Source organism: Castor canadensis, chromosome 12 (genome assembly GCF_047511655.1).
Source record: "Castor canadensis chromosome 12, mCasCan1.hap1v2, whole genome shotgun sequence".
NCBI lineage: Eukaryota > Metazoa > Chordata > Mammalia > Rodentia > Castoridae > Castor > Castor canadensis.
The window spans coordinates 6,874,076-6,990,080 of NC_133397.1; the positions used below are offsets into that span (position 1 = coordinate 6,874,076).

Here is a 116,005-nt window from a genome sequence, read left to right on the forward strand (position 1 = left end):
AGCCTAATCACAGGCGCATATAGGGTACTAACTGCATTAGAATCACCTAAGACAATAGTTATTTAACCACAATTATGAGGTCATCTAGAAGATTTTACATAAACCAACTCTTAATGAATTTTTATTATGACTCAGTTATCTCAGTACTTAAAACTCTGACGAAAACACAGGTAAATATTTATGAGGACTAAGTGCAGAGTTCGGAAACCTGATGGCTGACATTAACAGGGGGCTTATGACACACAGCAGGGTTCTCCTGACCTGTAGCCAGTGGAGCCCCCCCAAAGTTAATCTGACCATTGCAGGCCAGGAATTTCTTCCACCTGACATGTGGAAGGAGTTGATAATCATAGCCCAGTGTTTGAGAACTATCTACCTCTATTTTGTTGACTCTAACAAAGACTTGAGGTTTCAAGACCTCCAGTATAGTGGGTTGTTTTTTTTAATCCTGTCTGGAGGGTGTACTTTGGATTTGTTCTTACTGTATTTTGTATAAGTAGACTTGTCCCAATCTACATGTTAGTGCAGCAGTACTCCCTGTGTTTAGCTGCCTGTTGCCTCTCTGTGTCCTAATAAACTTTTGTTTTCCTACTTGATTATCTTAGTAAATTTTTGGAGCACCAAAGATTTTTCATAGTTAACAGCTTTTTTTGTAAATGTTATCAAGAACAGAAGAATATTTTTAAGACAGCCTTGTTGTTATGAGCTTAGAGAATTAAGTTTTAGTTTAACATCAGTACATTAAATTTTGACCTTATAAAACCTTCTGAGTAACTCTTAGATTTTAGTCAACTGAGTCACTTACATAAGCATTTATAAGTTCCACCTTTTTATGACAACTTAAGTTCCCCTAGGGGAACTTGTCTTTTTTTTTTTTTCTTTTTTTTTCCATTTTGAGAACAAACCTTTTTTTACAGAATTCTTTTTTCTATTTAAAAGACTTTTTTTTAACTCTTTATTTTTTTAAAACTATATCCTTAATACCTTTTATATTTCTTTGTTACTTATTGAAAATAACTCCTAAAGCCTTTTAAATTACAGCCTTATATTTACCTGAAAAAAACCAGAAAGAAAGCAACCTTAAAATTATTTTTGTATAAAAACAATTTATAGAAAGCCCACTTATTGATAGACCCATGTATTATAAGAGAGGGTTAAATCCCAGATTTTATTTACAACAGAATGAAACATGCTAAGGTTGTTTCTTTAATTACCCAAATTTTAAGATTTTTGTTGCAGGCTTACAGCCAGGGTTTTTATCTTTTTATTATTTTTTTCTTTTCTTTTATTACTCATATGTGCATACAAGGCTTGGTTCATTTCTCCCCCCTGCCCCCACCCCCTCCCTTACCACCCACTCCGCCCCCTCCCTCTCCCCGCCCCCTCAATACCCAGCAGAAACTATTTTGCCCTTATTTCTAATTTTGTTGAAGAGAGAGTATAAGCAATAACAGGAAGGAACAAGAGTTTTTGCTGGTTGAGATAAGGATAGCTATACAGGGCATTGACTCACATTGATTTCCTGTGCGTGGGTGTTACCTTCTAGGTTAATTCTTTTTGATCTAACCTTTTCTCTAGTTCCTGTTCCCCTTCTCCTATTGGCCTCAGTTGCTTTTAAGGCATCTGCTTTAGTTTCTCTGCGTTAAGGGCAACAAATGCTAGCTAATTTTTTAGGTGTCTTACCTATCCTCACCCCTCCCTTGTGTGCTCTCGCTTTTATCATGTGCTCAAAGTCCAATCCCCTTGTTGTGTTTGCCCTTGATCTAATGTCCACATATGAGGGAGAACATACAATTTTTGGTCTTTTGGGCCAGGCTAACCTCACTCAGAATGATGTTTTCCAATTCCATCCATTTACCAGCGAATGATAACATTTCGTTCTTCTTCATGGCTGCATAAAATTCCATTGTGTATAGATACCACATTTTCTTAATCCATTCGTCAGTGGTGAGGCATCTTGGCTGTTTTCATAACTTGGCTATTGTGAATATTGCCGCAATAAACATGGGTGTGCAGGTGCCTCTGGAGTAACCTGTGTCCCAGTCTTTTGAGTATATCCCCAAGAGTGGTATTGCTGGATCAAATGGTAGATCGATCAGCCAGGGTTTTTAAATGGTATTTTTTTTTTCTGCTCTGAGCTGGAGTGTCAAGCCCTAATGTCTACATCTCAGTGAGACCTGATTGAAAATAAGTTTGAAAACTGTTTTTTTTTTTTTAAAGTAGCAGTGGAACAGAGTAGAAGTAACAATTTTTTTTACATTAACTCTACAATAAGAACCATCTCAAGATGTTTACATATTTATATGCAAAAAAAAACAACTTAATTTACACAGAGATCTCCAATGTAAACACCCTAGGTTTTTTGTTACCTTACTTTTTTTGTCAATTGCTAGCACAAAAAATTTTAAATTACCCCAAATACTTAGAGAAGTCTTTAAACAAAGAATTTAACCCAAAAATCCAGATGCTTATTACTTCATTTTACCAGATGATGGTAAAAAACTGTTAATGCTGGCTGGAGTGAAAAGACAAAAAAGGAGACCCCTGGAATAAAAGCAATTCCAGCAGCTGCAGGGAGCTGATTTTATCTTCTTTCTCTGTCCAGGACCAATCACAGCTGCAAGTGACCAGTGCCTAAAAGGCACATTTTCTCCAAAGCAAAACTGTAATTTTGGGACCAAGGCCCAAACTCATGAGATTTTATATGTCAGTTCTAGTCATTTACCTCAACACCACACACATATAAAAAGTTTTAGGCATGCCTAAGCTGAAGCATGCATAAAAATTAAAGAAAAAAAAAAAAAAACCCTGAAAATCAGGGGCAGAAGAAGCTTTTGCCCAATGCTTGATAGGTCAATACACACATTATATATGCATATTAATTTAGAATATTCTTAAACAATTTAGCCATAGATTAGGGATAATCTTCCCTGGGGTGGGGGGGTAACAAGATAATGAGATCCTGTATTTTTGGTGAACTGTTGCTGGGATATTTTACTAAGACTTACAGAATGTTATATTTCAACTAAGCCTGGATAAGATAACAAGACTTTAAAATGACCTTGAACAGCAAAACTTTCCGCACAAGCAAGAAAAAAGCTGCAGATAGGAGGAAGAATATGCTAAAAGTCAAAAATCATTGTTAATCTTATAACTGTCATTTTCCTCTTTTTTTATGTCTTTTTTTTTTAAGTTTTTTCCAGGAGCTAAAGCTTGTAAGGTAGCTAATGACACCACACCTATATAACATCTTTTACAAAATTTAGGTTTTTCCCTCCTTTCTGTAGAATAGAGGTGTCATAGTCAATGTTTTCCTCTTCTGGCCAGCACACCTCGTCTCCCAAAGGGTATTTAGGCCAACCCTGAGTATAGTAGAAAATGAGGATCTTTTTCCTTAGACTCTTAGAGTTCAGATTTTTACAATGCCTTAATAAGCAATGGTGGGAGAGATCCTTTGAGAATTTGGGAAATTTGAGCTCCCATCTACAAAAGGGATAAGGAAGATTGGTCATTTTAAGGAGGGCCTCTGTGCCTAGGTGTCCCCAGCCAGAGACCTGGTTCCCCCACTGGGAACCACAGTCCTTGAGGAGAAGACATCCCTTTCTCCCATCTCAGTCCCATGACCGGAGTCATGGGGAAGACATCTGGGTCTGCCTGGATTGTAACCACCCTATTGGCATGATCTTCGACCAAATCTTCATTTATTTATTTTATACCCTTGTATATCTAGCCATTTTCCAATTATTAAAAGCTTCTAGTTTAACAAGATTTTAATGAAAAGGGTCCTGGGACAGCCAGAAGGGCTAGGATAGGGGAAGAATTCCTTCCCCAAGGGAGAGACCACAGGAATACGTTCTGCCAAATGTGTTACTATGTCCACTGTGTTACTATGTCCTTTTGCATTTTTCTTATTGAGCCTTTTTCCGGATTTTTTCCTTCCTCCTAACCAGAAGGCTGGAATTTTAATGCTAAGGGAGAGAAACTCTGTTCCCATTTGTTCCTGGTAGGGAGTCATTAGTCATGCACCCGAGGGTCCTAAAACAGCTATGTCTGCCTGAAAAGTCAAGCTGCAGGTCGGGCAGAAGTTATTGTTTTTCTCCTGGAGTATGGTATCTCTGTCTAAGTCCCAGGAGAGCTTTCATTGAAAAGAGAACATGGGCAGGGCAGATAACATTTGCCAAGGCGATATTGCTGGTAAATTCTTCCCTCAGGGTGATTTTGACCCAAATCTAACTGTTGCCTAGAGCAGGAGGGATGGCCACTCATTCTAACCTACTTGGGAAAGAAAAAAAGGTGGAAACCAAAAGCTGAGAGAAAAGCCTCAGTGCACTGAGGTTTTTAGCTCCATCCACATAGCATTGGTATAAGTCCCCAGCCAGTCCCCAAACTCTTTGGGTTGCCTGCCTTAACAGCTGCAGTAGGCTTGGGGCTTTTTCCCCAGATTCCCGAGAAAGAAGCCCTCCTTAACAAGATAGAGAAAACTCTGCCTGAGAGTTCCACCACATGGAACTCTAAGCCATGGTGGTGGTGGTGGGGGTGGCTCTCCTGGAAGGCAGACTCCCCCAGAGTGCCAGACAATCACAGCCACTACCTAGGCAGTCCCCTTCAGGTGAAGAAGAAGGGTCCCTTTGTGCTCACCAGATGATACACTGGGATTCTGGGGTGGTAAGGGTCCTTCTTCTGCGCTTAGATTGAAATCAAAGGCAAAAAATAGAACGGCAAGAACCAGAGTTTTATTTGCAGAGCTGCGAAAGGAAAGGCTGCTTGGGAGGCATACAGTGGGACTGGAAACTGGTAGTCCCCTAAGTCAGGTTGGATGTCAGGTTTTATAGCTTTCTTTACTGCCAGTGGGTGAGAAGATTTTGGCATGAACAGGTGTTTCTTGGGAGGAGAGGGGATGTTTCTCCCTTGCTAATCACCATCTTTGGGGAACACATGGACCTCCCACAGTCTATCCTTCAGAAACATGACCCTGTTACACCACCACATGAATTCTTCTGCGATGAGGTGATGCGTGGTTAATGGTTCTTCTATACAGAGACTATCATTCTTAGTGATCAGAAACAAACTCTGGCACCTATGACTTCTTCCTAGCTCACCAGGACACCCACCCTAGTCCATTCTGCCCACCAAAGACAAATACATTTCCTCTGGTATGGCTCTCAGCATTCTGTTCCACAATTAAAAATGTTACCTGGCTGGGGATGTAGCTCAGTGGCAGAGTGCTTGCTTAGATGTGCAAGGCCCTAGGGGTAATGTCCAGCATCCAAAAAAACCCCAGATGCCTTATATCAGCTGTAAATAGTTCAGAATTGACGTCCAGTAAATACAGACTTTAAAAAGAAACACAATGAGACTCAACAAAGTGAGCAATAACTTTTCTTTTTGATTCTTTCTCAGGACAGGTTCTCTGTGTTGCCCAGGCTGGCCTTGGATTTCTGGGCTTAAGCAATCCTCCAGCTTTAGCCTCCCAGGTAGCCAGGAGGGCAGGCTCATCACCACCCTCAACTCTCGTTTCTTTCCTCCTTGTTTTTGGTGGTGCTGGGGCTTGAACTTGGGGCCTTGAGCTTGCTAGGCAGGAACTCTACCTCCAGGCCTTTTTGTGTTGGCTATTTTGGAGAAAGGGTCTCGCTTTATGCCCAGGGCTGAACCATGATCTTCCTAGTTGTGCTTCCTATGCAGCTAGGGATGACTGGCACAATCGCCATGCCCAGCCTTTGATTGAGATGGGGTCTGCATGTCACTGCGCCCAGCAATTTGTTCAGATGGGGTCTCACTAAGTGCCCGCCCTCTGCCCCACTGGCCTTGAACCACCATCCTCCCCACCTCCACATCCCAAGTAACTAGGATTACAAGTTTGAGCCACGACACCTGGCCTTTAATCATTTAACATCCTCTAATACCCACTTTGTATTCAAATATTCCTAACTGTTATAAAAATGTTTTTTCCAGTTGGCTTGTTCAAACAGGATTCAAAAGAGATTTGTACAGTATTCTTGCTGCAGACTCTTAATTTCTAACAGTTTCTTCAGTCTCCCACTTTACCCAGGCCACTAGTTTATCAGAAAAAATTGGGTCAGATGTCCTACTGAATTTCCCACTTCTAGATCTGACTTACTTCTCTCTACTCCGTCTGTAGAGCAGAGATCTTGAACAGGTGGCCCCGACACCACTCACCGGGGACATCACCGGTCCCAGGCCCACCGGCCACCAGGGCTCCGATCCCTCCCCAGGACCCCAGAACCGCCATGGCTGTTGATAATCACGCCCCCACCCCCCCCCACCCCCCGACAGAAGCACCTGGGCAGGAGACCGGCCTGGGCCGTTTTTCAAACCAGTCACTGTAGTCCTGCCACCTGTCACTGGCCATTGCCCCTGCACACTGGGCGGCAGCGGGGGAGGGCGGGAGGAGCGAGGACAGGTCGCTGCCCCACTCCTGACAGTCCTTCCCTGGACTCCAACCTCGATGACCCGAGTCATCTGCCCCTCGATGGCCGAGCGGGTCTTTCTCCGGTCGGAATCCGTGCAGTCCCAGGCAGGGCCCTTGGAGCACCTGCGCGGTCGCTGGGCGCCGGGCGCCGCTTGCAAGGCGTGGACAGCGACTCGGTGGCAGCGGCACCTTTCGGGGGACTTTTCCCACCCAGCGCCCCTTGGCCGTCGCGCCGTGGAGGACGAGCGCCACCTGCTGGCCGCCACGAGAACCGCGGCTCGCCGTCCGGGTCCTGGTGGCCTTGGGCTCTGGGAACCAGGGTGTCCTGGATGCCCCGCTGAGCAAGCTCCCGGGCCGGCGATGCAGCTGTCTAAAAACGAGTGACGCCGTCCTGAAAGTCTCCATCTCTAGCGTGTGTACGGTCGTTTCCACACGTGGGTCTTATTTCTTCTTTACAACTCATACCCTAGGTAGGAAGGACCACCTTTTGCAAATTAGTCCCCACCACTAAGGCGACACTGCACCAGGTGCTGTCCTGGGTTTTGAGGTATTAGACAGGATCCCCGGCCTCAAAGACTGCGAGTGGATTGTGGAGATACAGAAGTTGTAGAGTCAGAGGCAGAGCTTCCCCTTCTCTTCCCTTAAGTTTGGGTTTTTTTTTCCTGATCTGCGTAAAGACATTAACCACAGCACCTAATGTTCTGTTATCTAATGGGAGTGGGAGTGGGCACCCGTCTCTCCTTCCTCATATTACTGCGGATAGGCCAATTTTCCCCACTATGTGGGACGCAGCTCTAGGCTTTTCATGCAATGGACAGCTTATCAATTGCTATGTTTGTTGAGGGACTGGAGAATTTGAAATCATGACTTGGGGGTGAATTTGGTAACATTCTTTTACTGTGATTTTCTTTCTTTGGAAGGTCACATTGAACTTTCTGCTCCTGAGCTAGTTGTACATTCACGAGTAAGTCTTACTCAACATGATGCATTATACCTTTTCGTGTCTATTGTGGGTTGTTAGCTAATATTTTACCTCAAATTTTATATATGAAAGGAAACTGATTTCTTGTAGTCTGCTTTATAGTGAAGATCACATTAATCTCAAACAATAAATGTAGACATCAGCTTACACTTGTTCTAAGTGTTCAAAGCCATGGATAAGTCCTTAAAGACAGGGAGATGAGCAGTGCTGCACTTTACAGAAACTGGACTTGGACAGCCAGTTAGCGGACAAGCTCACTCCGTCAGGTGTTGTTTCCAGGCTGTAGAAAAGACTTCGAGTAGAGGGTGAAGATGTGGAATCTAATAGCTAACAATATTCTTGCCGATAGAAAGCTGCTTTACAGAGATTTATAAACTCAAGGATAATTTATGGGGTGTCACAGGGCAGGAACCCATCTCAGAATCATCCTGAAACCCTTCAGCTTGACCCACCATCCACACTTTGAAATTCTGATAAACTATATCGCTAGAAAGAGGACTCTGGACTTTCTGGATATGGCCCTCCCTGGACTCTGCATGTCTTCCTGGCTCTTTCTTTCTTTTCTTCTTTTTTTTTTTTTTCCGGTGCTGGGGTTTAGGCTCGGGGCCTTCACCTTAAGTCACTCTACCAGCCCTTTTTTGTGATGGGTTTTTTTGATATAGGGTCTCATGAACTATTTGCCTGGGCTGACTTTGAACCATGATCCTCCTGATCGCTGCCTCCTGAGTAGCTAGGATTACAGGCGTGAGCCACCTGTGCCCAGCTTTCCTGTTTCTTGATAAAGATAATTTGAGTAAGAGGTAGCAAGGTGAGCTGAGAAGCTAAAGCCAGGATTTTGTTTAATGCCAAACACTGAAGTAGGCACTATGAGGAGTACCACCAAAGGCTGCAAGAAAGCGAGGTAGTTTTCCAGAGAGAGAATAGGAAGTCAGTGAGCGAGCAGAGTAAACACACCTGTGGAGGTCCTGGGTGAGGTTATCACCATCAGCACACTGGGGCTTTGACCAGGCAGTAACTGGGGACAAAGTGGGGCCACCTTATGACACAGGACATTGGAACTGAGACATCCATGGGCCCCTGGATGGCTGAGATCACAGTTACAGGCTGGGGAGAGATACTGAGTAGCATAGGAGGATCGAAAGGCAGCCTATCAATTGGCCTGAGCTCAGGATGTGAATAAAGAAGCCTCTTTTCGAATCCATAACCATCAAGTCAAACCTACAGTATTCCTTTGGTTAGAGAAATTCCAATGTTGAAGAATTAACATACAATGAGTATCTAGCTGTTGATGCCTCCAGGGTGCTGCTGGAAAGAAAAGTGTTCTACACGGAATTCTCACATTTAATGGTGGGGTGAACATCAGTTACAATTCAGAAATCTAACAAACATGGGAAACAATTTACTCTGTAAGAGTAAATTACAATGAAAAGAAAGATTTAGAAACAAAAGAACTATAAAGGCTATAAATTAAGAACAAAATGATTAGAAAAATTAAAGAACTAATTGAAAACATAAGAAAATCGTAAGATGTTATAAAATGAATAGGAAGATTTAAAAATGAATTTAAAAGAACCGATGTAGTTACTGAAACTCAATGAACACATAAAACCCAGTTTAAAAACTACTGGAAAGAGGTTTACCGAATTGGAAGATGGATCTGAGGAAATTACCCAGAATAGAGCAAAGAGAAATAAATATCACACAAGTGTGAAATCCAGGTGAGAGGCATGAAGGACAGAGGGGTAGGTCCAACACACGAGGCCAACTTTACTTGGGATGACAGCAGTGGGGCATCTGTCACAGTCAGCAACTTGATCATAAGGCATGTCTGCTCTTTTAGCTCTTAGTCAAGCTCACAATCCACACATCCACATAAGAAGAATGTTAGGCAAGTGCAACCACACAATTTAAAATCGGCAAAAAGTAGCAAAGAGAAGTTCACAAAGTAATACAGTGACCTTTACACATATACATACTTCACTCCTAAGTACAAATGCAAACTACATGAGATACTAGTTGTCACCTAACACAGGGACAAAAGTCCAAACATTTTACAATAGACTGTTAACAAGACTGGGGGAAAGTCTCACATACTGCTGGTGATAAAATAGTACAACCCTTATGCAGAGGAATGTGATAACATCTAGCAAAATTACATATGCATTTATTCATTAGCACAGCTACCCTACTCTTAGGAATCTACCCAAAAGTTACAATTGCAAAAAAATAAAATAATACACACACTGGGTTAATATAGTCAGCATCATTTTTAATACCAAGTAATTGGAAACAACCCAAATGCCCACAGGTAAGGAACTGTTTGGAAAATCTATACCATATTCATGAAGGTGCACTATAAGAAATCTCTTTACACACTGATATTAGCTTCTATGATATAATGTCAACACATAGTGCAGGGCAGTGTATACAGCATGCTACCTCTTGTATACGAAGGAAAGTAGATTAAAGCAGAGTCTTATTTGTTTACACTTGCAGAAATAAATCAATTAAAATGGCAATCAGTTGGGGACATTAGTGATGAGCAGTGGTTACCATCAGAGTTGAGAAAACAATGATGAAAATCTTGGGTTTCTCAAGGTATCCTGTTACGTAGTTTTGACTTTGAGATATGTAAATATTTTACAAATTAAATCTAAAAGGAAGAAGTAATATGTAATTAGGACAATAATGGGAAAAGTGGGCCTAATTATATTTTAAGAGGATGACATATCCATAGAAAGAGAAGAAATATTCCAAGTAATCTTCAAACAAAGCAGTTTTACAGTATATTCTAAGGAGACATGGTCTACAACAAAAAGAACGGCAAAGAAATCATAAACTTCACTTAGTAGTCACAGTGTAAACAGCAGTCCTGGCGTTGCTACTGTCAAGTATTACATGTGCTTTGTAGGATAAGCAAAGAAGTAATTACGTCAGTGCTATTAGAACCAAGATTTTCCATGAGAGAGAAGTGAAACACTAGGGTAAAGTTAAAGGAAGAAAGTCCCTGAAAATTCATATTTGAACTGAAATATTGATGTAAATCTTTTCTTTTAAAAATTATATTTTTCTGGCCTTCCACTGAATATGCCTAGAAGCAAATGACGCCTGGCTAGAGGAAAACAGACTGTGAGCTGGCAGGAGCCTGGGTGAGGTGGACACCACACATTAAGTCTGGGGTGGGAGGGAGATAGGGTTTGGCAATTGGAAGGTTGAAAGCCCTGAAGCCATCACAGGAGCTTGTGAACAGAACTCCAATTCTAACTTCTTGCACTTGGCAAACCAGCCCAGAGCTGTCAGCAGTCACCTCCTTCTGAGCTAAGTCTCCAAATCAGGCTGGCCCTTCCTGTACTAACCGTTAAGTTCAAACTTAAAAAAAAAAAAAAAGCAATGCTGGAGAGCACATAGAAAACACTGATGGTTTTTTGTCTTGTCTTCTTTACGATTTCTTAGTATAATTCTTTTGGATGTTTTTCTTCTCATTTTTTTTTAGTTCTGCTTTTCTCCCTCTTTTTTTTTTTTTTTTTTTTGTAGTCACTATATGTGAGGCTTAACACCCGCCTTTCAATATTCAACCTATAACCATATCTTCTCCCTCTCTCTTCTTTTATCCTCCCCCATTTCTATTTTCATGTATAATTAGAGTAATTCACTCATTTTTCTCATCTCCCTATTCTTCCATCCATAATCCTTCTTTGTTGCCTTTATATTTAGCTTGCAAGCTCATTTTGTTATTTTTTTCTCTTCCTCCTTTCTTTCTCAACACAACTTTAGCTATATCTTTTCTTCCTATCTCATTCTTCTTTCTCATTAACCCACCCCCTATTAACTTTAGCTGCCTCCTCTTCCAGCCGTATAACACCACATACCTTGTACTGTTCATTATCATTAGCCCTCCTATCTTCTTCCCATTGCTACCTTTATTAACAATGGTCTTCCCAGCTCATAAATATTGTCTTTGCTCTTTTATTTTTTTAATGATCTTGGAGCAGTGGTGGTACTTGGTCCTTACTGAGGATTGCTGTATTCTTAGGGTGGATACCTATCAACTGTAATTGCTTCTGTAGCTAAGTTTGCTCTCCCTCATATCTTGAGCACTGAGGTCATATGTCAAGTATTGAGCCAGACTCCCAGTCTAGTGATGAGAAAATATACCACAACCCAGCCACTACCTAGTCTTGCCAACTGAAAAATATCCAAAGGAAAGGCACAGGAGATTAAAACCTCCAACCAAAACTTGGCTCAGGTGCATAAATCCCAATGGAGAAGAACAACATGAAAAAAATACGGCAACATATCTCCTCCAAAAGTCAACAATTCCACAACAAAGGATTTGAATGATATTGAAGCAGATGAAATCTCAAAGAACTCAAAAAATGATAAGAATGGTCAACAAAATTGATGAGTACATTTATAAATATCTGAATAAATTCAAAAAGGATACAAATAAGCAGCTGTATGAACTGAAATGGACAAATAGATGCAATTTGACCTACCAAAATTGAACCAAGAGTATCTATGCCACCTAAACAACTATAACAGGCAATGAGACTAACATAGTAACAAAAAGGCTCCCAACAAAAAGAGCCCAGGACCAGATGGATTTACTGCCAAATTCTACTAGACCATTAAAAAGAACTAACACCAATGCTCCTCAAACCATTCCATAACACAGAAAGGGAAAGAACACAATCAAACTCATGTTATAAAACCAGTAGTACTCTGACACCAAAACCCAGTAAGTACACAACATAAAAAGAAAATTATAAACCAATTTCTTTCATGAACATGGACACAAAAATTCTCAACAAAATATTTGCAAACCAAATTCTACAATACATAAAAAAAGATCATTTGCCATGATCAAGTTTCACTCCAGGGATGCAGGGATGATTCGACATACACAAATCAATAAACATAATACAGCACATAAACAGAATAAAGAACAAAAATCACAGAATCATCATAATAGATGCAGAAAACCTTTGACAATATTCCACATCCCTTCATGAAAAAATATCTAAATAAACTAGGACTAAAAGGGACATTTCTCAATGTAATAATATATAACAAATCTCTAACCAACTTCATACTAAATGGAAAAACTGAAACCATTTCCTCTAAAGTCAAGAAAAGGGTGTCTACTCTGGAACTTCTAGCCAGAGCAATAAGACCAGAGAAAGAAAGAAAACAAATTCAAATAGGAAAGGGAGAAGTCGAATTATCACTGTTTTCAGATTTTTGTAAAAGAGCCAAAAACATACACTGGAGAAAAGACAACCTGTTTTTGTTTTGTTTTGTTTTGTTTGCAGTGCTGGGATTTTAATTCAGGCCCTTCATCTTGAGTTGCTACATCAGCCCTTTTTGTGATGGGCATTTTCAAGATAGGGTCTCACAAGCTATATTTCCAGGCTGTCTTTGAACTGCAACCCTCTTCATTTCTGCCTCCTGAGTAGCTTGGATTACTGACATGAGCCACCAGCATCAGGCAAAAGACAACCTCTTTAACAAATAGTACATGGAAAACTGGAAGCCCACATATTGAAGACTAACACTAGAACCCTTTCTCTCACCATGTACAAAAATCAATTCAAAATGGATCAAAGAGCTTGGTATAAGAGCTGAAGCTTTGAAACTACTACTGGGAGACATAGGGAAAACACTTGACAATATAGCCATAGGCAACAACTTTCTGAATAGGACTCTAATTGCTCAGGAAACAAGAAGATGGATTGACAAATAGAATTTTATCAAATTAAAAAATCTCTGCACATCAAACAAAACAATTGCCAAAATGAAGAAATGGGAGTCAAATGAATTGAACAGACAGTTCTCAGAAGTACAAACGTCCAACAACTACCTTAGCCATAAAGGAAATGCAAATCAAATGACACTGGATTCCATTTCTCCCCAGTTAGAATGGTGACCATCAAGAAAAGAAACAGCAAATGCTGGCGAGGATTTGGGAGGAAAGCGCCTCCATATGCTGTTGGTGCATTATAAGTATGACAGTTCATCACAAAACTAAAAACACACCTTCCTTATGACCTTACCACACCACTTGCCATATACTCCAAGGAGTGTAAATCAACATACAAAAGAGATATCTGCATAGCCGTGTTTATTGCATCTCTTCATGATAGCCAGACTATGGGAGCAACCTAACTGCCCAAAACCAATGAATGGTAAGAAAAATGGGTATATATACATGATGCAGTATGTGTATATATTCATTTTTTCCATAAAGAAGAATGAAATTATGTCATTTACAAGAAAATGGAACTGGAGCTCATCATGGTGTCCAGGACTTTGAAGCACTCTAGGGGCTTCAGTCAGGAGGAGGCAGGAGGGAGCAGCTCCAAGAACCCTGCCAGACAGAAGGACAGGGCTGCTGCTGCTACTCTGCTTCCTGGGGCTTCCTGTCCATCTGGGGCTCACAGAAACCCCACCCCACACTTCTCCCCCTGGCCATGCTATGCAGCACTGACTCCAGACAGTAGTCTTTCTAAGACCTGGAGGATCAACCTAATGGAGGCTCAGCTGCAAGTGGAGCAGCCCTTTTCTTCATAAGATGGGTAGAGTCAGCTGGGGGTGGGGGAGCAAAGGGATCCTTATCAAAGCTCCCGAGTTTTAATCATTCAAGCCTTTCTCCTCTGCTCCATCAGCCCAAAGGGTGGGAATGCGTCCTGTAGCCTCTGCCTCAGTGACACCTTAAAATTCTTTTCAGCTTGTTCAGTCACCTAGTCAACACTTTACCTAGTGGGAATTGAACCATGCAAGGCAAGCACTGTGTTCTCTGAAAAGTTTGGGGTGGTTTGTGTCTCCTGACTGAACTCTGCCTAGCACAAAGAGGTTATTAAAGCAAACTTGGACAAAATGAGGGGTTAAACCATGGGAAATCTGCAATAGGAGGAGACTGGGCAGAGGGTACAACAGATACAAAGACACTGAGGCAGTAGCATGCCTGGGAAGTTCAACACTGTAAGGAGGCGAATGGACTGCAGCAAGGGAAGAGTGGTAGGACAGAGGACAGAGAGGAACAAGAAGTCAGCTCTGTCAGCCATTCTTGTATGTCTGCCTGGTTTGGGACCATTGGAGAATTTGTAGCAGAGAGGCACCCAATTTTCTTTTAATGTTTCTTGTTCATAACAAATGAAAAATAAAGTTGTCAAAATTGCAACACCCAAACTTCACAATATAAATTTTTATCCTGTAAAAACTTTGCAGCCCTTGAAATTAATGAAATTATAACCAAAGCAACAAATAGTGTGCCCTCAAAGGTGGCACCACAAAGGCTCAGTCACATATGGCACAGATGGACAGGTTGTCTGTTTTGTTTTATTTTTTGAGATGAGTATTACTATGCAGCTCAGGCTTGAATTTAAGGAAGGGCCACCTACCTCACTCTGGTGAGTGCTGGGATTACAGTAGTGCACCACCATGCCCATGTTTCTGCTTTTTAGGGCTCTTTGTATAAAAAAGGGTTAAGATGAAAACATTTCTCAGAGAAGCTTACTGACCAATACTGTAGACAGTTTCTGTGAGGGAAAGAGGACAGCCCCACCTTAACAACTCCTAGAAACTATGTGCAATGGACCATGTGATTAAGCTGTAGGTAAATTTTGTTTGCAGGAACTCAGCACATTAAACTAAATTTGTTTTTCCCCTAACCCTCCTACCCTTGAACCCCAGGCTGGACTTTGTGATTGCCTCCAATACAATGCAATGAATGGGAGACTCTGTGACTAGGCCATAAAAGGTAAGACAATTTCTGCCCAATTCTCTTTTGCTCAGGAACCTCATGCTACTTATGGAGCTGGCATTTTGTGAGGGAGCCTTAGCTGCACAGAGAACTCATATGTAGGGGTTGCCACTGACGGCCAGCAACGGCCATCAGAGTGTGTGAAGAGGCATTCGCCTTTGATTTCATGGGTAGTAAAGATTTGCAATACTTGGCTTAACTATTTCCCCAATTCTTTGAGTCACACCATCTACATTTCTGGGAATTACAGCAAAAAAAACTGATCAAAATTTATCACATAACTATTATTTTATCCTGTACACTTCACTGTTTGACTGTCTATACTCAGAAAGACTCAGAAAAGAGCAACTGATCCTTTTAAGCCTTTTCCCAAACATTATTTTTGGTAGAATGGTTTTTATATTATGTACTTTAAATGTATTTTGTCAAAACTAGACACAAAGAACTTGTATTATTATACAAAATGTCCACACAAAAACTAATTGGTAAAGTCTTCATTGTGAAACAAATCAACCAACTCAGACTTACTTTTGTTATAAAAAACAAAACAAACAAACAAAACTACCTACAATGATGAGGCTGCACCCTGCAGCAGGAGTGATCAAGTCTTGAGAACCAGACTGCTCCCCTCAAGTGATGACAGCGATTCCTTCTCCAGAACCTTTGGACTGAGATAACAGTTAATGAGGCTCCACTGGACCCCTGGAACCTACCTGTGACTGGGATTGTTTAACTATGCATCCCTTTGTCCCTTGCCCCTTACTCTTTCTCTATTTAAAGCTACAGCTCATATCTGAACTCCAAAAATGGCTGAAGATGGGCTGAGTGCTGCCTCTTCCCATGGCATGTCCTGAGACGTGTAAAAAATTTCCTTTCTCTACTCTTCACCATCACCATGTCTCTCTCTTTATTTGATGCATAGGTAAAGTGGCTGGACCTGGTACGTGGAAGACCAGGAGTTTGAGCCATGGGTCCAAAACACTTACTTCTTTTAAGTGGCTGACTGGGATTATCCAGTGATGATATTTTTCATATCTCTCTTGCCAGATCAAGCCATGGAACTACCATGATGATTTACTACTGAAAATGGAGTCCTTGGCACCTTTCAGAAATTCAGAAACCCCAGAACCATCATAACACTCATCTGTAAAATCCTGCTCCTCTAAAACAACTCAATTGTCAAACTCAGAATTAGTAAGGTTCTCCAGAGAAACAAGAAGAATGTGTGTGTACATGTGTATGTGGAAATAGAAAGAGAGAGAGTGTGTGTTTATGATAAGAATTTGTTCATGTTTTTAGAGAGGCTGAGAATTCTCAGTTTTGTGGTCAATGAGCAGAAGACCTGGGAGCACTGAGGTGCTCTACAGACATACACTTGTAGTCTGACTCAAAGACCTGAGAACCAGGATTCTTGATGATGTAGGTTCTAGTCCAAAAGCTAGCAGGCTTGAGACTCAAAAGAAATCACTCTTTCAGTTCAAATACCAAGGCCAGAAGAGACCAATGTCCCAGCTCAAGCAGTCAGATAGGAGTGATTTATCTTAGCTTTTCAGTTCCACTCAGGACTTCAGTCAATTGGATGAGACCACCACGCTAGGAAACATGACCTACTCTCCTCAGCTGACCAGTTTAAACGTTACTCTCATCGATGCACAGACACTCACACAACACACCTAGAATACTGTTCAGCTAACTGTCTGGGCACCCTATGGTCTAGTCAAGCTCACATATGAAATTGAACATTGAAGTGAATTTTGGGCATTACTTTATATCCATTTTTAATTTCACTAAGGAAAGGGAACAACTGTAGAAGTTATCCAAAGCCACTTACAAAATATTTGCCTGTTGATCGGTTTTTACACTTTGGTTTCCATTCTGTAGGGTGTTCTAGAATTTCACAAGACATCCCAGAAAACCTCAAAGTGTAAAAGGGCTCCATGGAGACACTTCCCAGAAGGTGCTATCATGTGACTTTTGTTTCCCTAATTTATTTTCAATTTTCTATTCTCTTCTTGCCATCATTTTGTCTCCTCTTACTGCATACTTAATATTTTCTCCCCACCCAAAACCTATTAATGATTTATTTGGTAATTCCGAACATAATATAGGCTATGAAATAACTTCAAAGTGAAAAATACTAAGTACTACTTTAAACTTGATTCCTGGCTACAGAGAAGTACTTGAATAGTTAGCTTTGTTATTTTTATTTAGAGAATTTGTTCAGTAAAGCCAGGACTCTCTCTCCTACTTTCTAAAGGGATTCATTTAGAAACTCACAAGTAGACAAGACCAGTCCTGAGTCTTCCCTCACAAAGGGCCACTCTGGAAACTAGAAGCATGTGGGCCTGGCAGAGCGGCCTCCCCCCAACAGAAGAGCCTAGAAAGCTTCCTGTTGGTTATCACCCCCACCCATCTCCTCTTCTGATCCTTTCCTGTTTTTTTCGTTCTTTTTACAAAGCATTCACACTCTCCTTTCAATGTCTGAGTACTCAGTTTTGGTCTTTGAAGGATTAAAACAATGAAAAATGAGCTGTAAAGATTTCAAATTTTCTGCACACTTGCATAAAGTTATAAGGTAATATAAGAGGGTATGGTATATCAAATGTGACATTATATATTAGTGATTTGAATTACTACAGAAAATTTACAAACAACAAAGTAGAAAAATGAGACCAACGTAGTGTGAAAAGGTCTCATTGTGCTGGATTTAAAGGAAGCCCAGGTTTGAGATTGTCTTGAATGGAAGCAATTCTAGATTTGAGCAAGTCTTGGACTTGGTGAAGGTGGCCTCCTTTCTCATTTTCTCTCCTCTCCCTTTCCCTATCCCTCCCTTTCTCCCTGCCGTCTCCTCTCCCTCAATCTCCCAGGGTTTATAGTCCTGAGTTCTTTGATGCGACTTTGTTTTATACATTGTGCTTTGGTGTTGTGTGTAAAGTAAGTACCAAACTCAAGGTCATACAGATTTTCTCAATGGTTTGTTCTAGAAGTTCTTGGTTTTGCATTTTACATGTAAATCTATGATTCCTTTTGAGTTAACATTGCTGCAAGGTTTAAGATCTGTATCAAGAATCCCTTTTGTGGCGGGTATGGACAGCTAACTGTTCTAACAACATATGTGGAAATTGTTAGTCATGGCAACTGGTAGCAGTTAGCAATGAGTGATGAGTGAGGCAGGATGAGGAGACAGGGGTATTATACTATTTTAATAAATATTAAAAGGGCCAGACTAGACATTAAATCATTAAAGTAAAAAATCAAAAAGCCAGAGCAGCTATTCACCATCTCTCATCTCCTTCCAGATGCTAAGTTACAAGAACAGGGAGACATAAAAGGGTTTCTGCATCTCTTCCTCTTTGAGATGTTAGCAAGCTACAAGACTCCTTAAAGGAGTAGAGGGAAAATCATGTTTGGCAAAGGGAAGTCCTAAAAGTTACCTATTGTCCCTGTGTTTTGGGGAGGCCTAGATGACGTCTCCATTTCAGGACTCATCTTAGCCACCCAGATTCATTACCTTAAAGATGAGAGGTTGCCAGACATGAACACATGTTTTCCCCTAGCTTGGGAAGTTTAAGACTAAGAGATGAGGACCGACATTTTGAGTCTTTAATTTCCTACATGGGGAGCAGGAAATGTTTCTGCCTTCCCCCTCCCCTCATTTCTCCCTACTTGTATCCTGTTATACTAAATTCCTTTCCTAACCAACTTTGCTATTGTTTTCAAGTCTTGCTTGAATTCTTCTCTCCCTGGACACAATAGCTGTACTGACTTTCTGGTCACAGAAATGACTACCCTTTATTTAACTGTACCTTTGTCAAAAATCAGTTGGCTATATTTGTGGATCTATTTCTTGGCCCTCTATGTGTTCCAGCCATCTATGGGTCTACTCTGACATCAGTATCACCCAACACAGACTACTTCAGTCAATACCAAGTCTTGAGGTCAGGTAGTATGGAATCTTCCTGCCTCTCCCCATCCTACATTTGCCTGACTTCCTGTTTACAAGGAGCATTTCTCTTCCTCTTCCTCATGTAAAATGAAGTCCATAAAATTTACAACAGTAGTGGATTTAATACAATTTCAAGCAAACCATTCTATGTAGCACAACAGCTATAGTAACAAAACCACCCTATAATTTCCTCACCTGCAAACAGAAGGGGCTAGACTAAATGACCACAAAATTTTCTTCTCATTCTATCTGCCAGTGACTGTTCCTTTAACAACACCGGGGTGTCTCAGCATCAAGTTCACAGACCTTTTTGGAGAAGCAGGAAGGCAAGCAGGAGATGCATTTGTCAGCACTGGTGTCCAATGTGGGTTCAAATGCCTGCTTAATGTCTACCAGCTGTGAGACAATGGAAAAGGTTAGGGATGTGACATTTGCAAAGTGACTAACAAGTCATAAGCACTGGAGAGTAGTACTAACTATCAAAGGAATAATTCACTTTCCTTTATCATTGTTAGTAGCTGTAGAAACTGAGGCTGACAAATGAGAGGCCATTTAATAAACAAATGACAGGACCCAGACCCTAACTACAGCCTTGCACTCAGCAATGTTTTCTTTCAACTGTAATGTATTCATGGATGAACCTGCCATTTCAGCGATGGATGATTAAATTGTTCTTGGAGAAGGGAAAACAGAAATCAAAGTGGATTTTCCCTATAACGGAGAAGGGGAGAATTCCTCAACTCGGCTTTCCAATTTCCATGAGTGTTTTTATCCCCAGTCAAAACATTTCCAAGGGTTTCACAAAAGAATAAACTCACAAGTGGAAGTTTAGCAAGGGTTGATTTGAGCAAACCAGGATAAAGTAGGGAGACAGAAGGAAGCAGGACCTCCATGTGGAAGGTGAAGAGAAGCTCAAAGATGGTGGTTCTGCCTTGGGTGTTTTATATTTTCTGAGCTGGGGGAGTACACATGGTCATATCATTTACTGACCCCTAACTATTAGGTTTAACCAAATAATGGCTAAGATCTTGTTATTAAAAAACATGGAGGCAAGTGGCCTAAATTCACCCAACACAGAAAAAACAGCTGAGAGTTTTAGGACTTCCACTGTAATTTTCTGTATCTCTGCCCATTCAGAGCCTGCAGGTTCTTAACATCTATTATCCTAGCTACCCAGGAGGCAGAGATCAGGAGGATCGTGGTTCGAAGCCAGACACGGTCAAATAGTTACTGAGAACTCCACCTCGAAAATAGCCAAGACAAAATAGGGCTGGTGGAGTGGTGTACATGGTAGAGTGCCTGCCTAGCAAGCATGAGGCCCTGCATTGAAGCCTAAAAATGGAAGATAGATAGAAGTAAGTCCTTTATGTCTCACTGACTTGTAACTTACCATCTAAAAGTTAGGGAGAAGGGAGAAGAGCTTGCTGCTGTGATTTTTATGTTTTACTTCCTGGTTCTGTTTTTATTCCTGAGTGTGGCTATATATATGTGTATGCATATATGTATACTTATGGAAATATATATCTTTAATTTCTCTGTCACATCATTCATCAATCCTACCTTAAAATTGGCTATCTGATAGTGTAAGACTGAAATACACACAGAGGGGTGGAACCATGACTCAGTGGTAGAGCACCTGCCTAGCCAGCTTCAGTTTAAACTCAAGACCCTGACTTCAAACTCCAGTACCACCAAAAATAAGTAAATACACTCAAAAACCTGTTCATACTCAATCTAGTTAGATTTACACCAATAGACAGTTCAGTGAGGATGACGTAGCCAGAGGAATGTTCTAACATTAGTTTTGAAAGTCAAATGAGTCCTTGGTGGGGTGCCTGCAGATCCAACCCCTTCCTACCCGGCACAAGGCTGCAGTGCATTAGGAAAGGGTGATCCGGGGGCAGGCCTGGCACTCAGTCAGGAAATCAGCCTTGGGTGGTGCCCTGTTGGAGTGATTGTGTCAGTTCTAACTTCTCTGCAGCTCTAGTTCATTCGCAGACTGGGGACGACTGAGGTATTGACTTTACAACATCATTAGGACTTGTGTGTCATCCCTGCAAAGTGCCTGTAGCTGTGGGTGGTTCCAGGCAGCCCACTACATTAGGTAGATGATTGTATAAAATTGGAATGTCACTGTGCCATCTCAGTCCGCTGTCTGTCCACTATCATTGATATGCCTGGTCATTTCTTGGCTCTGGTAACTGGTTTGTCATTAGGAAGAGAAAGGGGTCCCCATTTTGCCTATTTTTTCTTCACTTAGGAGACAGCGACCACAGTCATTTAAAAAACTCTGTTGCAAAAATGATTTTTATAAATATGTTATGTATTATTTATCTGTTAACATTTACTAAGAACTAATACTATTCAGTAACAGAGTAGAAGGAAAAATACATGCTGGCATTTAGGATTATAATCTCACACAGAATATTATCAGCAGACATAACGGGCAAGTACATGAAGGCCAGATAGCAATACAACGGCCAGTATCACTATGCTGTGCACAAACTTCCATGCAATGGTCTATTCCATGACTAATAATGGGATGAGGCACATAAAAAATAAAGCTGACAACTTTTAAGTAAAAATTAAATTATTACTAGGAACAAATATGTTTGATGTTTTAAAAAAATATCAAGGCTCTTTTCCTCTATAACTCTAATTCACATGGCTCTAGATTTTTAGGACACTTACCTCTCTAAAACAGCCAGTCCCCTGAGATCCCAAACCTCACTGAAACAAGTAGCCAGTGTCGATGATGCAGTGATGCTATATAAATAAAGCTGAAATTCAAATGTATCGTGGAAACATGTACAAATGGAGTCACCCCGAGAGGGCATTATGGAGTCACACAGCCTGCACCTCAACCCTGGCTCTGCACGGAGGAACTCTCACTTTGAGAAACCACTGTCTCGCTTTCTCTTTTTTTTTTTTCCAGTTCATTATTTGTGAACTGAGGATAGTAGTAACTATTATATCAGGTTTTCAAGAAGATTAAAATCGCTAATATAAATAAAGGTCTTTGAACATTGTCCAGCACATGGGCAAGCTATTTCTAACAAGTACATACATAGCAATATTTTAAATATCCAGAGTGGACACCGGAGGAGGAATAACTGATAAAATACCCAACACTACATGTTGGGGCCGTTTGAATATAAATCAACACTCGTCCATTAATAGTGCTAACTCTGTAACTCAGCATGACCATGCCATACACTAAAATAACAACAGAGTGGCTCTGACTTCAAACCCCAGTTACCATCAAAAAAGAAAAATAAGTCCAAGCAAGACCCCAACAGCTAAGAAAAGAATGTGGTATTTGATTCTATTGGTTAAATGATATATTCTTATGTCAGATAAGTCAAAATGTGAAAAATGCATCTCAGAATTCAAGAGATCTGGAACTGGTCAATTAACTGGAAAGTGGTCAACAGCATTAGATGGCAGAAGACATCTAACTGTTTAAAGACAAAAGTGAAGACAGAGACCCTAATTTCCTTACTGGCTTCTAAGGCAGGAGCTCTATTTCTGGGACAAAAGGGTTTTGCTTCTCCTAATGGCCATCCCTGCTTCCACCAGGTTCAAGGACATGCAGTGGTGGTAGGAGCCACCAGGAGGACAGTCTCCACAGGGGCAGATAGAGGAGAGGCCACCATGAGTCACTTTGCCACCAATAGGAGCTAGGGGGAGGGGTTAAAGAATTACTAGAACAGAATGTTTGAATTATAAATTTATAATTGAATCTTAAACATCAAGCAGATTCTTGGTGGGTTTGATGGTCTGAGAGTTCTTTCAATGAGAACTCTAGAGGAGCTGTGAGACTTTCTTCTCTGTCCCATTCTTAACCATGCTCCACACTGGACAGCCCCTCAGCCTCTCAGAGTATGGGAAGAATTGGCTGGTACACTGCCCTTGCCTAAAACACTCCTGCCTAACAAGGATTCTCATTTTAGCAGACTTCCCTGCCAGAATAAAAGCTTCACATAAAGTAAAGATGTTAACAATAAGAATTGCTTAAGTTTAACACAAGAAGTCACCATGTCTAATGGCCATGGATACCTTTTGGAGGCATCTAACTGCTCACCTATAGGGTCCCCTTCCTCCAGGACACAGAGCCACAATGAACTTCCTGTCCTGTCTTGCAGCTCAGCAGGAGCCTGTGACTCAGGAAGTCCAATGTACAGGAAAGCACCACATGTACATCCTACGCCTGGACAATATACACCTCCCTCTTGTATCTCTACCTTTCTCTTCCCTTTCAGAACATGGTGCAGGTGGGCCACACGGACCTGCAGCCTTGGAGAACAGTGGAGCCTCAAGATGAAGGAGCTTGGCCCCCAAGTTTTTATGTGAACTTAGGTATCACTGTTCCACAACCAAGAAATAAATTTGAAATATATAAAGTCAGTAAGACTGGTGGATTATTGTTGCAGTGGTTTGCCTATCTCACCATAAGGAAAACTTCAAACGATACATAATGACCCACTTATGTCTAAAATATTCAATATGGAATCTCAGCATAACATGCTTTTCCTAGGTCAAACTTAATCAGAGTGGCTCGAGATACGGAATGATAGGGATAGGGGGTGGTAAGTGAAAACAACTAACTTACTGAAAGAAAGGTCAAAGGGCTGAGATGGACAGGGTAAACTTCATGTCAGGCTGTGACGGTCCTGATAGCAAATATTCTTACTACAATTATGTAGCTCTTTGTGGGCCTCAGAGAAAACATGCTCACTGTAACTAAGCTATACTTGAAACTGTTCAATCTTGTAATATAAAGTGCAGATTCAAAGTATTTTAATTTGGTTCCAGAATTACATTAATTTATAAGATGGACATTTCTGTAAAGGACTAAACGAAGACCTCAAGTACACAAGAGGATTTTAAAATACACCTGTATAAAAAATACTTCCTAATGTTTTAAAGTGATAGAGCTTATCAAGGTGGGCTGTGAATGTCACCCTTAGGAGATTTTTAAATTTTTACTTTTTAAAAAACAAAGCACAGGATTATTTCTGGAAAGATTACTGGAATCAGAATCAGAAACGCTTACCAAGGCAAGATAGGTAATAGGGTGAGTACAAAGAGAGAGGGAAGGGTAGGGCCTTAAGGAACTGCTCAAAGATGCATTTTAACATTTTTAGGACACTGTAGGGTTTGTGGGTAGACTTGCCCTAGTTCAGATATGCCTCATTCGCTACCATAGGAATCTGCTGACTGTCTGCAGGCTATCCAAATCCTAGTTTGGCCTGGAAGACAGTGCTACGGTTCTTTCTCAGTCTGCTGCTCTAGGGGTATTTTATGATAAAACAAGATGAGCACATGGCAACCTCAAAAAACTGATGACACAGAAAAACTTGAAAGAACACAGGCAAAGGATGGAGAAAAACACAAAGAATTCAAAAAGAAAATAATTTCATTCAAAACAAAAGTGGTTTAATTTGCATTAAATATAACAACATGCAGCCTACAAATTCTCAGAAACACAACTTTAAAAGTGCAAGTGTAACTATGGTAATTTTGAGAACAACAATCTTATCTTTTTATTAGCTATCTGACCAAGAGCATGCTGTAAGACAAGAAATGTCAGGCTGTGTAGAGATTCTGTATGTGCCTTTTGCAATACATTTGGGCTCTTTATCTAAAACTTTATTTAGGAACACTTCATTAAACCTAAATCAAGTTCTACAACTACTGAGAAGAAAACTGGTAGAATGAAGAACTCTCCTCTCCAGCTGGCCGAGTAGCAGGGTTACTGAGGGGCAGGCTTATCTTCTTCACCCCCTTCTAGCTGGTGAGGAAGCCAACTGTGAGAAGTTAACCGAATTGTCAGGAGAAATGAGAAAGAAGCGTTGCTGGATCTATGGGCAGGGACTAAGGTCTAGAGCCCTGGTTGCCTTGAAAGAAAACGAGGCAAATAAGTATAGAATATGTTAAAATTAGAAAATGACAGCAATAATCAAGACAATCTTAGTTAGTTCAAACAGCTTCTTAAATTTGAATAAGGAACATAGTTTTATTCTTTTAAAGTAAAACTTCATTTAAACATGTTTTCTTGATTCACTTTGATACATGATTTCATGTTTTGCTAGATTCCAACCCATCCCCCCACAAAGAAAAAAACTAAGAGAGGACTCCTAATACATGCCACTAGAATAGACACTACCAAAGCATCCTTAGCTGAAGAGAGGTGGGGACCCATGTGCAGTCTTTGTAAACCAATGACTGTTGACATTTTCTATAGGCAGATTGACTATATTTTATGTACTTTGAAAGAGCAGTACTATCTTTTTGTTTTTTACATTATGTAATTAATGGTTTTTGCTAATTTAGGTCAGTCTTCACTTTTTTCTTTTAAGAAACCATCCCACTAGTGGTTTGGGAAAAACCTATCACCCCTCACTTATGATTTTCCAGTTTTACAATGGTGTGAAAGTGATGCTCCTTCAGCAGAAAGCATTCTTGGAATTCTGAATTTGATCCTTTCCTGGGCTAGTGATAGGGGTCTACACTCTCCTGACAGTTTTTGGTCAGCACCAAGATTATGAAGGGACATGTCCGGCCCTCTGCAGAGCACTGTGTTGCTAAGCTGTGGTGTTTGGTAGAATTCACAGAATTTTCTGCTTGCAAGATTTTCATTTTACAATGGAATTTCCAAAATACCTCACTGTTCTGTGAAATCAGAACAGTGTTCATCCTACAGCCCCACTCAAAAAGGGTTTTTGCTCGAGTTCCACAAAGCCCCTGTGAAGACTTTCAACCACACCATAGGCTGGGGCGCCAAAACTCTGGCAATGGTGTAGCCAGGGCTGTGATTTGCTGCTTATTTTATGAAAAGCTTTTGTCTATGTAGGTGAGCGTGGCTTATTTCTAACAGCAGTTCTAGATGCTTCTTACTTAACTCTATTTTGTAAAGTGCTGAGAATACAAATTCCATAACTATAAAGAACTATTTCTCAACAGCTACCTTAAAACTAGTAGACTTTGCAAACTAATGGTTTACATACCTTAAACTGGATCTTCTGAAGAGCTATCTACCTCAAGGACAGCATTTTCTTCCTAGGCACGAAAGGTTTTAAAATTATGTAAGATCTTAAAGTCTCTCTCTACTTCATCAGTCTCAACCAGGGATTCTCAACCTTTGTGAAGTGATTAGCCATTTACAAACCATTCAGGGATCTCTCACTGTTGTCTCTAAAGGCCTACTTTCCAGTCCATTTGTCTAATTATGGCCTATGCTGAAGCTGCCCAGTGGGAAAGGGCAGAGAGCAGGACCACCTGGGACCTGAACATGCGGTCAGTTCACATGGCCCACCCAAGCCCACCCACCTCAGCCCCACCCCATGCAGAAAGGTGCCCCACTTGCCGCTTCCCTCCTGCCCAGTTGCTAGCGGAAGCTCCTGAGAAGGGGGGAAATAAAGGAGCCTGGCTGTCCATCTTCCTTTCTACCTATTTCCTCAAGGTCATCCACCTACAAGATAAGGGAAGCAGTTTCTTCCCATTCTCTTTCTGGTAGTTCAAGTGACTCACACAAGAGGTAAGCCAGGAATTCAGGGATTTTTAAACCCTGAGAACTTCTAAAGAGGCTGAGAATTCCTGGTATAACCAAAAATTATGTGATCTTAAAAGCTTTAAATTTAGTACTTCACCCAGAAGAAAATAATGATTTAATTTCATTAAAAAATTTCTAACGATTAGTCATAAAAAATCATGATCACATATATTTTATTTCAGTACAACATGCAAATGATCTAGAGTTCTCACCTTGAGAATTTTAGCTAAAATTACTTAGCTAGGCAATTAAAGTTATTCTGACCATTATATAAATAAAACTCATGTAAGCAAATACCACATGAACACAAATTTTCCTTTCAGTATTGAAAGTGTTGGTTCAGCTTCATAAATGCTTAAATTTCCCAGTATAGAACTGATCCTTAATTGTCCAGCACTGTGAGTTGCCTCAATTGAAAAATACCAACAGCTACTTCTCACTCCTGGGCTTCTCCAAGATAGCCCTCCAAAAGCCACGGTGAGAGAATCTGGCTTAATATGATGCCACAATAACAGATATATGTTGTGGTTTAAAGTGTGGCTTTTATGAACAAAATGGGCCATAAAATATAATACTCTAAATGAGGCAGAATCTAAAGGATTAGCAGGATTCAGGCCCAGTTTTGTTATCAGTTTCCATCCATCTTAAAGCAGACTTTGCATATGTGTGAATCAGACTGAGCTGAGTATCTATTTATAAAATATAGATATACATACTGACATACAGATTAAGAGATAATGGTGACTCAACAGCACAGCTGGTTTGTCAATTTCTGCATCAGTAGAAAAGGAGACTTATCGAGAATATTCATGTAATAAATTGACATTCTCCAGGGTTCTGGATCACCTGCCTCATGTAGCTACAGAACTGCACTTCACAGTGCCACAGTACCATGGAACCTCCAGCTCTTCACACTACTGCTAAAAGCAAGCACCGGTAGGCACCGAGACTTCTGAGCCAAGTTCTCACAGAAAGACCAGTGGAGACAGTTTGGAACACTTCTGCCACCTCTATGGTCTAAAAGTCTTTACAAACTATACACATGTGACAAAACAAACACACAAATTATTCTGCTTTTAGTCACAATGTGAATCATCGTTACTGTAGTGAATAAAAATCCACGAGTCAGAATAGCATGCAATGTTTTTATTGTTTTCTAAATCTATTTGTACACTTAGTACTCCAGTATTAATTTTACAAACAGCGTAAAGAATGAACTCCTCAAAGACAGTAACCTGCAACTACTCACCTGAAAAGGAACAAAACTCTGCCTCTGAAATATTTACTAATTACATAATATTGCAAGCCAATAAATACTATAAATATTAAAATAGTAACACTTCAATATAAGGTAGGGTCAGTAACAACCCTACCACTTTTAATGCTTAAAACATACGATAAAGATCATGCAAAATACTTTCATACTCAATTATACTCAAACAAGGCAGTGAGACACAAAAGAACAACTATCCAGCGCAATGAGGGATCAAATAAATAAGCAGCATATTAATGAAAATCCAGTAAGTGATTAACATCATACACATAACACTGAATCTAGGTGATCACTCATCTATGATCTGACCTGTGACACAGGATATACTGCCAGAATTAACTACATAGTAAGCTATGCTCGTGACAAAAAATTTCAATGCAAGATGACAGGATACCTTTCTAGTCTACAAATACTTAAATGTGATCACTCTGTTAACTCCATCAACAATATGGAAACTATCAGGTTTCACGGTCACACCAGTTTTTATATTTTTACTTGTGTTTTGTTTCATGCTTTTGAACTTTTTTAAAATGCACTTCCTTTTTAATAATCTCCCCCAGATTTAACATGCTGATTTAGGAACAGATGCAGCAGACAAACTCTGCCCTAGTAGAGAAAACAGTGCTTTAGTTCTACCTAATTAAGTATTTGTCATCTGTCAAGTATCAATTGTCATCACTTCCTCATGCATTCATTCCATACATGTTTATTAGCACCTATTACTACCCCTATCTGCCTGATTCTCCAGAGGAAGACTTCATGTTTGGGGCTGGGGACGTAGCTCACTGGTAGAGCACTTGCCTAGCATTCATGTGGTCCTGGGTTGGATCCTAACACCACAACAAACAAAAATTCAAAACATAAATAAATCATGTATTTTTTTCTCTCTCTCTCATTGTAAGCTCACTAAGAAAAGTTGGGCACACAATTTAAGAGTTTCAGACAGACCAATGTGACTTGGTTAGACTGTGCTGGAAGGCAGAGCTGGGTTTGGAAAGGAAAGCATGGAGTTAACAGGAGCTACTGGTCCTCCCCAACCTCCTCCCCTAATACCTCATAATGGCCCAGTCACACTACTGGGTGCTACTGACTTTCATAGGAAGTTTTAAAGCCCTCTTCAGTATAGATTTTCTACTTACAACCTCTTTAATGAGCAATTTGTGTTATAGAACAGTCTTTGCCAATTTACTAAGCATTCACCTTTGCTCTCTGGGCTACTTCAAAATTGCAAATGAGTAACTCTATCTCCTTCCCTTTTTTTTTTTTTTTTTTTGTGGTGCTGGAATTTAACTCAGGGTCTCATGCTTGTTAGTGAGCTAAGTCTCCAGCCCTTTTGGCTTTAGGTTATTTTTCAGATAGGGTCTAGCTCTCTGCCTGGGTCAGCCTCAGATCTCAATCCTCCTGGTCTCCGCCTCCCAAGCAGCTGGGATTAGGGGGTTGTGAGCCATAGCACCCAGCTGAAAACCAGTAAATTCTTTTGATTTCCATTTGTATTACGATATATTCCTTGTACAGGGGGGACTCACTATGACAATTCTTGAGTACTCTTACATTGTACATTACTTAGATTGCCCCCACCATCTTCCTCCACCTTCCACAAGCCCCTCTCTGCCCCACTTAAAGAAACTACAGCAGGCAAAACCTGTCAATTTTCATTTAAACAATTTATGACCAAAATTTGCTTCTGTTTCATCTAACATCACGTCTTCCCTCAAATGTCTGATGAATGTTTGTTTTGCAAATTAGGCCCTTTAGACTGTTTCTGATCTATGTTTATACTCCGATTGTGTCACAAACATTTTTTGGATTTATGTGCCAATGAAAAGCATAGTAATAGTAGTGAGATTTGAAGATGATAATTACAAGCACAATGCAGGCTGGCTGGGGAACCATCACTTCTAGGCTTTCCTCTGTGTATAGCATTCTCTGTTAACTACCTATGAATGAAATGTATGAAGGTGATGGAAGAATCTGAAATTCAAGACAATCTTGTCATAAGGGAATACTACTACTCTTCCACTCCTGCTTGTTTATCTTACAGAATGCTTTCTCTTTCTTCTCCAAAACCTGTACTATCAGGAGAGGCTGCCGCATGGAGCTCTGAAGCATCTTTAGAAAGCCTTGTGTAACTTGAGCGCTGGCTTCGCTTATGCGTCATGCTTTTTAGATTTTCATTCTGAATAGCAGTGGGGTTGGGAGTAGACCCAGACCTCAACATGACCTGAGAAGTCTCCCTAACTCCCTCCATTTCATCAAAATTTTGATTGGCTCGATTAGCCGGGGCAGTGTTGTTGTTCAGAGTCACAGTACTGGGTGTTCGGTTCAGATTGTAGGCCTTCTGGCACGTAGGCCAGCTTTCTTCAGGGCTGCTGGCTATCAGACTGCATTCAGAAGGGCTTTTCTTGTCTTCTGAGCAAATGGACATGCGGGTTATAATTGGATCTTGCAGGCCGCTCAGGCTGTGGGGCATTCCCCGCTTCCCACTGTGGCTGTCGTCTTCCAGCTCGATGAGATTCGCCTTTTCCAGCTGCAAATCATCAGCAGCTTCATTGTGAAGAGAGTGATTAGGAGAACTTTCGTTGGATCTCACTCCTGAATCTGATGAATCCTTTTTGTCAAGGAGAGCATCTGATAAATACTCTTTTGCTTTAATGAATGTTCTAATAGGCTCGGCACTGTGTTCTGGAGACTTTGACCCTCTCTCTGCTTTGCCTTCAGCTTTTTTATCTTTATCATCTTTGAGCAGTGGAGTATTATCTGACTCCTCTGTACCAGATTCATCTTCATCACTTGGAAGTTTTTGATAGCGCAGTCCACCTCCCTTAAGCTTCAGATCTGTCTGGAAGAGACTGGACCTTTCTGAGGATTTCTTGCCTGGGAGCAGCTTACTGCCTGACTGATCCGACTTTTCGTCTTCTTCAGTAATAGGGTCCAGGGGTGAGGCATCGTTAGTGGAAACCCCTGATGATGAGTAATCGATGACATCCCCCCTCTTCATTAGGAATGACTTCCGCCCATCGTCTTGCTTTGGCTCGCTATCCTTTCCCTTTTCTTGTTCTACATTAGAGTGAATAGAGCCCCCTGATGAACTCTGACCCAAATAATAGGTGCTATGTGGAGAAGATCTGCCACTGATCGTGGTAGACCCTGTGCCCCCTTCTAATTGGGACATCTGAGCAATATACTCTCTATAGGCATCTCTATATTCGGCCTGCACCTTATCAGTAAGCTTTGAAATTTCAATACTGGAATCCTGGGAATTGAGACTGGAAAGACTTGGGGTTCTGCGGGTTTGTGACTGTGAAGACAGAAAAAAAGATTTAAGCATTCAAATAAGCAAAAAAAAAAAGAAAAAAGACAAATATATATGCACACTGACAATTTTAAAATTCATCAAAATACCAAGTTCTTTGAACAGCATTTTACCTGCCACAATTTAACAAAAGCTGTGAACCTGTCAATTCTGCTGTTATTAGAAAGATTTATAAAATTTTAACAGAATTAATTTATTGTTAATATTTAAAAGTACAGTTACAAAATGTATTAAATAATCTTAGCAATGTTTTTCCCTCAAGCTTTTAAATTTTATTTCAGGTAAAGTCACCTTCATTGATGAAAATTCTACATGGATGGTGAGTATAATCCAAGTATATTATATGTACATTTGGAAATATCACAATGAAATCCCTTCTACAATTGATATACACTAATAAAAAAGAAAATATTCCTCTAGGAGGAGGGCAAGAAGAGAGTTATGATGAATCTCAAAAACAGAACACTCAAGTCTTCAATGTGCCTCAACATATACAATACAAACTGCCTGTCAAATATCAATTAAGAGGAAGAAAATGTACTTAAAATGTCAAGAAGACCAAAACAACAGCAAAAAAGACCTTTTAAAGGAATAGAGGGTAATAGAAAAGATAAACAAAGGTTTCCAGTGAACAGTATTAGAAGCCATGAGGCCAGTAGCTGGGTCACAGTAAAGAGAAAAATGAAGTATTTCTAAAAGTTTGACTTCCAACTTTAAGCTTTAGATCCTAGAAGTGAGGAATAAAAAGTGCAGATTAGGAGAAAGAAGGGGGAGGGGTAGAAGAAAAAGTATCCAGAGAGCTTAAGAAGGGGTCAGCGCTAAAGCCCAAATAAACATGAAGAAGCAAGGCAGTCTTCTCTTTGGAAGGAGAGTGGTCCACCTCCTTGAGAAGGAACTCTAGGATGCGGTCAGACTAGAAGGTCAGTGCAACCCTCCAACCATTAACACAGCTGTTCTCAGAGGCAGTGTGCGCACCCCTGTGCAGGGGATCCTCAAGGTTGAGTGTGCGTTCCTAGAACACCATGATGGTATCTGCCTTTCAGCCCTCATCCACACAAGACTGCACCACGGAGTTCCCAGGGCCACATGCGTGTGATGTCACACCAGATGAAGGCAGCAGCACATGGAGACCCAGTCATTTTCTATGGAGGGCCTTAAGAGATGTGCAAAACAAGCCCATATTCATGAAATTCTATTTTGTTTAGGGAAAGATGGGCATTTTTCATAAAAATGCTATTTATATCAACATGTAATTAGTTTATTTTAAAATAAATGAATAAATATTTAGAAAAAATTTCAGTTTATATTTCCAATACAGTAAGTAGCTACAGAAAATCTTACACGAGCAAAAGTTCTTTGGGGTTCTTAATAATTTTTAAAACTGCGAAGCAGTGCTAAGACTAAAGAACAGCTTAAGAACTGCCACGCTAACAGGAAGGCTCTGGATTTCTGTTCATGGATGGAAGCACACAGTACAGTAGAGCCAAGAACAAGTTCTTATGGAAGCTCAAATGGAACCCTAGGGTACAAAAGAACTATTGTTGAAAACCAAGGGATCAGTTGTGGACTCAGCTATTGTAGAATAAGTCATTCTTATCTAAGTCATCAATATTTACTAATAAAATAGTTTCTTGCTGTAAAAAATAAGTCAGTGTGGAGGAAGAGGAAACAATACTTTTACTACAAACCAAACGCCTTAGGAATGTCACCAGCAATTCCTAAGCATGGCTCCCCTTTAGAGCGCAGCCTCTTTCCTTGTAGTTTACTTACCATTTTATCCCCACACTAGTGCTGTCTCCTGTTTTTTTCCTAGCTTAGTTTCTTCTTATTCCCATCTTACTCCGTCTCACCTGTCTCTCACTTGTGTTTCTGCTCCTGTTGCTCCCTTCTCCTCCCTCTTCTCAGAATATCCCAAGGGATATCTTGCCCATCCAGAAGCAGATAACAAAAGGTAACACCCATAATGAGCACTATGTGATAACCAGGCACAGTGGTGAGAGCCTGTGTTCCCATAACTCAGGAGACTGAGGCAGGAGAAGCGCTTGAGCCCAGGAGTTCAAGGCCAGCCTGGGCAACATAACAAGACACTGTTTCAAGACACAAAAAAGAATGCGTGTGAGCACACATATATATGAGAGACAGAAAGAGAGGGGGGAGGGGATAGAGAGAGGAAAAAAAAACCAAACTGGAAAACCAAACTGTGGGACTTAAAGGGTAACATGGGGCTAGTTTTCCAAAAAAAATGTATTTTAGTCAATGGTTACTGAATAAGAACAAGAGAAAGGCAGTATTTGCAACCACCATGACTAACTCGGCCCAGTTCCTACTTGTTCTCCACGCCATTGTGTGATGTTACTGTTTTCACTGTTCTTATTCATTTCTGAATAACCTTTTCTCCTATATTTTACTGCCTGTCCCTCTCCAGTTGAACACCACTTCTTGAGTATATGGAATCCTCCATCTTACCCAGTTGTGTTTCTTTAATGACTATATTAATGCACCAACATATTCTCAAGTGAATTAATAACTTCCCCTATTCTCCACTAATAGGAAAAATGGCATTTAATAAATACCTGCCAACTCAGATTACTGTGACGTGGGGCACCTTCATCTAGGCCAAGTGTATTCAGTTCTTCAAAGCTGAAGTTCAATGTGTAGGGAGTTTGATTGGAAAGCTCGGTGTGAGGCAATTCATTGTGCGAAGAACGACGAGTAGATTCCCCATGAGGAACTGCGGTGCTGGTGTTCTCATTCAGAAAACGTGGGTCTTCGGGAACCACCTGGTTTTCTGCATTTCTCATCTCTAGTACCTTAGCAGAAGAAAAAATATCGTATCTACAGTGCATAATCACATGTTAGAAGCTTTAGATGTTTTTAACAATAAATCATTATAAAGTTATAATGACAATGAGAAAGCATACTTTCTGCAATGAATTTCTAATGAATTTGTACTGTATCTTCCTACCTTTAATTTTAATTGATAACACTGAAAGAATAGCAGAAATCATTGTCTACAGTACTCTAGTATGTCCATTGGATTGTTACTTTAGTGCAGACTTCAATATATAACAGGCTCAACTCCAACTATAGCAAGGGCAAATGGGAATTTACAGCCGAGGAGGAAGGTCAGATGTCACTGGTAAGGGGGATTCTGGCTAAGTCAATTGACAGGATTCTTAAGAGACAGGACAGGGTGATCAGATATCATCTGGGAGGTGGATGGTGCATAATGAGGCATTTGATCAGATATCAAGAGTGATCACGTGTGGAGGGTGGGAGTTCTTGCTAAACTTACTTAATAGGATTCTTGCTAATACAAAGCAAGGTAGGCCTGATAAGGACAGATGCCTAAGGTTGAGGCCTGCAGAGCTGGAGGGGTCTGACAGAAGTTAGGTCAAGGAGTCTTTGTCAAGTGGAAGCATGGAAAATTGGCGAGTGGCTTCTTCCTCAGATTTCTAGTGAAAGGCTCAAAAAGGCAATGGTCGCTAAGTACTGCTGTGTACACGCTCCACTTCATAGGGCCGTCCCCAACTGTAAACTTCAATTAAAAAATCTAATATGAAAAATATCACTTAAGGCCAGTACTTACTGGTTCTGGATTGGTACAATACTGTAAACAATTTTGTTATAGTAAAGTAATATTATAAATTCTATAGTAAGGTTAGAAATCTCTTACTGTGCTTCTGAAAAGATGCCAGTCTCCAAAATTCATGTTCATCTCTTTCTTCAGTTCATCAATGTTACATTGTGCTAACACCCGCCCATTTATGTTTGCCTGAGCAAAAATAAAAACAAGTGCAAAGACAAACAAAATTAAAATACTCTGAACTACTGGGGATTAAAAAGTACACTTCTATTTAGTTTTAAGAAAGGTTGACCTCAAAGAGGTTATCATCCCATGTGTACTAACAAACAAGCTGAATTTCAACATATAGGCCACTTTCTATTTTTCCAAGTGCTAAGCATTCAAGCAAAATAAACCAGTCTTCAAGGACCAACCCACATGCTAACCCTCCTATTTCAAATACCACCTACCTGATCACCGGCAGTAAGAAAACTCTGTTTTTCTTTTGTAATCTTAGAAAATATTAACATGAACAAAAGCTGCTGGAAGAGGACAATGAAATCTGTCCTTATGACTGTGCTGATTGATGGCTGACAAAGTTCTAAATGAAGTGCGTCTAACAAACTACTTCATCAGTTATAGTAGATAACTTCAGCAGTAAGAATGGCCAGAGCTACTAACATCTCAGTCTGCTAAATGCCCAAAAAAGGTCTTACCGCTTTTTTCTCTTTCTAATTCTATTTTCCCTCAAATAAGAAACAGCAGCATGTTCTTTATTAGTCACAGGTAACTCATGGATTTTTATGAAACATAAAGCCTGATTTTATTAACTGCTAAAATTAAGGAATAGCTATGCTTAAAACTGGCAGGATGTTCGTTTCCATGTTAATTCTGAAGGAAAAAGCACACACAGCCCATCTGTGGCAGTGGTCCTGCTGTAACAATGCCACGAGTTTGCAGCATAGACCCTGGGCATTATGACAGGTTTCAAAACCAGACTGGAGGGTAAACAGCAGAGGGAAGAAGAAAACCATTGTACTAATGGGAATGAAATCACAGAAAGAGGCTGGAGTTAAAGACCTTGCTATCTTGGCATTGACCAGCTGCCTGGAGGAGATTCAGGTTTGGACACGGGAAAGGCGGTACTGACTCGTATAGATAGGGATGAGCACAAACCAGCTCTGGAAGAAAGTAGTCATTATCTGAAACTCTTCTGACTAAATGTGGGCTAAGATTAGTAAAGTGATGTGTACAAATGCTCATAATTCTTCAAAAATTTGCTCTTCGACTTTAACACTGTGATGGTGTAAAAGCGTAATTTAGTGGGAAAATCGACCGGATTGACGTGGCTTGGTGATCCTCACACAACAGTCTTCCCTTCAATGCCAGCACCTATGGTCCACATTCGGGGCAGGTAACAGAGCTGCCAGAAGCTGATTTCAGAAGAAATAAACTCCTGCAAATGCATTAGCCTTTCAAACATATGTGGTTTCTTCAATTGGGACACGATCACAAATCTTTTATGACAGAAAACTGAGAATGTGTGGGAAATGAAGCGACTGAGGCTTACTTTGATAATTATGAAACCATACAAATATATATTACAGACTGAACACCCTCAACACAAATGCTTCAACCAAAAGTAATTCAGATTCCACAGCTCTTCTGATTTTGGCATTCTGACATGCTCCTTGCCAGTCAAGAATCCTTAATCCAAAAATATGAAATCTGAAACTTATATTGGTCTCCAAGCCTCAAGAAGTTTTGTATTTTCAGATTAGGGATGCTCAACGTGAACTGCAGAAAATGGACCACAGAAAAAAGGACCTGCGAGCATTCTGTTCCACAACAGAAAGAAGAATTAAGTATCTAAACGTGAAATTCCCTACAGCTTTATATTTCAAGGCTTTTTTTTTTTTTTTACTTATATTAGGTCATTTTTAAAAAGCAGCATTGTAATTCTGCTCAATTATTCTGTGATTCACTTACAAGATGAGATAAAATAGCCATGCCAGGATATAAAATAACTAAGATTCCTGTACTGCACTAGAGCTTTCTCACATCAGCAGACCCGCCCCGTTGGAGCAGCTCATCAGAAAGGCGCCCTGTAGGACTCCCATCTGTCCTCTGTACCTCAGTCCCGTCTCTAGGCAGCTCGTAAATGTGGGCATCACCTTTTTGATTGTTGCACAATACTGAGGCACCATGCTCTGGTCCAGCCCTTCTATGTGTCTCAGTTTCTCACACACAGCATCCACAGTCATTGAATTCAGTGACAGAAGCATTCCTGTGGCAGGGCCTGATCCCTAGGTAAGTCAAGGGAAAACACATGTATAAATAGCATGTAATGCCAGATATATGAGGTCATGTGACAAAAAAATTCATTAAGTTATACTATTGAAATAAATACAATCAAAGCATGTGCATGGTAAGGAAACACCATTAAAGAGTATATTTAGCTATTGTTTGAGTAGCTTTTATTACAGCAGAGACAACCTAATCAAAATCACTTTTCAGAAGACAGACATTCCGTGAACCAGGCCTTGGCCAAGTTCTCAAATGTCTACAGCCTAACCTCAATATTGAAGGCTGTGGCCTTCAATAAAGAGAAAGAAGAGAGGCTAAAAAACAAAAACAAAGACAAAAAAAATCATTGATGCTATATTATAGGAATGCAAAATATACTGAATAATTGAATGTGCCTATATTAAACAAATAAACAGCTTTAACTGTTTCTACAAAGTAAATTAATAGTCTATTAACAGCTGAAGTTTTTAGCTTTCAATCACATCTATAACCAAAGGATCTAAAACCTTCTCTTTAGAATCTGTACATCAATCATGAAATCTAAACACGTGAAAGTAAATATAATTTATAAAATTTGCTCACATTTAAAAACAAAAGTCAAAATAAGAAATAAATCTAGCCCTTATTTCAAAGAAACACTTTTTTTTGATGTAGTGAAAGCAGCCGTTGCCTATGCTCAACTCTAAATGATTTTCCTCAATTACCGAAGCACACATGAAAGCCTCCAGAGGTTGAGTGAGGCTCTGTCACTGAATAAAGAGCTGGGTAGTGTAGATTTGGACCAGAACCCTAACAGGTGAGTTCTTATGTAAAGTTCCTACTTCCTTTTCACCTATTCTTTACTTTTAAAGAGGCTGTGGAATCTATAACCATAATAAAGAGGAGGCAAAGCAACTGAAGGGATGATGAGACTGTGAGGATGTACGATACAGAGAATAGACAATGTCTGTTTGGTCTTAAAACTAACTGACAAATCACAAAAAAGGCTTATCATATCTTCACGGTATGTACATTTATCACTGTAAGGATAAAAGTAACTATCACATAGTCAAAAATTCCTGGCAGCCCCTCATTAAACACTTTTGCCATATGAAAGCATAATATTGTTACTACTAACTGATAAACATACACACATGCACTGTATGTACTTAGTACAGGCGGATGTTACATAAGAGTGTAAGTATAGCCAGGAAATGACACTATATAGAACAGAGAGTGGGAGTAGTAAATTTATGAGTTAGGGAGTCTTAGCAAGTTTACAAGTATGATCTAGGCCCATGAAACTGTAGAAATTAATGAGCTGGATGGAATGTATTGCACCGAATCATTTATTTATAGTTTCTTTTCAATTAAATATAAAATGTGCTACATCTTATGTGCTCTGGGGTTCAGTTGCTTTAAAATTACAAACAAAACACTAGTCATAGTTTAGTTTTTGTATCTTTACACACAGTTCTACTTTCTGCCTGGATGAGCATAGTCAATAATCAAAGTGTTACTTATCTACTATCTACTATGGAAAAGCTTTCTATGAATATTTTAATACAATACTCATTTTTATTTTTTTGTTTTTCTTTTTAAGCAGCTTCACTGAGATGTAATTCACATAGCCCATGAATCCCACAATTAAAGTGCACAATTCAATGGCTTTTTTGTGTCTGCGGCAGTGCTTGGGTTTGAACCTCGGCCCTATACTGGCTAGGCAGGTGCTCTATCATGTGGGCCATGCTCCAGCCCTCATTGCTTTAGCTAGTTTTCAAAGAGGATCTTGCATTTACACCTGGACCAGATTGGACTGGACCCTGCTATTTATGCCTCCCATGTAGCTGGGATCGCAAGTATGTGCCACCATGCCCAGATTTTATTGGCTGATATGGAGTCTCTCACTTACTGCCTGGGCTGGCCTGGAACCAGCCGTGTTCTTTGAACTTCCCAAAGCCTAACTGCTCATAGCTGGCCAGTGAGCAGAAGCCTTACCAACAGCACGCACTGTATGATGTATGCATGTACACAGGTAAAAACACATGAGAACATAGAGAGGTCACTTTCTACCACAAGACACAGCTCAGATCCAGCTCATCAGCATCCCATGGTGTTTTAAGGGACTCTCAGAACTCTTGAGCTTCTCACAAGGGCAACAGGAGGTGGCTATGAAGCTATTACAGCAGCAGCATGTGTGCTACAGCTGCAGTCACACAGTTATCATTTGCTACTGCATCTTCACACTTGCTCACATTTCTCTTGCTGCAAATGCACCGTGCATGGTCTGTGTGTGTGCAACTTTGGATAAACTTCAACAATAGTAGACTTGTGTATATTTTATTGTACTAAATGATAAGACTTATCTACACGTTTTACTCATTCATGACACACCTAAACTTTTCTTAATTTTTTTTTTGGTATTTCTACACTATTGGTTCATCTGTAAACTTTTTCAAATTATAAATTTTCACCTCAAAAGCAATTCATGTGTCAGTGGACTGCCGCAGTCCAAATCTGTGTGTCTCAAGGTCAACTGTCATTTCCTCATGGGAAATGCAGTGAGAGAAGGAAAAGGCATCAAGTATAATCTCACAGTACCACCAGCACCGGACAGCAAGGGATCAGGAGGATCCGGTTCAAAGCCAGCCAGGGCAAATAGTTCATGAGACCCTATCTCAAAAACATCCAATATAAAAAAGGGCTGACAGAATGGTTCAAGTGGTACAGCACTTGCCTAGCAAGCATGAGGTCCTGAGTACTGCCACAGTACTGCCAAAAAAAAAAAAAAAAAAATCTCCTGCTACTAAGACAAGGATTACTTGACCTAAAACAGTTTTAGTTCTGAGTCTTTAAAGCTCTGTGGGTTTTGGCTTTGAATATTCTTCTTCCTCCTCCCTCCTTCCTCCTCCACCTCCTTCCTTCCTCCTCCACCTCCTTCCTATGCCTCCTTTCTCCTCCCTCCTGTACCTCCTTCATCATCAGCATCATTATCATGTACCTGAAGTATGCTAAGACTGAGTAATCCTTACATTAGATCAAAGAGGTAGGTCTGCGTTTTCAAGATGAGAAAGTTAAAGAATGAGACAGGAGAAGTAACCTGTCTGAGATTAGGAGCTGGTCACCCAGATCTATGTCACTCAAAAGACCAAATCCCTCCTTCATACTAAATGGGAACAGAGACAGTGCAGGGGAACGATGTGCTGTGACATCGAGCAAAGTGCATTCTGGCTCCCCAGCTGGCATGCCCCTCCCAGGTCCCTTAGCTAAGCCTCACATAGTTCACCTATGTCACTGACACTGGACTAGACGCAGGACATCAGCTATACTTAGGGGAGCCTCAGGAGGGAAGGCAAGTCCAAGGTGGGGCCAGAGGCTTGCCCTCCCTGCTTTTATGAACTTAACTGCAGATTAAAACTTCATTTCTGAAAAAGAGTTCTCTGTGGAAAACACTGAAAAGCTCTAATATTAGAAAAGCTCTAATATTCTCAGAGCACATCTTGGATCTAATATTTTTCAATTTTTTGTAGGATTTGGCCTTTGTTTTTTGAAAATTATAAAATCACTGGCAAAAAGTAGCATCGGTGGTTATAACTGAAATCCTCTGCTTTGTGAACCAGTTTGGGTACAATTCATCTAATAACTCCTTGGCTGGAATTCACAAACTATAATCCCTATAATGGTAATGGGAGAAAGTATAATTATTTTCATAAAGTTCAGCTTTACAAAGGCTTATCAGAAATTCCCCATGGTAAAAAAGGGCAGGCTCACCTATATTTTGTAAAAACCGTAGCTCGCTCACCCTTCCTGGTCTTTTTCCTCCACATATCTGCAATGACATGAGTTTGTCCAGAAATGCTTGTGCAAGCAAACTTATCTGTAAGCTGTCTCTCTCATCAAGAATGTGTGTAGGGGACAGCTGACAAGCATACGTGGAGTCAGTCATCACTACTGTTGTTCCAGACTAGACTAGAAAGCCACAGGAGCAGAAAGGGCTACAGGATTTTTTATAAGTACCTTTGGCCCAGCTAGACTGGGCCAATTCCCACATATGTATTCTCACATTTCCACCACTTTCAATCTGGCTTTGAACTACACATCTACGTACTTTTACTAGTCTTGTACAAAACACATTTATATGCTCTTGTTATTGCTAATTTCTTAAAAGGAAATGACACTAGATAAGCATCTGTTATTTACTACACCAATTATAAGCTATCTTTTAGTCTTCAAAGAACAACAAATACTATGGTTGTTTTACTAAACAAGGGCAGTAATATAGGCGGAGTACCTTCATCCCTTGTCATAGGTTTTCTAAACACATCTCAGGAATTGCATTACTTCCTCCTTCCACAAAAAGACTCATTTTGAAATTTGCTAATGCTCTCCCCTTCCATGGTCCCTGAAGAAATACTACTGGACACCTTTTAACTTTTTAAATTTATTTACTTTTTGATTCTTTGAGACAAGATCTCACTATATAGTCAGGCTGGCCTGGATCTTACTATACAGCCCGGGCTGGCCTTGATCTCACAATCCTCCTACCTCAGCCCTCCTGAGTGCTGGGATTTCACTTGTGCACCACCATGCTTGGCTCTCAGGTACCTTTTAATTACAATTGTTTGTGTACATATTTGAGCATGGAATAACTATAGCTATTGTTTCAGCACTTCTGTGTCATTAAGGCCATCAAATTCTTCACAGGATCTGGTTTTCATTTAAAAAAATTTGATAAGGAGTTTTAGATCAGAGAATTGCACTGCATGCATGAATGTCTGTATTAAAGGCTCTTACTAAACTAAAAGTCAATCTTGCATACAGTGGTGATGATCCATGGGTTGACGATTTCCTAAGCACCAACCAGAATGACTGTGGTCTACTATGTCTACCATTTGCAGATAACTGAAGTCACACAAACACTTCGCCAAAATGTTAATAGCTTAAGAACCATCAACTGCTCAAGAAAAATAACAAAATGGCTCTCTTTTCCTCTCTTACTAACATGAACTCAAAGTAAATTAAAGTTAAAAGAAACTACTGCCTACCCAAATGCATGTTTTAAGTTAAAACTAGTGAATAAACTTAGGAAGCAATAATTCACTCACAACTCTAACTACTATGCCACATTTCAGCGTAGTTGTAGATGAAACCGATCACATTTACAGGGGAGTGTGCATTCTGTATACAAAACAACAATAGTTGAAACACAAACTCTGTTCTTCAATTTCACACTGATTGACTAATTTAAGGCTCATCACAACCATTTCTTATTAACTATGAGTCTTGAAAGTCATTATACAAGTGACTTCCTCTATGGCTTGTTTGTTTTAAAGAAACCTACCTTAAGGTGTTGAGGGGAAAAAGGTTTAAACAACTTCCTTTACATGCTGAACTAGCTCAAATGTTTATCTTAATAAACAAAGATACACAAGTAGGACTGTGTGAAGACTTGCACTAAGACTTCACTAAATGCAGATACTTAGTTTAAGAATGAGTTACTAAAGATGCATTTGGGCTATACCATCTAGCTCATGTCTTTCTGCAGTCTCAAAGGTGACTCTGGATCCTTTCAAAACTGCTCCACGTGTGTAGTACCAACTACAGGCTTTACAACAAACAGTCAAAGGTGAAAACAGAGCTCAGCACTAAGGAACAAATATCAACTGAGTACTCCCAAAGACTAGTGCAGACAGACCTTCCTTACGACAGAATAAGAGACCCCATCCCATGCCACTGGAAAGGGGAAAACAGGAGGAAGTAAAGGTGTAGTACACACTCGTGAGCTGAAGTGATTAATACCTGCTTACTCAACGCTAGCTGCTCATCCCCAAGTGCAGAGTTAGTGAACTGCCATGGCAATTAAGACGGTCGTTACTGCTGCAGAAGCAGGGAGAAGCCAGCGCTGCACACTACGAGATGACTCCATTACCCTGCAGGAGTCTGTGGGTGAAGGAAGCCCCTCAGCATCCTCCTCCTTGATAACTTCCTACCAACATAAACAGGACAGCGCGGGAGTGAGGTGCAGGGAGAGCAAGACACGGACAGGACTGATGAAGATGTAAACTCACAGTGCAGATAACAGAACTACTGGGGTTAGATTCTTCCCGTCACAGCATTTTAAAACTTAATTACAATTACATTGCAGGAGCTCTTTTTAATTGTTACCGTAAGTTTCTCATCAGGAACCATTAATATATTGGGCACAAATGTGTTTCTCTTTGGAGTAATTAATTAAATGATTTCTTCTTATCCTGTTTAACTGGTGCCATTAAACTGAAAATTTTTTTTAACTAAACCTCTTTTCGTCTTCATTGAGACAGGACCTCATGATGTAGCTCAGGCTAGCCTCAAACTCACCACCCTTCTGCCTCAGCCTCCCCAGTGCTTGGATTGCAGGCATGTACCACCACACCTGGCTTCATCTTCTGTACACACACACACATACACGATACCATATATGATATTTCCTTTAAAAGATATTAGAAATTAGCAGACATAAAGGTTCATTTTTAAGGTATTGGTAATAAACACTACTACATTAGAAGCAGATTATCTCTAGTTGTAAAGAACTCAACACTTAATGAGTGTGTGCTGGCCATTTTCCCTCCATAGACATTTACCGGAAATGAAGACAATATACATTTTATGTTAGTAGTAGCTTTGTTTCTTAAAACTATTCATAAAATAAGTTGTGCTCTTTTCCTCTGGAAAGGAAAACCCATTTTCTAATGCTATCCATGTTTCTGAGATTAACACTTTAGTTACCCTTGTATATACTTACTAGGCCATTGTTCTGATCTCTGGGCAAACTCGGTTTTATTGATGAACGTGAGATGAGATGTTGGGAACTGCCAGGGTAATACCTTGGCGTGTAAAGGTATGGGGCAAAGAATGGCTATGGAGAAATACTTAACAAAAAAAGGGCGTGAACAATTACAGAAATTAAAGTGTGATGCGATTCATCAAATGAAACTAACCAATCAAATACAATTCCAAAATTTTTAAAACAAGTGACAAAACAAAAGAATAAAGAAACCTCCCTCATATTCTGTAAGATAGCAAACCCAAACTTAAGATATATTATTCACGTTTTTATATTGTTCATTTAATATAAGCTTGTTTTTTTAAAGCAACTAACATTTTGCACCATACATTTTGACACAAATGTTTCCCTTTACACTTTACATATTTATAAGCTTGGTGTATGTGAGTTTCTAAGTGATCTGCACATATTAAGCCATAGTCTCTTTTTAAAAAGCAGTCTGCACTCTTACTAAAATACTATTCCTTACAAATAAAGAATGATCTAAATCAGAACCAAAAAGTTTGGATCACATGGGAACACCCCAGCTAGAATTCCAGGAGTTTATCCTGATACTCTACAGAGTGCACTCTATACCTTAAATGAGCAAATGTAACTAGCACGGGAAGCCACTGATTACATAGGACTTACAACTAACTGTAGCATTTACTTCTAACCAGCCTCATATACCAGATTATATGGGCTAAGTATATAGCAGTAGACTATGAGGTAGCAACTTCTTTCACCTGTTTTACCCCTGACAGTTTAAGAGAGTTAGGCTGCTTTTACCGGAAGACTAAAAATCTTAAAGATATATAGCAAAAAATCACTGGAGCTAAGAACAAGAGAAAATTTAAAAATTTAAAAAACACTAAAATGCAATTAAAGCATTATCTTGTTAGTGTTATTCATGAAATTAGTGGACACACATCTCAGCCTAGAAGGGCTGGCAATAAATGTGTTGTGCTCAAAACTTCGACTGGTGTTGTATAAAGCATCTTCGGTACAATTACAGCAGATTTTAAGTCTGGTAAATAAAAATCTGCATTTCACACATCTACCAAAAATATCATTTTATAAGGATAAAATACAAATGCTATTGTTCCACCTTTCTCCCTGGTCCAAATGGAAAAACAGAATACCATTCCTTCAGCTCTATGAGTGGTATATTTAATTACTAATATGGCCAACATGTTTCAAAAACTAAAAACTCAATTTAAGTTCTGCAATTCTTTCTTTGCCACATTTATTCTAATCTACTCTTTCCTACCAGCTCATATGAAATTCATGTAGGCTAGGCAGCTGGCTTCAATGAATGCCAGCCCCTGTGTTTGCTTGAATTAAACTGAATAGGGAGACAACAAAATTAAGAAATTGCAATGCATCCAAGAGTACAGCTCCACAAAGCTAATACCGTGGTTCCTGCTCCATTTTCCTGTAAGAGATGTTAGCATTTAAGGTCATGAAAATGAGACTAGATACCTTCAGGTAACTGAACCTAACAGGGTCTGAAAATCACTGGTAATTGTGTTGTCACCTTTTATTTACCAAACTGTAGATGTGTATTAAGTAAACAATTATACATGACAATGTAAACTAAAATTCTAAGAATGGGTTATAGCAGTATTAACTGAGAACATCTGAGTCCTCCAAGCAGAACGTTCCTATTATTATCTCAAAGTTAAAAGACATAAATTATGTCTATATATAAGGAACTACTAAAAGAACTTAAGCTGATCATTAAAGTAAATGCCAATACAAATTACTGTATAAGATATGCCAAAAGAACAAACAAAAGAGAAATGGATTCCTTTAAAGCAAAGGATGGTTACTGCTGAACGTGTCATGAAAATAAATAGTAAAAACACCGCTAACATTCAGACACCTTAGAGCTCGAGAATATGCTAAAAAGTCAAAAGTCTTAATTTTAAAAAGATCATACCCTTTCCATTTTTCTATTTTAAAGTCAAAGTATAGCTTCAAAACAGTAATAGAATTCACAAGCAAAACACTTATGACCTCTCCTCGGAAGGAATTCTGGAAAGTAGAGATGCACCCCTCCTTACCCTGTTGTAGAAGGGATGCTGAGGGCCCGTCATGCCGCTGTAATAGCTGCTGTGAGGCTGCTGCGGTGACACCAGCGCCCCTGTGAATGGCCCGCTGAAGGACGTGGAGGAAGAGCAGACAGAAGGGGGCTGACTGCACCCTGCTGGGGCCCGAGGAGCAGCTGCATGCAGAGGGAGTGGGGGATACGCAAGGCCTCCTATGTTGATCTGCTCTCTTGCAGCGCGGACATCTGAGACATCCCAGCACACCCCAGAAGGCAAACGGGACAGTGGTGATTAGTGTAGCCACCTTTCTGGCCTGAGCTATGATTCAGAAACATAAATTGCATCACTCTTGCCAGGCATTCCAATTGCATTACAGAAGTTGACAGGAAATCTTGACACTCCATAGATTGTTTTGTGAAAAAAGTCCAACTATTATGATAAAAGTTTTTCTCACTATTTGAAAAGTCATCAATATCTGGATTCTTCTCTTCACTTACCAGACTATCCAACTCTAAAAACTCAAACCTGTCTAGCATTAGTACAAACAATGTGAACTAAAACTGTAGGCTTGCAAATTATAAGGCAAAGCCACCTCTGAACGACAGAGTCCACAGCCAAAAAAGCATCAGGTTTATGTGACGTTGTAACAGGTACCTGTAAAGAGAATGTGCTAGCAGCTATGGTTTTAAATTGCCACATACTGATTGTACTTATCTATGTGGAACAATGTGCGGCTTCAACAGATGCATATATTATAGTACAATTATCAAATCAGGGACATCAGCATACCCATCTCCTCAAACACTCATCATTTCCCTGTGCTGAGACCCTGGATGTCTCTATCCTCTGGATAGAGACACCTATTAAGAACAGAAGACTGCTGATAGGAGAATTACAATGGATTGGCATCTGAAAATCATAACCATATGTTAAGAGAGATCTGAGCTCAAACTTCCAAAGTAAGAATTTAGTGGGGTGATGAGGAGATTGTAATAAAGAGAATTTAACAGGCAGTATTTTCTTAACATTCCCAAAAAGGATGTCAAGACTCCTAGTTCTTAATTTCATTAATTCTCTTGTGGAATGTTTGGCTCAGATTTCTTTTCTCACTTTTTCCCCACGGAGCATAGACACAACAAGACACTTCTGAGGACTTTAGAGAAGAAAAGCTGAGTTTACTCCTCACACCCACCTGCAATAATCTCCCGTAGTTTGGGATCTAGGTTTACAGTGCACGGCAGAAACGTCTTCACATCTCGAGCCACAAGAACTGGGGTCCTTGAAGAAAGAAACACTTCAAAATTTCTTTTATCTCCATCAATTTCAAGCAGTGGCTCAACATCTTTAGTTGTTGGAATATTCTTTGATATTCTTCAAATAAGAAATAGTGAAAAAAGTCAGTAGTCTTACTAGAAAGTCAAATGCTGCATAATTTAAAACCTGTTACTTATAAACATATTACACACCTTGCCTTCATTTAAAAATATTTTTAAAAGAAATAAAAATGTAGAATAGTGAAAAAATTACTAAAGTAACGATGAGTGAGGTAAGAACTATACTGCCTTTTAGTCGAGGCAAGGTTGGACTGGGAAACAGGAAGGAGAATAACACATACGCCCGATATGTCACATACTAGTGGTTACCGCTCAGTGATGAAGAGGTAAGGTATTACTGTCCAGACGAGGACAGTGGGCCTCACAAAAGTTTGCCCAAGGTCACACAGCCAGCAAAGACACCGAACAGTCCTGAAGCTCATGATTTTCAATATATGCTTACTACATAAACATATACATGACCAAACACAGTAGAGTAGACTGGGAAAAAATGTACACTTCTACCAAGCAGACACAATGACTACTAATACAGTGTATCACTCAATTAATTTTATTTTTGCACTACTGGGCTTTGAACTCAGAGCCTCTGCACTAACACGTGAGCCATTTCCCAGTCCTTTTTGATTTAGTTATTTTTCAGGTAAGGTCTTCTGCTTCTGCCTGGGTCCAGCCTTGGAAGGAGACCCTTCTACCTCTGCCTCTCAAGCAGTTGGGATTGCAGGCATGAACCACCACACCTGCGTTGTTCTTCTGAGATAGAGTCTTGCTAACTTTTGCTCAGGTTGCCTTTGAACCACGATCCTTCTTTCTGTGCTCCCCAAGAAGCTGGTATTACAGGTGTGAGCCACAGTTGTATCAGTAACTCTTTTATTATGTGTAATTTCTTACATAGTTGAGTTCAAAGAGCTAGAAAACACTTTTGTATCAGCAGAGATTCTTGAATGTAAAATAAGTAATGTTCATTCATTTAAAACGTGGTAAGATGGTGAACTATATAAAATGGCTGTTTCTGCAAGTCAAAACTGTCAAATGCTGACAATTTCCCTTGATTCACCCTATTAGATCCAGGCAATGTGCTGACTTGAGGCTGCAAACAAGAGGACTGGGGTGTGGCTCAAGTGCTAAAGCACTTGCCTGGCAAGCAAGAGGCCCTCAGTACAAACCACAGTATCACAAAAAAAAAGAAAAAACGAGAGCTAAAAGGATGAAAAACACGAAAGAGAAGTTAAAAGACGGCAGGTAGATGTGAAAACTGTTGACAACACAGTCCACCAACAGATGCATGGATAACTGCGTGATGATACATCCACACAGAAATAAAGAGTAAACTACTGATACACACAGTAATGTGCATGAGTCTCATGATAAACCACTGAGGGACAGAATCCAGCGGACAGGGGGTGCTCAGTGCGTTTCTTTTTCATTTATATACAACTGGAAATGCAAACCAATTTATAGATGCGTTAATGTTGCCTGTAACACTGGGGATGTGGAGAACAGGGCCACAAAGACGGAGTGAGTACAAGGAGGAAACTTGTGGAGGCGATATGTATCCTCACACTCCTGATCGGGATGATGATTTTCTGGACACACTTGTGAAACTGCACAAGTTAAATATGGCAGTTACTCTATGTTAGTTATTCCTCAAAAAGCTATTTTGTAGTTGTTGGAGCTGTCTTCAGAACACGTTCCAATTACTCAAGAATATGTGAGCACCATCCTAGAGGACTGGTAAGACTTTCAGAAGGGAAATGAGAATGTTACTTTAATAGTAGTAGCATTACATTACATTGTTTCTTTGGGACCAGCTCATTACTGCTGAGACCCAGTTCTTGGATGGTAGCCAAAAATTAAAAGTCACCTAAGGGGGTTGGGGATTTAGCTCAGTGGAAGAGCGCTTGCCTGGCAAGTGCAAGGCCCTAAGTTCGGTCCCCAGCACCGGGAAAAAAAAAAAGGAAAAGTCACCTAAGGGAAAATCCAGAGAACAAAATTATCAAACAAGAAAAGAAAAGGGTGCTGATGAGAAAACAAGGACTGCAGTTTGTCTTTATGGATTTCAGGAAGTCATCTTACAGACTCACACACATGGACTAAACAGGAAAGTTCTCTGAAATAGGATTAACCACAATAAAGTAAAATGGCATTCACATTGATTATTAAACATATTTAAACTAAGATGGAAAACCTGGAGAATTACTGTGCAGCATCACTTGCACAAGTGGTCAGGCTATATCAGACCTGAAACAGTTAAAAAGGTAGTTCCTCTATTTCAGGAATTTAACATAAGAGAGAGGCTGGAAAGATTTAGATAAAAACACACAGCTGACAAGTCACATGAAACAAATTAACTGAATCTTAATGCCCCCACTGCTTGAGCCTGAATACCAGCAGTGTTCTCAACACCAGGACGGTGCTGCCGCTCACAAGCCAACGTCTGCACTGGCTTCCAGACTGAAGTCTCTATTCCAACCTTCTGAGCTCAGCGCATTGAACTCTTCCACTAAAAGACGTATTTATGTAAATGATCATCTTTGGCAGTGGGCCACCAAAATCATATGGGCCTTTATTTTTCAGATATTTTTCCAAAGGTTAGCATTTAAGGAATTTAAGTAACTTCACTTCTCAATTTAGAGTGAATTTAAATTTCCAGTATTATGAATCATGTGAACTAAAGTTGCCAGCAGTTAAATGGCCCACGGAAAGCACTTTAAAACCTCAGGCTTCTATGAGCTCCCAGTAAGTGTCAAAATGATTTCTTTCTATGCTACCAATTGAGAAGCACTCCTTAATGCTAACATCAATGTAAATTAAAGCATTTTGATTAGAAACCACAGTGGTTTGTAGAAAGTCTGTAGTAATTCTTTAGCAGAAATGACATATGCCATTCATACCACTTCATTCACAAGGAGAATTTAAATCACACAGAAAATGTTCTATTTTAAATTAAAACATAAGAGGATTCTTAAGAGCATAACATATGCAGAAGGCATTATTTATCATACTTTTTCTGAAGTAGCTGCCCAGTAATGCCATTATGTAGCAGGTTAAAATTAAGAAGAATATTCTCCCCCTCCTCAACAGTGCTGATGATCAAACCCAGGCAACCACTAGGCAACCATTCCACCATTGAATTACATACACCTTTAGCCCAAATTTTCTTTAACAACTCTTCATTGCTAATTTTATTACTTTCATACAGTTGTGGGTTTTTTTTTTGGTTGTTTATTTTGTTTTAATTTTGTTTTTGTAATGGTGTTTGAACTCAGGGCATGGTGCTTGGTAGGCAGGCACCCTACCACTTGAGCCATGCCCCCAGCACTTTTTTGCTTTATAAGGGTCTCATGTTTATGTTTCCTTGAAACAAATTTAAGTTCTAGTAGTCTTTCAGATACTTTCCACAACAGTTTGCCCACTTACTAATTGTCCTCTATGCACAGAAAACCTTGTATACAGAAGAGAGTCACTCTGCGCTGTAGCCAAAGGGTCAGAAATAAATGGTAACACAAAATAATTTTTATGCCCTATATTCTCTAGGGAAACACAACCACAGACACTCTTTCCTGTCTTCAACCAGTTAATTCCCAAAAATCCTTTGTACTCTGCAGTTTTCCCCTCCACCTCTTCCAAAAGAATCTTTTTTTTCTTTTTTGGCAGAACTGGAGTTTGAACTCAGGACTTCTCCCTTGCAAAGCAGGCTGAGCCACTCCTCTAGTCCATCTTGCTCTGGTTATTTTGGAGATGTGGTCTCAACAACTATTTTCCCAGGCTGATTTTGAACCTCAATGCCAGTGATCTCAGCCTCCCAAACAGCTAGGATTACAGGCATTAGCCACCAGCACCCAGCAAGAATCTACTCTTTTAGAATAAAATATTTTCCACTCTATCTTCTCAGATGTTGACAAAACCTTGGGCTTGAGAAAGAGTAGCTCAATTCATTTTGACTTAATTTTTGTACATTGTGTGAGACAGGGGTCCAGTTTCATTCTTTTCTTCATGTGGAAATCAACTTGTCCCACCACCATTTGTTGAAGACACTATCCTGGTCCTACTGAATAGACTTGGTACTCTCATGGAAACTCAACTAGCCATAGACATTCGGGTTCATTTCCAGACTTGCAACTCTACTTGATTGGTGGATATGATATCCTTATGCCAGTGCCACACTGTTTTGGTTACTGTAGCTTTGTAATAAATTCTAAAACTGGAAAGTGTGTGCTTCTAATTTTGCTCTTCTCTCTCAGGAATGTTTTGGTTACTTGAGGTATACCTTAAAATTTCACATGAATTTGAAGATCAGCTTTCCCTATTTTTTTAAAGCTATTGGGATTGTGATGGTGTTTCCCCTGACTCTGTAGATTATTTTGGGTAATACTGACATTGTAATATTTAGATTTTCCAATCTCCTCAGGAAAACTTACTAAATTTATTCCTAGGTATTATATTGTTAAATGTGACTGTAAACAGAATCGTCTTAATTTTCTTTCAGATTATCCATAGCAGTGAATAGAAACAACACTGATTTTTTTTTTTTTTGTGCTGAATTTATCCTGCAAACTTTGTGAACTTACTAGTTCTAGTAGCTTTCTGGTACGTTCTTTGAAATTTTCTATAAGTAGGATCATGTCATTTGTGATTAGAAAAATTTACTGATTCTTATCCAATTTCCTGTCTACTTGCTCTAGCTAGAACTTGAGTACAATACTGCATAGCAGTGGGGAAGAAAGAGCTCAGGCTGCTATAACATTATACCTACACTGGGTGGCTTAAATAGGACATGTTGCTTTCTCAAGTCTAGAGATCCAGGAAATCTGAGATGTACCAGATGGTCAAGTATGGGGCACAAGCTTTTTTGGTCTGCAGAGAACTAAGTCTTTCTTCTTGCTGTGTCTTCATATAGCAGAGCCACTCTGATCTCTTCTTGGAAGAGCACTAATCCCATCAGGAGAAGTCTACCTAATGACCTTATCTAAACCTAATTGCTTTCCAAACTTCCAACTCCAAATACATTAGGACTAGGGCTTTAACATATATATATTATGGTGGAACAAAAATACTCAGTTCATTGCAAGAGGCATTCTGGTCTAATTTCCATCTCCAAGGGTAAGTTACCAGTCTCTCATCATTGAGGTTAGCTGTGGGTTTTACATAAGTGACTTTCATTATACTTAAGTCCCCTTCTCTTCCTAGTTTTCTGAATATTTTATCAACATCAGTTGAATATGCTCATATAACCCTTTTTACTTCTGTAAAGTTGATAGTAATGTCCTTTTTTTTCTGTTTTTCTTTATCAGTCTAGTGAAAAGTTTGTCAACATTTTTCCTTCACATTTCTCTTTTGTGGTACTGGGGATGTATTCAGGGCCCTGTGCTGCTAGGTAGGGGCTCTTCCACTTGAGCCATGCCCCAGCTCTTTAAAACAGATTTTTACAATGTCTTTTAATGCACTGTAAGTTCCACCACATACAAGCACTAAGGATTGTTTTTACTACCTATTTCATTGATCACATCTACTACTGTCTTATTTTCAATGTACCTCGATTACTTCAGATGTTGTAATTTAATTTGAGAGTTAAGTTGTCCATGTTGAAAGTGTTGGAAATTTCAGAAATACACATTGTACTTTGTGAGTTTAGCTTCTGACCCAAAAGTCTACTTTCCCCCTGTTCCTATCTCACTAGCAAGTAGTCTAGGGCAAGACAACCAGCCAGAACCTTGGGGCCACATCCATAAAATGAAGACATCACAATTTACTCCATCTACTCACAGGGTCAAGTAAACATTTTTGGACAACTATAAAGTACTACAAAATGATAACTACAGGTAGAAAAGTGAAGCTAACCACCAAAATAAGGATCTCAGCTTCATCCCTATAACCAAAAGCTTTTAAATAAAACAGCTTAAAATGAAGTAGGCAGGTAAACAAATGAAGACTATATTACTCAATTATGTTACTAACTTACTCTAGTAAGGAAAAACATGAGTTATTTCGTAGTGTTGAGACAAGCTACAGTCACTAATTCAAAAAAAAGGCTCTGTACCCAACAAGAGTGCTTTCTTCTGATAGAATCAACAATATGAAAATACATTACATCTGTGTAGGTAGAAGACATAATGATACGTACTGAAAGGTGCTGAATAATGGGGGTGGAGAGAAAAGGATAAGGAAGAGTAACAGAAGGGGATGGATACATCAAGAAACCCCTTTGAACAATGACTTAGGAATTAATAATGAAAGACAGGACTGTAAAATAAGCAATGTGGTAGGGTATTTATGGAGGGGGAGGGTGAATACAGGAGATGAAGGTGAGGGAATATGGTTGATGACTTCATATATATATATATATATACATATATATACATATATGTATATATATATATATGAAACAATGATGAAGCCTCTTGCAATTGCTTTAAATGGGGTGAGGAGGGGGGCTGGAGGTGGTGAGGGCAATCTAACTAATATACAGTGTAAGCCTATTTGGAATTGTTATAATGAATGCCCCTTGTACAATGAATATACCTTAATAAAAATGAAAAAAAAAGAGTGCTTTCTTTGATAGAACGCTTTGAATAAGAATTCCATACAAAAAGGTTATATATACTTTAACACAGAAAGCAAGGAAGGAATATTTTGTTCCATGGAACAAATATTCACTTAGTTCATCTAGATGATTTACCCTTCCAACCAACGACTTCCTGTGTATTGATATAAACACTGCAGCCAGTCAGCATATGCCAATTGTCTTACAGCTTTAACATTTCCTACGCAAAGCAGCTCCCATGTGATATAGAGTGCAGAGTGGCTGTACTACTGTCTGCTCTTTTATGTTTTCACCGATCATTTCATCACCTCTCAAAGGCCAGTGCCATTTCCAGTCCTTCAAGGCAGGTCACCTAAGTGAAGGTGCCAGCTCTGAGAGAGTCACAGCACCTGTTCTACATCCTGCTTACTTAAAGATACCACCAAATGTTTTTCCCAGCTCTTCTCCTCCAACATGACAACTAACTGATTGGAGAGACCAGTTCAGTCTCAGCCACAACTGTCCAACACATGAATGACTGCACGTGTGTACAGTCCCATCCTCCTAAACCCTACGCTTGAGACTTAAACTTTTATGGTAGCTATCTCAACATTAAATCTAGGGGTAAGAAGAGTAGTAATGACTTTTCCAACATATAACCTGTATAAAATTGTGGGTTTTCTTGGCTCATCTAATTGCCGAACTAAAACCTCATCCCAAAACTCCAGCAGACTAGGAAAAAACACTTGAAAAATCCACCATGTTCAAGTACCTGATTGCCCTTGCTGATCCTCATCAGACAGCTTATTCAATCACCTCTGCTCCCCTTGACATCTGGCTTCAGTTCTGAGCCTGGACTTTCATGCTGGACTTGTTCATTTTATTATTCTTTTCAAAGAAACAATATTTGGTTTCATTGTTTCTCTCTACTATTATTCTAGTCTCCATCTTATTTGTCTCTAGGCTTTATTATTGCCGTCCTCCTGCTAGTTTTCAGTTTAATTCGCTCTTCTTTTTCTAGTTCCTCAAGATACAAAGTTAGGCTATTAATTTAAGATCTTTTTTATTATAGGCATTTACAACTATAGGTCCCTCTGCACAATGCCCTTGCTGCTTCTCCTAAGTTTTAATCATCTCCAAGATTCTGATGAAAATGCTTTGTTTTGGGAAGTGTTCCAGGAGTCACCTTTGATAACATGGCAGAAAGAGCGTTAGTCTACAGCTAAAGTAATGAAAGTAAGAAAGTAATAAAAGCTGACACTGTCCACGCAGACTGCACCAAAAGCGCACTGCTCAGTGGAGTAAGGAACTTGTTGGAAAAGGAAGCAAAGAGCACCCGTGAGCAGGCAGTGGTCAGTACCTACTCTCAAGAAAGTCATGCAAACTGTGTCAGGTTCTCTCTAGTACTCACTGCTGTAAGCCCACAAGAGGAAGTCAGCATCAACAGGCATGCTATTCATATCTACACTAGGAAACACAGCACCTGTGTACTATGCACACTGGATATATAGTCATGACAAACCAGCAGTATTTTGTCTGTTTCTGATTTTGAAAAGGATATTTGCAAGTATATAATATGTTTCGCTGACATGCTTATGGATGATCCAATTAGAGTTAAGTAATGCAAACCACAAAGTCCTTGCCTACATTGCAGAAATCATCTACAGAGCTAACGTCATGCTTTACTTACTGGGAAAGCTTAATCTGCATTTTAACCATTCTTTTCCACTAAGGGTGCATATTTACTAGAAAATCTATTTGGCCAAAATGTCAAGGCCCAGGATCACTTCATTTATATATAATATGTGTATGAGTATATATACATAAATGAAGGAAACAAGCAGCCATGTTAAAAAAAAAAAGTTTCACATGCAAACTTAGCAGAATGTCATCATATACTCAAGCTGTCTCTTTGCTCTTCGGCTCCAGCGAGGCCCAGCAGACTCATGGGAGCACGGTACCTGGAGCAGGGGCACTGCTCTGTCACCCACACCTTGGGCAGCCCTGGTCTAAGTGACGCTTGCTCTTCCAGATAAGAAGTCAATGCTGCTTGTGCTTTCCTCATCATGTTTCAGCTGTTCTTGCTTCTTGTTATGTGCACGAATAGAAATACGGTCAGAAGTGACCAGAAATAATAGGAGGAAAAAATTTCTGACCACAAAAATCCCAGTCTATATGTTTAAAAAAGCACTTAATTCTTTTGCCATAGAAACATTCATACTCCAAAAGAAAGGAGTCCTAGTGAATATACAGTGATAATTCAATTTTCCAGTGTGTTCAACTGACCAGGAACCTTAGTACAACCAATGCCTACAGGAAGAGTCTCCCTTTGAAACTATTACATAAACTTACTACATAGTTATACATTAGATGCTATCCACTAAATATAGTTTTGATAAAAGTGATTTCTAGGAATACAATTCCTAGATGAACTGAAACTTGGCTATGCTCTCTGAACAAAAAACCCTACAGTGTTCTTTTTTGTTTTGGGAAGTGTTGGGGATCAGACCCAGGGCTTTGTGCATGTTAAACAGGCATTCTATCATTGAGCTGCATCCCCAGCCCTAGAACACAGTATTTATTTCCTTTTATGGCTTCCTTAAATCTAGACTTAATGATCTCAGAAAATTTAGAATACAGCTATAATGTCTGATTATTAATTTTTTAGAACAGAGGCTGAGTACCTGTAAGCTGTGGGTGATTTAGCACGTCTTTAATCTCTCTAGATTCCAGTTCCTTTTTCAAAAGGGCCGAAGTTAATTTCTAAGTTTGGCTCTTAGATGCGTCCCATGCCTCATCATGCAGATAGATACTGTCCTCTCACAGCAAGAAAGGAAAGCCCTCGCCTGCACCGAGATCAACTTTGGTTCAGTGTAAAAATAAGACACTGGAAGTATAAGTGCACTTTGGCTTTAAGATTGCAATGTTGGAACTCAGGGATAAGAAAGGAGCAACAAGCATGGAGAGTAAATATGAGTGCTTCAAGCGCATGTGCTTAGGCTCAAGTACAATAGTGATGAGGTGCTCACTTATAGCTATGCTTCTGAGTAACATACATTTGGGCTCTGAATCCCTTTTATTATATAAACTCAAATGGGGAAAATGCATTTAAAGGTTATATAGAATCCAGAGAGTAGTTTACCCCTCTATCCCAGTATCTTATGAGGTGTTGTTTCAATTTTTAAAATGAGGAAATTGGATCTCAGATAGGTTAAGCAACTGGTCTCACTTCCCCACAAACATAAATGGCAAAGTCCCAGCAACAAGCCTGAGGAAGCTCCACAGATGCAACTTGGAGATCTTAAGTCTCTCTCTCTGTCTCCTAGGGTTATTCAGGGTACTAAATGAGATGACCTAGGCAAAGTGCTTGCTTAATCCAATGTGTGGCACCATCCTGAGTGAGGCTAGTACTTTTATTAACGTAGCCAGCACAAAGCAGCCTCTACATATTTCAATGGAAAAAAGCTGGGTATGGTGGCTCACACCTGTCGTCCCAGTAATGGCGAGAAGCTTAAACAGGAGGATTGCAGTTCAGGCTGACCTGGGCAAAAAATGAGACCCTATCTCCAAAAAACCCAGAGCAAAAAGCACCACAGTCATTGCACATGCTGAGAGCATCTGCCTCTCAAGCATGAAGCCCTGAGTTCAAACCCTAGTACTACCCTCAAAAAATGAATAAAGTGAGTCAGACACAAGAAACTATCACACTAGGACAAATATACAGAGATTTCAGTTCTATAAATTCTGCCAATGTTTAGAATAACTCTATGATTTCTGTCAGTTGCTCTTAGTCTCTCTCAGACTCTCTTCATCACATAGTGGCACCATGTGCCATTTTCTCATTTATTTCCTCTTTACTGTGAGGTGAATAGTTGCCAACACTATTCTCTGTACTTTTCATTTATCTTCATTTTCCCACTCAGGTTCACTCCTTCCCCTTCCCAGCATGAGATTCTCAAAATATGCTTCCCAAGATCTAGATCAAAGGGCTCCCTACCTCAGGCCAAGTGTGTGCAACAAATTAATAGGCCCTAGAGCATTAGGGAAGTGGGTACAAGTTGTTCGTACCCAACACTGGGTCTCCATTTCACCCAGGACAAAAGTAAAAGTCCTTACAATGGTCCTCCAAAAGTGGTCCAGGAAACCCACCCCAATAACCAACCTGACCTCACTTCCCTTCCCTTCCCTTGCTGCATCCCCTCTCACTAAATCACCAGATCTCTTGCTTGCTGGGGTACAACAGTTTCCCAACATAGATTCCAGGGGCTCTCCTGCCTTAGGACCTTTGTTCAAATCATTCCCTCGCTTGGAAAGACTTTCCTTGAATTTGGCTTGCCAATTCTTTAACCGCCTTCAAGCCTTTGTTCAATATTTAATGCAGAACCTCTACTATTCTGCATCTCCCCAACTCTATTTTTCACTCTTTCCACAGGACTCGCTGCCTTTAAACATGCTAATTATGTGTTTTGTATATATTGTTTATTGCCCATCACTCGCTGGTGGAATATAGGTTCCCTGGTGCAAGGATCTTAGCCAGTTTGTTCATGGATATTGCCTGGAACAGTGCTGTTCAAAATAAGTGCTCAAAAAGTATTTTCTGAATAAATGCATGGATTTTAAGCTTTCTCCTATTAATTTATCTCACATCTTTGGATATCTGGTAGCAAGAACAAAAAAAATTAGTAGCAAAATATGAAATATACACATATTCAAAAATAAACATGTCTAGTTTAATCTCATTCCTCTTTTTTTCCTGCAAACAAAAGGGTATGATTTTCAAGTGCATCAAAATAAACTTTAAAAAATTCTGCCCTTCTCCTTTATTCACATTACGTTTTGTTTTGGTTTGGTTTTTGGTGTACAGGGTTTTGAATTCAGGGCCTCACCCTTGCTAGACAGGTGCTCTACCAAACCATATCTTTAGGAATCTAGACTGTCCAATTGATTTCCATCAAGACAATGAATATAAATAATGTAAAACCAGAAAGGCTCATTTATCTGTCAACATACTTCCTGGTTATAGGTATGGTTTTCCATATTTGACAGGCTAGATATGCACAATAAACTCAGAAAATATACTTATTTATTTCTATCTAGATAAGGTGTGATTTCTACTATAGTTACACAATCTTTATCTAAATACAAACCTGCTTAGTTTCCTCTCCCACATGGAGCATTATCTTGTGATTCTACAAAGAACTAGATCAGGCTATGTCTTTAAAAACATAAAGGTACTGTTAAAATATTTAACCTCTGTATTCAGGACAAGGGTGTTTTGGAAACAAAGGTGGAAACAATTATATACAAGATAGTAATCTGATCAATTTTGAATAATGGCAAAATCAATTCCTACAAAAAGTCCTACAATACCAAAATACAGAATTTCATTAAGATTCTAAGTGATACATAAAAACACCCTAACAGCCTACATGAAATGTTTGGAATAAATATTTCCAAAATCTCAAAATTTAAATTAAGACAAAATTACCAGTACAAAGGATATAGTCTTGGACCTGGGATGAGGTTCAAGTGATAGGGCACTCGCTTAGCAAGCACAAGGCCCTGAATTCAAAGCACAGTATCACCAAAGGATGTACTTTGTACCACAAACAGATGAGACAACTTCACTAATTAATCTAAGTTAATTAATGTCCAGTTCTCATGGCATTAAAATTCATAACTGAAGTCCAGTGCAAAGGAAACAAGCCGTGAATAATGCACTCCAAATGATGAACGCTGGGACTGAAATGAAGGAAAGATGAGGAGGTTAGTAACAACATAGGGAGGCAAGAGATGACTGGAAGCAATCCAACTGAGCTGATGGAACCTGGATGGATAGCAGGAAGATCATATCATATCCACTCATAAGGAATTACTGAATAATTTAAAGAAATCAGAAAGGTCTATAGAACTCAGAAATTAGATGTCCACCATAACTATTCAACAAACAGCTATTTCAATGAAACTGAAATTAAAACTAGCATTGATTTTTGTAGTAAATGTAACAGTTAAGTTGGGATAAATGGAAAAAAAGAAGCATTTCCTGCCCCATGCAGGAAACAGGAGCATAGACTCCTACGCTCCCATTCTTAAGTTCCCTCAAAACATGCTCAACTGTCTTTTTTAATCAAGAGTATCAAAAATAAGGTATGCTGTGTTTTATACAAAATTATTCTGACCATATCATCATGAGTAAAAGACTGCCTGACCAGTGTCAAAATGGAAATTTAGAATATTGTCTTCATGAAAACTACTTAAATCGATCATTTAAAAACCTCTATCAAAGCTTAAAAATGCTTTAAATACCAGAAATAAACTTTTATACTAAAATATTTCAATGACTATCTAAAATGCTGTAATAAAAACTAGATAGAACATCTTTATCTACAGTTTTTATTTTACTCTCTTTCTTCTTATACAATGTATGTTAACAAAAAAAACTCAAATGATCGAGACAAAAGCTTTTAGCTCAACATATAATTTCAAGAAAATTGCAATAATTGTACCAATTAAAATACTCTTGAATGAACAGTATGTCATCTTAATGTTCCAATGGTTTACAGAGGGATCTACTTAATTAGCTGAAATTGCTTTCCAGTGTTAGTATCAAATGTCATTTGTTAAAAGTTGAACAATTTAGAAAATAATTTACAAAGCAATTTTACCAAACACCAAGAACCAACATTTTCTTTTTCAGCTGAATAAAGCAAGCAGATGTCATCAAATTGCTACAGAAATAAATGAGGTTTTACATGGATTAAAAATAAATTTTAGTACTAACATTAAAAAATTTCTGATTGTTTTTATGAAATCAGATTTCTTTAATAAAGTAAATGAATATCAATTAAACACTGCTGCTTTTTGATGGCTGTAAATAAAACTTTTTATTATTCAAATGACAAGCATCAAAGGACTAACTCTATGGCAAACTAGAAATAGTTATCTAAATTATTCTAACGTCCCCCAATACAAGATTTTTCAATATGTTTATCAAATGGTCTTCCTATACTCTCTCATTCCAAATCATCTTTTTAATTATTTTAAGTCAAATCCTTATAAATTCTCAAATGGCTTTCTATACTGTCTTATTCTCTTCACTGGCCTAGTTACAAATATTCTTTGGAACTATTTGTAGGCCTGTAAGACCTACTTATTACTCCAAAAAGAAAAGCATCTCAAAGTCACCCTGAATCCAACTTGCTCTCGGATGACAATCTGTCAGAGGCTGAAACCTAAAGTAGTAGGTTGGTTTATTCACAAAACAAACTTGACATCACTTCATTATGTCGCCAATTGAAACAATAAAATACTCCCTTATAAGAATTCATTCCAAGTTATTTTTGTTATATTATTAAAAATATTAACCTCCCCTCAACATTTCATAAACATTCTTTTTATAAGCAGGGTATAATAATTTACTATTATCTTTAACATATATGTTAAGCATTTCCTTTTGTCCATGAAACATATTTCAATTCATATACAAACATAAATTTTTGATATTCTCCTATGAGGTTCAAAATGCTGGAAATGAGGATGAAATCCTGGCTACTAGGATGTGAGCTGCTCCACTCTGTAACACATTCCCCACTATGATGGGCTGAAACCATGAGCCAAATAAATCTTACCTCCCTTAAGTTGTTTTGTCACAGTGATGAAAGTCTCATTATCACAGAAAATAGGTACCAGAGTAGTAGGGTCATTACTGTGACAATTCCTGTGGATGGGGTCAGAGCTTTCGGAACTGATTTGCAGAAAAAACTTGGAGATATTTGGAGATGCAGGATAGGGAAGCTCTAGATGCTGTGAGTAGACCTTAATGGGTAACTCTGGTGGAAGCCTAGAACACCAGAATGCTGGTAAGAGTAAGCACAGCAAAGACTATGATCATGAGGTTTCAGAAAGAAACAAAGACTATTGGAAATGTACTAGAGGCCATGGATACTACATTTTGGAAAAGAACTTGTCTACATTCTGTGTATGCCCTAAGATGTGGGGTAAGACTGAGTTTAAAAGTGAAGGACTAACAACCTAGTGGAGGACATGTGACGGCAGGCCAGCATTCAATCTGTGACATGGGTATCACTGGCTGCTTCCCACCAGGCTTACACAGTGACAGCTGGGAACAAAAATCAGACCTGAAGGATGTGAAGAATTTACAGTTTGCTTAGAAAAGAAGTGCATATAAAGGTGGAGCTACACCATCTCTAGCAATAAAGGAAATGCAAATTAAAACCACACTAAGATTCCACCTCACCCCTGTTAGAATAGCCATCACAACACCACTAACAACAGGTGTTGGTGAGGATGTGGGGAAAAAGGAACCCTCTTACACTGTTGGTGGGAATGTAAACTAGTACAACCACTCTGGAAAAAAATATGGAGGCTACTCAAAAAGCTAAACATTGATCTACCATATGATCCAGCAATACCACTCTTGGGGATACACCCAAAAGACTGGGACACAGGTTACTCCAGAGGCACCTGCACACCCATGTTTATTGCGGCACTATTCACAATAGCCAAGTTATGGAAACAGCCAAGATGCCCCACCACTGACGAATGGATTAAGAAAATGTGGTATCTATACACAATGGAAGTTTATGCAGCCATGAAGAAGAACAAAATGTTATCATTCGCTGGTAAATGGATGGAATTGGAGAACATCATTCTGAGTGAGGTTAGCTGGCCCAAAAGACCAAAAATCATATGTTCTCCCTCAAATGTGGACATTAGATCAAGGGCAAACACAACAAGGGGATTGGACTTTGAGCACATGATAAAAGTGAGAGCACACAAGGGAGGGGTGAGGATAGGTAAGACACCTAAAAAATTAGCTAGCATTTGTTGCCCTTAACACAGAGAAACTAAAGCACATACCTTAAAAGCAACTGAGGCCAATAGGAAAAGGGGACCAGGAACTAGAGAAAAGGTTAGATAACCTAGAGGGTTATTTGTTTTCATTTGTTTTTCCCTTTTCATTAACTTCTTGCTTTCCATCTCCGCTCACCCTTCCATTCTAAATATTACCATTGTTATTATTACAAGCTAGAAAATACTTAATTGCACACAGTACAGGAACAGTAACACCAAGGACAATGACAGGAAGACAGAAAAAACAAGGAAACCAGTTTCCCCACAGCAAAAAATTAGTACAGGAACCAGAGGGGAATGAAGAGAACAGAAACTCAGATCCAGACTCCAACAAAATGAAGATAAACTATGCCAAAGGACCCAATGAAGCCCACAAGAATAATTTAAAAGAAGACATACTACAAGTACTCAATGAGAATTTTATAGAGATGATACTGGATAGGGTCAACCAAAATGTACAGGAGACACTCAAGAAATTCCAAGACAATAAAAATAGAGAATTTGAAAAAGCAAAAGAAGAAATAAAGGAAACCATAGAAGCACTGTATAAACACCAAAGTGAAAGAGAGAACACAATGAATAAATGGATAAATGAACTCAGGACAAAAATAGACAACAATAAAGAAGAAAACTGCCAGGATATGGAAAACCTCAGAAAAAAGAACGAAACAGAACTGCAAAACAAAACGGAAGGCCAATCCAGCAGAATAGAACAAACAGAAGACAGAATCTCAGAACTTGAAGATGAAATGGTAATTAAAGGAAAAACTGAAGAACTACTAATTAAACAACTCAAGACCTGTGAAAAGAAAATGCAAGAACTCACTGACTCCATCAAAAGACCAAACTTGAGAATCATGGGCATCGAAGAAGGAGAAGAGGTGCAAGCGAAGGGAATGCGTAATATATTCAACAAAATAATAACGGAAAATTTCCCAAATCTAGAGAAAGATATTCCCATACAAATGCAAGAGGCCTCCAGGACACCAAACAGACCAGATCAAAATAGAACTACTCCACGACATATCATCATTAAAACAACAAGTTCAGAAACTAAGGAAAGAATATTGAAGGCTGCAAGAGAGAAAAAACAAGTAACATACAAAGGTAAACCCATCAAAATCACAGCAGACTTCTCAACAGAAACATTAAAAGCAAGAAGAGCGTGGGGTGAGATCTTCCGGGCACTGAATGAAAATAACTTCAACCCCAGGATACTCTACCCAGCAAAGCTATCATTCAAAATAGATGGAGCAATAAAAGTCTTCCATGATAAGCAGAAACTAAAACAATATGTGACCACAAAGCCACCATTACAAAAGATTCTGCAAGGGATCCTGCACACAGAAAGTGACACCCAACTTAACCATGAAAAGGCAGGCAGCACCAAACCACAGGATAAGAAAAAGCAAGACAGTAGAGAGTAACATCAAGTTAGGTACACACAATCAAACCTTCAAACAACTAAGATAACTAAATGGCAGGAATCACCACATACCTATCAGTACTAACACTTAATGTTAATGGACTTAATTCACCCATCAAAAGACACCGTTTGACAAAATGGATTAAAAAAGAAGATCCAACAATTTGTTGCTTACAGGAGACTCATCTCACTGACAGAAATAAGCATATGCTTAGGATGAAAGGCTGGAAGATTTACCAAGCCAATGGCCCCCGAAAACAAGCAGGAGTAGCAATACTTATCTCTGACAAAGTAGACTTCAAACCTACATTGATCAAACGAGATAAAGAAGGACATTCCATACTAATAAAAGGGGAAATAGACCAAAAGGAAATAATAATCATCAATCTGTACGCACCCAATGTCAACGCACCCAATTTCATCAAACATACCCTGAAAGACCTAAAAGCATATATAAACGCCAACACAGTGGTTGTGGGAGACTTTAACACTCCATTATCATCAATAGATAGGTCATCCAAACAAAAACTCAATAAAGAAATCCAAGATCTAAAATATGCAATAGATCAAGTGGACCTAGTAGATGTCTACAGAACATTTCATCCAACCTCTACACAATATACATTCTTCTCAGCAGCCCATGGAACCTTCTCCAAAATAGATCATATCCTAGGGCACAAAGCAAGCCTCAGCAAATATAAGAAAATAGAAATAATACCATGCATACTATCTGACCACAATGCAGTAAAAGTAGAACTCAACAACAAAAGTAAAGACAAAAAACATGCAAACAGCTGGAAACTAAATAACTCATTACTTAATGAAGAATGGATCATCGATGCAATAAAAGAGGAAATTAAAAAGTTCCTAGAAGTCAATGAAAATGAAAACACAACCTACCGGAACCTATGGGACACAGCTAAGGCAGTCTTGAGAGGAAAGTTTATAGCCATGAGTGCATATATTAAAAAGATTGAAAGATCCCAAATCAATGACCTAATGATACATCTCAAACTCCTAGAAAAACAAGAACAAGCCAATCCCAAAACAAATAGAAGGAGAGAAATAATAAAAATAAGAGCTGAAATCAACGAAATAGAAACCAAAAAAACCATACAAAGAATTAATGAAACAAAAAGTTGGTTCTTTGAAAAACTAAACAAGATCGATAGACCCCTGGCAAACCTGACTAAAATGAGGAGAGAAAAAACCCAAATTAGTAGAATCAGGAATGCAAAAGGGGAGATAACAACAAACACCATGGAAGTCCAGGAAATCATCAGAGACTACTTTGAGAACCTATATTCAAATAAATTTGAAAATCTAAAAGAAATGGACAGATTTCTAGATACATATGATCATCCAAAACTGAACCAAGAGGAAATTAATCACCTGAATAGACCTATAACACAAAATGAAATTGAAGCAGCAATCAAGAGTCTCCCCAAAAAGAAAAGTCCAGGACCTGATGGATTCTCTGCTGAATTCTATCAGACCTTTAAAGAAGAACTGATACCAACCCTCCTTAAACTGTTCCATGAAATAGAAAGGGAAGGAAAACTGCCAAACACATTTTATGAAGCCACTATTACACTTATCCCAAAACCAGGCAAAGACACCTCCAAAAAGGAGAACTATAGGCCAATCTCCTTAATGAACATTGATGCAAAAATCCTCAACAAAATAATGGCAAATCGAATTCAGCAACACATCAAAAAGATTATTCACCACGACCAGGTAGGCTTCATCCCAGGGATGCAGGGGTGGTTCAACATACGAAAATCAATAAACGTAATAAACCACATTAACAGAAGCAAAGACAAAAACCACTTGATCATCTCAATAGATGCAGAAAAAGCCTTTGATAAGATCCAACATCATTTCATGATAAAAGCTCTAAGAAAACTAGGAATAGAAGGAAAGTTCCTCAACATTATAAAAGCTATATATGACAAACCTACAGCCAGCATTATACTTAACGGAGAAAAATTAAAACCATTCCCTCTAAAATCAGGAACCAGACAAGGATGCCCACTATCTCCACTCCTATTCAACATAGTACTGGAATTCCTAGCCAGAGCAATTAGGCAAGAAGAAGGAATAAAAGGAATACAAATAGGTAAAGAAACTGTCAAAATATCCCTATTTGCAGACGACATGATCCTATACCTTAAAGACCCAAAAAACTCTACTCAGAAGCTTCTAGACATCATCAATAGCTATAGCAAGGTAGCAGGATATAAAATCAACATAGAAAAATCATTAGCATTTCTATACACTAACAATGAGCAAACGGAAAAAGAATGTATAAAAACAATTCCATTTACAATAGCCTCAAAAAAAATCAAATACCTAGGTGTAAACCTAACAAAAGATGTGAAAGACCTCTACAAGGAAAACTATACACTTCTGAAGAAAGAGATTGAGGAAGACTATAGAAAGTGGAGAGATCTCCCATGCTCATGGATTGGTAGAATCAACATAGTAAAAATGTCGATACTCCCAAAAGTAATCTACATGTTTAATGCAATTCCCATCAAAATTCCAATGACATTCATCAAAGAGATTGAAAAATCTACTGTTAAATTCATATGGAAACACAAGAGGCCACGAATAGCCAAGGCAATACTCAGTCAAAAGAACAATGCAGGAGGTATCACAATACCTGACTTCAAACTATATTACAAAGCAATAACAATAAAAACAGCATGGTACTGGCACAAAAACAGACATGAAGACCAGTGGAACAGAATAGAGGATCCAGATATAAAGCCACACAACTATGAGCAACTTATCTTTGACAAAGGAGCTAAAAATATACGATGGAGAAATAGCAGCCTCTTCAACAAAAACTGCTGGGAAAACTGGTTAGCAGTCTGCAAAAAACTGAAACTAGATCCATGTATATCACCCTATACCAAGATTAACTCAAAATGGATCAAGGATCTTAATATCAGACCCCAAACTCTTAAGTTGATACAAGAAAGAGTAGGAAATACTCTGGAGTTAGTAGGTATAGGTAAGAACTTTCTCAATGAAACCCCAGCAGCACAGCAACTAAGAGATAGCATAGATAAATGGGACCTCATAAAACTAAAAAGCTTCTGTTCATCAAAAGAAATGGTCTCTAAACTGAAGAGAACACCCACAGAGTGGGAGAAAATATTTGCCAATTATACATCAGACAAAGGACTGATAACCAGAATATACAGGGAACTTAAAAAACTAAATTCTCCCAAAACTAATGAACCAATAAAGAAATGGGCAAGTGAACTAAACAGAACTTTCTCAAAAGAAGAAATTTAAATGGCCAGAAAACACATGAAAAAATGCTCACCATCTCTAGCAATAAAGGAAATGCAAATTAAAACCACACTAAGATTCCACCTCACCCCTGTTAGAATAGCCATCATCAGCAACACCACCAACAACAGGTGTTGGCGAGGATGCAGGGAAAAAGGAACCCTCTTACACTGTTGGTGGGAATGTAGACTAGTACAACCACTCTGGAAAAAAATTTGGAGGCTACTTAAAAAGCTGGACATCGATCTACCATTTGATCCAGCAATACTACTCTTGGGGATATACCCAAAAGACTGTTACTCCAGAGGCACCTGCATACCCATGTTTATTGCGGCACTATTCACAATAGCCAAGTTATGGAAACAGCCAAGATGCCCCAGCACTGACGAATGGATTAAGAAAATGTGGTATCTATACACAATGGAATTTTATGCAGCCATGAAGAAGAACTAAATGTTATCATTCGCTGGTAAATGGATGGAATTGGAGAACATCATTCTGAGTGAGGTTAGCCTGGCCCAAAAGACCAAAAATCGTATGTTCTCCCTCATATGTGGACATTAGATCAAGGGCAAACACAACAAGGGGATTGGACTTTGAGCACATGATAAAAGCGAGAGCACACAAGGGAGGGGTGAGGATAGGTAAGACACCTAAAAAACTAGCTAGCATTTGTTGCCCTTAACGCAGAGAAACTAAAGCAGATACCTTAAAAGCAACTGAGGCCAATAGGAAAAGGGGAACAGGTACTAGAGAAAAGGTTAGATCAAAAAGAATTAACCTAGAAGGTAACACACACTCACAGGAAATCAATGTGAGTCAATGCCCTGTATAGCTATCCTTATCTCAACCAGCAAAAACCCTTGCTCCTTCCTATTATTGCTTGTACTCTCTCTACAACAAAATTAGAAATAAGGGCAAAATAGTTTCTGCTGGGTATTGAGGGGGGGGAGCGGGAGGGGATGGAGTGGGTGGTAAGGGAGGGGGTGGGGGCAGGGGGGAGAAATGAACCAAGCCTTGTATGCACATATGAATAATAAAAGAAAAATGAAAAAAAAAAAAAAAAGGAATATAGGAGGCACCAGGCAAAGTACCTCATGCAAATGAAGAAAGGAGGGGGATGCTAAGTAACCCACACTCCTTCATTAAATAAGAACCCCTGTGAAACAGCAAGCTGTCTTTCTTCCAAGTTTTCACATTTCATAAAACCTGGACCTCTATTCCCAGACTAATGCATTACTCTATGAACAAGACCAATTCAGACACATTCTAAGAGTCGAATGACTTCTGCTACTCTTTCGTAAGGTACCCCTCCACTTTAAAGTGTGTTCAAATGGCACACAGTTCCTAAGTGAAGAAGCCTAAGGAAGACTTTTTCTTTTCTCTGACATTTTTATTTACACACAAGTAAGAATAACAATTACTCAAGGATAAATGAGACTGTATATGTAGCTGCCTCTTCATATTAAACAGACCATTATGTATAAAGAGAACATGTGCAAAATAAAACCTATGAATTAGTATGACTTATTTTTAAGCAATAAAACTTTTGATAAGTTTTACCTATTGAATAACTGTGCTTTAGCAAGCATTCATAATTAAAAAGCTGTGGCAGATTTATTCAACAAATCATGCTTAGTATTTAATAATACAATGAAGGAAAAACCCACTTGTGTATTTCATAATAAGGTGATTCCTAAAAGATCAGAGATGAAATTGGGAACCATTTCTCAGGAACCCATGGTAATTATGTATCACTGGAACACCTACTGGATACAGCACAGGAGGCTCAAGCCACTGATGTAACTCAGCATCAGCTCAACAGCAAAACCTGGAAGACCCAACTGGTTCTCAAATACTGTAACAACCCTCAACAATTCTAAATCCAGTACGACCAAAAAAGCACTAAATAAAATATGCACCTAAAACGAATATTAAAAAATCAGAAAAATCGCATGCTAATAGTACTGCAGGAGAATAAAACTTATTTCACATCTTAAACAAGTTTCAATACATAAACAATACACTAAGTACCTTGTTAGGTTTACTACTTCATTTACATTTTAAAACAACAGATTTCATTATACCCAATTTTATAAAACTGTTTGTATAGTTCCTTTGCATTATTTTTTCTAAGAAACAGTTTATTTATAATAATAGCAACTGAAACTTTTGAAGGTATTACAGTGTTTGGTAAATAAAAAGCATTATGACTTTATTTGTGAATGTGATAAGAAACTGGAAACTCTCAAAATTTTACACACCTGAGAAGGGAAAAACTTGTACAAATAAAACTCTAAGTTTTACGTGAAGGAATATATACCAGTGCTATAGCAATTCCAAAATTATACCAAAATTAATGAGAATGATAAGCTGGATTCAGAAATACACACTTTATACATATTATTTTATATTCAGTTTGCTTTATACATGTTTTGTTGTCTTCAAAACTCAACCCAAGCAGCACTTATATACAAAGAAGTTAAAGAAAGTACCTTTCATAGATGGTTTTTAATGTCATTTGGTCGGGGACACCTTCGGTCTCTTCCAAATATAAGATGAGCCATGAAGTCCGGTACGGCCACTGCTCAGTGAGGTTGATCCAGCTAGCAAGCCTGTCCCAGTTGAAACTGATCTGATTGGCTCTCAGTAATCGCCCTTTCAGGAATACAAAAACATTTAAAAATTGATGTGTGATAATTATGTTCAGTAAAACATTTACTATATTCACAAGTAATTTAACTTTAATCTTTTAAAGTTCACTCTTGATTGCACCACAAATTCAAGTCCAGTATTTATGTAGTTCCTAAGTCTCTATTTTAAAGATAAAGGCTCAGGCAGCGTGTGCCAGTTACACCTGTGAGGAAAGATTCTAAGGAACTAAAATGATTCTGTTTCATTCTAATGCACTTTCCCTGATTGACTGCTCGTGCCATACACTTCTTTGAGTGTATAAATGCAGGCAGCAATCTTTCCAAATGTCTATCACACAGTCTCAAAGCTGCCTACAGACATGCAGTACAATATCAACTCACCCATGGTACTGCCCAATTCTCTAAAGTACTATCTGCTAAGATTCTATTAGTGAACCTTAAAGAGATCCAAAATGCTGATCTGTTCTGGATTTATTATGGGTGATGTGCAGCCCCACATGCTTTCATTTTTATGTACTATGAGTAGCTCATGTTACTAACCTACCAAGTTATGATACTTCTAAAATGTGCTATTTATATATTGAAAAAAAAAAACAACCCTGTCTGTTTCTGGGGCTTCTGAAGTTTCTAAATCAGTGTCTAATCACTGGGCATGCTTATATACGCACAGCTGCAATCCTCAAACTTTCAGAAACAATGCTTCTTTTGTTACATAATCAGTGAGTTTCACCTTGACTTGGTAAGGATTACAAATTAATGATATGTTGCTTTTTAATTTTGAAACACTGTCAGTTTCACTTCATTGTTACCAGTTCAGTTTGTATCTGGAGTAAGACAGCTACTTGTGCCAGGAGTCAGTGGCTCACACCTGCAATCTTAGCTACTTGGGAGACTGAAACCAGGAGGAACAGAGTTTGAGGCCACCCTGGGCAAACAGTTCACAAGACACCATCTCAAAAATAAACAGAGCAAAAGGGAATAGAAGCTGGCTCAGGTGTAGAGCGATCCTGAGTTCAATCCCAGTGTCACCAAAAAGTAAAAATAAAAGATATCTACTTGTTTTGGTTCAAAGATGAATTATCCTTTTTTTCCTACTACTAATAGACATGAATGTGTAACTCCTCACCCAATTTCTCCCACATTGCCAGACCCTCATTTCTCAGCAAATCTGCTTATACATGCAAACTATACTCTCATCACTGAATTCCTTTTCCCCAGAAGGTGAAATCAAGTATGCTAGATCAGTGACAAGGTTTTACCTTCCATCAACTGAGCTACAGTCACAAGCATATGAGAGCTTTGAAAACTCACAGAGGTATCACAAACAGTAATGTACCAATGCTGGGGATGAAATGTTTTACAAAAAAGATACAGTCTCACCTTCATGAAGCCTACATACACTCAGGGGAGCAGAGAATAAATCATACAAAAAAAAACCTATGGAATGAATTAATCATAAATTGTAATCTCACAAGTAGATCCTCTCTTAACAGAGCACAAACAGGTCAACAGAGAACAGACAATGGAAAACAAACCATTAAAACATGCTTGCAACACTGACAGTGCACTTCTTCTAGAACCGTATGCTGATAAGGAAAACTTTTAGAACTGAATTGAGGACATAGGTTATAATAATATACCAGTGAAACTTCTTCTCTTAATCGCTGCATTTGATCCGCAAAATAGAAGCTTGCAGAAAGGTAGTGAATACCTCAAAACCTCCTACACTGAGTTTTTAGAATTCACTCATCCACTATGCGAGTTACTGAAGAGAGAGAGAGAAGACCTAGCCTCCACCTGAAAAAAAACTGAGGACAGTTTGTGACCGATAAAGAAATTAAAAAGACAATTACAAAGTTATCAGATAAGGGCTATTCTACAGATACACAAATACGACTACTACGTGAAAACAAAAACCTGAGTACCAAATCCACAAGCAGCAGGTAAGGAAGGTCATCTTCCTAATGTGACTTCCAGAACTAAGCTATGTAGGACTGAGCATGACTTTATCTGCAGAGGGAGGGCTGAGGCAAGAGAAGCGATTCAAGTCACGAAGAACGGGTACTTACTTACATGCAGAACTGGAAAATTACTTATAAAGAGTGAGTGAATCAAAATAAGTTTTGTACCTCAAGAATATATCAAGCCTATAGGTAAGAAAATAACAGTAAGAGACAATTTTGCCCAAAGAAGGTGTCTAAGATTATTTAATTTTTCCTTCAAAATAAAACAAACTTCAAATGAAGCACACTGGACAAATAAAGCATGGTTTTAAAGTAAGAATCCACTCAACTAAATACTTATCAAATTTGGTTCTAGAACCCAAATTTTGTTTGATACTACTACATCTATGGTATGTCTTTTCTAATAGTGGTAACTACTTGCATACTTTCCTACAGATAATATACATTTCTGCATAAATGGGAATGGAGCCTTCAAGAGGGTAAATAACATGCTCAGAGCTCAAACCCAAGCCCTTTGCCTGTGCCCTGTCCCATAAAATATATTTACTTACATACTTCCAATTAGTTTTATCCAATTGAATGAAAAAATTTATCATGAAAACTATTGAAATTTCATTAAAATACAAAGGTTAAACTCTGTAAGTTCCTTTTCAACATGATACTTTTTTTTTTAAGCAATGAAAGCAATGACACTAAGAGCTTCTATGAAATGGAAATTTTAGGGCTGGCAGAGTGCTCAACTGGTAGAGAGCCTCCCTAGCAAGTATGAGGCCCTTAGTTCAAATCCCAGTACCACCAGAACATAAAATGGAAATTTTACCAAGAAATCTTTCACTGTCAGTCAGAGCTATATTTAATGAAGCAAAATAAAAACGTTTCTGGTTTAACGATTTAAAAAGTCTCCTATGTAGTCAAAGACTAACACTAGAGAAATTCTTACGTTGAAGATATGGCTTAAGAAAATGGTTTATTTCTACTCAAAAATGTGGAAATATAGTTTTTAAATGTGGAAACATCATTATTTTTTAAATGTGTATCTCCACTATCGATTATTAAATGATGTTAACTTGGGTCTCTTTAGAGTGCCTGAAAATGTCTAAGTATAATCCAAATTCCTTCATAAGGATTTGTGGCCTGGAAGGCCCAAAATGAACTGGCCACTGGCTTTCTCTTTGACATCACTCCCCTTTTGCCCCCCAGCACCAACCACATTGACCTCCAGCTGTTCTAGAATCCCACCTCAAAGCCTTCACACTTGTTGTTCCTCCTGTTTAGAATGCTCTTCTCAAGAAATATATAAAAATCAGTTCTTACTATTCCCTTATTCATTCATAACAGTACTGAGAAAATAGCAAGACAGCAAAAATCCTTGTTATGTGGATTTCACATTCTACTGAGAGACAGACAGACAAGAAAACAAAGAATATAACAGAATTTATTAGAAATGGGTTATTCTCTGAAGGAAAATAAAGCAGAGAAGGGATACATCAAAGAATATGAGAGGGAAAGAGACAGACAGAGGGAGAAGGAGAGGGAGACAGACTGGGAACAGTGGAGTCATTTTATGTCCTGGAAGGTCTCAATGAAAAGCTGACATTTAAGCAAATGCTTAAAAAGCAGTGAGAAAACGCACTGTGTATAAATCTAAAGAATGATCATCAAAGGCAAAGGAAATTAAACATTGGTTTGGATAGAAAAGGAAAGCTCCAGGAACTGTACCCAAGGGCATTACAATGCTAAATGGTAAGAAGAGATGAAGAGTAACCAATAGAAGCAAAGAGGAAAATCCAGTAAGCACAGCACTCAGGAATCCAAAGGAAGAAAGTATTTACAGAAGAAGTGAACAAAACATTGTCAAATAGTACTAGTGGGTCAAAGGAAGACTGAGACCTGACCACTGGAATCTGTAACATGGAAGCCACTGGGTCACCCTGAAAATATAATTTTTCTCAAGTTCTGAGAGTGAAAGAGTGTTGGAGTGGGTTCAGAGGGAAAACAGAATGAGAAACAGGGCTAGTCAACTTTTAAGGAGCTTTTCTTAGAAACAGGACAATGGTTAGAAGCAGAGGTAGCATCAAGACAAGTTCTTCTGGGGAAAGGATGGGGCAGTCTTATACTCAGGACTGTGAAGGGGAGTGCTATCTCCATTTCACTGCATGCCTTCCATCCTCCTTATCCTTACATGACATTGTATCTTTCAGTCTTCCCATTTGGGAAGAGGACTTTACTGCTCACCACTTAATCTTTGTAATGTCCAGACCAATACTTGGCAAAAAGTAGACACTTATTACATATTTGTTAATGAGTATATAAATGCTGTTGATAATATAATGAGAGAGTTTCATTGTCAAACATAATCAAATCAAGTACAGTGAGGGTGAGACTTTATTTAAAGAGAGTTTACAGTCAGAAATATCACATTAAATGCAAACTCACTTATACTACAGTTCATAGCATGAACCCCACCTTTAGTATAAAACACAAATGCCAGAGTAGACAACATGAAAGTTAGTTCTAGGAAATATCACAAAGTACCAACCAATACCATGCAGGCTACATTATAAGCATTTATATGATGATTATAATGCTAATTAGTAACTAAGTAACCACATGGTAAAGACCAGAATTCCATACAAAGAATTCAGTCACAAGGCAAAAATTCTCAATTTTGTTGTAACTGTTTTTACTTAAATGAAAATTAAAACAGCAGGATATAAAATCTGAATTTTGATCTTTTATATTAGTTATACCCAGTTACATGAATTCATAAATTATCTTTATATGTGGAGAAAATTTAAACCTAAAATGAAGCAAATAATTTAAAAGCAATCAAATTTTAAAACAGTATAAAAGTGATGGCTGACTTTCATGGTCAACTAACACTGACTTCACGAGATCAACAAAGTTGATACCCAGCAACATAAACATAAGAACACAACACATGCTTTTGTTTTTCAATTAAATTACTTTGGTAACTTTAAAGCTTATTGTCAGGACTGGGCTGTAGTCCAGTGGTACAGTGCCAGGGTTCCATCCCAGTACTGCGAAAAATATAAATTAAATAAAATAAAGCTTATTAACCACCACAGATAGTAAGAACAAAAGTCACCTGTGACAGAAACAATATTGAGTAATCTTCTCATGGTCTGAGGACTGATGTCACTGAACCAGTCCTCGGTAACCAGCAACTTTGTGAGATCAAAAGACATCTGCCGCGTGATGGTCCTCTGTATCTGCCTTCTGCGGTATGTGTCCTGCAACAGAGCATCCTCAGTAAGAGCAAACCCACGCTTCAAGTCAGAGGACAAGTCAGGCAGGAAGAGTACATGCTAATAAGCTCACTATTACTGCCATCTGGGAGGCAGAAACTTCACAGCACAGCTCTAAAGAAGTATTAGCAGGAACTGCATCAGGTGCTTTGGTTTCCCGTCAGCTGCATTGCCATCTGCAGTTACACAGTTAGAGAAATCTCAATGCCTTTCAGATTCGAAGTAAGAAGAGTGTGTAAAAAGAATCACATTCTAACTCTGTGGAGGCTCAGTACTTACAGGAACCCTAAAAAATGAGGCAAATAAGCTGCTGTCTGGTTTTAAGGATTCAGCATTACGATTTTTAGGTTAAAGTATGTGACAATGACTTCACAATATCCTCACATCTCCATAAGAATTAGACACTCTATAGGGGTGGACTGGGATGAGGGACCCCAGTTCATAAGAGAACAGGCACAACTAAGCTGTGTCCTCAGCTGGGAATCAGTGGCTCACACCTGAATCCTAACTACTGGGAAGAGGGGATCAGGAGGATCTCGTTTCATAGCCAGCTCAGGCAAATAGTTCCTGAGACCCTATCTCGAAAAAAAAAAAAAAACCAACACAAAACAGGGCTGCTGGAGTGGCTCAAGTGGGAGAGTGCCTGCCTAGCAACTGTGAGACCCTGAGTTCGAACTACAGGACCACCTGAAAAAAACGTGTATCCTCATCTAAGGTCCTGTGCATGGGAAAGGTGGATGCAAACACATGTGCCCAAGAGTCCAGACTCCCAGGCGAGAAATTCAAAATGATAAATCATACACTCCTCTGAATTTAGTGCTATCAATTATCATTGGTCATATTTACTCTGCACTCACACCTATAAAAGATAGAACGCATAAGATCAAAATGTCACCAAAGATACATTTTTTAAAAAGTAAAATGTCCAAATTGAATGGTACCAACTGCAAAAAAAAGACAATGCCCATACTAGACCACATTAGCTGCCCCTAAGCGGCACTATCACCACACCTTCCCTGCAACTGGCCATCTTCCTGTGTTACATAAATAGACAGAAACGCAGAGCATACCCTTATCCCACAGAAGCAACAGGGAAGCAGACAGGGACAACTAAAGGGCTGGAAAAGAGACCCAAGGTGGCTGGGAAGGGCCCAGAATCAATATGTTGGTATAGAAAAAAAGAGTACACAGACTACAAACATGGGCAAGGATGAAGATAAAGCCAGTTTTCTCACACTACAGTCCTGTCTCCCTTACAGCTATGGTGGCAACTGACTGATTTCAACCTGCTCAGGAATGATCACAGTGGATGAAAGCATTTTGGTGAGCTCACTCTGAGGTTTTGATTCAACTGCTCTAGGATCTGGGACAGCACAGGCAGAGATGACTGTTCTCTCGATTTAAGGTTGTTTTGGCTCTAAGTACAGACATTCTCTGAAACTCCTGAAAAATCAATCGTAATGTTTATCTGAAGAGGTTCACACAGTATTTACAAAACACTATTTTAAAATACCTGCGATACAAACATATATCTAAGAACAAATCAGGCAGGGATGTTTCTCAATGGTAGAGCGTTTGCCTAACATGCATGAGGCCCTGGTTCAACCCCCAGTGCTATATGGAAAATTTAATTAATTAAAGCAAAGCAAATGGCATCTTACCCGTCTGTTGAGGGCTGTCTTGCTACCTAGTTTTGTCATCTCCCCAAGACTGTTCTGTGAAACTCTCCTATCAGCATCTTCCTGTATCCCTGAAGGAAGGGATCAAGAGAGCAGCATTTGCACCAAGTACTGTTGTACGTGACATTAAAGCAATGTGAAATTCCAACAGTAGTTGTCAAGGTAAAAAGAAAGACACCATAAAGAACAAGCACAGTACGTTAAACCCAAGGACTTTGGGAGCTTCGCAGTTACCTGCAGCATCTGAGCATGACAGGTCCCCGTTTGCTGCTGAAGTCACAAGAAATTTCCTTGCGTTGCTGAGCCCACGACTATTGAGGAAAACGGGCAAGTGAACTATGTTGCGCATGTAGTCATGTCCGTTTATGTTTGAATCGCGAAGCACGCTATTGAGGTTCTGGTTAATGGCCTTTATGATAATATGTGGATCACTTGCAAAAATGGCAATAAATGGGCCTTTTGAAAACAGAATTCGGACCTGCGGTAGAAAACGTTGTATGGTTGTGAATAAATTTTAAGTTACCCAAAATAAGAAGATGTACTTTTTAAATCTGTGCTATTCTTTAGTGATTATATTTTTGAAGTAGTATTATTTCCCATCAAAATTTATTCTATCTCAACAGAAATTTTACTGATGGCTCCACCTGGGGTTGCCATCATCTGACAGTGACAAAACTTGCAAAGAAAACAATACTCTCCTACACACGGGGTCAGATCAACACACACAAAAATGTTCCTGAGTACACAGGAGGTCCTGGACACACTTTCTTCCCCAGTGTACCACTGCTGCTTATAACAAAACTTACAGTCTGTGACATGCCCCTTAAACAAAAACCCCTCCTATAAATTCTGTGGGTTCCCTATGTTACTGCACAGTGTAACCATAACTATCTAAAGAAAAGCAAGATCCACACTCTGGACTTAAGAAATGCCACATCTGGTTTTTTCCTCACCCTGTCAGTAAGCTAAAACTATCTAAGTCTTCATGACAAAACATTTACTCTTGCTATGTTTCTATGTGAAGAATGGTTGTTTTTACAGAACAAAAATCACAAGAGAAGCCAGAACCACTCAAATAAAAAGCAGTTTCCATTCCAAAGTATTCTGTGAACTCATGCATCCGTCCATTGCCACACAGTGACAATGACAAGTTTCACGACGGTTGAAACGTACAGTGTCCAGCATCTGAAGGACTTTGTCCTGCTCGCAGGCATCTAAGCCGTCAATGATGACCACCAGTCTTGTCTGATTCTGAGTGAAGCTGTCGATGGCTTTTGCCATCCTGGCCATCAACTCCACTTCACACTTCAGAACCTGCAGGAAGCACAGGAGACATGAGAAGGTTAAACACATTTCTTGAAAACTATGACAAAAGTTATCTATTGGAGGAATACTAACTCAAAGTCCTCGCTACCAGCTGTGGTTCCATTCAAAACTGTACCCACTGTTTCACACTTTACAAAGCAACGACATGGAAACTTAACCTTCCCACAGGCACTATCAAGTAGACACTGTTATATCATTTTTTAAAAAGACAAACTGGATTGAGTGACTTACTTGCTGAAATCATAAGCTCTGAATGCCAAGACACTTGATCAGAACACAAATCCAAAAGATCTAATGATTTCACACTACTGTTAGCTACCTGGTGACATCTGACCTTGATCAAAGGAAGGGGCTTCAGAATTCTATGAATCCATTTAGGGTGAAAAAGTTTGATTTGGGTCTAGAAGTAAGACTTGGTTAAGTGTTTCCTAGCATTTAGAATTTGTGAAAATCCAAGTTCAATCCATGGCACAACCTGCCCAAAAAAAGCATCTTCCTACTTCATATTTTGGTAGTTTAATTTTAACTTACTAGACCTTCTCCCTTCTCCTTCCCTTCTCCTTCTTCTTTCTTCTCTCTCCTCTCTCCCTCTCTCCATCTCCATCTCTCTCTCTCTCTCTCTCCCTCCCTCCCCCTCCCCTCTCTCTCTGTCTCTGTGATATTGGGAGCCACTTGAGAGGCAGGGTGCTAGTTCAGTCCCTCTAGTTCAGTCCCTTGTTTCATTTATAATTTTTCAGATGGAGTCTCAGGCTTTTGCCCAGGCCACCCTTAGGCCACAATCCTCCTACCGCTGCCTGCCAAATACCTAGAACTGCAGGCACGTGCCACCAAGGTCAACCTTCAACTTGCTTCTTTAAAAACATTTTTTCGGTAGAAGTATCATACATTGGTATTATAATACTGGATTGTAATTTCTGTAGCTGGTTTAACTTACACCTTACTCACCAGCCTGCTGAACTTATCCCTTTTTCAGAAACATAGATACCACCTCAAATTTTTCTAATATCCTTGTTTTTAACTGTTGTGTCTTGCTGAATCAAAGTGGCTGAATTGGCAAGTTATGGAAACAGCCAAGATGTCCCACCACTGACGAATGGATTAAGAAAATGTGGTATCTATACACAATGGAATTTTATGCAGCCATGAAGAAGAACGAAATGTTATCATTCGCTGGTAAATGGATGGAATTGGAGAACATCATTCTGAGTGAGGTTAGCCTGGCTCAAAAAACCAAAAATCGTATGTTCTCCCTCATATGTGGACATTAGATCAAGGGCAAACACAACAAGGGGACTGGACTATGAGCACATGATAAAAGCGAGAGCACACAAGGGAGGGATGAGGATAGGTAAGACACCTAAAAAACTAGCTAGCATTTGTTGCCCTTAACGCAGAGAAACTAAAGCAGATACCTTAAAGCAACTGAGGACAATAGGAAAAGGGGAACAGGTACTAGAGAAAAGGTTAGATCAAAAAAAATTAACCTAGAAGGTAACACCCATGCACAGGAAATCAATGTGAGTCAATGCCCTGTATAGCTATCCTTATCTCAACCAGCAAAAACTCTTGTTCCTTCCTATTATTGCTTATACTCTCTCTACAACAAAATTAGAAATAAGGGCAAAATAGTTTCTGCTGGGTATTGGGGGGGGGAGAGGGAGGGGGCGGAGTGGGTGGTAAGGGAGGGGGTGGGGGCAGTGGGGAGAAATGAACCAATCCTTGTATGCACATATGAATAATAAAAGAAAAATGAAAAAAAAAAAAAACAAAGCGGCTGAATTGGAAACAAGTTCAAAATCATTTCATTGAGGAGTAACTCATCTTTCTGGGCTTGAGATACTGAACAAGCAACACATGTCTTCATACGCACCCTGCAGGTGTATTTTTCACCAAGGAAATTTGTGATTTCAACAAGAGACACATTCTACTGAATAATGGTGCTCATGGGGAAATAAGCATACACAGACCTCATCTTGTAATGGAAGCCCAGTGTAACACCCTTAGCATGTTCTGTGCATGACTACAGACAGTGGGAATGGGAGCCAGTTCCTTTCCATTTTCCCAGCACGTCAACCCTGAGCCTCTTCTTCCTGAGGAGGCCGAGTTCCATCATGCTGAAGTCCTGAAATCCTTGATGAGCACAGGGTTCCTCTGGAGCACTTGTGTGACGGTAATGTGCACATTTGCTGGAATGCTGGCCATGCGATGGCTGAGAATGGCCTTCATTCTGCAGTAGTGCTCGCAAACTTGCCACATTTTAAAATGAGCCTGCTTGGTGGAGCCAGGCTCTCGAGGAACCATGTTACTAGGTGGTGGTGACTTGCATTTGTGGAATACTCTGCTAATTACTTTGAATAATTTATAAAAGTCTATTTTACATAAAACAGACAACTAATAACTTACCTCAATCCAACATGTATATCCACAGGAAAATACACAGGAAAAACTAATAGTAAATGCAGCAGCTTCAGGTCTTCAGGTCAGCAAATAAGCAAATAGGAAGTAACCACTCGATTATGCACACGTATTTGTGTGTAAATATATGTTATAGGTATATACTGATATATATAAGTGAAATGAACAAGCAAGGCTACAGGGGATGGGAGGAAGAATTAAGATTACTTGTTAAGAGAATCACACTATTCCTGAACTGGCACAGTACTATGGAAAGTGGGATTGGAATAGTTACAAATGTATACTGCAAACTCTAAAGCAGCCAGTGAAAAAAGTAAAATATACATAATGATACACTACAAAAGTGAGAAAACAAAATTATATGAAATGTTGAAATAAAAAACACAAAAAGCAGAAAAAGAAGCTGAAGACATACAAGAACACATAACAAGTATCAAATGAAAACAGTAACACATATGTTACATACTAATCCATGTATGTCCATATTCACTGTCTGCCAATGGTCTAAATGCACCAATTAAAAGGCAAAGATGTTACAGTAGATTTAAAAAGGACCAATTTTATGTTATCCACAGAAATCTCCTTTAAGTATGAAGATGCAGATGAAAGACAGACATGTGAATAACAATCAGAAGAGAGTAGAAGTAGCTATATTCATCTCAGACAGGACAGACTTCAAAGTAAGGAAAGTTTGGGATATGTCTTATATATGTCATTTTTTAAAGACCTTCACAGACACTTGACCAAAGATAATACAGAAGGCAAATAACCATGAGAAAAGATGTTCCACATCAGATGTCATCAGGGAAATGCAAATTGAAACAGTGATATACCCCTATATACCTATTAGAATCCTTAAATCTAGACTGCTGATACGAAATGCTGACGAGGACATGGAACAAAGGAACTCTCTCCTTCACTGCTGTTGAGAACACATAATGATATAAACATTTTGGAAGACAATTCGGCAGGGGTCAGGAGGAGGTGGCTTTTTTTCTTTTGTGTTGTTTTTGTTTTGAGATAGGAACTCGCTATGTTACCCAAGCAGGCCTGGAACTCATCATCTTCCAGCCTTAGCCTACATGCCCAGTTTGCGGTGAGGGATGTTGACAGCAGAAGGAGCTGGGTCTGTGTAAGAATGTGGGATATTTGGGATATTTCCGTATATTCCTCTGAATTTTGCTATAACCTAGAAGGATTTTTAAAAGGTACACTTGAATAAAAAATAAACTAAGTTAAACTAAACGCAACAGGACTGGGGATGTAACTCAGAATGCTTGCCTAGCATGCACAAGGATTTGGGTTCAACGCCCAGCAATGCCAAAAACACAACAAAAGCAACACCAAAGCCTAACGAACATGGTAGCGACACCGTAATTCACATTACAATTTCCGATTATCCAGTAAAAACTTACTTTCATGAATCCTTCACTTTTCAACTTGTGCAATTTGGAAGCAGCGTGATGGAGGCGTTTTCTTTGAGAATTCAAGAGAGAGTCCAACACTTGCCACCATGTACGAAAGTTCAGCACAAAGGCCAACCCCACCATAGACGCAACTGAGATGAGGACAGCATTTACTGTCAGATGTTTTGGGTCAACTCGGAATAGAGCCAGAAGAGTAATTCCAGCAATAATGCAGCCAAAGATAAAAAGGAAGATGACAAATGATGGCAGACAGCAAGTTTTTTTCCACTTCTTTTTACCTGTAAGAAAACAAACGGTTTTAACAATTAGTGACATATCAAATATGTCACAGCATCTGATGACTCTGTTAATCAACTCCTGTTTTCATGAAAACCCTCGACCCGTAGACATACACAAAGAAGGAAGGAAGGAAATCCTACCCTGAGTATCTTCAGTCTTGAATACTCGAAAAAGCCTGGTTGCCAAAAAGCCAAACTCTCTCTCACAGGCATCCGAGAGGGTTGCGATCATTTCAGCCAAGGAAGTTTCTCCACCTACGCTGGACAGCCTATTGTAATCTGTAAACAAAAATCTTGGGGGAAGACCAAGCAAAACATTACTCAAACAACTACAGCAACAAATAACTTCACAGTAAGTCATTTCTGAATCATTTACTCTACATTTTTGATGCTCCTTTGAAATACTGTATTAAAATTCTGAGGAGGGAAAGAACTTGTACTCAGATGCCTTCTAACTTTCAACATCTTCATACTTCCCTTAGGAAACAACAATAATGAAAGGTGGCAGCACTTGGTATCAGAATATGACCAGAAAAGTGGCACAAAGAAACTTTTCTAAAACCACCTCAAGATTTCTTAACATGAGAAAATATTAATAATACTCATGAAGAATTGCAAACCCCATAGCATCATTTAAAAACTTGAACATTTCTCTTTTCTTTTCTTTTTCTGTTACTGGGATTTGAACACAGGGCCTCACGCTTGTCAGCAGTGCTCTACCACTTGATCTACTCTATCAGCCCCTAAAAACTCAGGTTTTCTAATTCTTATTAATAGCTTCAACATCAAACATGAATTTAGATAAAGTTGTAATGTTCTTTCCATAATTCTTCTTCAAAATAACTCAATTATTTGTGCCTTGAGCTGCTGAATCATTATTTCAGCATTACTTCCTTTCTCTCCTTCCACGTAACTCTCATCTCAATTCAGAAGAAAAGCACTGCTTTCAAAATACAACCTGGGATCACACTGTATTATATTCTGTGGTCTTGACTGATGCTATTACCGTTGTTCTAACTTTTTAAAACTACAAACTCATTAAAGTGGTTTTTTTCTCATATTCTGTAAAAATATTTCGCCTATTTTACTCTATTCTGTATGTTTTCCTTTTAACATTTTCTTTTTAAACTTCTGTTTTAAATCCTTTTCTTAATACTTAATCTTACCTGTTAATTACGAGAGCCCCTCTGTATTCATGGGGGACTGTTCTAGGAAGAGGTCAAGTCCCTTATATAAAATAAAAAAGTATCTGCATATAAACTACACCCATCCTTGCACATATTTTACCTATTATAATATAGTGCTATATAAACAGCAGTCACTCTGTACTGCTTCGGGAAAAATGACAAAGAAAACAGTCTGTACACTTTCAGTACAGGTGCAATTTTTAAAATAATATTTTCAATCTATGATTGGTTGAATTCGCCGATGCAAAACCTGAGGATAACAGATGGCTAACTATACTTGTAAATGTTTACCTTTACTTCTCTCTCATACACACCTTTTATGGCATGATCTATTTATTTTCCTCTTAAATTACACATATCTTACCTTATTAGAATTTAATGCATTTGAATTTTTGCTAACTCCTATTGAAGTTTGTTTGGTTTTAATTTTCTATGTTTTCTCTTTTGTTTTTTTTCACTGTCATCTGGAGCCCTACACATTTCCTTTATTCTTTGGCTTAAAAGTTTTTCAAAAAAAAAAAAAAACAAGTTTTTCATCTTCCCTGTTTTCCCATGAATTTCCTATTTATTATGAATAATAATTTTAGACAAACATGCAAACATATTTGCAGTAATGAGGAACAACCAGCTCAGAGAAGCAAGCTGAGTTTCCGGAGGTTACACACTCATTTAGGGATGTTCCAAATCTCCAATCTGGAGCTCATAAGCCAAGGTGCCATTTTAATCCAATGCTCTTTTCAAAGTGTGTGAGCAGGGCCAATATAGCACAATGGTAGAGTGTTAGCCTACCAGGCATGAAGCCCTGGATTCCATCTCCAACACTGCTATTAAGAAAAAAAAAAAGTCCAAAGGATGGTTACAGGTAACCAAAAGAGGGAAAAGAAGGATTATGCAGAAATAAACTGTGGTAAATCTAAGTTAAACAGGTTTCATTACAGAAAAGTATATAGGAGAGAGATACACTATGAAGTGTTTTGTTTTCCAAATGCATGTTGGCATGTTTTTATTTTTTCGTATAAAAGATTCAATGTACCAAAACTTTTTGGAACAAGATACATTACAACCTTATTAAGTAAAAAAAAAGTTTTGCTTAATGAAGGGACTGACTCACCTCACAGGCAAAGCTTTTGTAGTTTGCTCTGGCAGTTCAGGTGGGTTCACAAACATGAGTCTGAAGAGAAGTTCCAAATAGCCAATATGCCTTGCCAATCTGGTACTGATGGCCCAGGCCCAATTCCAACTCTCTCCTTCCCTTCGTCCACCAAAGTAAATGACAACTGAAATGCAATTTTAAAAAGATTACTGAAAACAATCACTACTCAGGCAAGTTCTCTTCTACAAATAGTTAAGTAATGAGTAATGACAGCTAAGCTTACATACTTTTTTATGGTCCCACACTAATTCCTAACTACTCCTCAAGGAATTCATCAACTAACCTTCCTCAACACATGGAAGGCATGTAAAACATGCAAACTGACTAACATATGACCCGAGAGTTACACTCAGAAAGATAAAGCCTTAAACAGAGATATGTCTTTACTACGGGTTCAAATGCAAAAGACTAAGAGTTTATCACTGTTAAAGTTCTCAGTTCCTCCAAAAGCAAACCCATTTTCTTTCTTGCAAATGATGACAACCTCAGGAACAGGGATTCTAGTTTACTTTCTTACTTTGCTTTTGGATAAATTAAAAAATACAATCATGGTTAAAATGCTCTAGAGCCTGCCAGGGATGGCTATGACACTTTCTCTTCAAAAAAAGATTTACATGTAGGTCATTAGTTAGCTACAAAAGAGTAAGTATAATGAGTAATTAAAATCCTGCTTCAATATTGACCATACACTGGTTTTTAAAACTACTTCAGCCACGTTGTGGACAATGTCCCTATAAGCCAATTTATACAAGAGCAAAAACATCAACTTTCTTAGCCAATTATGAAAATCACATGTAGATTCTAAGACACAGACATAGACAATCTTTTAAGTGAAACAATTAGTCTTGACCTTCTTCTCCATCTTCCAAAAAGATGAGAAGCAAAGACTTACTGAAGAATATATATAAGAGCGTCAGGAAGCTCAATGAAATTGCTATGCCAAGATTTGGGTCAACCGTAAAAGCGAACAATAAGCCAAGCCCTCCACAAAGTAGCAGGGTAAGAAACACGATAAGCCAAGAAAACTGAAAAAGCGGTTCAATCTGTTGTCCTGCAAATGTCTTCATTTCATCTGAAAGAGAAATTCATAGGAAACTTTGTTTCTGTTTTGTTTAAAAAAATGCACCTTTTAACTTAACATGTAATTTTCGTGATTTCAATAAAACTTTTACTGGGCATCTACTGCACACAGTCAATAGACTGCTGCTACTTAACCATTTTAAGCAATGTCTCTTGACAAACACAAGCATCTCATTCCCATGGGCCTACCTACACGCCCACTGTCTTGCTTCATACTGAGGATACACAAAACCCTTCTGCATATACTCCCATCTGTCAAGATTTTGTTAGGATTTCTTTTATGTGTTTTGTGTGATACAAACAATGTTGTTGTTTCTTCAAAGTATCTTCAAACTGTACACCACCACCATGCCTCTGTGGTCCCCTCACACTCTAATTACATTCGAGAATCACAGTTCTCCAGGTGTGCTGAACCCAAATGAGCCCTACACAAGTCATTCTTTCTACACGACTCATGGTAATTTTTACAAGCAATACTGCAACTTGCCTTAAAAAATAAGTACAATTTTCCCAAGCAAATGATGTGTGTGTTGGGGGGTGGGAGGTAGCTGTCCAAGAAGCTCCTGACAGAGGGAACAAGTCAGCAAAATATCTGTTCTGTTGAGGCAAGAGCACACAGTGCTCCAGACTGCAGCATGGAGCTCACCAGGGAGCACCACAAACTGACAAGTGTGTGATGGGCTTGTGAAATGTAGTACTAAGGGTTTTATCAATTGGATCTGTTTTTGAAAACTCAAATGACCGTGGACAGGATCACAGTAAAACTAGAGGGCAATAAAACCCCAACAAATGTAGGACAGCAATAGTGTCACCCACATACCTATACACAGAACTCTAGTTTCTCCTTTACTCCAGAGACTGTACAAAATATGCCCCTTACCTTCTAGTTTCTTGAGTAAGAAAGATTTCCCACTTCCCCACTGTGCATACAACCCCACGCAAATGGGCGGCTGCATGGTAGGTTCACTGAGAATATCTGCCAGGGCACTGCTATATAAATCATAACCAAGCATGTCACCATCTGTTTCGGTAGGAGACAAGTGTCCTGTAATTAGAAACACAACATATCTATACGTGAAGTGCACTACCGGTAGAAAGGAATACCAAATCTCACTTATTGTTTATTAGAGAAAAACACTTATTTTAAAAATTTGGGTCTGTGTAAAAATAGGTTCAGGAATTCATAGACAAATACCTTATTGCATGGAACTTAAGATACATGATATTGTAAGATGCTTCATTTTTATGCGCAGTTCAGAAAAGATGCAGGCCAATTGTGCTGTGATGCTTTCTTACCCACAGCTTCTGAGGCATGTTTTAAGGATGGCATGCAACTCAAGGGTGGAGTGCTTAACTAAGAAGTGCAAGGCCCTAGGTTTAATCCCCAGCACCAGCAAAAACAAAGAATGTCGGACGCCAGTGGCTCACTCCTGTAATCCTACCTACTTGGGAGGCTGAGATTGGAAGAATCGTGGTTCGATGCTGACCCCAGCAAACAGGTCAGGAGACCTCATCCCCAAAATAACAATACCAAAATGGATGGAGGCATGGCTCAAGAGGTAGAGCTCCTGCTTTGCATGAAGCCCCAAGTTCAAACCCCAGTCCCATCAGAAAAGAAAAAAATTGGTAAGACAAATTTCAGTTTCAGAGATATTAAAATCAGGATTAATATGCATTTTGGAATTCAAAAAATACAACAACAAAAACACAAAGCATTAATGAAAAAGATAATACATACTCAGAAAAAATAAAAAGTCTTTGGTCACCAGTAGAAAGATTCAATGACTTAAAAATATCAATTGTCCTCAAACTAATCTATCACTTGAAGGCAATTCCAATCAAAACCCCAGAGAGTATTTTTAAAAACTGAAAGCAAGAAAAACAGGTTAGGACAGCTAAGAAAGAAATTTTAAAGAGTACCAAAGGGTAGGTATCCTTGCAGACAGTATAAAAATACTATACAACTTCAATGATCAGAACACTATTGAACTTGTGCAGGATATCAACATCAGAGGCATTTCATTTAAAAATTAAAATTAAAACTCTACATACCCCACACCTTGATAAAACTCATATGTCTGAAACATTAAAAATTACATACAAGTCAGGCACCAGTGGTTCATGCCTAGCTTCTTACGGGGCAGATATCAAGAAGACCACACTTCAAAGGCCGGCACAGACAAAAAAGTTTGAGAGACACCCATCTCACTCATGACACACTAGGTATGGTGGTGGACACCTGTCATCCCATAAACAGGAGGGATGATTGTAGTCCAGGCCTGCCCAGGTATAAACACAACCTATCTGAAAAATAACTAAAGCAAAATGGGCTGAGGCACTAGCTCAAGTACCAGAATGCCTGCCTAGCAAGCACAAGGCACAAGTTCAAACCCCATTACTGACAAAACAAAAACAACCTATGAAGAAGGGAGAGCAGACACAATCTTTGAAGGAGAGAGATGGTTGTAATAAGTACATAATATTCATGGGGATAGAGAACATGGCCTGCAGTAGACAAAACACAAAAGTAGAGAACTGTAACGTATGCTAAGATTGCAAAGCATGTCTGATAAAAACTACGGTGGGGGGGGGGTAGGCATTTAGAAAAAATAGGTTCAATTTATAGAACCCTTACAAACTGATGGCTCAATGTACTTAACTTAGAATGCTACAAAACAATGCAAAAGAATTTTACACGTGGAAAATTATTTTCCAAAATAAAATAACTTTCTTAACTTTTGTATTGTCCAGTTAAGTGGTAATTACAGAAGTTGGCCTCTTTTATTTTTCAATGCTAAAACTGCACACTCATTTTTTCCAAAGCTCAGTCAGGGACAAAACCCCATACTTACTGGCTCCAAATATTTGTGTTAAAATGCTTTTCTGATGGCTACAGTCAATGTTGTAAGGAGTCTCTCCTGCTTTGTTTGGCCTATAAAGTAAACGCCCATCTTTGGGATTTCTTAAAAGAAGTTCTGCCAGTTTCCGACTCCTTCCACGAATAGCAATATGCAAGGGAGTATCTCCTTTCTATAAAATAACAGCAGGAAACATGAACTTTCTCATTTTAATATACAGTAGAGAGTAACAATTGTGATGCTTCTGTACAGCAACAAAGTCTGCACTGTTCCTATTTTTCATAGAGTACATATATAACATGAATTTTTATCTGCCTTCCCCATAATTCCTTTCTTTTCCAGCTTTCCTCAGAAACTATTTATTTCCCCAGCCCTTTATAACGAAGGCTATACTTCTCCCCCTCATCTCCTGGAAAGAGGAGCAACAGCCTTTCTCCCTGCACTCCTCCCAGTACCTATCTGTCATCCAAATATTTTTTGTCCAAGGATATAAGCCATCTTCCTCAACTAACGTGTATTCTATTTCACGGATGTCTTTGTTAGCTTTCGTGCTGACACCCCAGCCAGCACAGGCACAGGTAACCTCGTCACCTCGCATGTCAACTACTTGCCCTGTGATGCACCCTTAAATTCCATTCCGCCACATTGCCCAACTCTGAGCCTTCCTGTCATATATATCCTTCTCTGACCTCTACAATCTGTTCCCTCTCCTCACTTTTTCACTTTCCCTAATATCAACCCACATTCTTCCCTCATTAATGTTCATATCCAATGCTAGGAAAAAATGGTATGCAAAAAGGCCTCATCAGTCTGCCAGTACTCTCCCATGTATTACTTCACAAATTCTTCTCTTGAAGACAACCAATGGCCCCAAACTTAACAAATTAAATTCCCAGTTCTCATCCACATGGATCTGTGATACTTAACGAAAATGCCCTGCAGGGGCCAGGCATATGATATATGCCTATAATCCCAGCTGCAAGGGAAGTGGAGATAGGAGGAGCAAGGTTTGAGGTTGGCCCAAAGACCCTATCTAACAAACAAATTAAAAGCAAAAGGACAGGGTCTGGCTAAGTGGTAAAGTGCTTCACTAGCAAGCCTGGAGCCCTCAGTTCAAACCCCAGCATCACCAAAAAAATGACCCACATGTTCTTCCTGTGGCTTCCATGGCACAACCTTATCCTAACTTCTCCTCTTCTTTCCTCTGTACATTCTTTTCCTATCTTCTAAACAACTATGTTGTGACCTTAGTATTTATAGGGACTTTGTATGCGAGATACTTTGGAGGGGATAAAGATGGAAGACAAACAGTTGTGACCTAAATAATTGATGTCGTAAAAGAAAGAGACTGGGTGAACAAGCACAATTATAAAAACAACTACACTACAACACAAACCATAGAAGAGGAAAACATTGACCTTGGCTTTCATCTTTCTTCACACTGATCTTCGTCATGCCCGTGCAACTGACATAGCTCAATGACAGACAAGTTTCCATCCCCAGCCTGCATTTCTTTCCCTCATTCTTGTCCCACACTTCCCAGTGCCTTATGGTTACAACCTCCTGAATGTCTTACCACTCCTCAAACTACAAACATCTGAGGCACATTTCACCACCTTCCTGTCCCACTCAACTCCATTTCTCCCCACAATTCTGTGAGAAGGCAGAATCTCAGAAGCAGCATGCCTGCCAGACATACAACTTCTGAACAGAGAAGATACTAATACATTCTGTTCATAAGCTGAAGATAAACACAGAGTGGTAATGGGATGGTTAAAAAATCATATTTATTCATTAATCTATTTTTAGGAAATTCTCTATGAAGAGCCAGCTTCAAAACTCCTATGAGGCTGTATTCCAAATGCTTACAGGACATCCTATCAGTCCTCAGTATGAATACTTAAAATGAACAACTTTTCCAGCTACCGAGGATGCTTCTCAGCACATATCACACGCAGGCTCTGGCATGGTCACATATGCATGGATCGAGATGGAAGTCCTTCAGGAAACTTACTTGTGACCAGCAATCTTGATGCAAGTTGGGGGGACCAGTATCAGATATGACTCAATGACAGAATGAGGAAAACGGGCAACAGGATGTTTTCCATAAAGCTGTAATTCAAAAATTCTTCTTGATTTTTATGTCCTTCCTAATTTTTTTAATTTATTATTTTATCAACTGGGGTTTGAACTTAAGAGATTCACGGTTGCAAAGCAGGTATTCTACCCCTTGAGCCACACCTCCCGTCTATTATGATCTACTTACTTTGGAGAGGGGAAATATGGCTTGAACTCAGGGCTTCTCGCATGCAAAGTAGGTACTTTAGTGCTTGAGCCACACCTTCAATTCATCTTGCTAGGTTACTTTGGACATGGCATCTCATGGCCATTTGCCCCAGCTAGTCTCAAACTATGATTCTCCCAATCTCAGTCTCCCAAGTAGCTCAGATTACAGGCATGAGCCACTGACACCCACTCTTCCTAATTTTGAATACTAAAATCTTCTTTCTTCTACAGGCAATTATATTAATTTAGAAATGACAAATGAAAAGATTTGTTTGTTCAGTTTTGTTTCATCTTTTTTCTGAGATAGGGTCTCACCATGTAGTTCAGGCTAGCCTTGAACTTTTAATCATCCTCCTGCCTCAGCCTCCCCAGTGCTGGGATTATGGACATGCACTGCTAAGCCCAGCTGTTTTAAGTCATGTTGTTAACTTGGTAAAATAAAAAGTATATTGTGTTTTTTGTTTAATTTTCCCATAAATAATGGAAAGGTAAGCTTTAATTTACTAAGTATTAAGAAAGCCCAAACCGTATACATTCACAGGAGAATTTTTTAAATATTTCTTATTAATTCACCTCTTTCTGGGAGAAAAGGGAAAGAAATAAATCTGTTTATAATGAAAACAAAGTAAAACCAGAAATCAAGTCTATAAAGTGTTAAGCAATGTGCAGTTATAATGAAAAATATGAAAGCTCTAAAAGGATAACTGTAAGGACGCAAAGCAGAACAGTCCATCTCTTGTTAGTAAACATGAACGCCAGTCTGCATTGAGGGTCTACTTTCTCCTGTACCTTCAGGTTCTTTGCTTCAGTTTATCTGCAACAAGTTCTACCCCTGAGGCACCCTACGTGTGTGGTGGTCAAGGGCAAATCTCCATAGTGGTTTATGAGCCTCAGAAGAAAAATCTGAAACTGCTTCATCAATCGCAAACTGTGCCTGCCCAGTCCTCAGTACACCTCTGGAACAGAATCAAAATCCCCCACAGACAGCCTCAGCCAGTAATCTCTCCCCACACACATTAGATCAGATCCCCAGTAAGCCCACTGATGTACAGGTCAGTCTAGCAACACTCACCAAAGAGTCTCTGTCTGCACAGATGTCTTACCTTATCTATCGCAGACACCTTAGCTCCATTATCTAGCAGCAGCTCTACTACTTCGATATTTCTCATCTTGGTGGCCTTTATCAGTGGGGTTTCACCATCCTGTGGATGCAGATAACGAGATTTCACAGATCCATAGCTTTACTGCCAAGTATTTAGTATTATAGAAATATACATACCAAGAAATTCTAACTGTGATAATAGTCTACATTTAAAATGTTCTGAAGACTATGTTTTAAAACTAAAAAGAGAAGTGCTTTTCCCTTCATGACCACCTTTTTGTGTGAAAATAAGTTTGTATCACTTAGCCAGCTGTGGGATGTACCCCGAGCTGTTCCTCACCCACACCTGCTGCAGTGGCTACTCCAGTCAATTCCCCCGGGCCAATGCTGACCTGGAGACAGGTCCTGCATAGGCTGCTTCCTCTTCTTGCTCTCTACCCACCAAACAATCCCCAGCCCAGCCTCTCAACATCCAAGCAAGGGAGTTTCTAGACTGTAAGAAACATATATGAACCTAAGGACTTTCAAACCATTTGATACCAGCAGTCAGACTTTGCAAAACCTCCAAAGAGTCCATAATTGCCTTCAAAATCAAATGAAACAAATGAAGCACCAGGTAGGAAAGACAAAACCATGGACAGATGCCACATGTCATTTCAGTGGCTGACTCAGGGGTTTAAAAGAAAAAGATTTTTTAAAAAAGATGTTCAATGAGCAAAGCCATAGATATTCCAGGGAAGTTTATGTCCCAGGGCACTGGAAAGACCATCACTGATTTACAAATGTACTGGTCCAGGTCTCTAGCAGATGAAACAGGATAGTCTTATGGATGACTCTATCACTTTGCTTTATGCATTAGGAATTTCTGACATTTTAATACAGAATTCAAAATATACTTTCCCCTCACAAAGCTATCATATATAAGGCTAAAATGGCTGGTGTGCAGAACCAATGACCACTCACAAAGGTCTTCAGAAAACAGGCTTTGCACCACAAAGAGAAGCATGAAACACTGGGGGAGATTTGTGAAAAGCACTATTTAATTCAAGTATCAAATTACACAGTGCATTTGCTATGCATATTTAACTTTAAAAGGATACAAAGTTACCCCTCAATTTAATAGAAAGCATTTCCAGTAAAATCAGTTAACTTTAAAGTCAAACAATGATGATGGGACAAAAAGCAGTACTAATATTCAGCACTGGATATTGCTAACAGAATAGAAATGTCATTTTCACCTTTGTGCATATTTCAGTATCAGGATTGCACTGTAGGATATCTCTCACCATTGTTGCATATCCCTTTTCAACAGCCCAATATAAAGCAGTTTTATTGTCCTGTAATTTGAAAAAATCACTTCATATAAGATACAACATTAAAAACTGCTATTTGTAAATATAAAATAACATAACATTTCTGCCAAAAACCATTCCAATAGGAAGCACAGTAGGAAATAATGTTAATCCATATGCTCTCTAAGACATACTTTTGAGAAATTCTTCATGAGAAAAGCCTAGGAAAAGTTAGTGTTACTTGACTTAAAAAGCAGCAACCAGGTTGGAGGTGTGGTTCAAGCAGCAGAGCCACTTTAAGCCTAGCAAGCACAAAGCCCTAAGTTCAAACCCCAATACCACCAACTATACTCCAAGATAACCAGTGCTCTGTAATCACACATACCTGTCCTCTAATGTCAATATCAGCATATTTTTGGAGAAGTGCTCGAACAATTTCGACATGACCACCTCTGACAGCACCAATCAACACAGTATCCCCACTCTAAAAAGACAAAAAACAGGATCAGTTGGTGATGAGAACAAATAAGCACTATTTTGATGTTAAGGTAACTCATTTATTAATATAATAGGTCTGCTCTAAAATTTTCTTAGGAAAAGAGTTTATCATTAAACAAAAGAAAAGTTTTAGCTAACTAATAGCAATGCCTGATAATTAATAGTCGTTTGAGTAAGGGACAGGGAACATTAGGCCTCAACATAAGAATTCATGAAATTTCATGACAAAAACTTAGAAAGCAAACTGCCCAGAAGGAGAACCTATTCTATGTCTCTCAGCAGGTAATCTCCCATTACAAATATAAATTAAATAAATTGACACTGGCTGTCAATGGACCAGAAAAGTACCTGGACATGACATAATTTTTAAAAAACCTTGAATAATACCATATGACAAAGGGCATGGGTTTTTTTAAAAAGAAAAAAAAAGTGAGGTGGAGAGGGGGTACTACAAAGCTAAGCTAGCTATCCCTGGTGCTATAGTCATATTTAATTAACGATGAGGACTAGTTCCCAGACCCATGTCCCTGGCTATCTGGCCAGTTGGAAGTCAGTCACAGGCCTGTAGTATACAAGGCTTACCTGTATAAGCCTCAGGTGAAGTTCACTACCTCATGAGCACAGTTCTTTGCTATTTTAAATCACATGTTCCAACTACCTCAAATACTGTTTTGGCAATGGCACATGTGTCTTATTATTTAGTCCTAAATTACAAATCAGCTGTAGGTGTTTAGGTTGGGTGAGCCCATGAGCTTGGCTCAATTCAGGTCTACGTGGCCCCATGTGCCAGTCCTGGATGACTGTTAACTTCAGTGCTATGGTACAGCGTCTTAACTGCCCCTTCACTGCAGAAACAAACCCAAAGCACACAAACTTTAGTTATGAGTGTGAGAACGAACGTGGGTGAGAAGCTAGTAAGTTACTAAATGGCTACAAAGATGTCACTGTTTATAACGTGCCATGTACCATTCCAGCACTGGGAAACAAGAAAGGCAAGGTCTCAGCTCTGGGCAAATTTGCAGTCTAGCAGAGAAGACAATGTACAATAAATTTAAAAAGCATACAAACACTATACAAATAGAAGAGGGCTAGACAGCTGAAGACTAGGTAGAGTTAAGCTGAAATGAAAGAGAATTTGTCATCACATGAAGACAGCGCTCCAGACAGACAGCAGAGCTGTGCAAAGGCCCCACAGTGAGACAAGTGTGTACAAGACAGGGGGAGACATTAATTTTTGTCATGCTGTAAGTTTAAGAAGCTCACTAAAGAGACATTCAAGTAGAGAGTTCAAATGAAGCTACACTTATAAAATGTGACCTCAGAGAACAAATTGAGGCAAGACAGAATTTTGAAAATCTTAGGTATAAATGTGGTATTTCAAGCCCTGGAATAATGAATAACACCAGCTGTGAAAAAAAAACAAAACAAAACAGTGATATACATCAAGGACAGTTAACAGATAAATCAACCATTTCAGGAACACAATAATTTTTTAAAAAATGAGCATTCTTCAGAAAGACTGAGTAATTGTTAACATTAGTTTCAAAGGTAGAAATGAAACTTAAAACAAGTTGTCAGACATGAAGAATCTTGAAAGGTGGAAGTAAACAGCTAATCTTTCACCACTTCACCACTAGACAAATCTGAATGAGGTGACCGACCCTGTCAGGTATGTTCACATATGTCCCAGCATCCAGCAGATCCTGCACAATCTCCGTATGTCCCTCCTTTGATGCAATCATCAAGGCTGTGTTTCCATCCTTGTCAGTTAAATTTACATTTGGATTCCGTTTCAAAATTTCTTTTACTGACTGTGTGTAGCCTCCTTTTACTGCCACAATAAGTGCAGTCATTGAATTCTTAAAAAAAAAAAATTCCAAATTAGTATAGTCTAGAAAACATGATTTACACCATAATAAAAAATAAGTGGCCTATTACTAACAGCCCTCCCCTTTGTTCTCTTCCTATCTCTTCCCCCACTCTTCCCTCAGGGGCCTTAAGCATGCTCTTAGCAAATACTGTAAGCAAGACTTACACCTAAGATGATTAAGAGTTGCTTCTGACAAGATGCAATATAAATAATCAGACACATACCAAAAATGGCTATAAGACATATTTTCAGTTTTTAAAGATATAATTCTCTTCAGTCATTAGAAATATTAGGAGCACCAGTGCCTAAATGATTATCTGAAACTAGACTTATTTACAATGAACAAACTCATGAATGTAATAAAGTAGTTGACAAAATGACTCAAACACATTCTAAATTAAATAATCCAAAGTAAAGTAACTCAAACCTCAAAATAAGCTTTTTTTTTTTTTTTTTGGTGGTACTAAGCACTAAACTCAGGGTCTCAAACTGGGTAGGCAGATACTCTACCTCTTGAGCCACACCTCCAGTTTCATACTAAGAATTTTTTGTAATAAAACATATAGGAAAAACTGAGGTAAAACCATGAATGAATTGCTACAGAATATTTCAAGATAAAGTGTAGTAAGTGACGATGGCCTAAAAACCCATTTTCAAAAACTATCCTATTTTAATTTTAATTTTTTTAAAAGCTGCACCTCTAATTAAGCCGTAATTATCTCATATATTAAAATGACATAGCCTTTTCAAATTCCTTGGCAGTCAATCATCCCAGAGAACAGACACTCATCCACTTGATAACCTTCCCAAAAGGGACACAAGTGGAAGGCAAGATGTCTATATCTGCTTAGGAATCCTGTTCTGTCTCCTCTCAGAGTGAAGACAGTCCATTCTCCTTGAAGGTCAACAGTGAGTAGCACAGACAACATGGAAAACAAAGTGAAATAATGGGTGTTAATACAACTCAAGTGTGATTAAGGCACTTACTGCTCCTTTTTGATCGACATCAGCACCCATGGACAATAAATGCTTCACACATTCCAAATGACCCTTTCGTGCAGCCCAAACCAAAGGGGTGGTTCCAAACTATTAAACAATACATTTTAAATTATTATCAGGGGAAATACTAAAAGAAACTAGCTTACAACATGAATTTTGATAAAACTTTATGTTGAGTATTCTTACATGTTTATACCAATCATAATTTTAATCCTAGATAAATTCTATTTCCCTCATTTTAGATGGTTAAAATCACTGCATGAAATGCCTTTTAAGCAACTTTCTTAGCTTTTATAAGCAAAGAAAGCTTTTCCATCACAAAGTCATACAGCTCCTAATTTTCAACAAGCTTTCATTGCTTCCCGTATTTTATTAGAAAGAATTTAAAGTCCAACAGTCTGACTAGAAGCAAAAAATAGCAACAATCAAGTGCTAAGCACAATTTTTTAGGGTTTTTTTCTTTTTGCAGGGGGGGATTGGGGGAGAGTTTAGCAGTACTGGGAGTTGAACTCAGGACCTTGAGTTTGCTAGGCAGGTTTCTTCAGCCACTCCACCAATACATTTTAGTTTAGTTATTTTCAGATAGCATACATGTTTTTTGCCAAGGATAAGCCTTGGACTACAATCCACCTACTTTTGCTCCCCTCCTAGCTGGAATTAAAGACACAGACCACCCAGTTTGTTGGTTGAGGTGGAGTCTCATTAACTCTTTGCCTAGGCTGGCCTCAATCCATGATCCTCTCAATTTCTGCCTCCCATGTATCACAGAATAAACCTTATCACAGAATAAATACAATTCACAATGTTACATTCTCACAGCTGAGGAAGTGAGGCTCTGAAAAGATTAAAATGTCAAAGTCCCAACTCTATCAAGAGGTAGAACAAGACCCATGAGCCCAACAAGCCTGGCACAGAGTCTACTCTCAGCCTCTGTTCTTGATACCTTCGGCCTGGAAGCCGTACTCAAAAGCACCTTTTCCTGGAACATGACGCAAAAGGCATCAGAGAATACAAACCTTGCATAAAGTCAAGGCCATGACTTTATGCTATGATAGGCAATCCACACACACGAGTGCCCACAGTGACCTTTAAGTTCATGGGGCCTGCGGATGAAAATGAACATTTACTAAGCTTGCTATGGCAGCCCTATCCAACAGGGCTGTGTAGAAAGAAACGCACGCATGATTATTAAGCTCTTGAAACGTGGCTAATGTGACTCAGGAACTGAATCTTCAATTTTATTTAAAAGTCTAGTAGCCGTATGTGGCTAGTGGTTACTGCACTGGGCAGCACCATTCTACTTATACCAGACATCACGGCAACCACACTGTGGAAAGCTACAGTCCTCAGTGCTCTTCTTGATGAACTGAACCTCACGACAGCCAGACTCGCAAGCCTGCCTATAATACAGTACATAGGAAAGGAGCCTAACGACAAGGAGACAGGCCATGAAAGAGAACAATCATCACAGCCATGGCCTCAAAACAGGCTTAGAGAGATGGAATAAGGACTGCACTTCTCCCAGAATTAAATTCTCTTTTCCAGCATCCTTCTTTGTGGCTAACATGTTTTCTCTGGCTGAAATGCCCTCCCTATCCCTACAAACAAGAGCCAGACAGTCACAAGGATAACACACATACACATTCACTACTAATCAGGCCTGCTTTAAAAATGCTAATTTGACTTAAGAGCTCATCCTTTCAACACCCACTGCATTTGATTTTTACCCTTTTACAGAACTGAACTGTGCAGGATTATATGCTAGCATGGCTACTCTTTCCCCTCGTCATCACATTGGCCAGCTCATCTCACCCTCATATTCAGCAAGCCATCTCAATTTCATCATTACAAAGAACTCTTGGCGCCTGGGGCAAGACCATCCTCACCTGGCATTCTGTCTACTTCAAAAGAGCTCTGGAGTTAGCATTCAACCACCTTAGTAAGTCTCTCTGTTCTCTTTTTCTCAAGTTCTGGCCTCTATTCCTTCTAAATCAAATCTCTATGGTCTAAATAGTTTTCTCTTTTTTTTTTTTCAGTCACAGTCTTGTTTGCTCCCTTTATGTATCCCCTTGATCCTATCTTAATCTGTTCTGTCTAGACCTTTTTCAACCATCTCCTCCCACACCATGTCTTTCCTTCTAATCCTCCCTTCCTGTTAGTCTCTAATTTACATCCTTCTGATTTAGGCTTTCCTCTCCTAACAAACTTTTCCAAAAACCTACTCTCTTAAGATACTAAGCATTGTCCTGTCTTTCACACTTTGAAAATAATTTATAAGGGTGTTTTCAATTCTTCAACAAAACCCCTTCAAAAAACTAGTTTCTGCCATAAATCTTACAGAATTACTATCCATGAGGGCAACAATCGTTACCTAAGCCCCAGATCTATAGCTCTTAAATTCAGTTCTTTCTTTTCCTGAAAGCTCTACAGTCACATGAACTATTGACTGTGCCTTCAACCTTGAGCTTTCAAGTCATTTCTCACCATTGATTTTTCACCAACCAAATTCTTCTACCTCTGGAAGTACTCCTAATTATCAGACACTGCTGAGCTCCCCGTGAACTCTGCTATTAAACCTATGCTTCTAGAATTTCCAGAATCACCTCTATGCAAGCCTTTTCCCACCAGCTGACAACCCTTAGGTCCACTATCCAGTAGGACAGACACTTTTAACCACAGGTGCCCCATTGCCTCAGTCAACACAACTTAAATGATGTGTTCCCTTTTCTAAAAATGAGTGCCCATAAAAACCTACTTTTGTCAGCAAGAAGAATATTCTCTATCTTTAACAAGCCTACTGTTAAATGACAGTTTTTCTAAAATTAATACCAGTTTGTGCCAATCTACAACACTAATTCCCCAGTGGTTTTCAGTATCTACAGGGCAGACATCCACTTTTTAGTAAGGTGTTCAGGGCCTACCTGAAGGTGGTGGCTTCTATGGCCAAGGCTTCCTTGGCCAGCTCCTCTCCTCACACTCAGTTCAGCTCATTCCCTGGTCTGCTCAGCACCCCCTCAACATGCCATGCCAAGTCATACTTGGGCTTTTTGCTCTCATTTTCCCCTGTGTGTAGCATGGCTTCTTCTCCTAGTCTTCTTGGATATAAGTTCCACTCTTAGTAAGTCTCACATAATCTATCAGTTCTTTATTGACTGCTCAGCCATCAGTGGATTCCCCTATCTTTAAAGTCATCTGAGCCTAACCTAAGCATATTACACGTTCCACTTATCTTCCTGCTTCTCTCAACAGAGATCATTCTTTCTTTGTTTCTGCATCTTCTATGCTAAATACAGGGATAGCACATAGCAGGTACTAATCATTTTCTCAGAATGCTAAAGAAAGGCAGATTGAGTAGCATAATATATGATTCTGGAGCACCATAAATGGCAAACTGTATATAAACAATTTTCTGTAGGCCATAAGGAAAAAAATGAAGGTTTATCTATATTAGACTGTCATATCAAAAAATCAACAAAAAGAACTATTAGAAACATCTTACACATCTAATAGTCGATCAGAATTACAAAATGCACTCTTCCTAAAACAGTATATTATAATATAAATATACTACTGTCTCCTTATCCCCCCTACCTACTGGACTTCTATTTTATGCAGTATTTTTTACAATAAGGCACAACATGCATAAAATACAAAAATATACTCTCTTTAGTATACACTTGGTGATTTTTACATATGTACAAACCTGTCTGACCACCATCCAGATCAAGGAATGTATGGCTCCCAACACTCCCATGAGTGTTAGCAACTATTTATTTAAAGAAAGTCACGCTCATACTCTATTACAATTCTAAAAACAAACTCTAGGTAACAGCTCTTTGTCAGATGTTTAGCTACAGAGTTATTAACCTGAAAAGAATATGATCATCCCAACAACCTATCAAATTGTAACACAGTCAATAGAAGTAAGGACCAACAGGAAAAATAACAGCATTCCTCATCTTCTCAAAAAAGGAAAAAGCAATTATTGCACAGCATTAGTTTATGTGCTCCAATGGAAGTATGCACAGAGAATTCTGACAGTACAGAGAATTCTGACAGTACAGAGAATTCTGACAGTACAGAGAGACATCGGTAGGCAGAGATTTGACAGGCAGATAACATCTCAAGTTAACCTTGAAAAAGAAATAGAAGTTCATCAGGCAGATGATAAGGTAATAGCACAGATTCTAGCAGGGGGAATAAGCAAAGTTCACAGAATGTTAGACAAACTGTTGTGTCTAAAGGTGCAGGATATGGAAAGCGAAGGCAAAAAGTAAGACTAGGAATATATGCTGAAGTCAAACCAGGAAGCATGGGCTTTATCCTGAAACACTGAAAACCACCAAAAGAAAGGAGAATAAAAACATTAATTACTCATCAAATGTTTGAGGTTAGTGCTAAGGATTTAAAAAAAAAAACAAAAAAACGGGGAGGATAGAAGAACATTCTAGGGAGCTTTCTAGACGTGACAAATGAGCTGGGCCTCCAGAATAAAGAGAAACTGAGGAGAGGTCATAGCACACTGGGAAAGAGCACAGGAACTCAGGAAACTACAGGTCATTAGACAGGCTAGCATGCAAGGTAACTTGGGTTATAGGTATCAGGACAAAGGGAGGCAAGTCCTACCAATATCCACCATACCAAGGCTGGTCTTTAGGATTTCATACACAAGAGAGAGATAAACAAACCTGAATTTTAAAAAAAGATCATTCTTGCAATAATAAAGGAAAAGCAGGAAAGCAGGTAGGACTAAAGGAAGAAGAGTTACAACTCAAAACTTCAAACAACAGAGACAGTGAATCACTGTCGCTATCTTCTTGAGAATGATGAATGGGATATAATAAACATCAAAAGGAAACAGTGCATAATACATACAAAGAATCCAACTATAAGCCATATAGCTACATAAATAAAATAATATACAAAAATATAAAATTATATTTATATAAATTATATTCATAAATTTATAAATATATATAATTTAAATATATATAAATTTATATAAATTATATTTATATAAAAAATAAAATTATTTGAGTAACTTTATATGAAAATGTTTATAACTAAGACACTCTAGCAGGCATAACACAAGCTAGATAAGTTACCTTATCACAGCAGTTGACTTTAGCACCATTTTGCAGTAGAAGATGCACTATATCTGCATGGCCTCTTCCTGCTGCCCAAATGATTGGGTAAACACTATACTGCTGGGATGGACAGTAGATGGGAGGGAAGGGAGGAAAAGAGGAATAGAGAAAGGGAGGAATGAAAAGAGAATCTTTTAGGTGGATATTTGCCACACAGTACATAAATATCAAAGAGAGTAGCACAAAGTAGTATTTTTTAAAAAACATTTTGTAGATCACTCTCTGCTTTAAAAACACAAATAATGCTTATAATATATAATTGGCAAAAAGATGCAGTCAACCTTAAAGAAGCATATATTATGAACACATTTATTTTTATTGAGCCAATACACTTCATGTGATTATTTACCCAACAGGCAAAATTAATAAGAGGAACAGGAAATAAAATGAGTATAAGTATATACAACAGAATGTATAGCAATGGTATCATTAATTGGTATATGTTTCTTTAAAGAAGTTCAGATTAAGTATGCATACTCATAGAAAACAGAAAAGATAACCAAGGATTTCAAAATCTCCTTTTGAAATGTTATATAGTTAAAATTACCATTTTAGCCCTAAGTGTTGCCTTTTTGTTGACAAAAACTGAGAAATAAGCTCAACTTACAAAGTTTCCATTGTGTTGTAAAATCATATTCTACATTATATTTAATATGATCTAGGAAATCTCCATCCACTATGAAGTAAAAATAGCCTGAGGCATTTCCTAAGAAAACTTACCACTTATGCTACAAATTAAATTTTTGGTGAACGCTTACCAGACCAGTGACACTTGGACTGGCGCCATGAGAAAGAAGCAACTCTACCACATCAGTCCGGCCTTTGTAGCATGCCCACATGAGAGCTGTCCATCCCCCCTAAAGAAAAAATGGAGGGATACAAAACTGGATCACATCCAAGCATAAAAATGTCACTAATTAAGTTCCTTCTGTGTTTATCTTAATAACATCATTGGTTTAAATTTCCAAGATCCCACAAAAGTCTACAATAGTCCATGAAATGAGTCAAATCTCTTGCATCCATGAATAATTATTCCAAAGTTTGTACTATGCCACAAAAGCTCAAATAGGGAAAATTCATGCTGGACTCTTCCAAATTTTACTCCAAATTTTATTTTGGCTGTTACAAACCTTTCCCTAGACAGCCTCCTCTCCTTTCATTTTCTTGGACAACTGGATGATTCCATTAAGAAGGAAAGGAAAATAAAAGATAAGCATGAGCCTGAAGCATCTTGAGGTACCAAAAAGGAAGGAAACACTTAAAAAAATAAATAAAAGGGGAGAGCATCTTGAAAGGACTTAGAAATCAGTCAGAAAGAATTCCAATGGCCAGCTGAAATAACTTGAGCAAAAGATTAAGTATAGTACTGGCTTATAATCCAAATAAATATTCTGCCTTGAAGTGACATATAAACCATGTATAGTTAGCTGATGGGACATTAGGAAGTATAGATGGTCTCAATTTTTAAATATGGCAGCATTCCACCAACTTACTTTAAGAAATACAATATGATTTACACAGGGTAATCACAATCTTATAAGAGGAGACTAGGGGAGGAGGAAAAGAAGAAAAAAATTAGACTGAGTATCAGTGAAATACATCACATCTGTGTAGGAACAAGACACAACAAAACACACTGAAAACTGCAGAACAATATAGGGGAGGGGGGAAAAGGGTAAAGAAGACTAGCGGAAGGGGTAAGACTGATTTAAGTATAATATATTCACAGGTAAAATACCAAGGGAAAATCTCCACTGAACAATGAACAGACACTTAAAACAATGAAGGACAGGAAGGTAAAACAGGTCATGTTAAGGGAAGAAAACTAGTGGGAGGGGGAGGGTAAATGAAGAAGGAAAAGGAGGGTGAATATGGTTGATATACTTTCTATACATGTATGAATATGGAACATTGAAACTTGTTGATTTTAAGAAGGAGAATGGGGTAGGAAGGACAATAGTGGAGGGGATGAGCCAACCATGGCATAATATCTGTATTTATAGAAATGTCACCATGAAATCCACTGTATAACTATATTAACAAAAATGTTTAAAAATAAATAAAATACTTGAGAATAATGAAATGTTTTTAAAAATGTTTTTAACGATATTTCATAATTTTAAACTCTATAAACTGAAAATGATGACTAAGAACCTTCTAAAAGAGGGACATAACATAAGGGCTTAAATCATTCTTGAGTATTTCAATTTCCACCCCCAAATCCTAAAATCATTACAATAATATCACTTCATACATATAAGATTTCATGTATCTGTTATTGCTAGCAAGATTTCAGCTAACTAATGCTGTATTATAGAAAACGCACATACCATATCACGGTGCTCCAAGTTAACCCCACATTTAAGTAGCTCTTCCACAATGTGTATGTGTCCTTCTTTTGAAGCAGATATAAGTGCTGTCCATTTATCCTTGAATACATGTACAAAATGATATGTTTTAAAATTTAAAATATACTTGATTTCAAAGTGAGGGGGAAAAAAATCTGAATTTACATACCAAATGATCATACCAAACTGACATTATCTGACCATTATAATCTGAACATTATAAAGTTCCATAAAATAATATTGAAGCTCTCTTCAGAATTTATCTACTTATATCACTACTAATGGTGCAGAAACAACTTGGCAGCTGCTTGTTCAGTCTTCTCACTGGACTTGTAATCACATACTGTGTTTTTAAAAAAGGAGAAAAGATGACCACCAAACCTGAAGACTAATTCTGTGGCTAGCAACCATTACTATAAATTGAGTTTAAAGAGCCTATAATTAGATCTGAGAGAAAATGCATAGGTTATTAAAGTATTGATATTGAGAGTTCAGAAATTATATGATAAATAAAAAGAACTATTCACTTGTATTTTTTTAAGCAAAGGATGCAACTACCCTAATTTTTACATTATGTGCAATTTAATTCAACTGATCATTCAATTAAAATAAAATGTGATCACAAAACAGAGGAATTCAGAGGAAATGTAACCTTTTGGAATGGTGATTCCATTCTGATATACTATAGCAGTATCATACGGAGTTCACATCTTTCTGGCCGATATCAAGGGTAGTGATATTTTCAATAAATTACAATTATGGGGAGCTAAACCAACATAACTCACACATGGACATTTCTAAGCAGGCATTTAATTGTATGCACATATGCTCTCTATTCAGCCAGTGCCATATATGTAGAAAAAGCATGGAGAGCTGAGATCCTTCACTGAAGGCAAAAGTTACTCTCCTGAATTACTCTTAAAGAAACTGAAGTAGCACATGAGGCAAAGGTGAGATATATCTGAACGTATAACTGTAAATCAATTATTTTTAATCATTCTTTCAAAACAAAGATATAAACTAAGGAAAAGAAAAAGACTAAAAATGAGTAAATTATTTTAATACATACCAAATCTTCCAGATTACAGTTAGCTCCATTCTTAATCAATTCTTTCACTATTTCCAGATTGCCTTGCTCAGCAGCTATCATCAGTGGAGTCTGGCCACACTAGAGAATGTAAAAGACACAGAGAACTTAGCAAGATGATCTGATTCACTGAAACACCACTGCTAAATACACACTTGGCTTTTCATGAAGGGATATCAAACACTAGGTGTGTTTACAACATTTCTTTAATTTAGAAACAGCTCTGAACCTTTAGTTTGGAATTACTAATAATTTAAAAGTCAAAGAAATCATGAAACATAATTCTTCTCCCCCTAGTCTAATAATTTGTTTTAGGCACATAAATTTCATTCAAAATCTGTAAACACATGTGATACTATGATTTGGAAAACAACTACCACAATGTATATAAATTCTCCAGCATTACAGAATAGAATGAGGCTTTAATCATATTTACGGTTTATCTAGAGCAAGACTAGAGGAGGAAAGTAAAATAACAAAAAAAAAGCAATAAAGATGCCACACATAAAATACACATATGGAGTTTAAGCCTTCCTTATAAACTTAACTCATTAAACTAAAGCCTAGGCTAATTAAATGAGTGTTTTCTAGCCTTTAAAAGTGAATGTAGCAGTAGCTCTCTTAGCACAGGAACAGCTTGGGCAGCTGGTTCTGGGACAGGACACCTCCAAGCAAACCTTGTCTACTGCAAGCACAGTAGAGACATTATCATTTTCTCTAGGTGCAGGAATATGAAACAGACTTGGAAGCACCAGGTTAAAAAAAAAAAAAACACACAGTTAAACCATTAATACTGAAGGTATTTAAACACACAAATAAATAAGAGAAAAATTTAGATGAAAAATTAAGTTCAATTACACAAATACACACCTACTCACTATGTGTATCATGGTGGAAGAGAGTATCTGTGATTTTTAAAATATGCTATTTGCAATCATTCCTTAACTTCAAAGCCTTCAATATTTTCCCACTAATCTTCTGAATAAGGATTCAAACCCCTACCATGGCTTACAGAGCCACGACAGAGAAATCTGCATGCCCACTTGCCCTCATGCACTTTCACACTTCCTTACTGACCTCCTTCCTGGAATTCCACTTTACTACACTAATGCTCATTTGTAATTACATTTTTGTTTGCATGATTAACAACTAATTTGTGTGTCTCCCCTAAAGAGTCTGAACTCCATGAGATTGGCAAACATGCCTGTTTTGTTTATGAGTTAGTATTGTACATGGAATATGAGGGAGATTGCCACCCAAATGTTTGTTCAGTAAATGCGCAAAATTCAAAGAATTTAAAAAGCTGTTGGGACCAACACACAAACAAGCAAATATTCTCATAATTGGCAAAACACCACAAATGCTCTCATAAGTATAATGCAAGTAAAGGGTTTAAACATAGTACTTGATGGACTGTCAGGAAACACTGAAACAATGCAAATGCTGGAACTACTGGAATGTCAAGAAAACAAGAAGCATGACCTTCCCGCTAATGTCCGACACCTCCCCCATCCTCCTTCCCAACCATCTTACCTGATGCCCACCCCCCGCCAACCTCCCTCTTCCAGCCACAGGACATTTAAAATCCCCAGCCTAAAAGAAAGGCCTGCTCTCGTCCCTCTCAGAGTGTTATTCAGATGGCCGAAGGTCCCTCTCAGGTCTCCTCTCCCTAATAAAGGCCTGCTGCTTATGAAGGTCATAGATTCTTTCTCACTATGTCTCTTTTCCACTTCACTTTCCTTTCAGTACTGGTTTAAACAAAGTACAAAAATAAATCACATTAAAACACACATATAGTGATGGATACTAAATTGTATGTGACAGCCATGTCACTCACTCATTAGGGAATGAGATATTATACATAAATTTTCCAGGTGAAAAACTTTATCCTTTCAACATTAAATTTGATAATCACTATTTTAAAAAGCAATGCACAATTGCAACTTGTTAAACAGATGACCTTAAACATTATGTTTATAACTCTGAGTCATAACTATAGACATATTTACCACACCAAAAATGCCTCCACCAGCTCTAAATATTTTGGCATGCAGCATCCTCACTTCCTTCTATTCTACTAGGATTAAAAGTAAGATATAAAAGTCACTGTTAAAATATAGAAATTAAAGCCAAGAAACTGAATCCAAGACTCTAAAGGTGTATGAATTTTACAAAAGTTTTCAAAATATTAATTCCAAAGACTCAAAGGGGTTTTATGTTTACTTTCTGGGTCACAGTTATACTTCAGTTCACACAGACAGGTGTTCCACAAGATGAGATTAAAAAAAAGATGTAGCCCAGGCTAACTCAGGAGGCAGAGATCAAGAGGATCGAAATTTGAAGTTAGCATAGGCAAATAGTTCGGAAGACCCTATCTAGGAAAAAACCATCACAAAAAAGGGCTGGGGAAGTAGCTGAAGCAGTAGGAGTGCCTGCCTAGCAAGCATGAGGCCCTGAGTTCAAACCCCAGCACGACCAAGAAAAAAAAAATTGATGTAAACATGCATAAACATTTGTATCACAAATAAGATTGTTTTAATCTGATTAACTACAGTTATATACCACAGAAAAGACGAATAGTTGCAGTTTTCTCTTCCAGGAACTATTAGCTGTCTGCCCAGTATCCAGAAGGACAGGATTTTATCGGGTGGCAACATGCTCAGCTAAGACACCCACTGCTCAGCCTTGCTTACAGCTGGAAATGACCCCATTCCACAGTCATGGCTATGTCTCCCAGAAAAGCTGGAGAAGGAGACTTTCTCTTTTCTTATCAAATACACAAGACAGAATGCTGGAGTTGTATCAATACAGCTGAAGTGGGGTAACTGGCATAAAAAATGCCAGAAAAGCAAAATGGAGTCTGGGTCCTAGTGGTGTCCCAAAGCCACCACACCAAACTCGGAATAGCTCCACTAGCTTGTCATGTGAGAAAAGCAAAATCTTTACTTGTCTAAACCACTATTTTGAAAGCTGTCACATACGACAGAAAGAAAATCTTAACTAATATAGCTTTGATAGCTATACTATCCTGGGAGTTTCAGTACAGTTGGCCATGAAGTTTTATTGGATTCCAAAAGAAAGTATAGTGGCACTTTATAAAATGAGTCTCAAAATGAAGCCTAGTTTTAACTTCTAGTTCTTGGCTTAAACCAATCTAGTAACTACAGTTATAAATAGTAACTTACTATAACAACTTTATCCTTCCATTTGAAAATCAATCGTTAAAGGTCCCTTCCATACCTAAGTTATACACCCTATCAAATCCCAAGCCTCTTTCCAAAAAACACAGGATTACATAACCCACAAAACCCCTTGTTATGGTTTAAATGTGTCCCCCAAATTTCATGTGTTAGAAACTTGATTCCCAATGCAACAGTATTAAGAGGCAGGAGACTTTGAGATAATAAGGTCAAGGGAGCACAGACCTTGGAAACAGATCAATGCCACTAATGTGAGAGCAAGTTACTTACTGCAGGAGTGGACTCAATAAAAGAGTTAATTTGGTCCCCCTTCCTTCCTCTCTCATTCTCTCTTTCACATGCTGTCTCACCCATAGCATTCTGCCATGTTATAATGCAAAAAGAAGGCTCACACAGATGCCAGCCCCTTGATCTTGGACTTTTTAGTCTCCAAAACCATGAGAAATACATTTCTGTTGTTAGAAATTACAGTCTGTAGTATTTTGTTATAAATGCAGTACAAATGGACTGAGACACCCCTGCTCTTATAAAAATCTCAAGCCAAACCACACGAAATGAAGCAACACTATGTACAAGCTGAAGTTCCCCACAACAGGTTTCCTCCCTTCTCTCAACTCCCCAGAACACTACAATGCAAAAACACCTAGTGTTCATACATCTTTATGTTCTTCCTAATTCCTAGACTCACATTTCTACTTACTGAGGTGAGTAAGACCGAAACAACCATTGCCTTTCAAAGCAGTCATCCTCTGGTGAGGGATATACATTCCTTCCAATACTTGTAGTGACACTAAAACATTTTGTATTCTTCCTTTGAAATCCACTCTAGAGTCTATAAACACATAATGAAATCCATCTCTTTAAGTCCTACTTCATTTTCTTAACCAGGAGAATAATGCCCAGCCTCAACACTACCCCTGGACCAAGGAGAGGATGATTTTGTTCTTTCCAAAAATAAAAGTAAAATCCCTTCACTGCTCAACCAAGGACACAGATTTGTCATCACTGAAACTGTTCATAGGTCAAGAGATTTATCTATTTTATAAATAAAGCAGAAAGAAAAGGAGGAATTCAGAATTTACTGACTGTAGCCAATTGTATGCTAAGTACAGTACCATGCTATTTACCTATTGTTCTAATATTTAAGAATCATTTTCAAGAGTGACAGTCCCTAGCACTGAAAAAAAAAAAAAAAAGAGTCCTAGAAGCAAAATGCTAAGGCTAAAAACAGGCCTTCAGAAAGCTCCTTTATTCTCAACTTTCACACTAAGCTGAAACTGAACAATTCTAAGTGTTTTCAAAATACTTTAAAACTCCAGTTTAAATTGATATAATAAAACGGAATGAAATGGTAATAGCTCTTAAATGCTAGCTCGTGTATAATGCTAAGGTAATCTCTAGGCCAAACATGCTTTACTATTTATGGCAGTAAGATTAATACAATGTTATGCTTACCAGTACACTATTCTCCCTGTAAAGATATTTTCCAAGTATTCTCTCAGAAACTGTCTATAAAGTAAAACTGAATCTTTTTATGTTACCACATTTTGTTATTCTCAATATGCTAATGTATGCTAATAAAATGGCCATATCTATTTATAACAATTCTTGACTACTGATAATAAGAGTGTGATAATCTTACCTTGCTCATCATAGAGACATTAAAAATACAGGCATTATCACTAGATGGATTTTATTCTGTCAACTACAAGAAAGGAAGTAGAACATAAACAGATTGAAGTCAACAAGGGCAGTGTTCAAATGTGAGTTCTACCAGACAGAATCTTCCACAAGAAACTGAGCAATTATGTCATTTGCATATAAATGTTTACTCTCCACATAGGGTTTCTCTTTTGCCCAGAGCCAGCCTCAGACTGCACTCCTCCTCCCCCATGTCTGGAATTACAGATGTGCCACCATGCAGAGCTTGTTTATTGAGATGGGGCTTGCTAACTTTTTGTTCAGGCTGGCCTCGAACTGTGATCCATTTAATCTTGTCCTCCCTAGTAGCTGGGATAACAGATGTGCACAACCACACCCAGCCCGAAGGATCACCTACTTCTTACTCACCTTCATCCTTAGTACAGCGCCTGGCACACAGAGGCAACAAACACGTGTGAAAGAATTTAATCTTAGAAACTGGGCCTTACCTCATTTCTCTCATCAACATCTTTGCATTTTTCAAGAAGAGCTTTCAGAGCAGGAATGTTTTCTTCTTCCACATAATTTATAACACTCTGTGATATCAGAACTGACATTTTCACAGAAAGCTGTAGTTATCTTTATTTCACCTATTTAAAGTAATTTAGACAAAACATACATAATTTGTGGTTAGAAATAAACTAAGTTACTATTAAACATATTACCAATTTTAACCCTAAACTTGTGCCAGTATTCCTCCAATGATAGAACTAAAAACAAAGTCCCACTGCTCAGTTGTCAAAATGCTGACAAAATGTCATTTCCCAAGACTCACATTCACCCAAACCCCAAACTTCAGATCCATCCCCAAGCCTTCATCATCACCACCCCAAATACAAAGCAATGCTCCCTTGCTCCTCCTCTTGCTGTCTCCACCTCAGCCCATGGCAACTCCAGCGCCTTTCTTCCAAGGCCCAAAACCTTGACTTAACCATGACTTAACTCTTCTTCTCATACCCTACCTTCAATCCATAACACATTCTTCTGGCTCTATCTGTAACTGCTCCCTGTCTCCATTACTTCCACCCTGACTTCTCACTTGGATGGATCGTAGCTTCCCAACTGGTGTCCCTGCCTCCACTCACCTCCCCTACCAGGTACCCACAATGCACTCACAGTGACCTTCTGAAAATATATGTTACACCAGAGCTGGGAGAAACTGAAGGAGTGGAGGGAGGAAGAGAAGGTCTCATTTGAGATGGTCTGATTCTAACCGGTCTAAGATTCTTGACTTTCTTTTTATATTTGGAAACATCAAGTAACTGAAACAACAACAACAAACAACATTTCCTGACATGCTTTAATGGCAGATATGGCAAATAGCAATGCTAGAAAAACATCTTTACGTTATAATAAGCTCATTTTTGGAAACTGCAAACAAATTTAACAGGTTACCAAAAAAATTTTTGGTACGGTAAACCCGCCTTATTCACAAACTCATCACATGTGATTTTGACCAAGCATGATAAATAAAATGAAAGTTCAATAACAAAAATTTTAAATCAGACACATATATTACACAGCTCAGTTGAATGGACAAGCTCTCAGTCAGTACTGTGTTATCATCAGTTGTGTTTAAATCAATGTGTGATCTGATGAGCATTTCTCTGCCTTTAATTTTGTGAAAATACACCTTCCCAAAAGCAAATAGCCCAAAAAACACGCTAACAGTGAATGTGATTAAGTGAGAGTGAAAATCTGAGACTTTTTGAAAGGAACCCCATCTTTAGGAGAAGTCAGCTGCTTTGTGGGAAAGATAAATCAAACATCTGCAGCACAGCACTGAACTCTATGCATCCTGAGCATTCGTGATTTTCCTCAAAGGCGCTCATCTTGAAAGCATATACTCACGCATACCAAGGGTCTACTATATATTCAAAATTCCTTTTTGAAAGGGCCAAAGATTATGATGCATTTGTAACTTTCCCCCATTACAAACTACACCAAAGCAACAATAGTGACCAAGTTGACAAACAATTTCTGACTTTGTATCCTCCAGATATGACACAATACATTCCTGAATGGCCTCTTCCATGGTCCTACTATCTCCAGCCTCTCTGTTTAGTCTCCAACAACAATAATCCAAATGTAGTGGCCCTGTCCTGCAAGGATACTAACCTTCCAGGCCTGGGTAGCAATACTCACCACCTCTATACAAAAGACACAGTGATCTTCCTAAATTCTAAGTCTTCCTATGGCCAATCTGCTCAAAAAAACCCCCAACAGTTGTACTCCTACTCAAAATAAAAGCCCAAATCCTTCCAAGGCCTACAAGGCTCTGTTTGATCTGTTCCACCCCTTTCCTTCTCCACCTCCCTGAGTCCATGTTTAGAATTCTCTGCTTCACCCGCTCAGGCCACACTGAACTTCTATTTAAATGTCACCTGATCAGCACTTCCCTGACCAATGTGTACAAACAGCCATCACCCCTGCTACTATCATTCCCCATGACCCTGCTTTATTTTACTCTTCTAGATAGTGCTCAACATGACTTCACATGCTATTTACTTTTAGTGTCTGTTCCCCTCCACAATTCTAACAAATGTAGCTCAATGAGAATGGGGACTATCTCTGTTCGCCGCTCATCCTCCAGCAGGTAAGGAAGCGCCTGGCAGACAGCAGAACCCAGTATCTGTGGAATCACGAGTGTGCTCATGCTGCTCCAACTACCTGGAACCCCTGACCCAGTATTAACACTCGCAATCAACCAAACGCATCTTTCAACTCTTCTCCAGGGTCATCACTCTGGGATCTCTTTCCTTTCTCTCCTGACGCCTGCAGAGATCATAAGGATTGCGAGTCCCGGAGACCCCATGTCGAAAACACCCTTCAAAAAAAAGGCTGGTGGAGTGGCTCAAGGTGTAGGCCCTGAGTTAAAGCCCCAGTACTTCGCAAAGAAAAAATTTTTTTTTAAGTTTTAAAAGCCTGCATATGACAATGGAGCCCAACATAAAAGCAAAGGAGAAAACAGCGCAGAGACCCCAGGCGGCGCCACCTGTCCCCCTCCTCCTCCCCGCCCCCCCTCGACCCCTCCCCGGCCGACCTCCACCTCTTCCCTCCCCCCCCCGCCCCCCCGACCCAGGCTCCCTCGGAGACCCTCCCCGCCCCCCCTCGACCCCTCCCCGGCCGACCTCCACCTCTTCCCTCCCCCCCGCCCCCCACCCCGATCCCGGCTCCCTCGGAGACCCTCCCCGCCCCCCCTCGACCCCTCCCCGGCCGACCTCCACCTCTTCCCTCCCCCCCACCCCGATCCCGGCTCCCTCGGAGACCCTCCCCGCCCCCCCTCGACCCCTCCCCGGCCGACCTCCACCTCTTCCCTCCCCCCCGCCCCCCACCCCGATCCCGGCTCCCTCGGAGACCCTCCCCGCCCCCCTCCCCGGCTCAGGTGCCCTCCTCACCGACCTCGCCTCTCCACCTCCCTGTGACCCCCCGCCGGCCACCTCCACACTGACCTTCGCACAACCTGGCCGAAGTCCGCGCCCCCAGCTCAGCATGAACCAGCCCGTTGGACCGCAGGCGGTGTCAGAAGACGAGAAAAGAGACCGCGGCTTCAAGTGCGTCGCCTTCACCACACCCAGTGGCCATTTTCAGCCTTGTGGAGTACTGGCGGGTCACGTGACCGCGGGGTGGGCGGGGCGTCTGGTGGGCACGCCCCTGTGGGCGGGGCCGGAGGAGTTCACCAACTGAGCTCATGGTCTCTGTCCTCCAAAATGTGCAAACGAGTGCTGCAGGCAGTATTTTTCTCTCTCATTGTCACTCTTATAGCTAATTAATATCCCCTATGTACTATTGCAATAAATCTTATTCAGAGAAATAAACTACACTTATAATTTCAGAAGACATTGCACATTCATTGCAACAGAAGGCCAGATCAATTCCTCCTGGAGTCCAGGACCCAAATTTCTGCCTACTTCTAGTGCCTGTGGCTTACACTCCTGGTCTCCCAGAGAGCACATTGACTCCTCTGACCTATGAGTTCCTCCCTCCCAACCTCTCTGTCTCCTCCTGTTCTCCCAGCCTCCTTTCTATCCTCCCTATCCTCCCTCAGTCCTCTGAGGTCCTTGCCTCCATCCCCAGCCCTCCGTTCCAATCTCAGACTCGGTGGCCCTGCAGTCCTGCCTCCTTCTCCAGAACTCTGCAGAAGGTGCCTCTGGTTGATCACCAAATGCCATGAACAGTGTTTCATTTACCTCTGTTGGACACCAAGGGTTACTCTGTACTGAAAATGTTCCTTGCACTGGGCTTTGTGACTCTAATTCTAGTTTTCCTCTCATCCTTCTGACTACCCCTTTTCAGGTTCCACCTATCTTAAATTTGTTTCAGAATTCTGCCCCAAGTTGGACTCATTACCACCCAACTCAATGTGATTGATTCTCTATAGCTAATCACAGGGGACCTGGCTCCCTCCCTGTTTCCTGAAAGAGAAAATTGGAAATCATCTTATACACCCACCCATGCTCTAATTAGCCCATGACCTGACTGTAGCTGTGTCCATCCTCCTTGATCTATCTAACGGCTTGGAAAGTCCCAGCTGGGACTACTCCAACACCAAACCACTTCTCCCTCCTCCTCTATGGCAGCTGCTCCACTAAACATTTGTCCACCAGCTTGCTAGTCACATCACTTCTTTCCTTAAATTCTTCCATAATCTTCCACGTTCATGGAGTCCATCCCCCAAAGTCCTTAGCATGCAATGCTCCTGGTGGGCTGGCTCCTGAAGACCTTGCAACTGCTCAGTCTCCCCTTTCCCTCACCCCCAAGGCTGGCCAGAATTTCCTCTTCTTGGAACTTTGAGCCATGTTCTTTCTCATCTTATTCTTTCTCAAAGTGTTGCTCCCCCACCCCATATTCTTCCCTACCTGGGAGTGCAGCTGATTCCAAAGATGAATTCTAGTTCTAAGACACAGCTTGGTGTGTGTGGGGGGGTCCCTTCTTTTGGAAACCTTCCTGGTTGACCTCAATCGTTAGCCAGTCCTCTGTGTCCCCTTCTTACTCCACAGGGTCCAGCACACTATAGGTACTCAGAGTCTGTGGTCAGTATGGTACATTTAACCTGCTTGTCTTCCCCCAAACACATACACACACTATAAGGGTCACTCCAGCCTTACATCCCGTACCACCACCAACCACATTCACCCAGTTTTGAACAGTATCCAGTCCCAGTGAGCCACTCAGGAAGAAGCCAAACTTGTTAGGACTTCCCTATACATGACTGGGTTATCTCTCATTGTTTCCTGAGGGTCACTCCAGCTTGTGATGGAGCATTCTCCCTCTCGGCTTTTTGTATGAGTTGCCAGGCAGGCACACTGATGTATGGACATTACACTCATCACGGAGCTTTTTTAGAAATTGAGACTTGATACTTTTTGGGAGTGGGGCCTAGGAATGTGGATTTCAAACATTGTTCCTATTGATTTAATGAAACTCCAATCTCAAACTCAGTCCAAATCAGTGATTTCAAATACCAACATCCCTTTTTAAGGTCAAGCAAATTTTTAAGGACTCACAAAGGACAGAAGGTGTCCTTTGTAACCACTGAATGTGGCAACAACACAGGAACTGGGACTGTTGTGGGAGTGTGCCAGCTGAGATACGGGACTCTTGAGGCAATAAGCAGGAAGCAACGTTTTATTGTGCCAGCACAGACTCAGCAGACTCATGTCCAAAAGCTGAGCCCCAAGAACAAAGGGGTCTCACCTTATATACCTGCAAGCAGGTTATAAAAGCAAAAAGCAAGGTCTAATCCATATATGGTTATATTTA

The 116,005-nt window shown here is 39.1% G+C and overlaps 1 protein-coding gene across 12 annotated transcripts; it reads right to left on the reverse strand.

Annotated features, from left to right (window-relative positions):
* Positions 1-22,033: 22,033 nt before the first annotated feature.
* On the reverse strand, positions 22,034-113,852 carry LOC109674848 (kinase D-interacting substrate of 220 kDa-like). 12 transcript variants are annotated; one of them, XM_074049128.1, is made up of 31 exons: positions 113,695-113,852; positions 110,692-110,832; positions 105,324-105,422; positions 104,237-104,335; positions 102,665-102,763; positions 101,865-101,966; positions 96,748-96,846; positions 95,552-95,749; positions 93,778-93,876; positions 93,339-93,437; positions 92,102-92,200; positions 88,707-88,884; positions 86,735-86,899; positions 85,667-85,846; positions 84,733-84,898; positions 82,576-82,727; positions 82,145-82,434; positions 78,162-78,302; positions 77,223-77,466; positions 76,971-77,059; positions 75,150-75,294; positions 69,918-70,080; positions 47,158-47,336; positions 45,981-46,210; positions 43,894-44,007; positions 43,014-43,098; positions 39,935-39,939; positions 37,001-37,132; positions 34,938-35,036; positions 33,835-34,071; positions 27,807-31,246 (listed from the first exon to the last, which is right to left on the reverse strand). In XM_074049128.1, exons 2-31 carry the CDS (start codon positions 110,797-110,799, stop codon positions 29,984-29,986), a joined length of 5,358 nt encoding a protein of 1,785 aa, XP_073905229.1. In that variant the 5' UTR covers positions 110,800-110,832; positions 113,695-113,852; the 3' UTR covers positions 27,807-29,983. The 12 variants fall into 12 exon arrangements, with proteins under 12 accessions (XP_073905226.1, XP_073905225.1, XP_073905228.1 ...); XM_074049125.1 differs by lacking the exons at positions 27,807-31,246; positions 39,935-39,939; positions 43,014-43,098 and adding exons at positions 22,034-25,020; positions 26,131-26,182 and having other exon boundaries at positions 101,865-101,963; XM_074049124.1 differs by lacking the exons at positions 27,807-31,246; positions 39,935-39,939; positions 43,014-43,098 and adding exons at positions 22,034-25,020; positions 26,131-26,182.
* Between the last annotated feature and the right edge of the window lie 2,153 nt (positions 113,853-116,005).

What these genes read in the sequence shown, in the direction of transcription:
- LOC109674848 (XM_074049128.1), bottom strand. Translation starts at nt 110,799, where the DNA reads ATGTCAGTTCTGATATCACAGAGTGTTATAAATTATGTGGAAGAAGAA. An exon ending in CTTACTCAAGAAACTAGAAG is followed by an intron (nt 85,847 to 86,734) that starts GTAAGGGGCATA and finishes TTTCTCTTTCAG; the next exon opens with ATGAAATGAAGACATTTGCA. An exon ending in AGCATCCCTTCTACAACAGG is followed by an intron (nt 44,008 to 45,980) that starts GTAAGGAGGGGT and finishes ATTTCTCCATAG; the next exon opens with CCATTCTTTGCCCCATACCT.